This window comes from Ochlerotatus camptorhynchus, unplaced genomic scaffold, assembly GCF_037179485.1.
Source record: "Ochlerotatus camptorhynchus isolate MF236.1 unplaced genomic scaffold, CSIRO-AGI_Acam_v1.1 ptg000094l, whole genome shotgun sequence".
NCBI lineage: Eukaryota > Metazoa > Arthropoda > Insecta > Diptera > Culicidae > Ochlerotatus > Ochlerotatus camptorhynchus.
The window spans coordinates 3,624,953-3,739,250 of NW_027040584.1; the positions used below are offsets into that span (position 1 = coordinate 3,624,953).

The following is a 114,298-nucleotide window of genomic DNA, read 5'->3' on the forward strand; positions in this document are numbered from 1 at the left end:
CAGTCTCTTCGTCGCATCGATTTGGTCGATTGAAGCTGATATTGTGACGCCCTGATCAAAACCATCAAAACCCAAAACAAACTAAGGCTCTGAACCATTTGACGAATTATTTTAACTTTTGGTTAAAATTTGACAGATGGAAAGTTATCGATTAACCCTGCTATCCGAGCGTGGTTACTTCTGACAGACAAGAAGTTAAATTTTGACAACTGTGGCTCGAAAACCGGTCGATCGACAGCACGGGGATTTTCGAACATAAGAAATAACTTTCGAAATGTCACTTTTAACCACGAGTTGAATTTAACTCGGCAAATGGTTCACAGCCTAAATAAAAGCATGGCTGCGTACGTTCAACCCTAAGAAAAGAGGAGACAATTGGCAAATCAAAGTTGGCACTCGTGGAGAATAGAAGAACTATGAAAGTGATGATGGTTTCAAAATTTTCCACGGGGAGGTATACAAATGCAATCTTAAAATGCTTTTATTTTGCAAATTGAGCATTTTATTTAATTCTGGTTGCTGCTACAGTTGTAGAAAAGCTGAAATCTATGTCTACACCTAAAAATCTGAAAAAGAAATTATTTTTCTATATTATGTGTCTATTAAGTAGTCCTTAAGTTTTCTACTAGCGTAGCATTAACCAGAATTAAATAAAATGCTCCATTTGCAAAATAAAGGCATTTTAAGATTGAACTCGTATACCTCACCGTGTAAAATTTTGAAACCATCAGCACTTTCATAGTTCATCTATTCTCCACGAGTGCCAACTTTGATTTGCCAATTGAGAAATCCAACTTAAACTACTGCGCGCCTGGTGGCAGGAATAAGCACTAACCGACGGTGATAAGTCTGTGACAGCCCTTGAAAATTTCATTGATTGTTTGCCAAATTATATAATTTCAATGTAATTTCATGAAAATTTGTTGTCAGCATGGATGAATCTTGTACAAAATGCATAAAACTATTTTGTAATGCATTGTTCTTAAATAAAAAGCTACTTCAAGACTTATAAATCACTGAAAACATGTTAGGGTTTGAAATCATCTGCCGATTAAACAGCAGACAAAGTTGGCCGACTAAATCAATCGACGAAAAACTATTAGATAGGCCGATTGCTCGGTGTAGCACCAGAAGAAAAACGATTTAATGTGCTGATTAATACACCGACTGAAATGAATTTTTAAGTGGTAATGGATTTAGTCGATGGACGCATCGGGTGATTTGGATGATGTTTGTTTATTTGGAAGATATTTTCGAAACAAAGCACGATAAAATTCAGCATTATATACCATTATTACGAGTACTAATTTTTTGCTCGGATCATGTTTTGACTTCCACAGAAACTCGCTAGAATGAATAGAAAATCGAGTAGAAAATAATAGTTTTTTGGTGGAAATTTCAAAAATTATTCAGCGATTGCAGCGTCACGGTGGTCGATTGAAACATGGATTTGTCAATAGAGCTTTTCAACGTTAATCGGCGCACACTACACGCTTATTCTGGTCAACTCAAAATTGAGTCGAATGTACTCATCTCAGCGGCAAGTACAGGTATACCAACAATCAATACGAAACTAACGATTTTAAATTGGCTCACCACTTTAGCAGCCTATTGGTCCCAAGCAAACGATTAACGTACCCTATTCTAGTTGAAATTCTATTACTACACTATGTTTGTTTTGATTCGCTATGAAAGTTTGACAGATAACATCAGGGGTGTGTGGATTCATGCAGAACATGCAGGGGTGAGTGAAATAGCTTGGGACTGCTTGGGACCGTTGTTCTGGTACTGAGTGAGCCAAAAATAATAATGATTTTCTTCGGGACCCAGTGGTCTTATACCCCGTTCACATTACAGCCTATATCACGTGATATAGGCTGTCTTGCAATGAGCACTCATACATAGGATTTCCAGTGAAAACTAGATGTATGAGAGCTCATTGCAAGACAGCGTATATCACGTGATATACGCTGTAATGTGAACGAGGTATTAGAGTTACCTCTTTGCTAATACCCCGTTCACATTACACCGTATATCACGTGATATACGCTGTCTTGCAATGAGCACTCATACATCTAGTTTTCACTGGAAATCCTATGTATTTGTGTTCATTGCAAGACAGCCTATATTACGTGATATACGCTGTAATGTGAGCGAGGTATAAGAAGTGTGTACATTTTTATAACTGTAATACCCTGGACAGACTATGGCTTATATCATGTAATATAGGCTGTCTTGCAATGAGCACTCATACATAGGATTTCCAGTGAAAACTAGATATATGAGTGATCATTGCAAGACAGCCTATATTACATGATATAAGCCATAGTCTGTCCGGGGAATAAGATCGCCAGATAAATACAATTTAGTGGACTTTTCGCGTGTATAGTGTGAATCATAAGCTGGAAACGACAAAATATGAGCTTTGATCATATCTAGCTTCGTTTCTGTGATTCGGTTCGGATTGCGATTCTTCATTCTAAGATCATCTGAGCAGATTCCGGCATTCTTGATAGCTTTGGAGGCAAGCCATCTTATTTTCTTATCACCCACATCGAACGTACTAAGGAACATTTGCTTACAAACTCTCTGTTTCCCGTTTAGTGCAGGCAGCTCATACACGTTAGTGTAATTGTTGGTAATACCCAGTGTAGTAGGTGTTTCATTCGCAATGGGCAGCATCAACAATCCCTCCTGCGCCCCCAAATTCATTGAATCTGACTCTGTCGATGTATCCTCTGGTCGATCTTCCGGCACCAAATTACCCATTTTGTCATATTGTGCCGGAGCTCTATGGAAATGTTGCCTGTGTGCAAGCGCTTGGCGAATTTTGTCGGTGTTAGGTGTATGTTTTGAAATTTGGAGGTCAGAGATTCAATACACATTGACGGAAGAACACGGTGACTGCTCGTGTGACCAAGTGAAAATGTTGCGGAAAGGTTACGACACCCAGTACAGACTATGGCTTATATCATGTAATATGGCTGTCTTGCAATGAGCACTCATACATCAAGTTTTCTCTGGAAATCCTATGTATGAGTGCTCATTGCAAGACAGCCTATATTACATGATATAAGCCATAGTCTGTACGGGGTATAAGGGGCTGTTCATAAACTACGTAGACCGTTTTTTGGGATTATTGAACCCCCCCCCCTGCGTAGACAATTTTCCATACAAAATTTTTAAAATTTGTATGGGCCGCGGATAATTGTCAACCCCCCCCCCCCCCTAAACTGTCTACGTAGTTTATGAACAGCCCCTAAGGAGATTTCTATCCGTGTATCTTCCCCCTCGCAAAAACCCCGAGAAATCGATCGAGGATTGTTGCCAGCCAAATCGAAAAGTCGATCGACCGCTGCGGTCGGTCGAATCGAAGATCGCCCAGTGCTTTCCTTTTCGACCCCCGTCGTCCGTCACCGTGCACCGCAGCCAAACATCGCGTTCGCGACTCCGCGAACTGAACGACGAGAGGAAATATTTTTCTTTAAAATTGCATCTTGTGTGTAAATACATGGTAGTGGCAGCCGCAGCAGAGTGATTCAGAAAAGTCATAGAAGCGAAAGGGAGTGGAAGAAAAGTGTCGAGTGCAGAAAAAAAAACCTGTGTGTGACAAAATCTGGCAGCGGAAAAATCGAATTTTGCTTCTGCCTGAAAGCCTCGATCTGTACGTCGACTGCGGTTAGCAACGCGGATTCTCGGAAGCTATTGTCGTCGCGTAATCCTGGTGCGTTTTGTGAAATTCGGACTTTCTCCGCGACTGGAAGAAGAACCTCGTTGGGAAAAGTGTTGGCGATTTTGTGTGTGGGATTTTTCTTCCTCTGCCTCTGCGCTGCTGTGACATTTGGCTTTTTAAGGGATTGGATTCCGAGGGCTATTCTCGCGAGGGAAATCAGGAGCAGCACGGCGATGGGTGAGCATTCGTTGCAGCAGCAGCAGCAGCAGCAGGGTCAAGCGAGCGATCAGCCGCAACCGGGCGAGGCAGCCACAGCCGGAACGTCATCCGGTTCGCAGCAGCTCTTGCAGGGAGAGCTACGGGAAATCCGGATGTTGCTGTGGGGTTCTACTATCCGGCAGGAGGTGTTCCATCGGTGGTCCCAAGGGTTCGAGTTTAGCGAGTGTGAACCTTCGGCACTGGTCCAGCGCGATGGAGGACCATGTTGTGTAATCGCACCGGTGCAGGCCTACCTGCTGAAGATTCTGCTGATGGAGACACCCGGACACAGTTTCAGCGATGTAAGTTGGATGGTTTGACAGTTTAGTGATTTATCGTGAATGAGAAATTTTCCCTGGTCTTTTTTTCTCCGGTAGCTGACGTCAGATAAGTGTAAAACGCTGCTGATTCAGGCCATCTGTCAGATTCTGATGAAATGCAAGTCCTCCAAGTATAGGATTGTTGGATTGCAAGCGCGGCAGGCCACCGGAAGCGGTCCCGGGTGCTCCTCCGGAGGCGGTCCCGTTGAAGAATTGGACGGCGATGCAGAGATGGTTGACGCACTGGAGAACCTCCCACCGAATGAGGAAGTGGAACTCGGAATGGATGCTGCCACGGCAGTCGCTTCGGATTTAGTTAATCAAAATATGATGGCGGAAGCGGCAAGCGGTGCAAAGGAAACAGCGGGTGCCGCAGCTGATGCATCGTGGAGTCCGGAAATGTTCCACGAGAGGCTGTGCGTCACCGAGTTGGAACAGGTCGATGACGTCGAGAAGTATTACGCTGGTAATTTCCACGTGCTGGCCGAGGAGTGTGGCGTACTGTTGCTGCTGTACACGGTTCTGCTGACGAAGGTAAATGTTTCCGAGAAAAAAAAAGGCGATTGAGATCGTGTCCTAACAACGGTCGATTTTGCTTTCAGGGTCTGGAGAACGTGAATGGCGAGGTTTCGGACACGTCAGAGCCACTGATACATGGCACCTACGGCTACGGTAGTCAAGCGTTGATCAATCTCATGCTAACCGGATATGCCGTTCCCTACGTCTGGGATAACGAACAGGACGTCGGTGGCTTAAGTAGGTTTTGATTTCATTGTGGTGGGTCTTTAGGTGACATTTTTTGTTTATCTCCTCCTTCAGAGCTGAAGGGCATTACGCAACAGTCCGACATCGGTTTCATCACGCTGATGGAGCAGTTGCAGTACTGCACGGTTGGGTTCTTCTACAAGAACCCGAAGAATCCGGTCTGGGTGATGGGCTCGGAGACTCATCTTACCGTGCTGTTCAGCAACGAACGGCGGTTAGTCTCACCGGAAACGCCCTCGGAGGTGGCCCGGCGGGTCTTCCGGCAGTTTGATACCGAGGGCAGCAACTTCATACCGGGCCCACTGCTGCAGGACGTGCTGTGTGCGCTGGACCTGGTCAGCGAACCGGAATAGTAAGTATCCTCTGACTGCAGATTGGGGCGATGGGTTTGGATTCATAGTTGCGCGTTGGGATTTTCATGTTGACAACATTTAGGAGGTTTGCACAAAAACGTAAATCTTGAAGTTAGACATTGTTCACTTTGGCATATTTTATAATAATTATTGCCAAGAAAAATGTTATCAAGAATCAAGATAGCCTTATAACATGTTATAACTCGCCAATGTGAACTTAGCATTAAGATGACATTTTCGGATTCTGATACATTGAAGAATTGTCTGGAGAATTTTAATGAGAATCTCAAATGAATTTTGAGGAGAATTAGTAGAGTAGAGGAACACAAATCACTCTCTTTGGGAATCCTGAGAATAATTTTAAATGAATTTGACTAAAAGCTAAATATTTTTGTTTTATCCTTATCCACAATTCCAATTATATGAATTCCAGAATTATATTTGGACTTCTGCTCTGCATTTTAAAGAATTTCTTTCGAATTTATAGGCTTTTTTAAGGTGTTGTCTCGGTAGCTTAGTACTGGTTACCCGAGCAAAGTCCAGCATCAAAATGACAGCAAATTGAAATCAAGTTTTGATATCAACATCAAACTGAAATCATAATTTGATTTCAGTTTACACATTGACAAATTTGATACCAAATTTTGTTTTCATTTTGCTGTACATTTGCTCTTTAAATATATGTTGTTACGGGTTTGTTTTCATTGCCTTAGCATAACATCAAATTGAATACTTGTTTTGTTATCAACAGGAATAATGGATAGCAAATTTGGTTTTCAGTTTGCTCTCACTGATAGCAGAAATGGTTTTCAATGTGATGTCACAGGAAGATATGTTTGCTCTCAATTTTGATATTTTAACCGTTAAAACGACCAAAACGACAACAACCTGAGTAATCATTATCAGCGAAATCACAACATCAAATTTAGATTTCAATTTGATCTCAGACTTTGCTCGGGATACCGTTTCTGCTTACTGTGCAGAGGGTCGGCAGTTCAATCCCAGGCCCGTCCCTTCCTTGCAATATGGCTTATTCTATCCCCTCCTGATCTAAAAATAACCCAACCCACTAACACAACTATCCTTTCCGCGGCAATTGTGGAGGTGCAGAGGTATACTCGGTCTCTAGAAACGAACTAATAATCATCCAAACCAATCCTCATCCTTTCCTTTCCCCAAAGACCATGAGGACTTGGCCAGCGTCGGTACTGATCTATACAAAGAATGAATCAGTGGAATTGTGTACATTGAAGTTGGAAATCTACTCCAAAGCTCCATCTATGTTTGACTTCCAGAACAACTTTGCTGAAGACAGCAAGTTCTTAGATTTCGAGATGCATTACACAGTAAGGATACTTACTTGATACTTGATGGGCCACGAATCGCCTTGTTGATTCTGCGCCGAACGATGTAGTCTTCTCCACTGAACTCGGTCCTGAGCCAATCGCTTCCAGTCGCCACGAGCATTTTGGTACAACTCGTGATTCATGCGACGCCGCCAGAGCTTGAGCTTGCTTGAGCTTGATTGACCGCCCACGGTTGCTACTCTGTTACTGCCAGATCAGCTGTAATTACACAGAGAACCAATAGATAATGCTTGGGACTAGCAATCATCCTCAATGTGTAAAAACTGGTGATCTTAAATTAGGCAATACCAGCGCCGGCCGCGCCCGAACACAGGTCAAGAAAGGAAGGGGAAGGATTGTGTTGACATGACACTCGCTTTGATGGAAGCCGAGAACACCTCTGCACTTCCACGAGGAATCACTGGGATGTTGGATAAGAGGGTTGGGTTTGCAGCAGGTTTCGTTTTGGTAAACGATAAGCTGAATTGATGTCCTAACGATCATATAACGCGAAGAAGCTTGGGATTGAACCCACGGTCTTCTGCTCAGTAAGCAAAAACGTTTGCCACTAGGCAGACGAGCACCTTTTTAATCACCGAGTTGCTGTTATTACCATGTAGTCATATTAACAAATAAAACGATTGACGAATCTTGAATGTGGATGGGCCCTGAGATTAGACTCATGATGCTCTGCTCAGTAAGCAAAAACGGTTGCTCCAAGGCCACCGAGCCCCTCATATCACATAATACCGTTGCTCAAATTTGTGTATCCATTCAAACCCGGAACCAACGACAACAACGAGTTTCGCAAAATACACGATACACAAGCGATTTTACCATAAATCTCTTTGATATGTAAGCAGGCCACTGTAACCGACGATCTTTCAAATCCGAAAACTAAAAACTACGAAAAAGTACTTAGGCCTTCATTGACAGGGTCCTATCCAGGATAACATCTGAAAAATCCAAATCTGGCCAACGCCCACCTAAACCTGTTCTAATCCACCTGAAATGACTAACGAATGGAAGACTTAGACTACCCAGCCATGCAATAGTCTCATTCCGTGCCATATGGCAACTTGATGATTCTATTGCGCTCATCTTCTGGCACCACCCAGGGAAGACTTGGTCCTGTACCCAATGCTTAACTTATCTCCATTCCACTCCGCTACTCGCAATTTCTTGTGATATAGTGGGCGGAATATTATTATATGAGACAATTCAATGCAGACGTCTTTCCAAATTTGGCAGATCGACAGGTAATCGGTGAGTTACCACGATAGTTGCTATTCAACAACTCGACAACGTCCCATCGTCAACGCCTGCTATGAGAATTTCCCATTGCAGACGCCAACGAAATGAAGTCATCGAGCTATCGATCAACTACCCTGGTTATCGCCTGGTACCTTATAGCACGATGCTAGGAGGTGAACCGGAAGAATCGATGAGCTACCTCTCCCCCTGTGATTCATGCGACGCCGCCAGATACCATTTTCCTGTTTCCCGCCGAGTAGTTTCGCAGCACCTTACGCTCGAAGACACCAAATGCTCTCCGATCAGTCTGCTTTAACGTCCACGGTTCACGGCCGTAGAGGGCCACCGGAAGTATCAGCGGCTTATACAAAGCAAATTTCGTTTTCGTTTGCAAGCTACGGGACTTCAGCTGGTTTGCAGCTGCAATACGTCTTTTCACCACGCGGGTAACATCATTATCGCATGTCACTAGTGTTCCAAGATACACAAATTCTTCCACTACCTCAAATTGTTCACCATCTAATCACCAGTTCACTACCAAAACCACTATTGCTGCCACGCTGTCTACCGGCTACCATGTACTTTGTTTTGGTAGAACTTATCGTGAGCCCAATCCTCGCCGTCTCCCTCTTAAAAGACACAAAGGCCTCTTCCACTGCTCTACGGTCAATTCCGATGCACACCAGCTCTCCCAATCGCTCCTTCAAGAGCAATGTTGAATAGTAAGTTTGAAAGTGCATCGCCCTGCTTCAATCCATCTAAGGTCACGAACGAGATCGAAATCTCATCTACAGCCCGCACACTTGATTTCGATCCATCCAGCGTTGCGCGAATCAGTCTAATCAGTTTCGCCGGAAGCCATGTTCTAGCATAATCTGTCAAAGCTCATTTCTCTTCACTGAATTCGTACGCTGCTTTGAAATCAAAAAACAGATGGTGAGTCTGCAAGTTGTACTCCCGGAATTTATCAAGGATTTGACGCAGGGGAAACATTTGATCCATCGAAAACCAGCCTGGTATTCGCCGACGAAGGACTCCTCAAGCGGTCTCAATCTGTTAAACAGAACGCGTGACAGTATTTGGTACGCCGAATTCAGAAGAGTTATTCCTTGATAATTGGCGCACTGCCCTTTTTTTAATAATGGGCAAATTAGACCATCCAACCAGCTAGCAGGCAGTTCTTCGTCCTCCCGTATCTTCATTAGAATACGGTGGATTGCTTGATGCAACTGCTCACTTCACTCACTTCGAAAAGATTGGCCGAGAGCTCGTCCTTCCCAGCAGCCTTATTGTTCTTCAGCTCACGTATTACCTTTTTAACCTCGTCTAGCGTTGGAGGCTCCAATGCTTGATCGTCGTCTGCGATGTTTACTCTGTTTCTGATGTTCCTTCACTCTCTCCATTCAACAATGTCTCAAAGTTTTCCTTCCATCTGGCAACGACCGTTGTTTTATCTGTCAGCAAATTCCCTTCACGGTCATTGCATATGGCAGGAGATGGCGCTGTTTTACCAGCGACGATGCCACAGCTGGGACGGGACTTGACAATCGGGTAGCGATTTCGAGCCAATTTGCTGTCAAATCCGAGCCAGTTTCTGATTGGTCAATTTGACAGTAGCAATCGTGGAATAAAAAGGACAGAGGGATCGCATCAATCTGGCTAGCAGTGATGCCGGAATCAATGTTGACGTGAATGGCATTGTTAATTTTTTTATATTTGCGAAAGGAAAGTTGAAAAATTGAGTGCATTGCGTGTTTTAAGCGTTGGATATTGTTGTTTGTTTATGGTTGTTTTTATTGTGTTGAGCAAAAATGATGCACATGTTGCTAAGCTGCGGAAGGAACTCCGCATAAAATCCAAATTAATATAGAATAAATATTTTACATTCCTGGCATCCTTGGTCAACTCCGTCAAACACCACGCACAAGTTTTCGAAGGGCATTCTTCAAAAACATTAAGAAGAGTGAGAAGCTCGATTGTCAAGTCCCGTCCCGGTGCCACAGGAGCATTTTCGTTTGTCCACAATTCGAATTTTTATCCTTTGGTTTGTTTTCCGTCGATCTTGTTTTCCGTGCTGAGCTACTTTGAAGTAAAGTAAGAGGGAAGTTTTCTTTTTCAGTTTAACAATATTTTTTGTCGATTTTCCTGCAAGGTTATCCCAAATCATAACAAAAGATTACTCAATTGACGAGGCTCTCCGTGCCTTTGGGATGGACCTCTAACGAAAGTTTACAGGGTATTTGACGGATGTCCATAGTTTCGAAAGGATTTATGTTTTGGGGGAAACCCAAACAAATTATTCAGAGTCAGAGCCACGTAGAACATGCATGCTTACTCCAGATGGCCGGACAGAATGCAAATTGTAAAGGTAAAGAGAATCAGCAAAGATGAATCCAGTTCCAATTGCAGCATTGACGTATGGTGTCAACAAGAACTCGGTGCAGAACGGTCCTGCCATTCAGTGTAGATGCGTCTGCAACAGTTTCTCCCGGACAACCACTCGGTACTATTGGTGGTCCACCAGTCAGCCATCCAGCTCATTCTATGGACTGAACCATCTCGGAGTTTAGATTGACTGTGAAGGCTGGTGGAGTTAGTGGATTCCATATTAGCAACATTAAGAAGGATTCTGCCTGCAGAATTGTAAAGGTAACCACACCGGAGGTAACAAAGCCAATCTGAACCGCCAGCAGTTTCAGGGCTATAAATATGCAATTCCGGCATGACCAAGCAAGGATGGAAATTAAGATTGAATAACAAGCAGAGAAAAAGCGGTATCATGATCCTGGACCAGCATTTGGATACTGTTGGATATTAGTATGAATGGATTAAAAGTAAGAAGTTCAGAGCCATCAGAAAGACGAAGAAGAGCAATACTAGTTAATTTTGAACAATCTCAGCGGTTTGGGCCTCCTGTTTATTTATTAGGGTGTTTAAAAGTTCAATGTCATGAGAAATCACAGTCGTTTGACTATCTCACCAACAATTGTATACTCAACAGCGACTGCTGGCATTAGGAAGCTACTGAACGTCTATTGCTGCTTCTACCACCGACAAACCGACATGACACTTAATTCTAACTTGTGCTAAAAAATCGCAAACGGCCGATTTAAATGTGTAGTGATCCAAACTGTCAAAACCATTGAGCTTTTTGACGTTTAATCGGCGCACACTAATGCAGCATTAAAATTGAAGGAGTGCGAGCAAGAGGGAAACAGATTAGTGGGAAAACAAACCATCCATTTATCCCTGTGTGCTAGATAGAGAAAGACAATTAAACGTCAAAAGGTCTATAGGAGTTTTTGATCTAGATAAAAATAATTTGTCCAGAATAGATCAGACACGAACCGATTCATAACTTTTGCATGTGGGCTAGTGGCTTAGCTAAATATTTCCCACGAACACGGAGCCAGATGTCAGTAGTGTGCTTTGGTAAGATTTTTTTTATTGTTTTTGCTATGGTCATTCATGTCGGTTTGTCGGTGCTTCTACTATCGCTGGTGAGAATTTTAGGTCGAATCCTTCCTGATTGCCCGAGTAGCATGATGATAATGTAGAGGCACTTTCCGGTTGATTACTTGAGATACAGGATTCGGTGAACGTCTACCGGAATGACACCCGGTACAGAACTTTCTTCTCATGGGGGGGACAACTTCTGCCATCAGTCACCCTTCTCGTGGAGGGGCAGAACTTCGAGGTTAGTAACGGTCATCGTATACTGGTTTACGGTTCCAGCAGTGGCCGACGATCTAGCGCTTGTCAATCTTCTCATTCGTTTGACATCGTTGAACCAAGAGGAATGAATGTTCTACAAAAAAAAGACTCACATGCGTGTTATTTGATGCAATATGCACACAAATAACTCGTTTAATCATCCATGAGAACTTAACCAAGGTAAACAAATAATCTTAAAAGTCATAACTGTAGGGTCGCCAAACTCATGGTTAACTGCTACACTTCGGCACAACGCTGGACACAGCTTTCGGCACAGATTGAGATGTGCAGAGTTGAGGGCCCCTTGGCTGGTAGTCTTTTGTTATTATATGACTTGGGTAGGCGTGAGGTAGGAACTTGTGAGAACCATAGCTAGGTATTCCGCTCCTTCCAGGTTGTCAACTCACCAGCCCAAGGATTTTCGCTGGACATTGCTATTTATTGTAGATCTCAGACTTAAGGTTCAATTTACTTTGAGGCATTTTCGAAAAAATCAAAAGCAGTTTTTTTCGACGCATTATTTCAGATTGCTAAAAACTCGCGTCATTTTGTGTAGAATAGCAAAAGGAATCGAATAGTGCGAGCATTTTGCAATCTGAACTAATGCGTCGAAAAAAACTGCTCTTGAATTTTTCGAAAAAGCATCAAAGTAAATTGAACCTTAAGTATCCCGAAGTAATGAAAAGTGAAAATTTATGAGCTTGTAGAAATATTCTAGATTCTATGTGAAATGTTGGAGATATCGGACTTGGAACTTTTTATATAAGACTTCAATTAAAATAGGTATTAACAAAATATTTTGAGGATATTTTCGGTTTTTCTGGTTGTTTTCGATTTCCGGTTTTCCCGGTTCAGTGGCCGCCCTGCGTATAGCATTTGTAATTTGGAAATTACGCTGTCAACGTTGGATGGCTGGAGTTACCGGCATGCTACGGCATCTAGAGCTTATTCCAGTTCAGGCATTTAAGAAGCTGAAACATGTCTTCTTTGTTAGAGCAGCCGTTGTACATCTGCAGACATTTTCAAAATCTCCGGTAATTCTATGAGTACGGCCGCCAATTTAGTCTGGTTTCTGATGCCTTAAAGGGCCACGCACATTAGGGCCTGTTCATAAACTACGTAGACAGTTTTTTGGGATTCTTGACCCCCCTCCCCCTGCGTAGACAATCGCCCATACAAAAATTTTAAAATTTGTATGGACCGTGGATAATTGTCAACCCCCTCCCTCTAAACTGTCTACGTAGTTTATGGACAGCCCCTTAGATCCATTTGCGTTGCGTTGACGTAAAATTGACAGTTAGACAATAGATTTAGCTGTCACTTTGCCGCAACGCGTCCGATCCGGATCTAATGTGCGTGGGCCTTAAGAGACTCTTCTTCCAGATTACACTGCAGGGTACTGGTACTATCCGGAGATATCGATTCATTTGTCAGTCAAGTTCACTGGACTCCCGGAGCTGGAGTCGCCCAAAAAGCTTGTAAATTATTAAACTGGAGTCCTGGTCGGCCAAGGAGTATTCAACTCTGCACACCTTAATTCGTGCCAAGCGTTGTGCAGAACGTGCCTATCAAGGAAAATCAAAGTATGCCTATCAAGGTGTCAATATTCCAGGAGTTTGGCAACCCCAAAAGTTTTGACTTTTATGATTGTGTTTACAATCTTAATTTCTCTGATGGATCATGGCAAGCATTCACCTTCATTCTCATTAGAGCGTTAGCGGGTCGGGAATTGGAAACCATATAACCAATACGGTAATCATGCACATTCAACCCGTCCACAATATTCTGGCTCGATGTCTTTTTGAATTCTTGATGCCTTGCTGGTGTACAGAAATAGAGGAGAAATCCGATCGATGATGAATGAAATCCCTCCCGACTAAAGTAAACCCATAACTCGAACGGGGCGATAGTTCAATCCCACGCTAGGAGTAACACCGTCGAACCAGTTTTAAATCATATAATCGACTCAGAAGTGCGTGTCCTCAAAGATATAATTCAAGCCTACCAAACTACGATCTGATTTAGTTGTGGTACCTTTCCACCACCGATGAAAACTATCAAATATCTCCCCGTGAAGATATGTCATGCTTCGAAAATAGGATTCTCGTCTACCGCAGACTTCAGTGGAAACGCTTTATATGGCGCCTGATCGGTCTGTATAGAACTCGAGAAGTTTCCGCCCAATCCACTCAGCTCCACACAGATTACAAAAGTGGGTGATTTATGATTCACGATAGCAGTACTTATACATCTTTCAAATTTTATGGACATCACTATAAAGCCCTGGTTATCCCATCGAAGTCAATACCAAATTACTGGGAAGAAAATCCGAGGAAAAACGAACGAAGATACTCGGCAAGACCGGGCTTCAAATCCGGCCGCTCCATATGATAAGCTTGTTTTCTTCTTTATTGATCATTCTGCATAACAAAATTGTTAAAGTACCTCAACTCTCGCAGAAGATCCTGCCGTGATCCTTCGTTGTACGCTTCGAGATAGTACCCGTCATAGGTCTAAATTCTTCATTATTGGTGATTTTAATGCAAAACACCGCTCATGGAATAATGCTCAAAGCAATTCCAATGGTAATATTCTGTTTGATGATTGTTCTGCAGGTTATTACACTATTCAATATCCAAACAGCCCAACATGATTTACTTCTGGAAGAAATCGCTCAACTATTGATTTGGTCTCAACTGATTCATGTCAACTTTGCAGCCAATTGGTCACCCATGCTGACTTCGGTTCTAATCACCTTCCAGTAACTTTTGAAATATCCCAAGAAATAATTTGTAATCCCAACAGCTCTATTTTCAATTACCATAGAGCTGATTGGGAGCAATATAGAACATTTATGGAATATAACTTCAATCCAAACATTCCTTTGCAAACCAAAGATGAAATTAATTATGCTCTTGAATCTCTGACTACTTCTATAGATGAAGCAAGAGCTGCCTCAGTACCAAAATGCGAGGTTAAATTCGATTCAATTATAATAGACGACGATCTTCAGCTCTTGATCCGTCTTAAAAATGTCCGTAGGAGACAATATCAAAGAACACGCGATCCTGCCATGAAAGTTATCTGGCGGGATTTGCAAAAACAAATTAAAAAGCGATTCTCTGCCCTGAGGAACAAAACTTTTGAAAATAAAGTTAGACCCGAGTTCCAAACCCTTTTGGAAACTCACAAAAATTTTGAAAAAACCTCAAAAGTCTATTCCAGCGGTTAAAGAAGGTGGTAAAATTTTGATCACAAATTTGGAAAAAGCTCAGAAACTTGCTAAGCAATTCGAGAGTTCCCATAATTTCAGTTTGGGTCTTACTAGGTTACTATTGAGAATCAGGTTGCTCGGGATTATCTGAATATTTTCTCTCGGGAAAATATTTTTGGTGATGGTGAAAATGATTTGGACGAAATAAGGTCTTTAACTAAAAAGTTTCAAAATATGAAAGCTCCAGGTGATGATGGAACTTTCTATATCCTCATCAAAAAACTCCCAGAGAGTACCTTGTTTTTCTTGGTAAAATTATTTAATAGATGTTTCCATTTGGCATACTTTCCTGATAAATGGAAAAATGTAAAAGTTGTTCTAATTTTGAAGCCGGATAAAAATCCAGCTGAAGCTTCTAGCTACCGTCCAATAAGTTTGCTTTCTTCAATAAGTAAACTTTTTGAAAAGATAATTTTAAATAGAACGATGCTTCACATCAATACCAACTCATTTTTTGCAGATGAGCAGTTTGGATTTCACCATGGGCATTCAACTACTCCTCAACTCTTAAGAGTTACCAATTTAATTCGTTCAAACAAATCTGAAGGCCACTCAACTGGAGTTGCTCTTCTAGACATAGAAAAAGCATTCGAAAGTGTTTGGCATGAAGGTTTGATTGCTAAATTGAAAAAGTTTAATTTCCCGCTTTATATTATGAAATTAGTTCAAAATTATTTAACCGACAGAACTCTGCAGGTAAATTATCAAAATTCCAAATCTAATCGACTACCTGTTAGAGCAGGAGTTCCTTAGGGTAGCATTCTTGGGCCTATATTGTATAACATTTTCACTTCGGACCTCCCTGATTTGCCTCAGGGTTGCCACAAATCTTTGTTTGTTCTTCGATCTTCGCAGGATGCATGGTACTCTTCTTTTCGTACGAATAACATAACGAATATAATTGTAGGGATTCCGCCATCCCCGTCGTATAGTTGGGATCCATTTTCTTGGTATTGATGAAATTTGGGGGTGTGGCCTTCCGAATTTATCATCAAAGGCAAAAAGAAAATTTTCACAATTATTTCATTCTCAATCGAAATCGAATCGTCTCTAGAGGTAACCCGTTTTAGCCGTCTTGACTGCTGTATCCACAAGATGCTCTGGACCGGTCATGGTGTAGATGAACTCGACTGAAGTGAGGCCCGAATAGAAGCTGTTCTAAATGAAAACACGGTCCGATGTGATTTTTGCTGCAATTCGGAAGAGACGGACTTAGTTTAGCTAGGTTTGAAGAGATTCATGATTCAGACTATGCTTACATAATTTTTTGAACGATCTTCAACACCCGGTGGGTACCCGTTTGTCGTTTTTAAATGCTTGATTGAATCTCTGTATCACCAGTTTTATGTATAACACTCTCTCACTAGCGTCATTTGGGAGTAAACAAAGTATTGAACCTTAGTTTAGTAACGATTGGCAAAACATCAGTACTCAACAGTCATGCCGGTTTATATTACATTGTCTGTGTCCCACTTGTCAAAGTGTGCCTTAATGTGCCGAACAGTGTATCATGCTGTGTATCGGCACAGAGTGCAGAGTTGATTGCCCCTTGGGGTCGGCAGAACTAGTCTTGTAGAACAAAAGGCGGTCGTCGGAACAAGTCTTCTGAATTAGATTCAGATGGGTGACGAAACTGGAGCTTATCGGTTGACGGTACCGTGAAGGCAACATATTTGACGCGGTTCCTAACTTGGCGCACTGGATCATTTTAGACTATTTTCCATTAATATTATTGAAATTTTAACGTTGTAAATATTAGTTCCGGTGCTCTAAGGATGATAGTGTAACGAAGCTTTTAAAAATATCTCGTCAAAATTGAAATGCGAATAAAAATAGACAAGTGCGTCTCCATTAGGAACCGCGTCAAATATGGTGATGGCATAAGTGATGTGGTTATTTGAATTATACTGCCTATAATCCCATATCAGTCCCATATGGAAAAAGTAAGTATTGAGAAAATGGCAGTTGAAGTTATGAAGTGCAAGTAAATATTAGAAAAATCATAGTAAATTATTTAAAATTTGGTAAAAGTTAAAATCAGTTACAATAAAGCTAGGGGACTGTTCATTAACAACGTAGACAGTTTAGGGGGTGGGGGGTTGGCAGTGATCCACGGCCCATACAAATTTTAAAAATTTGTATGGACAATTGTCTACGCAGGGGGGGGGGGGGTCAAGAATCCAAAAAAACTGTCTACGTAGTTAATGATCAGCCCTTTATATGTTTTGTTACATCAGCGAAAAATATGGTGAATCAAAATGCAGAACTGTAACTTGACCTCTGGACAATCGAATTTTAGGATGGGACTGATATGCGATTATAGGCAGTTAATAGAGGGTTATACAGCTGGTTTAGTTTTTATTGACCTCATTTGATAAATATAGCAAAATACAGGTTTCGGGCACTAAGATTGGTTACACAAATTTAAATTAATTAAACCGTTTTCCATCTTCCCCCGCAGCGTGGACCTGATGCGCAAGAAACTGGACCCGGAAAGCCTCGGCATCATCCTGCTGAACGATTTCATGAACGAGTTCTTCCCGACGGAGAAGAAATCCGTACCGGACACGTTCGACCTGCTCCACTACAACGGCATACCGAACTCGAACTGCGAAAACCGGGTGCGGTACAACAAGGGCCACGCCATCCAGCTGGAGAGCGACGTGCGGATGTGCAACCCGTCGGATCCGATGCTGACCTGCCTGCAGACCAAGTGGCCCAACATCGAGGTCAACTGGAACGACTCGCGGACACCGTCGCTGAATTGACCAGAAAGTGCGTTGTTTTTGTTGTTTGCATAATTAATAGTCGACACCGACTCACACACAGACACACGGGAAGATATACATAGGAAAATGACCCGATGAAATCCAGCTGAGCAGACCCCCATTTTACCGAGTAACCTAAACGCCTAAGTAGCTTCGGAGTTTCCCTTGTCCCCCGAAACGACACGGTTACAAGTTGATTGTACAAGACACAATAGAAAGCGCCATCTCTCGACCAGAAGAGCAAACTGAATCTGTTTTAAATGCATATACATATTTATTCTCACACATACACACGTACGCAGTTGAAGCAACCAATCACACAAACTAATCTACAGAAAGGACAAACGAAAGAATAATAAAATTAACTACAATATAAACAAACCACAAAGTAGCTAACTAACGAAATAAGTAGATCAACAGGTTAGCAACGAGTTAGCATATAGACAGAGTTCTCTTACATCTACCATAACCTCCCTTTAACTCAGAATCAAACCCTACCTTAACTACAACTACAACCAAACCAAAACAAAATCAGTCGAAACCAATCAGTTTAATCGGGCGCACCGCAAACGACAACCAAAAGAAGAAGAAGAAGACGAAGAAGATAAAGAGCGATACAATCTACCCCTCCCATCCCAATGCGACAAGTGACCTGCGAAAGAACGTGAATGCAAGAGCTAAACCGAGAGAGAGAGAGAGGAGATACAGACAGACAGAGGGCAATTCGGAGGAATGATTCGTGGGTTTTCCTTCTTTCCCGCGCGAGAGATATTAAAAAAAAAATGAATTCCAACCCCACACAAACTCTAATGTAGATTTGAACGAAATAATTGAAAACTGCGTAGGATGTAAAAGAAGAAGAAGAAGTGAAAAAAAAACACGAAAACGAAATCAAAGATATGTACCGTGGAATGAACGATTATAATATATGATTCACAGATACCTTATTAAAAGTGGAGATCGATTGGGGCGGAATAGACGGAAAGAACCTATCCCCCGCGGGACATGTCATTGAATTGAGCATTTTGCATTTGTAACTTTGCTAAACAAATTATTTTCTTAAACAAAAAAATACGTTGGTAACATGGCACAATTCTACAGGCAAACTTGTACGTTTCATGTACAGTTCAGTCCGACGGCAGCGACTGGATCTGCCTTCGGAATGCCTTCAGCTCTTCTCCCTCGTCGGAACTGCCGGACCCTTCGTCGTTGCCCAACGAAACGATTTTCCTCCGCCGCTTGGCCTTGGGCATGCGCTTCTCCATACGCCGCGCACGGCGACGTTCCCTCAGGATCGCTTCCGCTCGTTCCAGTTCGTCCAGCTCGGAACTGGACGGGGATCGAAGCGGTTTGACTCCGGTTTGCTCCTCGTCCTCCTCCTCTTCCGGCACGATGAACGAGTTCATCTCGTACATCGATTGCTGGTCCAGATGCGGTGGCTGCGAGTAGATGTCCAGCATATTCCGGACCCGTGCCGGAGCGGCTGGAATCTTGAAGCAACCGGGGCGGAGGGGACTCCTGGAATGGGGAAACAGTTATGTGGGTGTGGGCATGAATTTGTATATTGTGTGGCAAGCACAATTATAGGGTAAGGTGTGCCAAGATGGGTCAGCTAGTACATTTATTAATTTATTTGTTTGTCAAAATCAACAGATTCAATGTTAACTAAATGGTGGTTTGCTTTTCTAAACCAGCATTGGCCGGAGTCAAAACGCTTTCCCAATATTTATTATCCCAAACAATTGCAGGCTAAACGGGTCTTATCCAGAATAGATCAACAATGGGAGAATTACAATAGAATAATCTAGAAAATGACGTCTGGCCAATTACTGAACATGCCACTTTACGGTGGGTTAAACATGTAGCACAGATGCCGGAAGAGAGACAAGTTTGACTGGAAAAGATTGACTAACGACCGAATCCCATCGACTACCATGCTAATTATCCTTATTACCACTCACCTAACCGACTGCAGGTACTTCGCCTGCATATCGTCCGGATCGTCGTCCTCTACCGGTCCGTGGTCAATGATGGAATCGTCGACAAACTGCGATAACCCCTCATCACTGTCGTGTTCATCGTCATCATCATCATCCGATACCACAGCCTGACTTAAAAAGAAATCACAGCGCTCCTTCCGTTTCCGTCGATTGTTGCGAGGGCGAAAGGGCAACGACGGAGGACCCATCATCACCTGTTTCGACTCCGCCGAAGACTTAACATTCTGATGAAACATAAAAATGAGAAATAAGAGATAATTTTGCCGCATTCACCGCACTCACCGATCTTGCCGTTTGGAAAACGTCATCCTCTTCGTCGCTCTCCCGCTGCTCAAGATCTTCGAAAGCGTCATCTTCCTCGCTGTCGTCACTGCTGACGATCGCTTTCCGTTTGGATCTCGGAACGATCATCGTCAGATCATCCAAAGTGCGGTCCTCTTGGGAAGCATCTGCAGTCGGCCGCTGCTGAAATCCAAACTGCCGCTCCAGTTCTTGCCGAAAACTGGATCCGTCCCCTGGCCTGCAGGAGGCAAAGAACGGTGACTGCTGGTTCGTCGCACCGGAGTGAGCTCGCACTACCGGAGCCGAGTTTACGTTCAGTTTCCCGTTGTCGTTGGATTGGTTGAGCCGAAGTCGATTGAAATTCAGTTTCTTCCGCAGCAGGGAAGGCGATCGTTCCACGAATTGAGGAGATTCCTGCTCTTTTCGATCGGATTTTCTGCTGGAGGTAGGCGTGGTGGGAATCGCCATTTTCCAGCTGAGGTTCGGCTCGTTCGGAATGTTTTCTTTCTGGGAAATTGCACTGGTCATTACATCTTCCAGATCGTAGTTTACGATCTTGCCTGAGTTGACGACGAGGTCGGGGAGTTCTGGAGTTTTCTTCGACCCTTCGCTGTTACTGAACAGGTCATCATCGCTGTCCGCCAGTAGATCTAACAGATTGCCAACATCCAGATTTTTCAATTGAGAGCGTCGGGTATGGGTATTCAAATTCGGCGGGATTTCCTGAGAATTCGGAATGGCTTCTTCGCTGCCGCCTCCGTCGTCTACCAAATCCGAAAGACAACCGTGGATGTCCAACTCTAGATCCTTCTTCTGCCGTTTGCTCGCACTCAACGGAAATAGGTCACTCGAATGACTCCGAACGGAGGACAACGGGATGGCTTGGGTTTTGTCATCCGGGAAGTTTTCCCGCAGAAACTCGTCGATCGGAACTTGCGTTCTGTTCGACAACCGTTGCTTCGTGGATGCTTCGATACCGGAAAAGTCGCCTTCCATAAAGTCTGCCTGGAGCAATTCAACCTCCTTCCTGGCAAGGTCTTCCTCTGGGTTGACTTGTTCAGCAACGATTGGCTGACTGTACCGGTTAAAATCCCCGGCCAGGAAAGCAGCTTCCTGAGCCTGTAGATTCAATTCTTTCGAATCGAACAAACTCTTGCTTAGATCTGCAATTTGCTGCGTGAGGGAATTCTCCATCACCGTCGGTTCTTCATCCTCCACGAACGTATCCAGACGATCGAGAAACTTGTTTCCAGTCGTTGGCTTTTCGGGAGACTCTTCAAACACCTGATCCAGATTACCAAGTCCAAAGTACTCCAACACCATCCGCGTGTTCAGCTGCTTCGGACGGCTGGTCAGCGGCGAAGCGTGGTCCGAGTTCCTCGCTTTCTGAATCGACCGGTTGAATGCCCTCAACAGCGGACTGTTGTTGTAGTCTGCGGGGGTTCGCTTTTCGCTCTTGGCTAAAGTCGCAACACGGGACTTTGTTTTGTTTCGATTGATTGGGGTTACTTCTGGTGGTGCTGGTGCTTCGGGAAGATTTGGGAAGTAGCGGGATTGATCTGGTTCCATAATTGCTGGCAGATACAGTTGGGAATCGAAGAGGTTCGAAATGGTTGGATCTTCGGGAGCGTCTACGACGGGAGATAAGGCAAATTCATTCACCTCAGTTACCTGCTGGACACGGTCACTGTTGAGGCTATGAGCTGAAAATCTGGAAAAGTGTTCGTTGAATCGTGAAACTTGATCGTCCGTCACTTGTGGTTTATCGATTTGAATGACGTTTCTTCGCGGATGCAGCCGTCCCGTCGCTGCTCTGTACTCTTCGATATCCGAAATACGTTTCTTGAGCTGATCGCGTCCATTGAACAGTCCCTCAACAGTTCTCAACTCAGACTTCAGACAGTCTCCTCTGTCGTCCAGCAGTATAAGATCGTCATCTTCATCTTCTCCGACCGCGGCATGCAGAATTTCACTTTTCTCAATTACCTCCTTCAGATATCCAAGATTCGCCTCCAGCAAGAGCCTTTTCAAGGGATTCGGGCACAGAATCGACTTGGATGCTTTGTCCTCCTGAACTACCAGCTGCTTCCGATCGTTCAGAAATCGCTCCCTTTCAAACCTCGCCTTATGTCGTAGCAATGGCTTGATCAATTTCTCCAACTCCATCTCCTGATTGGTTTTCCCTAGTCTTAAGGAAGCGTCCTGCGGTGCTTTGAAGCTCCCTCGTGATGTATCTATCGAGTTTACCGATGCATCCTCTTTTTTAGGAGGACTAGAGAAAACTTCCCTTTCGCTGGCGTCCAGATCCGTGTCCACCTTGCGGAAGAAGTTCCGAACGTCCTGCGTTCCTCTTGGTGCATCCTGCTTCTTCTTTCGCTTTTTTCTAGTATCTCCTTCTGCTTGCTCCCCTTCAACCTCTTCCCTATCCGGATTATCATCCTTCTTTCTTTTCCTCCCCTTTTTACCCTTCGGCTCACTGACACTTTCTACCTCTTCCGGAATTTTAATAAACGTCTCGACGCACTTTGGATCGAACTCCGTCGGTACCAGTCGCGGCGATTGTCTGTACAACACTCCCAAGATCTCCTTACTCCGCGACAGCTTCTGATTGATCTTATCCTTCGACGCCAGCACCTCCTTCAACGTATCATGCTCCTTGCCTTCGGTGACCAACATCAGAACCCTCCCGACCCGTTGCCTGCCGGTTCGACCGATCCGCTGTACAAACCGGGTAGGATTCTTGGTGATGTCAAAACAGACGATCAGATCCACCTCACCCACGTCGATTCCCTCCTCGGCCACACAGGTAGCGATCAGGGTGTTGCAGGCTCCCGATCGGAAGTCCTTCATAGCGGCGATCTGCTCCTTCTGTGTTACGGCACGAAGACCACCTCCGGTGCCACCCTGTCCTGCAATGGGAAATGGGTCATGCGTTTTGTCAGAATTGCTTTTCACATATGAAGCGATTGTTTTTAAAGACATCATAAAAGATTCATATGCTATCGGGCATGTCTCGCTAGGTTTCGATCTGTCGTTAGTGTTAGTGGATATGCAGTACCGTGCGATTTGACTTGTTCGCGGTGCCTTCATTTCCTCAATCGAAAAATGATTTACTACTAGGGATGCAATATGTAATACCTCAACCGGACAGATTGAAGGTCTGTCATGGCAAGTCTGAACTCTCGACAATAGCAACTTACCTACAATGCATTTTGGTTTTACCACGGGCCTATTTTGCAGCAGTAACCGATGGATCATTGCAACCGATTCGCGATACTCGCAGAAGATGATCACTTTGGAATCTGGATTATTCTGAAAAAAAAAACAAAATACCACCACTGTCAGTAACCTACTATCACTCCCCCGCAACCGAAAGACGCAAACCTTAAAGTGCTCCTTCAAATTCCTCTCCAAAATGGTAAACTTGGGATGGCCAAAGTCAATCGGCTCCTTATCCACCTTTGGCACCACCCCATTCGGCATCGCTCCGAGGATGGCCAACGGGTTCCTTCCGTACTCCTCCCGCAGTTCGTCCAGGAACACCTTCAACCGGGGATCCTTGGCCACAAAGTACCTCTCCTCGGTTCGGTTGTGCTCGTCCTCGAAAAAGTTCAGAAACGCCCGTATTCCGTGCCGTGTCAGCAGCTCCATCGCGTGATACAAACTTACGCAGACAAGAAAGTCCGCATTGATCGACGAATAGTTCGGATGCCTCTGAATAAGACTATTTTCACGAAATTTCTTCTGCTCCATTATCAACCACCCGCGGTTCAGAGAACCCGTATGACCGGAAATCACATTCGCATCCAGTAACCGCCGAACGTACGGATCAACAATATGAATGAACTGTTCTCGAATCCTGGTCAACTTGGGTCCCAGAGGGGTAACGACCGTTCGGATGTTCTTCTTAAAAGTATACGGTGAAACGTCAATCGAATTCTCCCATCGAACTTCAATATGCGAAATCAGGAGATTCTTGATTACTTCAGCCACATCTTCCAACGTCCGACCTGGAGTGGCCGACAGGGCCAACACCCGAAAATTGCTGTTGCTAGTTGCGATCGCTTTGATCACCTCTGTGTAGGCGTACCGACCTTTCGCTTTATGGGCTTCATCAATCACTACCAGCTTCACGGCATCAGTCGGGAAATTCTGCTCCGGAGAGTTGATGTCCGCTAGAACGACCTGCGGTGTTACGTAGAACACCCGTTTGCTCTGCCACAGTCCGGTCCGGTTTTTCCTCTGCTGCTTGCCGGTCATTTCTGCCGTATCTTCCTTGGGAATTCCCATGATTTTGTAGCATGCCTCAATCTGCTGATTGACCAACGGTCTCGTGGGAGCCATGAAGATGACCTTCCCCGTCGGGTACCATCGGTAGATGTTGTACATCACGACTGCGGCAATGAACGTTTTGCCCAATCCGGTCGGCAGCACGACCATGGTATTCTTAAACAGTGCTGCTCGGACAATCGAAAACTGATACTTCCTTACCGGGTAGTTAGTCGGATAGATCCAAATATCGCCGGCATTGTTGTCGAACCCTGCGTAGCGGTCATTCTTCCGGAGTTGCATGCCATCCACCAGCTGCGAGAAGGGCTTGTCCATCAGCTGAAGGACTCGTTCGTCGCAAAGCTCACTCTCGTCGAAGGTGCCGTCATTGTTCAGCGAGTAGCTGGTGGCGTTGAGAATTCCGCGGGACGTTCCCGCCGATTCGTTGGCACTGGAGTCATTCATTTTAAAACACAAAATCTTTCCAGGATTTAGACATTGTTTTACATAATTTAACGCAGGAAAATAACACAAAATTAAAATCATAAAAAGCGACCGACAAACGAGTTGTTTTGTTTACAAGATTTTTCCTGATGGTGTGTTGTTAGGAAAATGAACTGACAACAAACGACAAACAAAGAATGAACTCGCGGAACAAAGCTATTTTTTTTACTGTGCCCTCTCAGCAGGGATGCCATTAATCTATTTAAAAATAACTGACAAAATGCACAAAAAATAACTGGACGAAAACTGGATCCTCATGAAAATATTTTTTGGTTGATGCACAGTACCCATATTTCAGGCATAATATTTGATAACGGCACAAAAGCATTTGTAAACAAACTTTCCAAGTCCCTTTACACACGAACCAAAGTTCGCCCACGCAAACCAATACCGCTTTCGGAAAGGTGATAGTTGCCCCTATCCGATGATGTTGTTTGTTTGCGTGGGCGTACTTTGGTTCACGTGTAAAGGGTCTTAGAAAGTTTGTTTACAAATGCTTTTGTGTCGTTATCAAATGTTATGCCTGATTTGTTCACTGCTCGATTCACACAGGACTGCGTTGAAAATATTTTTTCACTACTGCGTTTCAAGCAAAAGCGACCAACGGCCCTACAATTTAAAGAAAATTTGAAATTGCTCACAATATCTCAATTCATGACTGATATACCTACGGTGTCATATTTTTATTTATTTATTATTTATTTATTTATTTATTCATCTGACTTTTTGTCGTCTTAATGAATGTGATGGGGAAAAGCCAATTTAAATGGCGTAAAAACCCCATATATTTTCACAATACAGTACAAACATTACAAAACAAGCACATCCGTTAACATAACATAAAGTGAACATGGCTTCAAATATCAACTGTAGTCAAAAACATAAAAAAAATATAATTCTATCAGCTCCATTGGACATCCATCATCCGAAGCAATCCTCGTCGGCAGTGGTGAATGGAGAAAAAAAAATACAGGTAGCATAATCGTTACAATTTAGGAGCAATGGAATATTACTCACCTTTCACAATAACGAATCTCACTCGATCCATTAATGCAATTCAGTCAGTCTACGCTTAAATGTTGCCACAGTAGAGTTGAAGTCGAAGAGGATGTAGACTTCGTTGAACCTAGTCGACATAAAGCGAACAGGATCATGAAGGCCATACAAGGAGTTGCGGGGCTCAAGCAGCAAAAAGTTCCGTTGGCGAAGTAATCGTTCAGGAACGTAAAGGTTTAGTTGACCTAGTAACTCCGGTGTGTCAGTTTCTCCTGTGCGAAGTTTAGCTACAAACACCGCTTGGGCATCATTCCGTCTCTGCGGTCCCAATAATCTGCATCGATCTCCATATTGTGGTAGGTTTAACGGATCTCATCACGGAAGGCGTATCTCACAAATTTTCTCTGAATTGCTTCGATCCTACCAGTCCAGGTTGACTGGTACGGGCACCATACTACAGAGTTGGATTCCAGAATCGATCGCACCAGTACGCAGTACAGAGACCGGAGGCAGAGAGGATCGGTAAATTCGCAGGATATTACGAACATAAATCCCAGCTGTCGGTTGGCTCTACAGATAATATCGTTGTAGTGTGATCGGAAGTTCAGCGCTGAATCTAGGATGACACCAAGATCACGAGCTTGAAGACAACGCTCAAGGGACTGACCATTAATTGAATAATCATACGTAATCGGGTTGAGCTTGCGATGAAACGATATAACCAAATATAACGTTCCATTTGTAGATGCTCAACGTCAGCATGTTCCGGGTGCACCAATCAGCAAAACTATTCACCAGCAATTGTAGAGCATAGCAATCATCGATACCTTTAACGATCATGTATATTTTGACGTCATCAGCGTAAAACACACGGCAGCCAGATGATAGTACGAGAGAAAGCTCGTTGATGAAGACATATGAAACAGACGACAGAACATGGTTGTTGAGCCTAAATGAAAAGGGTGCACATAAAGTGGGGTCAGACTTAACATCAAACGAGACGGTCATGGTAAGCCAAAAATTTGCACTATTTGGAGATCAAATAAAAATGTTTTAGTTTTTAAATACAGGAAACTAATTTCATCGAACTTGAATTCACGAACGAAATTTTCATTGACAGTGTGTTTGACAATTCTGAACGAAATTTGATCTACCACATTGCCGGATATATACTCAACAGTGCGTCAAAGAATTATTTGTTGTGTGAAAGTTGTTTTTCGCGTTGTGTAAGTGAATATCCATTTTTGAAATATTTTACAAAGTATACAATACTTAAAGATTGCACCGGGGAGGCTTTGTTGTACGTGACAGAACCCACGTATATATTTTTCGTTGCCCTGGAGAGAATCTTCCGAGATAATGTGGCTAGTCTTGTGCAGAGGAATGACAAGATTGCATCAACATCAATTACGTTCATGAAATCAGTAAAGACTGATATTTTTGAAGAACAATGCCACGATATTCGGAATAAGATAATTGATCGCTCTGTACTGCTAGAGTTGGAAACTGAAATAATCCACTCGCGACAATCGATTTCACTTTTGTTTAGTATGTTCAACATAATGTCGTATCTAGAGCACTGTATTCGTTGAATAATTTACTGTATTTTTTTTTAATTTAGGACTAATTGAAGAAAAATTTAATCAAGCCGAAAATAGTACAGTTGTACAGATGGAAAGGAGGAGTGGATACACTAGATAAAACGACTGCGGGATACACTTGCAAATGGCGAACTAACAGATGGTCGTTTACTGTTTTCATGAACCTTACGGACATGTGCTCCAATAATGCGTATTTTCTATTTAAAATTGCATATCCTCATTACCTACCGAATGACAAGAGCCGAAAGCGGAAATTTTTAGACTGGCTGGCAAAGGAGTTGGCACTTAAACACGTCAAAGAACGAATAGAAAGAAAAGGATTGACAAATAATAGGGGAAATGCAGGTAATGTCGGCCTGAGTGTCCCTAATTTTGGCCCATACATAAATTCAACAATCGACTCATACGTGAGTGACTACCGACTGAGTCGGACGTGTGTGCTGTTTGCTGCTGCGTTCAGTGTTGTTGCTGGTTCGAGGAAAGTGTTCGACGGAAGGCTGGTCCGGTAATACGGATTAGGAGGCGGATTGGTGGAGTGATACTAAGATAAGGTGGCGGTTAACATCCGCAGGTGATGCGCTATAACTTGCGTGACGGTTTCAATCGGTGGCGGTGATAGAAGAAGAAAGAAAAAGCGTGATTGAGACTACTTTTGGCAGGATTGCTGCTGAAGGGGCGAAGGGTCTATGCGGGGAGGTCCAGTGTGCATATGTGTGCGAGGGGAGCGCAAGGGGAGTTGCGTTTAAGAGTGGAAATTGTTGATTCCACGCCGAACGGTAGAGATAATTTCGAGTGCGAGAAGGCAGGAAAGGGGAAGAAAAGAAGAAGCTGATAGTGCCAAAAATATAGCGGCAAACAGTAGTGTGTGAGTGAGCACCCTAAAGGAATACAGAGTAAAGCGGTGGTGAAATTCTGTTAGACGAAGAGAGTAGAAAGAGAAGCAAAAAGAAAAGGGTGAAAGATTGCGGCAGCGGTTTTAATGCAGCGACAACCGATAGTAGGAGAGTGAGTGCCACATATGTGTTTCATCTTCTCGTAGTAGGGGTTAAAAGAGAAAAAGAAGGAGAAGAACAGTGAAGTCCGACCGCAACGCGGTCCGCAAGAAAATAGTTTCCCTAGAAGCCCTTCAATTTAGTGAAGAGGAAGAAAGTGCTGAGTGGTTGCGATGATGCGCGTTGGTGTCGGCCAAATGTTGTAAAGGATCGTGATCGGATTTACCGGGAAATACCGATTGGAGCTTATGGCCATTAAGGACAGGTAAGTAGTTGGTTCATCAAGGTAAGATAAATTAATAAACATATAAAGTATCCGTTCGATTTTGGTAACACGTCCTCAGTATATTTAAACTGCTTGTGCTCTGCAGTTATATTATTAAATTCTGTTCAATAATTTTCTTAGATTTTCAGTAAAATTGTGGAGCTTTAAACGTCACCTGCAGGCCTGTTCTGCGAGTAGTATGGCTCTCTGTCGCTAGTAGGGTGACGGGGGTCGCCTCGTGTGAGGTGACTCTTCATTTGATTGCACGGAGAGTCACCCCACTAGAGCGTGACTTTTGTTGACTCATTGGTGGTGGAGATTCACACGACTCACGGAATAGGTCAGATGATAAGATTTGCATTTATTAAAGATTTTGAAAAGCTAAGAAGGCAAAATTGTGTTGACAAAATCTAACGGGTAATGCCGATATAAATATATATATATACACATTATATGCAAAGGGGAGGGATGGGACCACCAGGGCACCGGATTGAAGCGATTTGGATGGGGAGAGTGGAATTGCCAACTCCCTGTCATTAACATTTCGTGAATTGACGGCGGGCTCTTCTCCCCACTCATTGGGACGTTCCCTCGTATGATGGCTTGTTCTACATCGGGTTGTAGGATTTTATCATTGGAAGGCGATTCTCCTGATCCCGCGGATTGCGCGTAAGTGTATCTGCTTACGGGTCCGCCCCTCCGTTTTTGGCCCTTCTTACAATGGTAAATTGAATACAACCAGGTATCGTACTTGATCAAGTCATACTTGGAGGATGATCCACTGTCTAATGGCTGTGCCTTGCAACAATGAGTGGTATCCTTTACATACATACATATACATACATACATAAATTCAACAATCGACTAAATTTCCAATAGCAACCAAAAATATCCATTAGTAGCTTGTGCCAACAACCTACATCAACCAAAATCTTTGCATCAAGACTATAAATGTGGTTCTGGACGAAAGAAGTGTTCGATTTGTTCTCGTTCCAATGATGAAAAGGTAAAATCATTGTGTCATGTATGTCTTAAAGCTACATGTAAGAAACATAAATCGGAAGAAAAGGGGTACTATTTTTGCTATTATGCTGTTGGGCTTGCGTACACTGTTGAATAAGAAAAACAGTTAAAATCATAAGAATTAAAACATGTCTAGTACAACTTCTTAATTCTATTGAATCAGCATAGGGATGAAATTAAATACTGTCTCAATTCCATAATTTACTTTAGGTGTAACAGCATTCCTGGGAATATCGGATCGTGTCTGTGATAGCAAATTTGAACTCTTAATATGGTCATTACGGATGGAGTTTCGTAAAAAAATTAAGTTTGTTATGTCACACGAGGGGTTCTGGTTCTTATTGGGAGTTGGATATCCACCCGGGGGGACAATTTAATGGGAATGTGGACTGTCTAAGACCATTATTAGCCGTGCAGAATCATGAAGTTTGATATGTCGCACGAAGGATTTTGGTTCTTGTCGATAATTGAAAATATACCCGGGAACACCCGAACATGCCAGGGAGGGCCAATGGGATCGTGGGCTCTCAAAAAGACCATTACTGGCCGAGTTCAGCAGAATCATAAAGTTTTATATGTCGCATGACGTATTTTGGTTCTTGTGGAGAATCGGTCACTTGCCCGGGGACACAGGAACATGCCCGAGAGGGCTAGTGTGACCAAGCGGTGAACACTCGTGTTTATTTCAGTTACCGTGGGGAAGTAATTTGTGATTAGCCCCGGTCCCTTTTAAATTGTATCATTATTTATGTTCGGTCCTTATATTTGAAATGACGTTTCACATTCATCTAGTGATGGCCGATTTTCATTCGAATAATCGATTAACGAACCGAACAATAAAATATTTGTAATCGGTTATATCATGCCGATATAAGCATTAACTTCTTCAGAGGATCATCACCGATCGTTTCAAACAAGTTTTGCACTCTCATTGGTGGAAAAAATGACAGGACAGCCAACAAAAAATAATCGATTAGTTGTTAATCGAGTAATTAAAAAATGGGACATCTCTGATTTTGGTGTCATTGTTTTGATAAAAAAGCGCGCAAAATTTCATCTCTACCAAGGGGGCAGCTAAACCACAAAATTACCTTGCATACTGGGGGTATTCATTCGATGAAAGGGACCGTGAAAGAGGACACTAAAATTGAAAGTTTTTCTTCCGACAGTTTCATCTTAGTATTCATCTTTGGTGTGACCGTTGAGTCTCATTAAGGCCATTACCAGCCAAAATTTGGAAAATCATGAATTTTGATATGTCACACGATGGGTTTTTGGTTCTTGTTGAGAATTGGCCACTTCTCCGGGGGCACCGGAACATGTCTGGGAGGGCTAGTGTGACCATGGACTCTCAATAAGGCCATTACTGGCCAAGATTTGTAAAATCATGTTGTTTGATATGTCGCATGATGGGTTTTGGTTCTTTTTGAGAATTGGCCACTTCCCCGGGGGCACCGGAACATGTCTAGGAGGGCTAGTGTTACCATGAACTCTCAATAAGGCCATTACTGGCCAAGATTTGTAAAATCATGAAGTTTGATATGTCGCATGATGGGTTTTGGTTCTTGTTGAGAATTGGCCACTTCCCCGGGGCACCGGAACATTTCCGGGATGCCCAATGTGATTGTGAACCGTCGGAATAGCTGCCACTGGTCCAATTATATCGTTTGAGAAAAAAACATGATGTTCATCGTGTGTATACTTATTACAGAACAATAAAGCCGAATGCCGACCAAAAGTGACCCCAACGGGAACCAGAATAACTCCGGAACCATGAATTGATCAAAATATTTTCAGATGTATTCAAAAACTTCAATCGATTCCCGACAAAATACAATTTTTTGTAAAGAAAAATATTGAGAAATTATGTTTTTAGAGCTAATTGAATTTTGAAATCTATGCATATTTAGACGTTAGGCACGCAAAGGTTAACATAATTTTCTATTGTAATTCTGTTTTCGTTCACAGCCACCAAATTAAATTCGTTATTTCTTAGGTTGAACCAGGTAGCACAAACAAACATGCCTTTCATTGTCGCATTCTCCGATGCTTTGACAGGGGCGTGATCCAGGATATAGTTCATTGCCCTGCCAACACCTCGGCAGTATTGAAATCCGACTACATTTCCAATCACGAACCGATCGTTGCATGTGAATTGGCACCAATCACAAATGTAGATTTCCTCGTAGGTCCCGGGAGATGTATGTTTATAGGGTCTATGTATTCTGAAGTCTTAACAGCGGTAGCGATACAATCTATCAGAGCTTACATTATCCTTAACGTAGGAAAAGTGCCTGTGAAATTTTTGTTTCACGGGCCAATAACGAAAGGGTCTAACGGTACGCTGGGGGAAATTTAAGTACATTTCTCGTTGTACATTAATGGAGTTAATGTACTTAATTTATGCGACTTGTAATTAAAGCTGAAATTTGTACTTAAAAGTAATTAAATCAATAAATTTCCGACGCTCGTAATTAAAGTAATTAATCATGTAGTTAACTGTAATTATTGTACTTAAAAAAGGCTTGCGTAGGAGTTAAAGGTTATTGCGTGCCCCTCGGTATAAAACTGAGTGGTGCGAAGTGAAATTTTCTTCATGTTGGTAGTGTTGAAATAAACGTTTCATCACCGTCGGTTGGTAGAGAGAAGTGTCAAACGGCTTTTTGTACAGAGCCGATTCGTGACTTTGTGATTGTTTGTTGACATTGTTCATAGCTGGAGTTTTTACGGAGTGGAATAAAATTCAGAATGAAGTGTTTTGCTCACCTTTGCAATTATAAAGATGGACACGACGAAAAGCGAAGCCTATTCAGGTTTCCCAAGGATTCAGCAGTACGAAAAGAGTGGCTCAGTTTCTGTGAGGTGGATCTCAATTTTCAAATCAAACCCAGTGACCGGTTGTGCAGTATTCATTTTGATAAAAATTGTGTAAAACATCTGAATTCAGTTGCTTATCGTGATAAAAATGCAATTCCTACACTGCGAACATATGATGATGGTCCATTTATCAGTGAAACAATTGACGAAAGTGATAAAGTTGTTAACGATGAAGATTGGCGATCGCCGGAACTGGAAAATATTGCAAAGCAAAAGTGAGACATTTTCACTTAAATGTTGAAATTAACACAGTACCCCTGGTATTTGGGAAACCATCCGTGTTTTACTGAGAAGAATGAAACATCGTTGGTTCAACTTGCAATTGTCACGGCACCGTTTAAGATTATAGCGTACTTTAAAATTGTTAACACCTGCAAGTAAAAACTCCAGTATAAAACAACTATTATTCATGAGGGAGTTCGTGGCGTAGTAGGCTACACGTTCGCTTCTCAAGCGGATGGTCATGGGTTCAATTCCCAGACCCCCCCCCCCCCAACTTTGAGCACCGGTGTTGAGTGGTAAGCATAGTTGCCTCTCACCCCAGTATGGCCTGGGTTCAGTCCCAATCGGCGCCCTGGGATTTTCTGAGGCATAAAATCCCTGATCCTCCATTCACCGTGCCCTTGCAAATCAAATTCTTAAGCGTTTGTGAAATAGTGAATTACACTCCATTTATGTTTCTGATCATTTCTAAACAAAGTTAAATGAAATTCTACATGTTCGGTAAATGAATACCGTGCATGTAAATGAAATGGTGACATAGCACGGTGAATGGGGACCATGTCATGATCCGAAAAAAAAACCCCAAACTATTTATTCTTGTTCAGAAGACATTGATTTCATATTTTTTCTTGAGTTAAAATAAATAATAAAGCAGTTTGACGTTGGTAGCGAGAATGGATGAATGGATCATCTTGTTAAAATACGAGAGCCTTGGACCGCACCAAATCTCCTTAAATGCATGGTGAATGATACTTTACGGTACTCTCAGGGGTTTTTTTCAGCGCAGGAGTCTACTTTGGTCCAAAATACGCAATAATACTGTTATTTTTAATTGTTTGAGTCGTTTCGAATCAAGTTTTTAAAAAGATCAAAAACATTACTGAAAAATATTTAGTTTTTATTTTGGACGATAACAATACTTCTATCTATTTCAACGAACCACAATGATAAAAAAGTGGTTCGATTTTGAGGTCCGTCTTCGCACCACTCAGGTATAAAACAACTAGAAAAATCGAGTTTAAACTGGAATGTTGGCATCACTGCACCATTGACGAGTGCACGGATGGATTTGAGTTCACTCACTCGACAAAAAGTGACACAACAGCGGGGCCCTGTTTACTAAAAATGAACACATGTGTTCATTTTTAGTAAACAGGGCCCCGCTGTTGTGTCACTTTTTGTCGAGTGAGTGAACTCAAATTCATCCGTGCACTCGTTAATAGGGATGCTAGAAATGAACTGTAATGAACCCATCAACTGTCATTTGACGCATCATTTGGCGCAAAGCACGTACCACCGTCCGCCGCAGGAAATCTCAAAACAAATCGATTTGCGTCCTACTCGTTGTGTTTCAATCGCATAATTTTAGTTGAATTTCCCGTGTCGGTGCCAAGAAAATACCTCAAAATGCAAAACGACGGCAAGTCAAAACTTCCCTGGGTGGAGAAGTACCGCCCGGCAACTCTGAACGATCTCATTTCGCACGAAGAAATCATCTCCACAAGTAAGTAACTTATAGGATGTTCAATGTTTATACACATGATATTGTGGCTAATATTTTCTCACCGTTTGCACCCGCGTCCCTCCGCAGTCCATAAATTCATCCAGGAGGACCAGCTGCCGCACCTGCTATTCTACGGTCCACCGGGTACGGGTAAAACCAGTACGATCCTGGCCTGTGCCCGACAGCTATACAAACCGCAAACGTTCAACCAGATGGTACTGGAACTGAATGCTTCCGATGACCGTGGTATCAATATCGTTCGGGGCCAGGTTCTGAACTTTGCATCCACCCGAACGATTTTCAGCGGAGGGTTCAAGCTGATCATCCTGGACGAAGCCGATGCCATGACCAACGATGCACAGAATGCGTTGAGGAGAATCATCGAAAAGTACACCGATAATGTGCGGTTCTGTATCATCTGCAACTACCTGAGCAAGATCATTCCGGCGCTGCAGTCGCGTTGTACGCGTTTCCGGTTTGCTCCACTGTCGGCGGATCAAATTTTGCCAAGGCTGCAGCACGTCATCGATGCGGAAGGGTAATTTGCCTTTTGAATGTGGAGTTGAGAATTGGTGGATTATTTGTTTCTGGGATTTTATTTTAGAATCAAAGTTTCCGATGATGGTAAGAAAGCATTGATGACGCTGGCCGGAGGTGACATGCGAAAGGTACTCAACGTGCTGCAGAGTACCTGGATGGCGTACAAGGATGTCACCGAAGATAATGTGTACACTTGCGTGGGACATCCGCTGAAGAGTGACATCACCAATATCGTGAACTGGCTGCTGAACGTGGAGAGCTTCAAGGAAACCTACGAAAGTGAGTCGTGGGAGGGTTGTTGTTTGAGAGGAAACTTTACTAACGACACATTTTGTACAATTTCAGAAATCCAAGAACTGAAAACCAACAAAGGTCTCGCGCTGGAGGATATTCTCACCGAGATTCATCTGTACGTGCACCGGATGGAGCTGCCCCCGCGGGTTCTGTCCCAGCTGATGATCAAGATGGCAGCCCTCGAGGAGCGGCTGGCAGGCGGTTGTGTGGAGAAACCGCAGATGGCATCGTTGATTGCGGCGTTCCAGATTGCCCGAGATCAGGTCATCGTCGAGGGTTAGACCGGTAAGTGTGAATAAAAGTTTTTTGTATAAAAAAATTAAGCGGTTGAATCGAGGCGGAATAGAAGCGAAAGAATACCACTTTCTTTTTGGCAGTATGAGTAGGGGCAGTGAACCAATTTTCCGAAATTTATCCAATACAGTGCAGTAAAAGGTTGTATTTGCTAGCAAAAGCAACATCAAACACATCGATGAATGTTAACCCCGGCGAGCTATTAACAAATTAATTTAAGTGCTGTCATACTGTCAAGTGTCATACTGCCGTACTCTAACGGAACTATCGACAAGATCATACTCTAGCTAATAAATTATCAAACTAAAGCTTCATCTTACGATAGCATTTCCAACCAACTCTGAAAATCGTATACTTTGCGTATGAAGTAACATAAAAACATTTTGAATGTGACAACTCTAGGCGGGAGTAGCCGTCAACAATGTTGATGATGGTACAGCACGCAACAACCACCCTACTGCTTTCTCTCTGAGATGACAAGAGGAGCAACACAATAGTTAGGTAAAGAAGAATTGCATTATAACACATCATCGACTGGAAATGCTCTCGGCAACGTGAGGCTTTAAGTAGTGATCAAACGTCGCTAGAACTATTCCACGGCCGCAGACAGTAATGAGTAAAGGCGGGCGCACACTTTTTGCCTGTAGATTTGAAGACACACTTCAAATCTATTGCTACTGCTATCTACTGCTACCCTACTGCTGATCTCTGCTATTTGCAGTCGATTTGTGTGTTTCTACAAATGTCTAGTACAAGGATTTAATTCCTTAGATTTTTTTCTCTCTGTATTAGTTTGTGTTTGTCTTGTCCCTCCGTTTCCATGAGTCTCATCGTTGCCCACGTCACCACAACCGGTCGCACGCCAGACGAATCTAGAACCGCACTATTGTTCATACTGGCGACAACGCTCTGATAAGACAACGAAACCTCATCCCCAAGCTCCTCCTCTGATCCTATCCTTCGACAATGTAACCCTCTAACCTCGGGTAATCCGCGAGTATTCAGACCAACTCCTACTAGACATAGAAATAAGTGTGTGTTACAAACAATGAACAATGGATTATCGGCTCCGTAAAACTATCGTGATTAAGCTTTCCAAATAAGCGAACTAGATAGAATAGGTGCAACTGTACATCACTAGAACTATACTCTGAAAAATGTTCAAGTCCGATTTACGTGAAAACATAGGTGGAAGAAGAGAATGTCTCCGGAATTTGAAGCCGATCTTTTACGGATCCTGGAGACCCAAGGTCGACTTCTCGAAGCACTTACAAGTTACCAAAACGCAGTGGTATAAGCAGCTCAAGCAGTGCAAAACGACGGAAATGGGAACGGTAATCTACAGCCAAGCCAGCAGCATCCGGTTGAACCGCACCGCCAGAACCAAAGTGAGTTCCTAATCGAGTAATTGGAAGCACAGAATTTTGCTACGATGTGGAAGCTGGAGTTACCTTCGAAGCCTAGTTTGCCAAATACGATGATCTGTTCGCTGAAGATGCTCGAAATCTGGATGGACCAGCCAAGGTCAGACTCCTGCTAACTGCGCAACCTCAATACTGTGGCTCACAAGAAATACCTTCTGAAGAAGCCGAAGGAAGGTGATTTCGACGACACCGTCAATACATTGACGTCCGTCTTTGGAAAACACACATCGCTTTTGAATTAAATATATATCAGTGCTTATAGGTCCAGAAGAATCAATGAGACGATTACTTTACCTACGCTGGATTCGTGAATAAGAAGTGCGAGGAGTTTGAGCTGAACGGTATCAACGCGGACCAGTTCAAGTGCTTGCTTTTTTTTTGTGTTCTGATTTCATCAAGAGATACAGATATTCGAACGTCCCTGTTGTCCAAGATCGAGAGTGCCAATCTTGTTGTGTCGATGAATCTACGTACGTTAGCCGAGGAATGCCGGCTACTCCTGAATCTCAAGAGGGACGGGAAACAAGCCAATCCGAAACTCCGAATTTGCCGTGTTGGAGATACGGGGAAATGCATTATTCAAATAATTGCACGTTTATCCAGCATGAGTGCATATCTTGCAAGAAAGTCGGTCACAGGGAAGGATACTGTACTTGATTCAACTCCAAATCTTCTCCGAAGAAAAAAAAGCGCAATCAGACAACAGCGCGAAGGCTCAGGAAATCTACTCCGTGAACCAAGTCAGCATCGCAGTTAGAAGGAAATTTTTTACTGTTGAACTAAACGGAATACCAACGAGACTACAGTCGATCAGTGTGATTTCAGCTGACGTCTACAAGCTATTGGGTAACCCGACTGGTGAAGAGAAGAGAAGCTGAACCTAACATCGAATCCAGCAGATGTCAATAAGGTTAGTAGAGGCAAGGCTGTCTTTCGGTGCAAATTCTGCGGAGATCGCCATGAATTTTCCAAAGGAAGCTGTCCTGCCTAAGGGAAACGCTGTCACAAGTGCAACGGCAAGAACCACTTTGGAAAAGTGTGCAAGGCTAACAGCAAACCGAAGCATCGAAGATCTCGACGAGTGAAGGAGGTGAAGGACGGATCCAGCGATTCCAACGGCGAAACTTCATCTGAGAGCGACGTTTCATCGGAAGAGGAGTATGAGATCGGGAAGATTTTTGACAATTCTGATCAGGGCGGAAGTGTCCTGGCTAAATTAGACCTAAAGTTTGCAAACGTTTGGAAGTCCATCACTTGCGAAGTCGACACAGGTGCTAATACAAGTCTGATTGGATTCTCAACCCTGGTAAAGCTCTGCGGAATAGACAATCCTCCATTGCTACCTTCCAAGCTACGTCTTCAAAGTTTCGGGGTAGTCCAATCAAAGTGTTGGGTCAGGTCAAGATTCCATGTCGACGCAAAGGTAGGAGATATCGATTGGTCCTGCAGGTAGTGGATGTCGATCACCGTCCGCTGCTTTCTGCAAAAGCTACTAAACCTGCAGCGCTACAGTTTATCCATAGTTAACGTAACCGGCAAAGACAATGTAGTCGCCGATGCTCTCTCTTGAGCCCCGGTGATTATCAGCGAACCAGAGGACGAATACATTTTGAAGCCGACCAGCTACCTGTACATCTCTGATCAACGTCTGAGTGATATAATACAGAAAACGGTGAAGGATCCATCGATGCAGCAAATTGTCAACTACATCTGTCATGGTTGGCCGACGATGCTCGATAAAGTTCTCGACATTTTTGGATTTTATTACAACTACCGATATGAATTGAGCACGGTTGATGGTTGATGATTCTGCGAAATGACCGGATTGTTGTATCATACACGTTGCGACGCAAGTTGATCAAATGCTGTCATGTTAACCATGGCGGTGTGGAGGCAACATTGAAGTTGGCCAGGGCAAATCTCTTCTGGCCTGGTATGAGTACCCAAATAAAAGACGTCGTGAAGGAATGTATGGTTTGCGCAAAGTACGCTGCTTCTCAACCAAACCCTCCAATGATGAGCCACAGCATTCCGGTATTTCCTTTCCAACTGGTGAGTATGGATGTATTTCTCGCGGAGTTTCGAGGTCGCAAGCAGAAGTTTCTCGTCTCAGTCGACCACTACTCCGACTACTTCGAGGTCGATCTTTTGGAAGATTTGACTCCGGACTTCGTTATTCGAGAGTGCAAACTGAATTTTGCTCCGTCACGGTGTGCCACAGACGGTATTGACGGATAATGGCACCAACTTTATCAACCGCAAGATGGTCCAGTTTGCGAAAGATTGGGATTTTGAGCACATCACGTCATCACATCACCAGCAAGCAAATGGAAAGTCAGAAGCGGCGGTGAAAATAGCCAAGCGGATGATGAAGAAATGTGAGGACGCAGGAGAAGATTTCTGGTTCGCCCTTCTTCACTGGCGCAATGTACCGAACAAGATTGGCTCCAGTCCAGCAGCTCGTCTTTTCTCGCGCTCTACACGATGCAGTGTTCCCTCTTCGGTGGCGAATTTACTTCCAAAAGTGGTGAAGAATGTACCTGAAGCTATTGAAAAACAGCGTAAACGGTCCAAGTTTAACTATGATGTAAAATCTCGCAAGCTACCTGATCTGCAGGTGGGTTCTCCCGTGTTTGCTCAGGTGAATCCGGAGGAAACGAAAATATGGACGCCAGGAGTAATATCAGGCCAGCTGAGTGACCGCTCGTACTTAGTCAACGTTTCTGGCGCGGAGTACCGGCGAAGCTTGGTTCATTTGAAGCCACGGTACGGAAGCACGGAGGACAATACCAGATCAACGATTCGATCGGATCAGCATTTTCTCAATAAATCCGATATTGCTGCTACTACAAATTCGACTGCTGTTTCTGCCACTCCGAAGGAAATCGAAGGTCTCCCAGCGAGCTGTTATATAGATGAAAACACACCGCCTTGCGATTCAGTCGTCTTCATCGTCAGTGGCAGTTCCGGAAGTAACGTCTGATCGATCGTCTGATACAGCAGCGCGAGTTCATGTGTCTGAGCCACGCGTCGAGAAACCAGCCAACCAACCGGTTGTTCCCAGTGTTCCTAGTTCAACACTTACCCGATCCAGACGTGAAACGCGCATGCCGCGCAAGTTTAATGATTATGATTTGAGTTTCAAATCAATATTGTATTTCCTTTTAAAGTGGGGAGGATGTTGCAATATTGGTACACCCCTCGTACTCTACGACGACATGCAGAATGGGTACGAGCGAAGTGAGAGGTTTATGTGAGACAGTCCGTCGCGTGGTTAAGTTCGCTTATAATAAAATTCTCGTAAATCCTACTATAGAGTGTTTTAATAATAACGAGAACACTAATAATCAGAACTTTTTATTTTATGTCTTCATACAGTTCTTGTCACTTAAAAGAACAATCTTTTTTCTTCCTCACCAAGCGCAGTGACAGCTAACGACGTGTAGCGATGCACACCAGGGTTGTCAATCTGGGGTGGTAGCATCTCTCCCTTTAATTCAAGCCAATGATGTAGTCTTCCAAGTGTTTCGGAAGCCGACGCTCTCTGGCTGGTCTGGGAGCTTTCTGACACTGGTCACTCCATACAGACTTCCTGTCCTTTTTGAGAAGATCATCCAGCGGGTGCCGGTTCCGGCATTTTGGCTATTGAAGTTACCTTTTCAGGATCAGATTTAATACCGTTGGCATTGATTATGAAACCTAAGTACCGGATTTCTTCTTTGTAGAAGTTACACTTTTCCGTTCGTAGACGGAATCCATACTCTTGGATGCGAGTAAATAGTGTCTCCAATATACGATCATGTTCTTCTCTGTTCTTACTGTGGATAAGGAAATCTCCCAAAAAACAATCCACATCTTCCAATCCTGCAATCATCTTGCTCATCAACTGCTGGGAGGCTCCAGGTGCCGATTTCACACCAGGGGGCATGTGGTTGAATTGATCGTCTAACTCGACTTGGAGATAGGCATCTGATAAATCAATAATGCTGAACACTTTGCTTCCCGAGAGCTTGGAGAAAATGTCTTCGGGTGTTGGTAGTGGAAAGTGATGGTTCGAGTACCGCGTTCAACCCTGTAGAGTAGTCGGCGCAGACTCGAATTTTTCCTCCCGGCTTCCTAACCGAGACAATTGGGGTTGCCCCGTAATAAAAATCTACCGGCTGGATGATGTTTAGCCTTTGCAATCTGTCTAATTCTTCTTCAACTTTTGGAATGGTACCGGTCGTTTCAGCCTGAAAACCGGGTGCGCTTCGGGTTTCAGGTAGAGTTTCACCTTGGTTTTCGTGCAATGTCCGAGGGAATCGCTAAAATCTTCGGGAAACCGGGTGAGGTACCAGTTGGCTGAATCGAATGAATTGGAACAATTTACCTGACTACAGATAGTAGTCAACGGCTTCGTCCAAACATCGAAAGCATTCATGAAGTCCAGACCGAGCAAGTTCGGACCCTTTACACAGGTTCCGTGTTGCTGCTCTGTACCAATCTGCATTTCACAAGCAAACTCTCCTGGTAGAGGCAACTGCTAGCCCGATGCAGTTGTTGCCCTGTGTTCCGTTCGCGAAAGAGTATGTGATCCACATTTCCTCCAGTTTTGCTCGGAGATAACGGTAATGTCCGAGCCGCAGTCAAGTTGAAGCTTCACGTTGATCCGGGTTGATACGTATACTTCCGCTTACTGTGAACTTGGTTTACCGAATGGATCCTGTTTGCTTGACTTTGCTTCTTCTTGGTTTTCTTCTGCTGCTGTTCTTTTTTTTTTTTTCCTTTATTTAACGTCGGTCTCTGTTCCGCAATCTAGTGCCAATCACCGACGGACATCGATTGCCATCCATTGACGGCAATCGAATGTGCAAGGAAGGCAGCTTCCACATCTGCGTAGGATATCGTACCCATTCATAACACACATGGGCCGGGACCAACGGCTTTACTTCCCTTCCGAAGGAAGACGTGACCAGAGATTTTTATGCCTCAGAAAAATCCCACCGACCTCGGCTGGGATTGAACCCAGACCCATTGGGGTGTTAGAAAGTAGTCACGCTTACAACTACACCACCGGCGCCTGCAACTGCTGCTGTTGTTGAGTTGCTTGTTTGTTGTCACCGTCGTTTTTGACCGTTCGGTTGAAACAACTGCAGTAGCCTTCTTTGTGTCCCAGCCACGTTCGCGGATGTGGTTTGTGTAGGAACAATCTTTGACAAAATGCATTGCCCCACACTGCCAGCAGGGTGAACGAGGAACGAATGCATTAGTCGAGCCGGCTTTCGGTTGTGACGTAATTATCCGCATCATGTGACGTAATTATCCGCATCACTTTTGACTACCCGTAGGCAATCGTAAAGACCTAAACGCAATGTGGGCGGAAGCGGAACGAAAATGGAAAGTTTGACAGTTGTCACAAATGACTTCAAGATGCCTAACCGAAGTCGATTTGGTTCTTACAGGTTCTAACTAGTTTTCAATCCGACAAGTTGGCTTACTCAGATCGGGCTTTTCCGCTACCGCTGCTGTTCCGCTTCCGCTTCTGCACTACTTGATAGAAGGTAAATTCGCGTGGATGTTGCGGTCGGAGGTAGTTTGCAAACTTCTCATGAACTGGTACGCTCAAACTGCGCAACAGTAGACATATTTTCGCAGCGTCGTCCAGCTCTCTACCGTCTGCTCTGAAAAGGTCTTCGTATTTGTTGGACATTGATTGCCGATGACAGTGATTCGACAATCTGTTCAGCGCTCCGCTTTTGATGAGCTACTGATGCCGCCTGCTAAATGAAAAGACGCTCCAGAATATGCAAAAACTGCTTGTTTTGCACCACCATTTGCCTAAACAGCTGCTGTGAGGAGACCTCCTAGAACCCCGGAAAATCGTCATTTTCTCCGCCTTCTGCCATATTCCTCCCGGTTTTCGATGACGATTCTTTAGCGGCGATCCTCGTCGCCAAATAAGTTGTGCTTTCAATAACTTTAAAAACTACTTTTCATGCTAATAATCGAAACTCTTTATTTTATGTCTTCATACAGTTCTTGTCACTTAAAAAAACAATATTTTTTCTCCCTCGCCAAGCGCAGTGACAGCTGACGGCGTATAACCATAGAGGTAACTCTAAGACTAGAAGGTCCCGAAATAACGTGCTCAACTTTTTGGCTCAGCTCTGGTACTCTCTTCCGTCCCAAGCTAATCGATGCACCTCTCGAAACATAAGAACAACCAATAACCCCTCATTTTATCTGTCAAAATTTCATAGCGAATCAAAACAAATATAGCGTAGTACTAGAATTTCGACTAGAATGGGGTGCGTTAATCGTTTGCTTGGGACCAATAGGCTAGTCAAGTAGTGAGCCAATTTAAAATCGTTAGTTTCGTATTGATTGTTGGTATAACGATGCACACCAGGGTTGTCACTCTGGGGTGGTAGCACCTGGTGTCAAGCCGATTTTTCGTCAAAAGCGACCAGTATCGTAAGCTTCCGCTGAGAAAGTTGAAGCTGAATTGGACCGTCTACAAAGAGGATTCATATCACCGGGCTCTTATTCTGAGTCGGTCCGTACGCAAGCCCAACGGCAGAGTAAGACTATTCCACTGGAGTGAATGATGCGCTGGAGCCTAATCACCATTCCGTTGCCCTTGCCTCAAGATATTTTCGCTAAACTGGCCGAAAAGAAGATTTTCACACATATCCATTTATCGGATGCCTATCGGTAGTCAAAGTCTTCCATTCGTTAGTCATTTCAGGTGGATTAGAACAGGTTTAGGTGGGCGTTGACCAGATTTGGATTTTTCAGATGTAATCCTGGATAGGACCATGTCATTGAACGTCGCGTGAAAGTGGAACTTAATGAAGGCCTAAGTACTTTTTCGTAGTTTTTAGTTTTCGGATTTGAAAGATCGTCGGTTACAGTGGCCTGCTTACTGAGCAGAAAAACGCGGTCCCAGGTCCTTACATATCAAAGAGATTTATGGTAAAATCGCTTGTGTATCGTGTATTTAGCGAAACTCGTTGTTGTCGTTGGTTCCGGGTTTGAATGGATACACAAATTTGAGCAACGGTAATATGTGATATGAGGGGCTCGGTGGCCTTAGAGCAACCGTTTTCGCTTACTGAGCAGAACATCATGAGTCTAATCTCAGGCCCATCCACATTCAAGATTCGTCAATCGTTTTATTTGTTAATATGACTAAATGGTAATAACAGCAACTCGGTGATTAAAAAGGTGCTCGTCTGCCTAGTGGCAAACGTTTTTGCTTACTGAGCAGAAGACCGTGGGTTTAGTACAAGCTCCTTCGCGTTATATGATCGTTAGGACATCAATTCAGCTTATTGTTTACCAAAACGAACCCTGCTGCAAACCCAACCCTCTTATCCAACATCCCAGTGATTCCTCGTGGAAGTGCAGAGGTGTTCTCGGCTTCCATCAAAGCGAGTGTCATGTCAAGACAATCCTTCCCATTCCTTTCTTGACCTGTGTTCGGGCGCACCGGCGCTGGTATTACCTAATTTAAGATCACCAGTTTTTACAAATTGAGGATGATTGCTAGTCCCAAGCATCGTCTATTGGTTCTCTGTGTAATTACAGCTGATCTGGCAGTAACAGAGTAGCAACCGTGGGTGGTCAATCAAGCTCAAGCTCAGATCCATTCATCGGATGCCTATCTTCTGGTAGATGTCTGCAAGGATTCGAGGAAGATGCTGACAATTAACACGCACAAGGGTATTTCCCAGTTCAATCGTTTATAAACGGGAGTCAAGATAGCACCTGGTGAATTGTTGACAGGACGGTTGCGAGCTTGGAGGATTTGAGCTGTTACCTGGAAGACATCATTTTGGCAAGCAGCTCACTGGAGGAGCACATCGACCAGCTTGATCGCCTGTTGCATCGCATCGCAACGTATTATAATATTTTCTGAACATACCAAAATGAACGCCAAAATGTATGCATTTATCAGCAAGTCCATGAATTTTCACTTTTAAACTACTGTTGAGGGAGGCAGAATCTATCTAAGATGCAGGTGAGACTTTGTATTGCTGTTTTGAGATGCGTGCATGCTGTTTATATGGAAAGAAGATGAATGATTTATATGCGAGAAATGAAGGATGATTTTCATAGATCATAGAATCATAGAGATTTCGATTTCGATGCGGCACCCCACTCTGTTATAACCTCTTATAACATTGCAGGATGAGTCGGATGTTATTGCGCGAATCAGAATGCCACTGTTATTGAAATCGACGGATACCCAAGGAGTTTTGGTGCTATCTTAGACGAAATGCAAACGCACCGACGTATTTTAATTTTTTGAAAATTTTCCGGGTATATTTATTCCGTCAAAATCACGACGCATTACTCTTCGCAACTTGCCCTTACTAGCACACACACAATCGTTGTTTTGCTTCAATGCTCCATATCTATACAACTGATAAAAAATAAGTTCAAAAAAGAAATCTGATTTCGGTGTTTGCTTTCTTTTTCGCCGTCATTTTGGGGGATTGCATTTGTTTGTGTTTTTTCTCTCCTTCTCTCCTTCTTCTTGTTACGATTCCATTATGTATTTATATACGCGTTAACTAACATTGTTTTCTCGTTCGCATTGGGCCTTATTATGCTGACACGCTCACGACCACCGGGCGAAATAGCGATCCAATAGCAGTTGTTTTCTTTTTCTTTTGCATTATACTTAATAACTAGATCAATTAGTATGATAATATTGCAGTTTTTGTTTTCCAATATTCATTTCATGCTTATACTCATTGATTATGGTGTCATCATCGCTATGATGGAGGGGAGTGTAGGAGGGGGGTTATAGTTATTCGGATCTGTAAACAGACTTCCAAAAGAAGATTTTGCAATACAAGCTTTCTGAAAGTGTTTTTCAAAATCACAATTTCGAATAAATAAACGAAAGGGGGGGGGGGGGGACGCATAAATAGGAATGAGGGGATAGGGAAGGGGCGGTTAAGACCACTTCTGCAACTGTTCTTACTTCTAGTTTTAGTGGGAGTGTGTGTGATTGTTTCGTTGCAGAATTTCACAGGACAAAGAATAGGGGGAAGGTTGAGGGTTGATAATCCTAAACAAGCGGTTCTCTACAGTTCGCGAATGCCGGTTCCGTAGTTTGCTCCGCCGGCTTTGTTCAGGTGTTCTTTGAACATCATTAGGTCTAGATCGTTGCTCGATTCCACCTGTAGTTCCACGGCAAAGTTCTGCGAATGAAAACGAATTGGTTCAGTGTGTAAAATTTGAAGGGGCTTTGTGCAACTTACATTGATCACATCCTTAATAATCGACTTATCGGTAGACATTTTGGCCCGCTGCATCACTCCGACCTCGGGTCCGATCCAGGTGACGAACATGAACTTGCTGCGCTTGGACATCTCGTCGCCCATCTGTATCCGAATGTAGCCGAAGGCCCGTTCGTTGTCCGCGAACTGGGCGCAAAACTCGTCGAAACCCATACCCTTCTCCGAGCAGACGATTTTGAGACCGTCAAATTTGAACACCGCCCACTCGTTGTCGGTCAGGTTGGACCGGACGTCCTCGTACGCTTCCCGAATCGAATCCTTGTCCAGGGAGGTGGGGAGGGCCATCTGTAACAATGTAAAGAGGGAAAAAGGGAGCGTGTGTGAGAAATGTGGGTCAGTGTAAAACTATGGTCACTCTCGAGTGACTGCAAACGAAAGTAATAGTGTAGATAAAAGTACAGGCATTCGCATATTGCGCAATCGTGATGGATGGAAATCAGCCAAGTGTGCACTGGATGCACGCCATTCGGACACACCTACTGCGATGGAAAAGGCGGCGCGACGGCGGTGGTCATTCGAGGAAAATTCTTCCGTGATGGTTACGAAAGTGAAAAGCGGTGCCTTAACTTAACTTTCGTTTGCTCATCGATCCAGGCCTTAATTGGCATAAAATGGCAGACCGCAATTTCCAGTCCATTGATCGGCGTAAGTACACTTAAATATGAACAATATTTTTCGCACGCAGTTGGCTTTGGTTTTAGCGGTTTTCAAACGCTTGTGGACGGTCAATTTGTCAGTTGGATTAAGCAAATATGGCTGCTCGGTAAGCCACGTGTTCGCGGTTGTCCGCGCTAGACATCAAACGCGTCTGCTCGCCGTTGGAAACATAACCAATGCATGCATAACCTCAACGCCCGAGGAGGAGAGCACGGACGGACGGATGGTGATTGGAGTAAACGTGGTGGTGGAAGATGACGCCGTCGGCGCCGATGAAGAGATGGAAAAACGGAGCAAAAATTGGCGAAGAATTCCAACCATTAACCGTTAGTTGAGCAGCGTGTTGATTCGAAAAGAAAAACGGGGATTGTTTGGCATGATATGCGTGTTAGAGCACGGCACGTCATGGAGATTATGACGAAAAGAAAAGGAAAACAACCGGGAGGGGGAAGAAGTCTTGGGCGTGTCCATCTGTTTGTTTGTCCGGAAAAACACACCGGACGGTAAGCGATCGCAAAGCAAGCCAGGTCAAAAAACTCCAATTCGAATCGATTTGATTTGACATTTTCATAAGATAGATATCGCGCAGTACTAGATTGGCGATCGTGTTGAGCTCAATTTTGATTACCGTTTTATGAGTGGTTTATCGATTTGCTTGATTACTCATCTACCTTTCGTTCTCATGGATCTTTTTGATGACTTTCCACAAGCACAATGGAAACAATTAGATTTTATTCAACCGATTTATATCGCTAATGACGTTTCTTTATGTTTTTCGTTTCAGATTTCCATTCGGGTAATTTGGAGGTAAGTGGGCTTTGTTGAATCCCGTAAACCTAAGGTCATTGCTTCTTCAGATTTCGAAATACACGGCAAGCGAGCGTGAATTCCCTACGGAAATGCACACGTTGCAGTTGATCTTGAAATTCCCTGGGCGCTCTCGGCGAACTTCCATGCGACCCTGAACCTCTGCGCCAGCGCAGGCCGGGTTCTTAGTCACTCTCACTCTCGTCGGCGTCATCCATCGCTTAGGCCGTGTGCTTGTGTGTGTACTACGCGTACATTAAGTTGTCCAGCTATGCCAATATGTGCAAGAAAACGAAAACAAACACAGCATCGGTTGCCGCTATAGGTTCTGTGAGGGAGAATGCACGCGTTGGAATTGTGAAGAAACGCATTCGGATTAAATGTTGGATGCGAGCAAAAAATATTTGCATATTTGCCTGCACACGTATGCCTTCCCCTAATAGCATATAATGGCAGGGTGTTAAATTCTCTAAGGACAGAGAGAACGACAATTTATGGGACTGCAAGGCGTCATTCTCGCCACCATCGTTTTGTCGATTGTTTTTGTTTGGTCGACGTTTTGACGGATGTGGATTCTTTGTTATTTGTACTAAGCCGGGCATGACGCATCTCTCCCTGCATCAGCCAGCCAGCCTGCGTGCAATTCTACCTTTCGCTTTTGTTTCTGCTGCTAATGATGGGAAGATGCGTAAGATTGTATTTCTCCGGCGGCGGCGGTATGATTAATGGACGTTTGATCTATTAAACGCGAACCATCGTAATCTAGTACTGCGCTGATCGAAGGGGTATCGCGATTTCGTGGTGAACGTGACTTTTTCGCGGTGTGTCAGCGGTCACGGGTTTATGATGTTACGTTCATCTGTATAAACATTCGCGTTTTTCTTGCTGTGTTGCTCAAATTGCTTATAAACAGATAGTTGGTTTTGAAGTTGTATTTCGTAAACGTATCAACTTCTAGCAGCAATGACATTGAGTTCTACGATGGGTGGCCCAGAAAGTAACAACACAGTTTGATATTGAAATCAAAACATTTTTTTTCTTAAGGAAGTTGGTTTATGTTTGCATGTATTTACATGTTCCTTTTAGTATACTTTTGCAATTAGATGTGATGAATTAACTCCGCGATTTCGTTAATCTTACGCTAGTGCCAGGCTTTTCATCTGACGCTGTCCAAAAGCTCTTACGCAACGTCTTTTCGAATGTTTTGGACATATTTGTCTAGTCTCTTTTAGTTTTTTTTTTCAATTTATTTCGCTTATATGAAGCTTTTTGTTGATAATCAGGAGGATAACTTGATTTTTGGTGATTTTCACACAAAATTATATCATACACACTGAAGCAAAACGTCACGTAATCGCCATTAGAGAAATCCTTTAAATCCTTTGAATTTAAATGAAGATATCGCTTTGGGGCTGTTCATAAATGTAGTAGGCCTTGCCTGACTGTCATAAGTTAGAGATTGATTCTTTATCCGACCACCAACCAAGATAGACGTAATAAATAGTAGCTCTTAACAACAGCTTGTTTTACTTGTTGGCCTTGGTTACGGATATAACAATTGGCGACGAGGAAAATTTTGGAAGCACCTCGAACCTCGAAGCAAGAAACCTCAAGCAAGAAAATGTCTGACGAGGATCTTCGGAACACCATCCTGCAGCTAACGAATCTCATCACGAGGCAGCAGCAGCAGATTGAAAACCTGGAAAATCGGGGAAATCCGACTGCTGGCAGTGAGAAGATTGTTTCTCGCAACCAGAATAATCCTGCCTCAAAAAAAAAAAAAAAACCAAAAAGTGCCGAAAACGCCATTTTGGAAGTGTGGTGACCAGCACTATGTTCGTGAGTGTCCGTTCGTTTCGCACACCTGTTCCAAATGCAAGCAACAAGGACACAAGGAAGGTTATTGCAGCAGCAACAAGAATGCGCCGTCGAAACCGTTCAAACAGGCCAAATCCAAAGAGAACGTGAAGACAAAAAGCATCTACACGGTTCGCAACATCGGAAGCAAGCGGAAGTTCATCCCGGTCGAGCTCAATGGTGTAGCAGTCAAACTTCAACACGACTCGGCGTCCGACATCACCATAATCTCAGAAGAAACATGGATCAGCATCGGACAGCCACCCACTCAACCGACGGAAGAATCTGCAGTTACAGCTTCTGGTGGCAATCTCAACCTTCTCGCTGAGTTCCAGACCGAGATCACCATCAAGAATGTTAACAAGACTGGTCGCATTTTCATCTCAAGCAGCGCTGAACTCAACGTTCTAGGAATCGAAACTATGGATCTGTTCGATTTGTGGTCTGTGCCGATAAGCAGCTTGGTCAACGTCGTACACCAACGTTCTGATCAGTTCACCAATCAACTCAAGCAACAGTTTCCGGAAGTTTTTCGAAGCACGCTGGGTAGATGTACAAAAGCGCAAGTGAAGTTGTACCTCAAGCCTGACGCACGTCCTGCATATTGCTCGAAACGACCAGTAGAATACTACTCACGGTCAACACGCATCGCGGACTGTTCCAGTATAACCGACTACCCCCCGGAGTCAAGTCGGCAACCGGCGCTTGAGTCAAGCCGTATTTGGACGACATCCTCATCGCTGGTCGCACCAAGCAGGAACACGATTGCAGTCTCTACGCTGTTCTCGAGCAGATCCGTGAGTATGGCTTTCACCTACGCCTCGAAAAATCTCGTTTCGCACTCTCCCAGATCAAGTTTCTCGGACACATCGTGGATAAGGACGGTATTCGTCCTGACCCTTCAAAAACAGAAGCCATTTCCAAGATGCAGTCTCCGAAGGATGTCCAGCAACTCCGTTCCTACCTCGGTGCTGTCAACTACTATGGTAGATTCGTTAAGCAGATGAAGCAACTCAGGGCTCTTCTGGACAGCCTCCTCAAGAAAGTTGCACGCTGGAACTGGACCAAGGATTGCCAGAAGTCTTTCGAGCAGCTCAAGGTCATTTTACTTTCCGACCTGCTGCTTACACACTACGACCCGTCCAAGGAAATCGTTGTTGCAGCAGATGCATCGAAGTACGGCCTTGGCGCTGTCATCATGCATCGATTCCCGACCGGTGAAGTGAAGGCAATTGCGCACGCCTCGCGCTCACTGACCCCAGCAGAGATGAACTACGCACAAGTGGAGAAGGAAGCATTGGCCCTGATATTCGCTGTCACCCGTTTCCACAAAATGCTGTATGGACGACACTTCCTCCTGCAAACCGATCATCAACCGCTACTCAAGGTTTTCGGCTCAAAGAAAGGTATTCCTGTTTACACAGCAAACCGTTTGCAGCGCTGGGCTTTGACACTTCTGCTGTACCATTTCGACATCCAACACGTTTCATCGACGAATTTTGGCTATGCAGATTTTCTATCCCGGCTAATGTCATCGCAGCATAGACCAGATGAGGATTACGTCATAGCCGCCGTGTGCGTCGAATCTGAAGCAAAAGCAATTCCAGTCACGCACCAGATGATTGTGGCTGAGACGCGAAAGGATCCAGTTCTTCAGCAAGTGGTGAATTTCCTTAACGAAGGTTGGCCAGCAAATGCGAAGCAAGTTGCTGATCCTGATGTCAAGAAGTTCTTCGCCAGACGAGATGGACTTCAAGTTGTCGACAACTGCGTTATGTTCGGCGATCGAATCGTCGTCCCATCAAAGTTTCGAAAGCGGATCGTTCGTCAACTGCATCGTGGACACCCAGGAATGGACCGAATGAAGTCTCTGGCCCGAAGTTACATCTACTGGCCTAACGTTGACGACGATGTGGAGCAATTTGTCCGTCAGTGCACTGCATGTGCTGAAGCAGCGAAGTCCCCGACAAAAGCATCCTTGGAGTCATGGCCTCTCCCGGACAAGCCATGGCAACGTGTCCATATCGATTTTGCTGGTCCGATCCATGGATACTACTATTTCCTAATTTCTATATTCCTTTCGGTGTATCGTTCAATCCCAAACCGAAACACACCGCAGTCGACGTCTCCAGCAGAAGCATTCCTCGGAAGACCAGTGCGCACCACTTTGGACCTACTGAAGAAACCTGTTCCTGTAACTGAAGCTGTCAAGAACCACAAACAAAACGAACAGTTCAATTGGCGGCATGGAGCAGTCAAGCGCGAGTTTGAAGAAGATGACCTGGTCTACGTTGAACAGCATCGCAGAAACGCCAAGTCCTGGATTCCTGGTCGAGTCATCGAACGGAAAGGTTCCGTCAACTATATCGTTGCACTGGACATGAACGGGAGACCGAAGCTGGTGAGGTCGCATGTAAACCAAATGCGCCCTCGTCACACTTTTGATGATCCAGAGCTAGCGACGCAGCAACTACCATGGGAAATCCTGCTTGATGAAATTCAAGATGAAGCTGTACCGTTGGATCCAGAAGTGCCATTCAATCACGATGTCCCTATTCCTGTTGGTTCCGTATCACTCGAAGCTGATGGTCAAGTGGTAAGTACGTCTGGCGAAAATCCTTTTTCGACAATCGATCATGAACCTGCTGCTCAAGATGGAGAACTTCAGTCCGCACAAAAGCCCGTGTCATCTGAAGCAGTTGGAGACTTTATTCGACGTTCTGTACGAGAATCAAGAATTCCAAGATGGCTCTCTTCCTATGACATTTTCTAAAAGAGGGAGATGTAGTAGGCCTAGATGTAGTAGGCCTTGCCTGACTGTCATAAGTTAGAGATTGATTCTTTATCCGACCACCAACCAAGATAGACGTAATAAATAGTAGCTCTTAACAAGAGCTTGTTTTACTTGTTGGCCTTGGTTACGGATGTAACAATAAACTATTAGCGAATTCGTTTAATATTCAGTTCCAACCTGGATCGGGTATCAAGATTGGGTCTGCTTGTTTTCTGACAAACGTCAGTTTGCTCGTTTGTTTTTAAAACCTAGCTCAGGTTGAGGTTCACACTGACAAAAAGTTCGGTTTCGCACTGGGTTGGAACTGGTGTTAACCCCGATAATAAACGAATTCGCTATATGTAGAAACTTTAGGGGAGAGAGGAACTTGGTGAGTGTCTATGGTTGATACAAATAAAAAATAATAATTATGGATTGCCTACGCATGGCAGGGGGGTCTAAAACATGGTTTCTCTGCATACTCCGTTTACTCCCTTTAAGAATATGCTTCTCATATTAGACGTCAATTTTGTTTGTAAACAAAGTAAGCCCAATTATATCCTGAGGCTTTCGAATAGCTTGAATATATTGGAAGAACCTGTGCCGGTGCCTGCTTACTACCAGCAAGAACTTACAGTTCCAGCTTTTCAGCTTTCAGTAGTTGTTCTTCCTCCTCAGCAGCCAGAGTTGTCACTTCAAAAGGATCATTGCTGAGCAAACAAGCTCGTAAATTTGTAGATTATTTCTGAGAATCCCTTGAATATTATTATTAATACAATTTCAAAACACTCCAACAATTTCGAGGTATCCATCCTAAAATCCGCTAAGAATTCACTGAAACTTCCTCGTTTCTATTACATAGAGCGTAATGAGATGATATCGATATCAAGTTGAGGTGATGATCACATTACGTTGACTTGATATAGTTTGTCATTTATGACAGTGGGAAAAAAGAACAACTTTGTTATTGTTTGCATGTGCAGCATCAGGGATTTAAGTTTGCTGTGGAAACCTATCCTGACAGTGGTGTCGGGTGGAAGCTTTCCGTACGAAGTCCGTACCGAGGAGATCCGGATACTTTTGACCAATAAGTGTCGGAATATTTGCTGCCGCCTGGCCAGTTCCATATCATACAATTGGAAAGCTGTTCAACGCTGAATTTTCACTTTTAAAACGATGGCTTCCTGGATCAGGACATTGCGTCGATTTTGCAGGCTATAAAGGACAGTCGGAGCAAGGTAAAGAAAGCCCACATGGACATTCTTTAAATGCGGATATTTTTAGTATCATCGAACGTCTGAGGCGGAAACAACATGGGCAGCGCTCAGCACCAGCACAGTTGGATCACGCTCGCGAGAAATCTCTTGTTCACAGACTTTCACCTTGATGTTGATGACTTCCCATCGGGAGAGCTTCTTGATTTCCTCCTACGGTACCTGAACAGTCGACACAAAACGGCGTCCGTTCTAGTGACGGGATGTTTTGGTTGGAATTTGCTATATAATTTGTTCGGCGGGCACACTCCGAAGGCGATCACCACCGTGAAACCTTCCATTAGTTGGCGACAGTTGAATGAAGCCAATCCGATGGTATTGGTTGCGGAAGAACTTCGTCTCGGGTAGGTGGGTCAGGAGATTTAGAATAGTTGCTTGAAACTGCCAATTCGGATTTTTTAAATGTTTTGATTGACTCGACGAAAAAGTGACATTTAAAGCCAAAAAATAGCGACCAGCTGTATCGTGGCCTGGTTGCCAGTCACTGCTTTTCAGGATTTTATCAAGTACACTACATGGTATGAGCTATATCAAGAACTATTCATGATATAGATTGACAGATCTTTTGTATGGGATATCACGTAAAGCGCTGGCCAGACTGAGCAGTTATAACATGTTATAAAGGTTGTCAAATATTTGCAACACAGAAACCACCATCAAGATAGCGCTATAACATGTTATAACTCTGTAGTCTGAACGTACTATAATATAGAACATGATATAGCTGCTATATATCACGAATCACTCTATATCACTTGTTGGAGATCAGTAAGCCATGAAGCGAGATCGGAGAAAATTTTCATTTCCCCTAACAACCATTGTTAATTGAAGATCAATAAAAAAATTGTTACCCCGTTAATTTGACTGTGTGTTTGATTCCTCTACACAGTTTTATAAGAAACTGTGTCCAAGAGTTCAAGACCAAGCGTGTGAAGAAGATTCCGTTCCGTCTTCAGGTGAGCGAACTGTCGGCGTGAGTCCGAACCAGCCGCCTGAAACATTGGTCCTTCTGTCCCGTCCTCAGGTGAGCGAACTGTCGGCGTGAGTCCGAACCAGCCGCCTGAAACATTGGTCCTTCTGTCCCGTCCTCAGGTGAGCGAACTGTCGGCGTGAGTCCGAACCAGCCGCCTGAAACATTGGTCCTTCTGGCCCGTCCTCAGGTGAGCGAACTGTCGGCGTGAGTCCGAACCAGCCGCCTGAAACATTGGTCCTTCTGTCCCGTCCTCAGGTGAGCGAACTGTCGGCGTGAGTCCGAACCAGTCGCCTGAAACATTGGTCCTTCTGTCCCGTCCTCAGGTGAGCGAACTGTCGGCGTGAGTCCGAACCAGCCGCCTGAAACATTGGTCCTTCTGTCCCGTCCTCAGGTGAGCGAACTGTCGGCGTGAGTCCGAACCAGCCGCCTGAAACATCACTTGATGCAGAGCGTAATGAGGTATTATAAAATCAGCCTTTAGAATTTCCATACAGTTAACCTCAGAATTGTCATGTAATTCTGCCCATAATTATCCTGGAGCTCTCCGCTAAATTCACTTAGAATTCTCTAGAAATTCTTCACGATATTCCCATGGAATTATTCTCGAAACACTCATAGAACTCTTCTCAGAATTCCTTTGGAATCCGTTGGTATTTATCGCTGGATTTCCTTGAAACTCTATTTAGAATTAACTAGAAATTATCTTTCAAAGTCAATACTCTCGGAATTTCTTTGGAGTTGTAATCACAACTCGTTTAAAATTCTTCTCATAACTTATTTGGTATATTGATTATAAATAGACCTGGAATCCTCTTCACAATCTTCATGCAAATATCCACAGAAATATCTTAAGATTCTACTCCGAACTCACACCATTGACTTGAAGGTCAAGTGAAATCTCCTTTAGAGTTCTTAAAAAAAAAACAAAATTTCTATGAAATACATTGTTGTTATCTCGAGATTTCTGTGCCGTTTCCGTGCTACATTTTTTTTTTAAATTTCAAATACGCCGTTTTGAAAATGTTACAAGACCTAAACTGGCTAAATTTCAGCAAAAATGTGAATAATTGACAATAACAAACAATTATGCAGAGTTGCATGCAAATCGGAGAAGGTCGAGTTTTTCCAATTCGTCATTTTGGCGTGGAACTGCTCAAAATCAAAACGTATTTTGTTTTCAAGTGATCATTGAACACTTTCGTTTTTAACTGAATATTTAAAACCGTTTTTTTATTTGTACCGGGAATCAATCATGTTATCATTCCTTGCGTTAATTTTCCTACAGATGTCACTGCTGTTCCTAATGGCGACATCTTTCGGAAATTACGCATACACTAGGTTCCGTTAACTGTTAACAGAGGGCAGCGTGGTCAAAACATATGTGGTACCTTTATATATGCAGTTAGATTAACATCCGGAGTCCCTCCTTTCTTACATATTCGACGACAAAAATGCTTGCCAAGCTCCGCCCCTCGATGGGAAATCTAATTATATAAATAAGGGGTCCATCATTTTTCCAGGGCTAGGTACTATATTTTGTAGTCTGTGAAAGGGAAAGTACACGTCGTGTGGCATCAATGAAAAGATGTGGCGAGATGAAAAGATATGGGGTTTTGCACCTGCATGGGACTGGCAGTAAAGCGGGTTAAACATGAATATGCATCGAAACCGAATAATTCCCTCTTCTCTCAATTTCTATATGGGGATTTTTATTACTTCCTATCAGAAAATTCACTGGCCACCAGCGCTGCCAGATTGTTTTCCAGCTTATCGGTATCAACAGTTTAAAGAAATCGGTATTTATCGGTATTTATTTTCTTTATTAATTTTATATGTTTGCCGTTTTTGATGGCGAAAATTCAAACTTTTGAACTAAGAACGGAAAATTTGCTTTTCAAGAGAAGTCGGAAGAAATTTCCGGGCAATGTTTGAACTAGCGTTCTGAAGGAAACCGATTTAACTTCCAGAGAAAGATTAAAATAGTTCTTCTGGAGCAAGTTTGAAGAAAGATCTACGATAAGTCGGAAACACTCCCGGGGAACTTCCAAGACAAATATTGAGAAACTTCTGGTGACAGTTTGAAGAAGCTTTCCGAGAAAAAATCGGATGACACATCCAGGGGAAGCCAGACAAGATTCGGAAACCTGAAACAAATTCCAGGAGAAGCCATTTCTAGGGAAAACCAGAAGGAGCTCAGAAAAACCTTCCAATAGAGGCCAAAAAAAAAAAGAACCTCACGGAAAATGGCTTATGGAGAAAGTTCCAGAGGATGACGAACAGAACTTCCTGGAGAAGACGGAAGAAACTTCTTGGAGAAGCTGAAAGAAACTACGGATCAGTCAAAAGAAACTTCAACGAGAAGTTGAGGAAAAATTCCGGAAGAAAGGAAATTCTTGGGGATGTTAGCACAACATTCACTGAAGTTCCTTACAAGTTCTAATTTTCCTATTTTTTATAAAACATCACTGGAGACCCAACGCATTTTGAAATTTCCTGAAATGCACTTCGGAATATCACATAATTTCTCGGAACTCCTTGAAAGTTCTTGTAATTTTTCTTAATTTTATGGGGCTATTTTGAAGTTCTCTGAATCATCCTCGAAGTAGTTGGAACTTCTTTTTTATTAATTTATTTATTTGATAAGACTCAAAGGAATTAACTTAACAGAACCGAGGATTCTTGGTCACTACACAATACACCTTAAAACTATAGTCAAAAGGTACAACACAATAATCAATTTATCTTCCGCTATCGAAAAAAGCTCCTCCATCAGAACTGGAGCCGCTTCCAGTGATTTCATTGTATGGCAGTTACGCCATCGGGGGCAGAGCGCTTCCATTGCAGCAATGGAAGCAAAACGTGGTCAACACTTACACACTCATCACGAAACGGTTGCTTTCCAGAGTCGACGACGCATCGACCGAAAGAACTGCTGATGAAGAACAATGAGGAGAACCACACAATGGTTGCTGCCGGGAAAAAAGACGATTGCGTGGCACACATCGAGAGTGGCCTGCTTTTGTCGACAGCCGAGTGAACACTGTCGGAACTTCCTTGGTTATAATGAAACTACCAGAAAATCTATAATCTTCTTTAAAGCTATCCGGACTTTCAGGAAGATTTCGGAGCCTCTTAAGTGCTCTCACAACATTCATGAAATTAATGGAACATCAGCATTGAAGTTCTCTGATCTTCTCAATTCTTTATTTTTTTTTTTTAAAGTTCTCGAAACTTCCATTAGTATGATCTCACAATTTTCAAATCTTCATGTTACTTCTCTTACGTTTCCAAAATTTTCATGAACCTCTCGGTGCTTTGCTAAAATTTTCGAAACTTCTCCGAGTTTCTTGGAACTTCTTTAAAAGTTTCAGCAATTTTCTTTAATTTAATTGATCTGTTCTAATGTTCTCAGAGCTTCCCTAAACTCTCTGAATTCCCTCGGAAATAAAATGGAACGGTCCTGAAAACATTAAATTACCCCGTGAAGTTTCCAACATATTTTTGATGTTTCCTTAGGTTCATTGGAGTTCTCTGGACTTTTCTGAAATTCTCCGGTTCTCGAATTTTAACAGAATTTACTTAAACTTTCTGTAATTCATCGGAACTTACTCTGATAGCTGTTTAAACTTACCCAAAAGCCTGGACTATTTTGAAAATTCAGAACTTCCTAAAAGTTCCTGCAGTTTTCCTGAAGCAAAAATAAAACCGCATTAAAACACTTTAGCATCCCTGAAGACGAAAGAACCTTTCGAGTGAAGCCAGAAGAAACTTCCAAGGGAAGTCGAAATAACTTTCCCGTAGGATTCGGGATTACAAGGAAAGGTGGAACAAAATTCCAATTGAAGATTGAATAAACTTCAGGAAGTTAAAAAAAATTACGGGGACCTATGTGAATAACTGAATAAAAGTATTTTCCGATTCCCAGGGATTACCGAGATGATTCGTCAGTTGTTTCTCGAATCTTGTGCAGCCAAAAACGGCGAGAAAATGGAAACATTAGTCGAAAGAGTATCAAGTATTGGAAAATCGAAATAAATACCGATAAATCGGTATCTGGCAACGCTGCTGGCCACCCTGAATTAAGTCACAAATCAAGCTGAACATTGCATTAGGTCCTTAGTAACAATGACAGATTATCTTTGTCGACTTTCTCTTAGCATTCCCACGGTCATGTAAAGACATTTTCAGCACAAAAATCGATAAAAGAAGTTTTTTATCTAGCATCCAATATGACAAACACATCAAGAAACGGTTCTGTGCTCAAGTTATTAACGAAAGAAAAAGTCGACGAAGAGAATCAATCAATGTTACTTAGACCTAATGCAAGGTTCAGCTTGAAATGTCAATCTGCACGGCCGATGATCACTCAAAATTTTAAAAACGTAGGTCATTCATAGGCTGAGAAAATTTTTCCTCGCTTTTCCTCAAAAATCTGCTCGAATTTTACTCAGTCTAAGAGTCTATCTCGATTTTCTTCATATTCGAAAAGTTTTTCCTGGAAAATCGAGGATAATTTGACTCAGTCTTTTGAGCACTCCAAGCAGAATCTCACGAACACTTATGCAGCGTGTTAATTCGGTTAATTCATAAGATCTTGTCAGTTCTCACCGCAATGCATACGTAATTTTTATACAGCGCATATGCAGCTGGGGAAGATTATGAGTGACCTACGTTTATTCCGAATTTGAGTGAACTCAGAACTCAAATATGAGTCAGATGCAACGGCCGTGTGCGCATCGAAAAGTGTGTCACCCGAGCACACTGTACAAAAATCACCCTTCAAAAGCAAGCTTTCAATCGATCATCCGTCTGCTCCAGATTCAATCGTCGAAGAGCAAACAGCGCCGTTGCAGAGTATACTATGATGACGCATCGCGACGGAGAGCTTATCGCGTCCGTCCAGCCAGTCGTTGGTGGCGAAATGTTGGAGACAATGTGCACCAGGGACCCTCAACTGTGCCTTGCTGTTGTCGTGTGGAGGTCAGACCCGTCATAAAAATAGCAATCAATTTACAAACATAAACACCCTCTCGCGACACGCGACAAACCTTCCCCATGCATCGACGCTGTCGTCTTCGTCATTTTATAGAACCTGAATGACTCTCTTTCGATTTGCTGCTACATACATGATGACAGTCGCGCGCGTATGGCACGGCACATACATCGACGACGACAGAGACGACGTGTGCCCTTTTATGGTCAAATGAATGTCGATGTCCCTAGATGGTTAAAGTAGACACCACCAGAGTGTGGATACATGGACGACATGCTGACGGAGAGAGCTTGCTCCACCGAGCTGCAATATACAAATACACCGGCAAGTGCTGGGGAAGGTTGAAGGATATGGATATGAAACCGGTTCTCCGCGAAAACGAAATGGAACGTGATTGTCTCCGTTTGGAGATTTATGGGAGCTGTACAATTGAGAAACGCTCTCGGATTCGGAAGACGCGCGGTGGCCGGAGCATTCGAAACACGAACCGGTCGGTCGTAAAATTGACCAAAACAGGAAACTGCCATCGGAAGCCGGTATCATCGTTCGGTTTGCAAGTCACGTGCGCCGTGAATTTCTCGAAATCCGCCCGAAACGAGTCATTGCAGATTTTTTTGCTCTTCGCTAAAAGAAAGGCAGCGTCAGTTTCAAATTTGGAAGCATCATCCCGGAGTAACAGCTGGAATCCATTCATCTGCATTCCACAGTGGACCCAAAAATAGCCTACTGCGCCCTCGAAGGAGCGAAGCAGCTGTCTGACAGTCTGAATGTCTGTCTGTCTGTCTGTCTATGTGAGGAAATCGACAATTTGCACATGCTAATTGATATACTGCGCATTCCAGTAGTGGACGGCCGGCGTTTACCGCAAGCTCCTTTCACCATGTGTGTTTTTGCTGCACGATTAAAAGATACCGATAACTACATGTCTGAAGGTTGCACCCATTTCCCATTACACCGCACTGGCATGTACTTCGATACAGATCGATCATATTATCGTGATGATGAGTTGCTGTAACGGTGATGACGCGGAATAAGGTGATGCGAGCCTGAGCAAGAATTCTCATTCACACGATGTGGATATATGTAGACTGGAATGGTCGCTGATGGCAGAATAAGGTCAAAGAAGGCGTGGCGTGCTATACGGTTATGGTGACAAATGTCAACTGTACTGTTTGATAGATGTTTGTAATAATACTAATTTGGCAGAATACCGTTTGGCATAATGCAAGAAACGTGTTGAACATCATTGCGAACGGAAGAAAGGATGACAGGCTTGTTATTGAAGCTTTCTGGAGGGCTTGATGAGGTTTTATGTGGATCAAATCTCTCCTGTAGGAGTCCACGTATTCGTAGTTGCTGGCTCCAAGTGAACAACTACTGGAGTACCCACTTACAGCACATAATTACTTTCAGAATAATGCGCTTGGTACTTTTTACTGTGACTTCAAGCCTTGGCAATGGCCTGCTGGTGATGAGGAGCACAAGTTACACATGTTTTCAAAATGTTCAGCGCTCAAAATAATTGGAATAATGGTTCACTGTAACAACAAAAATCTTTTTCGGTATTCCGCGAAGAAGACGTCAATCGAGATAGCTTTAACTGGATGCACAGGAGCAGCAGGAGATTTACATTTCTTTGCCACATCATTCTCCGCTAGTTTTTTGTCCTTCTGATCTACAGTGTTTGTAAATAAGATTATACTTATCATTATTTAAAAAACTAAAAACCAAAAACGTGAATGCACTGCAACACTAACGCTTAATCGGATGTAAAATAACTACTTCCCAAAATGTTACACAACCCTGAATAGTTAAGAAACAATCTGATTATTAGTTTATCCGGATGAGGATAAATAACCGAAAAAAGTAATATCTAGGACTTAACTGAAATTTAACAAACTTAAGAATTAAAATAAATCAAGCTTCTGAGACTATTAAAATGTCCCAAAGCTGTATCCAGGCTTCCTAGGAATTTAATCTTTGAACTGGCACCAATTATGAAAATTCGGATACTTAGCCATATTTTAAAGAAATCGGGACCACGGACAATATTATTATCGGTTTGGTTGAAAACCGAAATAGCCCACTAGCGGCATTCGATTTTATTTTCGTTCTGAGCATAGTGTCTGAAGTAGTGCGCTGTAATCGCACAATGATGCGCTATACAGCGCACTACTTCCGGCACTATGTTCAGTGTGCAGAACGAGAGTATAATAGATTGTCGCTAGTCGGTTATTCCGGTTTTCAACTGTAGCGATAATATATGTTTTTCGAGAAAAAGTGATATTTTTTATAAAGCTTCAAGCAGTAAGGTTCATACCTTTAAGCGTAATTTTGATCTTATTTAACAGATTGATTCATATTTTTAGCAAATTTTCTCATTAATAATTGGTAGTTTACAAAAGAGAAAACAAGGGGTTGCACACCTGGGCTCATTCATTGGCACTGCGTGGCATCCATGATTAGATTTTATCAGGGATTTTATATGATTTTTAAAGTAACTGGCAACACAGCACTATATCTGCGCCTGCGTCAAAATTTGATTGTTGTCAACGCAATACAACTTTTGGAAACCGCAACTGTTAATTTTTGCATAGTCCCGCCATGGATTCCCCAAATACCGAGTTAGATTTCCCGAAACACAGTCAGCGTACATTCTAATATCTGTCGGAAGAAGAACATCATTCCACACGATACACATTCCGGCCATCAACATCAAGTATACCAAAACCAGGGTAATCGCAGCTGCGCTGAAAATCATCGCCGATACCCCCACTCACAATCTCACTCTTTAAACAAGACCGTTTTTAGTATATAAAAATAGCTCCTCCAAAGTTTATTGTTCTATTCATCGGCAAATACTTCCCCGGAGGCAGTTACCCAGAAATAATAACCCATCCCCAAGTTATGGCATCTGATTCGGATTGAACTTCAGAATACCTTTATCTCTCTGCGTAACAAGGCATGACTTCCAAGCAGCGGATATGATCCTTCTAAAGAAACCAATAATCTCGCGAATGATGACCGCCGTCGATAAGAATCTCCTATTTCTCGCGCAACACGAGAAAAGAGCCTATCATTGTTGATCGATTCTCTTCATCGATTTTCTCTTTCGCGAATAACCCGATTGCAAATGAGTTTTCCATTGAATGTGTTGTTTCAGGCGCAAGCTAACACAATCTTCTGTCGAACTGTGTTGCGAGCTGAGCGAGAAATTCGTTTGTTTAGCCGTGGTAAACCAAAGAGAAAGTCGATGAAGAGAATCGATCAACGAGGACAGGCCCTTCTCAAATGTTACGCGAGATTTGTCCTGTTCTTCTTAAATGACTACTAGTTACAACAATAGATACTATACTTTGAAATCGGCTAGGAGGGCTAGGCCAGTTTTGGCTCGCGTTTATTTTGATCTAGATTTTGATGTAGCTGTAAGATGGTGGCTTCCGATGACTGTTGCTCCACTGGGTGCATGGTTGTCCCGGTGACGGATACCTTGTCGTCCCGGTAAAGACGCCGGTGACGACGACTGGGTGGTGATGAAAGCAGCAACTTCAGTGAACATAACACCATCACTTTTTGAATGCGTCTACATGTTTGTCCGTTGTTGCTGCGCCTTGTTCCAATTCGCTTGATCTTCGAAGCCAATTTCGATTCCCGGAAGAGCGATGGCGATGGCAGGAAACATCAGCAGCAGTCTGTCCCAGGGTCGGTAAATACAGATTCGTTTCAATGTTGTCTTATTCAATCGGTTGAAAGATCTCGACCGCCTTCTCGAGAGGATCCACCACTCGGGCCAGTTTGTCCGGTATCAGCTTGTCCAGCTGGAGTGTATCGTTGACTCGTTTTTTCTTCTTTATTGTTTCCTGACGGATGGCTTAGACCGCTCACGTTCTTGCCAGAAGTATCGTCGCCTTGGTTCGGATTCTTCGAATTTCACTGCAGTACTTGTTCAAAATCAAAACAAACAAAAACATGAGTCTTGAATTGAGCTGTCAAATTAACCGGACTGCCAAACATGCCATTATTAACAACCAAACAAAGTTTTAAATATGGACTTTGCGTCAACTTTTTTCTCAGTGTGCCGCAGCTGTGCTGACAGTGCCGATAAGTCATTCAACTGACTTTTGTTTGCTTGTGAATAATGCCTTTTTTTGGCAACCCTGTATTTTAACAGCTCTTGTTTTTAGTTTTTGGTTTTTTATTCAATGTTTACAAAATCGACACGGACTCCAGTTGGGACCACACATTGGAAGCAGCCGTCTCCAAGGATGCAACGGACGAGCCCCGTTGCTACACGATCCTACCATCTTCGGCGGAAAGCCGACCCCGTACAACGACCGTCAATCTTTAGTCAACCATGGTCCTAAATCAGCCCTTCTGGAAGCCGGCGGAAAAACGGATTTGCACCAAATTTTTCACCGCCCGAGTTTCATCCGTCGGAAAACTGGAAACCAACACCGGCCAGAACACACGTTGGACTGATGAAGGACGCACCGCTGACTCGAAACGGATCAGACAACTTCATTCAACCGGCACAGCAACAGGGCGCAGTGGTGATGGTCTACGGACTCGATAACAACACAACCAGCACCGATAAGCTGTTCAATCTGTTCTGCTTGTACGGAAATGTCAGGATAAAGTTCCTGAAAAGCAAAAAGGGTACCGCCATGGTCCAGATGGGAGAACAACATTCCAATCGGAAATGATGGTAGCAAAATTCAGATTGCATTTTCCAAGTAGAACTACTTGTCAGAGTCCATCAACCCCTACACCCTGACGGACATGTCGATCAGCTTCAAGGACTACAGCGCCTCCAAAAACAATCGCTTCCTTTCGTTGACCCAGGTCAGCAAAAATTGCTTTCTGCCACCGAGCAGGATTCTCCACTTCTTCAATACCCCACCCGTTATATCCGAGGATCTGCTGCTGACTGCCAAGGACTGCCACCCGTCGCAAGTGTGAATGTTCCCGCTGAAATCGGAACGTTCCTCCTTCGGATTGGTCGAGTTCCCGAGCGTAGCCCTTGCGGTGAACGCCATCATGAAGTGCAACCACAGTGCGATCGATCACAAAGGCACACAATTCCCGTTCATTATCGTGGCAGCAGCGTCGGGTAGTGTGACGCTCATTTCCGTTATGGAGTCCATGTCCTTAGAAGGAAAGCAAAAGCAACGACGTAACTCATTCGACAGCTCTCACTTCACCATCAACGATCATCATCGTCATTGTCAGACTATTCAAGACCACACATACCGTGCCGATTCAAATTTCGGACACTTAAACTCGAATTTCGGACACTTTTAAAAGTTGATTATCTCGGTCGAATATGATCCACATGTCTTGTAAATTTTAATTTTTTTTGACTAGTGCCCTCCACGATCATCTAACATTATTACTTTGTTTCTAACTGGATGTAATATTTAATTAAAAATGAAAGTGTCCGAAATTTGAATCGTCCGAAATTTGAATCGGAACGGTACACACAATTACGAATAATTTTATGCCAAAGAATAATTTTATTATATTACTAAAATGAAAGTCTGATAGCGTCATTTTTGAAGTCCCAGGATCTTGAAATTATTATAAATTCCGGAATTTCTATTTTTCCTGGGTTCCAGATCATGAAATTTTTTGTTAGTCTGAATAAAATGATCGTAAAATTTTTGTTGGTCTGAATTTACTTGGAACTCTTTACAGGATATCTTCGCCATTTTTTGAGTTCCATTTGAATGATCCTAAAATTTCATCATAAAGACTGGACTCGGAAAATGCGACACTTTGTTTTGGGTGTAACTTTTTATCGCGTGGGTAATACTAGTTTAAAGTGTTATGTATATGTGTGCAAAATTTTATCGCGATCTGTCAAGTAGTTTTCAAGATGCATTCGAAACAAGAAGAGCTACGCCAGCAAATCTTGGGCGCGGTGATCGATAATCCTGGTCAGTCGCACAGATGGTTCGGCAAAAGGCTTGGAATCCACCATACCACCGTGTCCCGCGTTGTGAAGATGTTCCAGGAGACGAAGACCATCGAGTGGCGCGCTGGAAGCGGCCAAAAACCGAAAACGGAATACCCAGAGAAGGCGCGGAAGGTAAGGCAGTACTTTAAGAATAACCCGAACCTTTCCACCCGAGACGTGGCCAAAAAGGTCAATTCGTCGAAGTGGTTCGTCCAGCAGACCATGAAGCGGGCTGGGCTACGTGTCAGGAAGGCGCCAAACCGGACTGACAAACAAAACACGGTGGCCAAATTGCGTACGCGGAATCTGTACCGTGAGTGGCTGGTCAAGCCAGGCTGTCTCGTCATGGACGATGAGACATACATCAAGGCGGACACCAAACAAATCCCCGGCCTCGAGTTTTTTGTCGGTACGTCCCGCATGAAGGTTTCAAAACCGATGAAGCTTTGAAGAAAAACTGGGAGAAATTGTGTAAGGAAGATGGGCAAAGCCTCGCCCAAGATCTCATGAGCAGTGTTAAGAGAAATGTACGAGCATTCAGCTTGGGGGAGGAAATTCAATAAATAAATTATGCCAAAACATAGCTAATATATAGTTATTTAATCCCTGAAAATTTGAGAAGTATCCGATTTAAAATGAATTTTCGGTGATCATTTTTGTGTGTCTCATTTTTTCCGAGTCCAGTCTTTACTTATTTTCTGGATTCCAATAAAATAATCTTTTCCAGCAACATTCATAGCAGTATTCATAGCATTACCTATATTAATCTGGACTCCCTGTGTTCAGTTTTCCCTATGAAATTCTTAAAATATTCTTAATTCTGAAGAGTGCAGAATGACCGTCACACTGTTCTCAGACCTATCCAATAATTCCCTTTGAACTGCTGAGTTGACAAGACAATTGACACCGTCTTCAACCAGAGGTTGCACAGACTGAGTATTTAACACTAAACAACGGACAACACACCACACCCAGTAGATCAGTAGGGAAATTTTCAGGTTGTCAAATTTTGCACCGGCTGGAGCGGGAATCGAACCCTTACTTCGTGGCACTCACAATACGCCTGAACGACGGGTGACGCCGCACGACCACGAAGGCCAAAAAGATGGATGGAATTCTACTCAGAATTAGCTTGAAGTTCTCCTTTGATTACACAAGGAATTCGCCTCACACTTCACTGTGAACTATGTTCAGAATTACCTTAAAATTCCAATAATAAGCGTGGCAAGTGAACCAGAAAAACCAGGAAAACCGGGAAAAAGTCGGGAATTTATTTTCACTAGGAAAAACCGGGAAAAAAAATCAGGAATTTCATAAGTTCACCAGGAAAATAATCTTGTTTGTATAATTAAAATAGGTTTTACATTTTATGTATGTCAAAGTTTCTTTTTATAATCAGGTCAAAACTAACCGTTTTGTTCAAGCTAAATCTTTCACACAACTAAACATTGATGAACAAAATTTACCCTGAAAATTTAGTAAATATATTTTGTATTTATTTTTAATTTAATTTTTTTCTCGAATCAATTGCATGTATGATTTGTGCTTAATTGATAGCAGACTTAAGCAGTGCCGACGCGTAACTACTTTGAAGTACCTGTTCAACATGTTCAATAAAAAAGTTCTATATCTAAAAACTTCAAATAAGGCCTTCAAACTTCATGCAAGTTCTACAAAATTCGGGAAAGTCTTACAAGTTTCAGGAAAATCCTGTGAACTACTGTGATGACCTACGACGGTCAGGAAATCTCTCCGAACCTTCAGAGAAGTTCTACAAATTTCAGAGAAGTCTTACGAACTTTAGGGAAGTTATTTAATCTTTGGGGAATAACTACGAATTTTACAGATTTTTTTACAGATTTAATGTAACTTCTACGACATTTAAGCGCTGCTTAAAACTTAAGGATAATTCTATGACACTTATGGATCCGAGTTTCAAAGAAGTCTTCGATACTCTTGGGAAGTCCTCTGAACTTAACATAGTTATCCAAGCTCAAAAAAGTTCCTAGAACTTCCGAAAAGTCGATTGAACTACAGGTAATCCTACGAAATTCATGAGAGCTCTCCAAACTTCAGGGAATTTCCAAGAAATTAAGGAAAGACCCACACACTTTTGGAAAACCCTTCGATATTTAAAGCCTTATGAACTTCAGGGAAGCTCTTCTAAATTTAGGGTCCTCATATATTAAGTTAAGTCCTTCCAACTTCAGGGAAGTCCTCAGATCTTCGAGAAAGTTCTTCTAGCTTGAAGGAAGTCTTACGAACTTCTGAGAATTTCTACGAACTTCATGGTACTTCTACGAGATTTAAGAAATTCCTATGAATTTCAAAAAACTCCAAACTTCAGGGAAGTCCTAAGATCTTAAAAAAAAAGTCTTTCGAACTTCGGGGAAGTCCCATGAAATTCAGGCAATACAAACTTCAATGAAGGAAAGACCTTAACGCTTCAGGGAAGTTCTACGAACTTTAGGGAGTTTCTATGAACTTCAGCAGTCAGTCTTTTTAATAATAAGAGTTATTAAACCAGCGTTGTTTATGAAATCTTTTAATCATATGATTTTGATATCATGTTGTAATCAAAATTCCGCTAAATAAGATCCTTAATCTTTGACAATTTGCGGAAAATTTAAACAAACTGGAAATCCGTAAAATTGTTAGAAGCAAAGGTTTGTTTACAGAGTCCTCATTCATATCACACTTCGCAATTTCACCTTGAGATAAACTAGCCAGTTGGCTAAAAATCTCAATAATAAAGTTAAAAAAATCGCAGTTTCAAAAACAGGAATCTCAAGATTTAGAAGCTTATAGATCTCTAAATTTCAGACATTAGATAGGGCTCCGCGCTAGTCCGTCGTATCTCAGCTTTTCTTCGTCATACACCCCTAAGATCGCTCATTTTACGGGTTATCGCAAGTGTTTCAGTGTCAATCGTAATTAATCTTGTAAGCAAAGATGTTTTTGCAAAAACATGAGTGACAACGCTTTGCTATTAAAGTTTTAGCACAGAGAACGGAAATAGGCGCCATGATACGACGAAGTAGCGCGGTTCCCTACTAGCTTCTTTACAGCAAACAATCAGATAAAGATTTCATGGGCATTCACAAGAACCTTAATACCTATTTTGGTTTGTGAAATTCCGCATTGTGCGAAGAATGATGGTACAAGGATTCACTTAATTTTTTTTTATTAAACATGTTTATGTCAATAGATGGTCCTTATTATGATGAGAAACTTTACCCAAGACACCAAGGCGCGGAAGTGCTTCGTTTCAGAGTTATTAATTTTGCTCCGCTAGATTGCATTTCTGGCCCAGGGGTGCCAAACAGTGCCAATGGCTGTGCCCACGTTACTTTTTCATATCACGGCAGTGTTGCTGGTGCACTTGAGGGAAACTGGTTGTGCTTCAATATGGAAATACATACATATGGTGTCGACCGGCTTGAGCCTACCCACGCGATCCTATTGCAAGCATGGAATAAGCAATAAATTAAAACGCTCGTTTTCTGCAGCATGAAACATTACAGCTTAGAGCATCAAATCGCAGTGTGCTATGCTCGCGGGTGGACGTCTTTGTTCGTCCGTTACTGTCACTGATTTGATTTTTAATAGTCGAGCTTCTTGAAATAGTTTTTGTTTAACTGAATGCAGAAGGATATAAATCGTCGCGAGTGCGAATTAATCTTCGCCACTATCTACCGTCGTTGGAGTAGTCCTCAGAACTGGTCAAGTGGCCCCCCAAAGTCCTTTTATATCCTTTTAAATGTGTTTTGATCACACATGGCTGGAGTTGGATCATCCGGGTGGGACCCTTGCCGCTTTTGCTTACTGAGTAGTAAATCGTGGGTTTACTCCTAAGCTCCTCCAAACAAAACAATTACTCTGGTTGCACCGTCTGCTTAAGCGAAACCATCTCCTACCCAACTATCCAACTCCGTAGCATCTATGGGGGCGTCGGTCTTTGTAGTATGATTAAATTTATAAATTGTAAAGTGTGTGACAATAACAACAAATTCGTCGCGTGAAAGTGGATTTTAATGAAGGCCTAAGTACTCTTTCGTAGGTTTTAGTTTTAGGATTTCAAAGGTCGTCGGTTGCAGTGGCTTGCTTACCGAGCAGAAAAACGCGGTCTCAGGTCCTTTCATATTAAAAATGTATGGTAAGATCGCTTGTTTATCGTGTATTTTGTAAAACTTTTCGTTGTCGTCGGTGCCGGGTTTGAATAGTTATAAAAACTTGACTAACGCTATAATGTGATATAAGGGGCTTGGTGGCCTTAGAGCAACCGGTTTGGCTTACTGAGCAAAACATCATGAGTCTAATCTCAAGCCCATCCACATTCAAGATTCGTCAATCGTTTTATTTTTTAACATGACTACATGGTAATAACAGCAACTCGATGATTAAAAAGGAGCTCGTCTGCCTTGTGGCAAACGTTTTTGCTTACTGAGCAGAAGACCGTGGGTTCAATCCCAAGATCCTTCGCGTTATATGATTGTTAGGACACCAATTCAGCTTATCGTTTACCAAAATGAACCTTGCTGCAAACCCAACCCTATTACCCAATATCCCAGTGATTCCTCGTGGAAGTGCAGAGGTGTTCTCGGCTTCCATCAAAGCGAGTGTCACGTCAACACATTCCTACCCCTTCCTTTCTTGACCTGTGTTCGGGCGCACTCGGCGCTGGTATTGCTTAGTTTGAGATCACCAGTTTTTACACATTGAGGATGATTGCTAGTCCCAAGCATCGTCTATTGGTTCTCTAGCTGCTGGTACAGCTGGTCTGGCAACAATAGAGTAGCAACCGTGGGCGGTCAATCATGCTCATGCTCATGCTCATGTGTGACAATAACAACAAATTCGATGTATGAATAACGATTCGAACTGCACAGTACTGCACACTGTTGAAGTATAACAAACTAGTACACTATTTAGTTTACATATCCGTCCTGAAATTGTCGGTACTTCCTCGCTGCACCGAAAGCACGCTGAAAGCATATGTATGAAGTAAGTATAAAGCTGCATTTTAAAGTGACTATTTAACTCACTGGCCAGCTGTCAAAACAACGAGAAACGGAATTACAGCTTTCGAAAGTTTAAAAGTGTTGATTACAATGTGCAAATGCAACTGGATAATTATAGTTCATTCGGTTGATAACAGCTAAAAAAAAAGTACAGTACACTTGAACCCGGTTCGTATACACCCATCCAACCGAACCAAGCCGAAAATGCTCCCATAAATCAAGTTCCAGAGGGGATTGCACCTCATCAATATTTCAACTTGTTTTTTTGCTCCTTTCTTCTCTTAATTGCCCCACATGGCCTACTTGGTGATGTCGGTGCACACTTGCTACACGCTGTTACCACCAGGCTCTGGCTGGCTTGCGGATGCCAAAGACTAAGCAGCTAGCGGACCTTGAAACAATGTAGTGTACTACCAGCAAGCTTGTGGAGCTTGTGAGAGTGTGACTGATCGTCAATTCGAGTAAAAGTGCGATCGGCAAAAAACCAGTCACACCATAATTTTCCCGTTGTTTTCCGTATTATTCCGAGCGGCTGAATAAATATTTTCTAATCAATGACCTACTGGTACTTTTGACCAGATTAGTCCTAGAATTCCCTACCATTATGGGAGGGATTCAAACTCGGTTTGAATTTCAATCGCTCTGAAACCAACTACATTCAAACAGCAACGAAATTCCCGCGATGCGAATTACACAGCGGGGAAACAAATTTCTCTTCGCTGCATCAAGATAAAGCCGCTGTTTTCGGAATGGAATACCCTGTAGGGTGTGCCCCTTCCATATGCAGGAAAAACAAAAACAAAATTGCTTTCGCCATGAACAAACAAAAAAACGCCACAATCACAACAAAAACAATGCACATTTACATTAGCGAAAAATTGTATGAACTTTACAGAAATGATTCGATCATTTATCTCACCATTCCTCATATAGTTTAGTCGAAATTACGCTAGTAAAAGCGCTGCATTGATTGTACCAGCGTTTCACCGAAAAATTAGCATGGCAAGCTAAGTGCACCGAGCCGCGCACTTTGGCAATCAATGAACTATCAAAATTGATGGTGGAAAGATAAATCTTTTTTTTTTTTGCATAATAACAAACGTTACATCTATAATTTTGTATAGGAGCATCTTCGCCTGACTCGTTTTCGCCGTTGTTTTCTCCATTTAACCGAACGGTACCAACAATTTGAGTACGTATAGTTGAGGTTAGAGTCAGTCAGTCAGTCAGTAAGTCGGTGCGTGGCATTGGCAACCACTATCAAGGAACCGGTTCCTTTGAGTTCTTTCGCTCTCATCTCATCCGATCCCTTAAGGTATGCTGCAATGATGTGATGGAGCTGGATTTGTTCCGAGACCGCTATAAGGACTGGGACGCTTTGGGGACGATTGTTTCTCTTTCTTTCTTTTTTCCACCACAGACGATGAAATAGAGAGCGGTGGCAGCAGTGCACAGGCTAGGGCCGGTCAAACCGGCTTTCAGTAACACAATTTTCGATCCAATTCTCGGTCGCTTCTTACGGTTAATGTAGCTATTGTAGGGGAACAACATTGTTGCGATATTTATGATCGGTGAAGGTGAAGGGAACTTGGCCGAGTGATGCTTTTCTGGTGTCCGGTTTGCTTTGAAAAATAGCTTAGCTTTTGGGGTCGGGATTTGAATTTTCCGCAGCGGAAATATCAAAACTGCTCGCGTTTTTCGGTTCAGTGTAGGACAATCAGAACACACTAAAATGAACCACAGATGCTCAAGCGCGAGTCCATGTTGTCCACTTTTTGCATCATAGTAAAAGTGCCGGCAATGAATGCGAGCCAAAACAAACTACTCAAAAATGTCCAAATGTATGGGTGAGAGAAGAGTGCAGCGAAACTTCGTGCACTGATCTAGAGTTTTCTCCAGTTGTATATGTCAGTTCTGTAAATTATCAAAATCAATTTAACATTTTTGATGAAAATGAGAAAAGCAGCTATTCACCATCAAAAGGACCTCCTTCGAATGGGTGATATCAGTTTGCTTAGTCATTTGAAGAAGGCATGTATCATTCTTATTTGAGAAACGCTTGATATCATTCAATTGAGTGTAATCTATACACAAACGGAGCTCTGGTCGACATCCCGGCGAAAAATCTAAGCCAACCCGACACCAACCTGACTTCTACCAAACCCCAACCCGATGGTGACCCGACATTGACCCAACATACATCATTGACCCGACATTGGGTCGACATCTACCTTACATATGGCTTACATTGATCCAACATCGGGTCGACATGTCTGTTCGGGACCATTTTGCTGGATTTTTTCCATACTCCACTGTCGTATATCAAATGACACGGATAGAAATCTCCTTATACCTTTTAGAAAATTTCTATTGCTGATTATTCATAAAATGTGAAGGAGTGGCCTCTCTACACACTGTGTTGCGCCACCCTATTTTCTCAGTGTGCCTCACGTGTGCCGGCAGGACCGAGAGTGTCATCAGACTGAATTTTTTGTTTGCCTAATGATTTTGTTTGCATAATGAAGAAACAAAACAACAAGCAGTGGAATGTGTGTGGACTACACTGAACCTAATGAGCAACGGCCTCGGCCACCGAATCGAAGCTTCGAGCGAGAACGTTCTCCGGTGGAGGCACTTCCAATTTCCGACAGGACAATAACTTCTACTGGATTGGAGTATGGTGAGGACCCGGATGAACCACAGGTGTCGGTGGTAAGTAGACGAAGCGAGCGTGCATCATCAGAGGAAACTGGTCTAGATGCTCTTCAGATTCTAATAAACGCTTCCGGGAGGAGTTTCCCCCGAAAGCTATCGACTCAGTCAAAGATGCGTCGCCAGTGTTCTCTAGTGGGAGTTTCAACCGTAATCAGACTTCCCTGGTGGAGGTGGGGTTTAATATTTCCACACGTTCTAACGATCGGACAAACGGAGAAAAGTATGATGTCTCTAGCGAAAATCAGCGCCGGCCAAAGAACACCTGTAAAAGCTGGGGGCTGTCGATGGTACGAAAGCAAACACCGGTAAAGATTCTACCTCCGAACATGGTTCGAGTGATCATCGATTTCAGGTACGATGAGAAATGAATCATGGAAGTGAATGTCGGTTGACAGATCAACGAAGTGGTTAAGTGTTACGGAATCAAATGGAAAATGACCACTGACAAATCTACTATGGCCAGATGGTGACCTTTGTATGGAAATCGATCCCCTTACGACCTTCTGTGCGGCTCGGATTCCATAAGCAATTCACCTCATTTAGTTCGAAAAGTTGTGTTCGGATCAGTTCTACGAGGATTATTGCAAACATCGCGATGTTGAAATGCTTACCGAACTGCTCCAATCGCTGGGCACCATGGAAAACATCGGTCACTTTACACTTCGCCGGGACTTCTTCTCCGTCAAGCCTATAAATATTCTATTTCATGCGCTGGCTTACCAGGGTCATGTTCGAGAGCTAAACCTATCCTTCAACCAACTCACCGACGTCGACATTCAGGAGCTCAGCTTCAAGCCCAACAACTGACCAATCAACATCTTACAATTCCTCCTTCGGCTGTGATTTCAGCTCCGTCGCGAATCTCCCCGCCCCGGATCGATCTACCAACGTCTTCAACGTTCCCTTCACTTCCTCTCCCCACTAACTAACTCACTAATCACATTCCGTATAGGCATTATGACCAGTAGCACTCCCTTCATGGTCATCTTTTCAATCAGCTTATGGAATGATGCCACCCTTTTCCCAACTTCGATCCAACTGTTCTGAAACACCAAAGCCTTCCGCACTAGATCCTTGAACAGTTCGATCGTCTTGAGTGGAGGTTCTCCGATCTCCATCCGGAAGAATTCCAGTACGACCCTCAGATTACAGCTGTACTAGGATGACCTGATGTTTTGAAACCAAAAATTAGATTGCATCAACAACTATGATTAACATTTTGAGACATGCACAGACCAGGCGCAGATATAGTACAGTGTTAAATATCATGAACATTTCTAACCAGGGTGCCAATGAAAGTGCCCAAGTGTGCCCATGTGTATTTATGGCATACTGTGCGGAGTGACCAGCCCCTTGTAAAATGTAGAAGTCGACTAATAACCAGACGCCTTGCAAAAAGTTAATGAAGATCATGTGTCAAATGAAATGTGTAAGCGGTCACACATACCTTTTATGCATTCTTATAGGACCTATGTAGTTTGTCTTATGGAATGTATAAGGCTGATGTTTTGGCAAAAATGTATAAGTGAAACACATGAATAAAATAATTGATTTTCGTTTCGTGTAGATGAGGTTCGAATGAGAAAGGGGCTCTTCAAATGATGGGGCACGAGAGAATTCTTTTTCACAGAATCGATTGAATGGTTGTATTGGTTCATCTTCAATTGAATGATATGAAAATTAACAGCACTGGTATATGTATTGCATAAAAATTGCACATGTATTGGTTTAAAAACAGTAAAAATTCTTTGAATTTACACGCTACATTAGTGTTCGTGATGTTCTGTTTGTAGAGCTCTATAAAAATAGCAGATTTGGGCATAACTGGTTTTGTAAACAATGGTTTCAATCACCGATTTTAAACGCGCAAGCATTGGTGATTGTGATGTTGATCTCTTGGCGAGGGGGACGAAAGTCCCAGATTTATTCAAATGCATTCTATCGATTATATCCGATATAATCGAGCTTAAATCTCTAAAAACGGATAATATCTGTTTGTATCGTTCACATCTCTGTTATCGGATCACATGTCTATAATTATCATGACAAGTAACGGTGACAGTCGTTTGTTTATAAGAAAGGAACATCGCGTAAAGCTCGACCAACAATACAATAAGGCGAATAAGCTTTTGAAATCAAACTTTTAATGTTTTTTCCTCGTGAACCGATGCTTGCCTTGCCAAAGCAACAACACCATCAGGTAGGGAAAATTCCCTGCTATTCGATAGTGGTGTTCGATTGGTTAGATGAGCTTCGGTTTGCGGATAAGGGCATTACAATTTGTTTGATCCACACTTCTGTATTGTTGGTCGAGCTCGAAAATCTTTATTCTGAAACAAATCTATAGATAGAGCTGGAAGTAGTGCGTAACAGCTTTGTAAACAATTCTCCCGTCACCTTTCAAATAGACCAATCTACATTGATAGATTCTCTTCATCGACTCTCTCTTTCGTTAATAACTCGGCTCCAAAAACATGTCCAGCTGTTCTTATTGTCCAATATGCTTAATAATACTTTCTTTTAGCAGATTATGTAGACAAAATAGTCCTGAATATGAATGCAGCCAAGTTATTAACGCAAGAGAAAGTCGATGAAGAGAATCGATCAATGTAGATTGGTCTATTTGAAAAGTGACGCCAGAATTGCTTCTCTCGATGACTACTAGGAAATCATGGCACGCCCACACAAACCAACATAACCATCATGTAGAGGAAGTATTCTAGAAATATTAAAAAAGAGAAACTGCATTCATCATTGCCTTGGGTATAGTCGCTTCGAGATCACGGACTACGATTTGGACAACCATGGGATCCGGCATCGACGGCATCTATGGTTTGGTCACATTTGGTCATCAATGCCGGTAGTCAACTAACCACTTCATTCGATCAGTTGAAATGACGTTTACTACCACTCGAACTTTGAAATAAAACATTATTTTGAGATTTTTTCTTTTAGAACCACGAGAAAAGTAGCCATCGTTGGTGCGTTTCATAAAAGTATAGAAATTAGTTGGCCCAGCTTTGTGGAATCGCTGGTAGAACGTCACGCCAAAACTGCTTGACAAAGTAGTCAATTAGGTCACCAACCCTCCGTGCAGATAGTTTCGTTGATTCCAGAGTTGGAACTTGAAGCTTGAAGGGTTTGAAACAATCACAAAAGCAGGTGCTCAGGAAGTGACAGCTCACATCACGCTATACACTAAAAATAATATCAACATAATGCTCGATAATTCTAACACATTCAAGATTATCGATGAATAGTGGATGAAATCGGATAATATCGAAAGACGCGCGTTAATTCATAACGAATCGAATTTATCCAAAACAAATTCGAGAAAATTAAGCAAATTTTATTGAAATTCGTTAAAAGAAACGTTGAACAGATTACTTTCACCCGTCTCTTGGAAATATTCAGTGATTTTCAAATGGGATTTCTTTTTTTCTAGAAGCTTGATATACACCGATTTCAATTTCCTGTATGTTCAAGTAGATCTTGATGACATTACGAGATAAATCCACCGTTTTTCGTTAGGGTTATCTGACGCACTCTTATGTTTGTGTGCACGGGTTAGCCAGATTTGTATTGCAAAAATCTAAGTTATTCCGCCAGACTATGAATATAGTGACTATAGTTCTGATGTGGTCCGAGCAGTGTTGCTAATTCTCATAATTGACAATATTTGATGAAAAAGAGAATTGCAACGATCCCGCAACGGTTCCCTTTATTTAGGGGATTTTCAGTCGTAGGTCACTATTAATGAGGCCACATTCGATTGGATGATTTCAATCTGCTTGATCATTTGACGAAAGCAAGGATCATCTTAAATTGTGAAACGCTTGAAGTACTTGGTCGACATTACGACGAAAATCTGAACCATTCCAACTACAACCAGAATTCTACTACGCCCCAACCCGACTTTGAACCGACATTTAGTCGACATCGGCTTAAAATTGTCAAAACATCGGGTTGACATGTTTATTCAGGGCCCCTTTTCTGGTTTTCTTTCACAGTCCACTACCTTATATCAATCAAAGTCCAGTCACTTCCTTATACCAGTTCACAGGAGATGAGTTTCGCTTGAAGCAGTGTCGCTTCATAACGCGAACATAACGAATCTCCTGTGACGTGACATTCAGTAAAACAACAAGTAAAAGTGAACTATTATTCAGAACTTCCAGGAAAATTTAAGACAACCTCGGTGGACTTCAAGAATCTTTTTTTTTTACGTAGGACTACGTCTGTGACTTCTACATGGGGGTACACTTTGTGGAAACCGAAAAATGAAATATTTTGAACATTAATAACTCAGCTGCCCCTGGACCAATTTCAATAATTTTATCACCAATCGATCAGATATAGGGTTACGGTATGTAATGTGGGTCTAGTCCTTTCATTCGGCCTATCACGCAAATAAATAATTAATTAAGGAATATTACACAAAAAATAAGGAAAATATTGATCACTGATGATTGATAAATGTGTACCACACACAAATCAATTTATATCACAACATTTCAATACATTTTCAGCTCTCGTAAGTAATAAAACTGGTTGAGAATATCACTCTGTTCGGAGTTTTTAGCCGCCATGACTTCTAAGGTTAAGGTTGGGAAGGTTGCACTGACGATCATCAAATGGCCTGATTATGGCATTTATTGAATGGAATTACCTGATAATACACACTAGACGTAAAACTCACAGTTACTGTTTGAATATTTTATGTTTATTTTAATTGTTTAACAACGTTTTCACAAGTAAATCATGGACCCAACTTTAGGGACACATTTCTTTTCTATGTTCCTAACTTTGGCCCATGAAATTCATTTGACAGCATATAGCAATAAGAGTAACGTCAACAATGTGGTTTGCATTTGGATGATAAGGAACGAACAGGAAGGGAGATTTTTTCTGCCAAATCTGTATAATGAACATCACAATGTTTTGATTTAGATATTCTGCGGTCGAAAGACGATAAGCGAAATTTTTAATTTTTAATTTTTAACTTGAGTGATTTAATGTAGTTTTCGTAAAATTTTCTCTAAGAAATGTTTTGAGGAATGAAGAGTATTAAGTTAACAGTGATAGTGATAAAAAAAAATACATAAGAAAACGTTACCAAGAGCGTTTTTTTTGAGAATCAAACAGGATAGGACGAAGTTGCATCCATAAATAGACCCAATTTGGGGACAATAGACCGATATTACATACATTTCCCTGGTGAGTTTTTGTCTTAAAAAAAGTAAGTTTTTCAACTTTTTGCGGTTCCTGATAGCAAACGACATGATAAGCATATCTAAGCATACCATTTAGCAGTAGAATATCGTTTGCAGGTAAATTAATTGATGAGTTATGATTAAAAACGTAATCTATGGCTGCATATTAGACCGAGGTTAGGGACGTATACCCTACTTCTAACGCATCTGCTAAATTTAAGACTTCATCATTTTACAAAATGTCACTATTGAAAATTGCATTTTTTTTATAATTAAAATTATCACCGATTGCCTGCGAAAAGCGATTTCCCTAACACAGATTTCAAAGTTGAATTCCATCCAGTCTCACCAAACGGTGTTCAATCAATCACCGCATGGTGAGTGGTGGTATTCTCCAGTACATAACAAAAGGCTCCCCGCAAGCAGCTAGCTACCAAGGCTGGTCTCAACCACTGATCGGATTCAGTTCCAATCACCGTGTGTGGTGTTGTCCGGTCGTCGGCATCAGCTGCAGCAGCAACAGTGCTTTCGGCGCGTGTCGTTGAACATTGTTCTCCAGTACACAACGAAAGGCTACCTGCAATCAGTGAGCTGCATCTCATATGATCATCCATAGAAGGAGGAAGAAACTGCACCGCTATTGATCGGAATCAGTAGCTCTTCGTGAGTCGCTGTGGGCCATCTATGCCAAGCGATTCGCCCGCATTCCAAACAACATACAGCTCACCAGCCGAGTCACCAGCCTCATCTGTGTTTAACACCCTCAACCATCACGACAAAACTGCCCAGGTAACAATTTGATGCTTAACAAGTGTTGTTCAATCGATTTTAGTTCAGCCTTAGTTTGAATAATTGTTGTACATAGACCACGTTAACCTTTGTTCAGCTTTTAAACATCTAAATCTGGTGATTTTAATCAGCCAAAAGCTTAACAGTAATATAAATTATAAGCTTTTTAAGGCATTAAATAACAGTCTTTTCCAGCCCTTGTTCAGCCTTCTAGTTTTATTAAGAATAAAATAATTTAAGACCGCTTCATACCTTATATATTTTTATGGGACTGCAACAAGGTGCTAATTGGATTTACATATTTATATTGTTATTATAAGTCTAAAAATTACCTTTGCATTTCGGGATTCGAACCGGCAGTCACTGATTCACAGGCATCAGTCATACCTACTGGACCACTTAAGCATATGTGTGGAAAGAGGTATGATCATTAACTTGAAACACGTCAAATTTAAGTTGAATAACAGCAACCGGAAGAGTATTATACAGCAATGCAGAATTGTAAACACAGAAATATAAATGTTAATGCTTCCAACGTCGTCGCAGCCCACTTCTACCTGGGCGATTCATAAAAAGCTCCTCTACCTTGTCTCTTCTGCTGCCGTTGCTTGGGATTAGAAAGGTAGGCAGTGAATGTAGAAGAACTAAAATGCCGGAAATGCAACGAGTTACACTGACTACATTTAACAAATCAGGCTATCAAAATATTTTTAGTGCATTGCTGATTTGTGGAGTAGTGTTAAGCTTAAATAAGGCTTGTTCAATCCTTAGATCAGCTAACTTATTGAGGTTGAATTATGGGGATGCAATTAGCTTCATCAACTACTAATCAACTATATATTCAGCCTGCTTTTAATCAGCTTTGTACACCTTAAATCAACCAATAATCAGCTTCTGTTCTCATTGTTCAGCTTGAATTGTTACTTGGGTGTCCCTTTCAGGACCACCATGAATTTGTAAAGGAGTATTTTTTTGATATTTGTCAAGGTCATCAATTGGATGTCAGTTCCCATATCAAGTTAGAGCTGATATTAGGGAGAAACAGCTTTTGTAAACAATGAATTCTTTCGATGATGCCTTGAAAGTAAAGGCTCGCCCACAGAAATCAACATCACCATCAGGTAGGGTAAGACTTCCTCTACGCGACGGTAATGTTGGTTTGCGTGGGCGTGCCTTGAATTCCTAAAAATCATCGAGAGAAGTCATTGTTTACAAAAGCTGTTACGCCTTATTCCAGCTTTATCTAGGTATGTTTAAATCTAACATACCATGAACTTTGGCAACATTGGGGGTGCGATTTCAAAAACCAAAGTCGGTCGCGGCATGAAAGTGGTCTGATTTTAATCCAGAGATAATGGATTTTAATTCTTAGTACGCCAATCGTTAGGAATTTTTCTACGAATCTGTTAAAATTAAGGCTTTATCATTTTTCAAAATATCACTATTAAAAATGGCTCGAATGCGCAACTGTTGCTATGATAATTAAAATTATCACCGATTGACTGCGAAAAGCGATTTCCCTAACACAGATTTCAAAGTTGAATTCCATCCTACACCAAACACAAGCTCCTGCTGCAATTAACAAATAAGATTTATTATATAAGACCACGTAGTCCTACGTCACCATTGCGTACAACCCCGTAGGGCTGTCCCTTGTAGTTTTTCCAAGGAATTTTCTGAAACTCTTCGGACCCACCATCCGGACACACACCTTTAAAATTTCGAGGATCCAGCTGTCCCCAGAAAACTCCCTAGCATGCCCTAATGGATTTGTCTTTGAAGTCTTCTGCAATCTCTCAAACTTCCAGTTCTCCAAATTCATCAAATAAAACTTTAGAAAAGTTGCCCTTTAGAACTAAATCGATCATTCTGGAGAACTTCCAGGGACTTTATTCACAACAAGAAGCTCATGGGATTTCAAGGCATTTGAGAAGAAATCAATAAGTCCAGATGGCTATGTTATTTGTGACTCTTGGAGTTTGGCACTCCTGCTATAACCATACTGTGCAGTCCCATATATTTTTTGGAAAACTTACTGGATTTCCAGACTAACTTCTAATGTTCTGTAGATCAACCTCAAAATCCCCTAAAAAAATACTTCCTAATTTGATCACCAGGGCTGAAAAGCTACTTAGAGCGTCGAGTCGACTCAATTTCGTCAGAGGTGGATTAGTTCCAAACTCGAGAAGTTTTTCCTGGAAAAGCCTCGAAAATTCAACTCACTTTTGACGTAATTGGGTTGGTCCGATCGACCGTGCATCGATCAACACTCGACATTTGCTTTGAACACTCTTTTCCAATTTATCTTTGAGAAAGAAATTCACACAAAGAGCGGTGGTAACATTCGTAGAACGTAGAGCGCGAATGGAATACAACAAGCAGCTGATGTCTGCTTTGCCATCTTTGCTTTCCATGATATCATAGCGCACAGCCAAGAGGAATTTCCGTCTTTCTGTTGGGTTTCGCATTTGCAATTAGTGCGCTCTTTGTGTCGGTCTTCTTTTCACCACTGCTTTACACTGATGCAGGGAGAAACGCTAGCATACTTTGTGTTGGATTGTTTTGATTTTTGTGGATGCACGCATTGTCAGGTGACCCATAATATTCTGGATTTGCCCTCGATGTTCTCTAGACCTCCGAGTTTCCTAGTGTAAGCTGCGGTTTACCTGCCAGCCTATCGCTGGCCCGATTTACCCCGGCGGGGCGGCTACGAGCAGAGTACTTCCCCCAAAGACGTTCGGATTTGGATGGATTGATAAGAAAAAGAGAAAGAAATTTTAAATTTACAACGTCTATTCTACTCTGACTTTTCCCTTTTTCTCCTCGCTGTCCTCGGTGTCACTCGGTGGGGCCATTTGACGATAGCGGTGGCGGTTGCTGCTTGTTCACGTCGGCTCCAAACACGGTCTGTGCCGAGCGTCTCCTACTTCACTTTTAGCTACCTAGCAGCGGTCCTTTGCTTTTAGCGGGGGGATGAGCAAGGCTCCTTTAAGCTGGGTTTAGAAAGGGCAAGTCAATTGATCAAGTCAGTTGAATTCAACTGACTTGAACGCAAATTGAACGTGTAAACCATGCCATTCAACTGACTTGATCAACTCACTTGAATTGAAAAAAGTTGAACCAGGCTCAACTTTTCAAGCCAATTGAATTCAACTGAGTTGATCATTTGACTTGCCCTATGTAAACCCAGCTTTATCGGAACCTCCCCGGCGACGATGGCGACGAATCACCGAACCAACTACTCGCCGTAGATGGTCTCGGCAGTCACCGCAGTGCACTACCCAGGCAAACGCTCCTTCGGTTCGGCCTGCTTCGTCCCTCCTTGGCTCTTAACTACGGTGGCGAGACTGGCTTTACTGGCTGAGCTACCGCAGTGACGACGGTAGGTGCTCGGGGATCCTTGGTGGTTAGCCGGGAAGCGAAAGAATCCTTTACGCTTAGCTTCCCTTGGCGGCGATTCGACAACCTTGACATGCTACAGAAATCCTTCCTCCGCTTTTGAAGTCCTCTGAATCAGTGAAGCTCTCCGGACCGTACAAGAATTGAGCTTAATCCCTTAAAAATTTACAATACCTCAACATTGTAAAATCTATTTTGACAATGTCTGGAGGACGTTTTCGAAGTCCTTCAATTTGATGAGTTTTATCAATACTGGTCACAACCCTGGTAAGGATTTTGTAGAACAGCCGTCGGTCTCTCTCTGACGGGGTTCCTTTAGCTTGTCACGACTGCAGACGTGGTCGTCAGGCAGTTGATAGCGCTTGATTCCGAATACGAATATCGGGTTCCGTGGTTGATTCACCTCCTCACTCAAAAGGTAGACTATCTGGTTAATCCTATCTCCCAGGAATGTTTCTTCATGCGAAGATACGGCTCAGCTCGACGAGATCGAAAAATGTCTGTGTGTGCTTGAGTGTGTTTTTTAAGTCGTGTTTCTCGGCAACCATTCCCCGTAATTGGACGCTACAAAGGGGAGGTGGTTGCTCAAGAAGCATTGCAAGCTATATCGAGGTTTTTAAGCATCCTACAAGTCCAAATCATGCTCTACAGAACCTTCATAAAATCAACACTGTTACTTGGGTGGGTTCGATTCCCGGTCCGGTCTATGAATTTTTCGGGTTGGAAAATTCTCGACTTCCCTGCTCGATGCACTTCGTACCTTCATCAAAATTCAAGCTGAACATTGCATTACGTCCTAAGTAACATTGAACGATTCTCTTCGTCGACTTTTTCTTTCGTTAATAACTTGAGCATTTAACCGTTTCTTGTTGTGTTTGCCGTATTAGATGTTAGATAAAAGCTTTTTTTTATCGATCTGTGTGCTGAAAATACCTGGGGATGTCTTTACATGGCCATGAGGTTACAAAGAGAAAGCCGACGAAGAGAATCTGTCAATGTTACTTAGGACCTAATGCAATGTTCAGCTTGAATTGTCCTTTGCTCGCTTTCTTCAGGAGACTCATGAGAAAAAATTAAGGCCAGATGGTTTCTAAGATGTTTGTGACCTGAGTGCGTCTTGGAGTTCGGAACTCCTGCCATACAAATTTTCTGCAGTCCCCTAACATTTTTGGAAAACTGATTGGATTTCTGGACTATTTTCTGAAGTCGCGCAGATCATCCTCAAAATACCCTGAATACTTCCTAATCTGGCAACCAGAGGTGAAAACCTCCTCAGAGCTTTTGCAGAGTAGCTTTTTCCATACATACGGTCGATCAAAGCGACTCAAAGTTTACGGTACTAATTTGTCGAATCTTGCGTTATATTTTTGACAACAATAGTGAGAGGGAATGAAACGGGAAGAGGTCGCTAAACTCAAATTTGGGTTAATAAAACTCAATCCTTGAGTAGTTTTATTTTTCTGTTTAGGTCACTCCATAGACTGAGTAAAATTTTACTCAAATATGAGTAATTGTCACATTAACTGATGTATGAGCAGGGCTGTCTTGCATCAACGTAGAGAGAGCAAAGTCGGTGATGAAAAATATTGCGCAATTTGCACCAAATTAGACTCCTGTGCAAAAATTAATTGCACAGTAATATTTTCGCACTTGCCAGAAAATTAAAAAAAAAACGACTTATTTGAAAGTAGTAACAGCTTTAGAACATTACTAGCAAGCTACACTGTTGAATTAAAGCTCTAGAAAGCATTAAGAAGCTCCATATTTAACTTTTATGACCAGTGCGAAAATATTACTGTGTACTTATTTTTAGCGCAGGAGTCTAATCAGGTGTAAAATCCGCAATATTGTATTACTATCTTCGTCGCACTCCAAACAGCGCATGAAAAATTTCGTATGAAGGCAGTCCACCTTCAATTACGTCGTGAAAAAATAACTATCTCAGTACGTTCTTAGATCTGTCGGTTACTCGGAGAGAATTAAAAACTACACGTTTTAGTCAGCCGTTCCGTATTGTTTGACAAAAAAGGATCGTTGGAAGCAATACAAAAACCCTAAAATGTGTACAAAACGGATTTGAACCACCAACATTGTGATTATCAGGTTTGTGTCTTCACCACTGGTCTACCAACGCTTAGGAGAATATGAAGGCTAAAGAAAAAAGTAAGAGGTTGTATCCAAGACACGACCGTAGATTTGACGTAGGATTACGTGCTTGGTATCAATATTCGGCGACTGTGTTGGGGAAACCACTTTTTTTGCAGGCAATCGATGAAAATTTTGATCACCATTGCAACAGTTGGACATTTGTGTAATTTTCAACTTTGACTTTCAAGAATGAAAACAGTGTTCACTTTAGCAGATTTGTAGAAAAAATTCCAATCGATTGGCTTGTTTAGAATTAAAATCCATCTGCTATTGTCATAGTTAAAAGTGGTCAAAACCTGACCACTTTTCGTAACGCGGTTGATTTTGGTTTTTGAAATTGCACCCCCAATATGTTGCCAAAAGACGTAATCCTACGTCAAAACAAAAAGCGCTCATAGTGTGGTAACTAGTCTGCTCTGCACGTTCGATGGTATTTGTTGTTTTTTTTCTGTCCGTGCATGATAGAAAAGAGAGAAGTGAAGGTTTGGATTTGTTCAAAGGGATTACTGTCGGCCTCTCTTCGTCAATGACGAAGGATGTATGGAAATGATGGTTTTTGTACCGCGACAATTTATTTTTGCTTTTCGTCAAACGTCACTGACCAAACTGACCGTTACCAACTCTGGCTCAGCATAACGTCTTTACATGTCTTTAAATTTGCGCCTGGAGGTAAATTTGAACAAAAACGCCTCATAGTAGCACCGCAAAAGTTGGTATGTTCAACCGGTTTTCCACGGGGTTCCAACATTAATCAACTTCGGAATTGATTACTTTCTACGTGTGATAGTCGTACTTTCACGTGATTTTTTGTTTTCAAATTGACTAAAACGTTATTTTGGTCGTTTCACCGTTGCCATGCAACGCGACGTGCCACTCACGGAAAATTTATATGAGTCACGTGCTGCACCCCGGTTGCTGAATTGCGAGCATGCCTGATTGTGGGCTGTGAATTATCGAGAATTTCTTTGAATCGCTATCCAGAAACGGACAAGTGAGTCAGAACCGACGGCATCGACGGCGTGCTTGAGTATGTTATAAAAATTACACAAGCGGGTTCACCCTTGACGCGACGGATACAGATGGCAATCGTTTAGATTTGATAGCTCTTGAACGAAAACACTGGTAAGAACTTCAAAGACAATCTTCACTCGTCATAATGCTCGAGCAAATATTACTATCAGCTGGATGGCACGTTCGTTGGTTGTCGCTGCAATTGTTATCAAAATGCAGTTGTCGGGCTCAACTTATCGCATGATAAGCAGACAAACAACTGCAACACCGGACCGGATCTGTGTTGTAGTAGGCCGCTTTTATTGAGCGGTAATTTCCTGTGCGATAATTTTGAAAATTTCAATGCCATCAAACTCGGCTATTACTCAACACTTTTCATACGTGAGGAAAATGCCGGCGGGCCAACACCTCTTCCCTCCCCGTCGAAGAAAAGTTGCATAAGTTCCCACCAACAAAGCAAGCCATCAACCAAATTACATTTTTCTCCCATTTCGACACCCAATCTTGATCTACCGACCGATCGACCAAGCGAACGAACGAAGCAGAGCACTCATCAGATAACAATTTAACAACTAGCAAAATACGCGAAAATCAAACAGAAAAGAAGACCAAACAACCGTTCGCAAAAAAAAAACAAAATCTACCGTTCCTTGCGCTGCTCTGGAGTCAGGGCTGGAGAAAGTTACCTCTCGGATTGATGGGCGCGCTCGCCTCCCTGATGTGTCTCACCTGAACTGTCACGACGACATTTCGCGCGCACTGTCACTGACCGTTTCGCTGACGGACGATGACGACGGCGGTGTGGTGAGTACAATATAATTGTCACATAAATATCAGCGCCAATTAAACGAGAGTTTGAATTCGTCGACCGACGTCAGTTACGGTTCGCACTTTTCTTGAGGTTTCGCTTGAGCATTATAAAAACAGAAGAAAAAGAGCAGATCGTGATCGCCGTGTTGATGCTGTCGTTGTTGCTGTTGTTGTTGTTTCTGTTGATGATGATCATGATGAGCCTACGTTGCGCCGAACCGAAGTAGGCTGCTAAATTCATCAATCTTCTTGTGGCTGATGTCTATTTTATACGCACCAAGTTTTGTTTAAACTTTCTTTCGTTTGTATCAATATTACCGGTGTACGACCGTAGTCAGTCAGTCAGTCATTCAGTGATTGGACCGGTCAGTCGTCGGTAAATGCGATGCAGTTTATGTTGGAATTTCACCGGATCTTACTCCGGTTTTTTGTTAGTTGATGTTGTTTTGGATTTTTTTTTCTCTCTCGTGCCGCATCGGTGCAGGATTCAGGTTGAGCACGCAGATCACGTGCAGTTCGAAGACAGTTTCGTTTTTTGCTTGATTAGTCTTGCTCTTGATGGTGTCAGGCGAGAGTTTTTATTCAACATCAGTATCTCTGCCCGAAAGTGGCTTTCGTCTGGTTTTACCAATCCAAGTTGGCCGAATTTGCCGTTGTTATCCGTTCTGTGAACGACGGTGGATGACGACTGTCATTTTCGGATTAAAAACTGTGTTCTTCTTTGGCCATTTCGTCCCAACTGGAATTTTGCGCTCTTGCTCTCAACTAGTCTTTTTGGAGAACTTCTACAGTTATAGGCCTATATAATTAGGGCCCCAAAATATGCTAGCTTTAGTAGTAAATTTAAATGACCTTCAAGTCTAGAAATTACCAGGTGAATGTTACTGAACGCTCCATTATACTTTATTGATAAGTCGAATGGATTTCTCGGAAAATTTTAAGGTCAGTGACCTGAAGGCAATTGAATGGATAGGCCACTAAGTCAATTGCACTGGCCATCAAAGTATTCAAGAAGACGCTGTGGAAGTTATCCTGTAAGGGTAGACCGAAGGCCACAAGGACGAACGCTATTAGGCTGAATGGGTCATTTGGTCGAATGGGTCGCTAGGCCGAATTTTGAAAAGTGAAGGCAATTGATTTTTACACTCTGGGACTTTTGAAGATCTCTGTCTGAGCGAAACAGATTGAATACATAGCAATATATTGAGCATAGACATTCTATCAAGATCCTGGATCTTTGAAAAACTATTAAAATCAAAAACTAAGAAGAAATGACGATTCTCATACTAGATTGTATTACAAAAGGTCGAATGGTGAGAAGTGGGACATACAATCGAATGAACAAATGGTCAAATGGTTTAATGGACATAAGGTCAAATTTACAAAAGGTTGAATGGACAAAACGTCGAATGATGAGAAGGGGGATAAAAGGTCTAATGAACAAAAGGTCAAATGATTCAAAGAGGGACCAAAGGTTCAAAGATTCTAAGAGGAGCAAAATAAAAAGGTAGAATGGACCAAACGTCGACTGACAATCTCGAACGCAACAAAAGGCAAATAGGGATATGTAAGCTTCGGCAATACCTTAACTTATTATCGTCAGGGGGTAAACAAAATACTAGAGCACTCAAATTTGGTCAATAGATGCTCTGAAATTCAATGTATCCACATGTCAAAATTCAGCTCCCAAGGACATTGCTTACCCTCTGACGATAATAGAATAAGGTATTTCCGAAGCCGTCATTTACCCTATATCATATTAATAATATGATCCATTCATGCCTATTCCATACATTGCAATGGCGACCCAAACAATATTGCTAGCTACACGCACCATTTGCTTAGAAAAATGTCAGCATTACAAAAATAAAAGTCAAATAAAAGCCAAATAAGGGGTTGCAGGGGTTGAAACAGTTGACGTTTTTTTTACTACACTCGCTTCGATGTCGTGCGCGACAGTCTGCTTGTATTCGTACACTCATGCTCTACCGTCGTCTCTCTCACGCAACACAAACGGTAGAACAACATTCGAGCAAAAAGAAAATTATCAAATAACCATCATATGACATGTGTGATTTTGTTCTAATTCCTCAATTTGGAGTAAATTAAACCATTTCTGATCAAAAATTTTATTGTTAGGACATCGTTGCTTGCTAGTTTCAGAATTCACACAAACACAACATCAGCAGCTATTCAGAGAAAAACTAAAATACATACATTCGTGGCGGTCTTCGGTGACAGTGTCGTATGACAGAGCCTGTCATATGACATTTTAGTTTGGTACTGTAATTTGATAGCTTGTTTTGCAAGTGTCGGAAAGAAAGGCAGTAGATTATCACAGAAAATGCGTCGACTACGGTGACCGCTTACAAGACTGACTACATGAAGATTTGTCTGACGTGTCACTGTTATCATCGAAGAACATAATATGCTGAAATACATACATTTAAAATATTATACAAATTTTCCCTCGTGAAGGTAAGAAAAATACATTGGTAGCCTTTTTGGCCACAGAGGCGCCTTCATCGCTAAAAAATTGGTTCGCCAGCTAAAGGTTTGTTTTCAGATACGTTTAGACTATCTGATTTGTTGGTCTGATTCGATAATTATGCCGGATGCATTGTTCGAATACGTTCACACTTTTTCGAGAAGTGAGGTGAAAATATTATTTTTTTTCTAAAATTTCACGGACCGCTAAAGACCGCTTGATTTGGGTTTCGATGACATCCAGCAGCAAGGTAAACCGATTTCCTAGCTGACTATTCAATATTGTCCTGCGTATGATTTGACTGATTTTTATTTTCCAGTGTGATTAGCAGAAAGATGTCGTAATGGCTTTGATCATGACATGCTCAACAAAACAGTGTTTATATAATACGTAGCCTGTATTATATAAGAATAAGCATGTAAAACAGCAGCTCTGAGAGCCTGCTAAGAATTTTTTAGAGCTTCAGAGAGGTTCGGAGATCTACGGAGACATTTGTTGAGCTTCAGGGTAGTTCGTTGATCTTGAGAACAGAACTACAACTTCAGAAAATTTTACAGAAATTTAAAGAAATTTGCAGAAATTCAGAAAAATCTACAAGAGAGATCCTAGATCTTCAGAAAGAAAGAAATTTTCAAAACTTCAAGCAAGCTGAAATATTTTCAGATCAATTTGTAAAACTATAAGGGGAATTTTGCAAATCTTCAGGCAAATTTGCAGAACTACAGACAAGTTCAAAAATCTACTGTGAAAGAATTTCACAGAAGTTTAGAGATCTAGTGAAAAATTATTGAACATCAGAAAAGTTCGTAGATCTTCAGAACAAAGTTACAGAACTTTGAAAAAAATTAAAGAACTTCTAAAAAAAAATAACAAGAATGATCATATAAATAAAATAAATTTGAAGACCTCCAAGAAAGTGTGCAGATTGTATAATAAATTTTTAGAATCTCAAATTTGAATGGATCTTCAGTGGAACTTCAGGGAAGTTCGGCGATTTTTAAATAAAGTGTTCATACGATTTCAGGGAATTTTGTAGCTCTTGATAGAAAAATTTATAACTTCAAGGAAGCTCAACTATTTTCAGATAAATTTTTAGAAATTTAGGTAATTTAGAAGATCTTCAGGGAAATTTTCAGTTTGTCAGGGTAGCCCAAGAGCCTACAGAGGAGTTTACAGAACTTCAGACAAGTAGAACTTCAGAAAACTTTTCAGAACTTTAAAGGTATTTGCAGAACTTCAGAAGCGTAGATATTAAGAGAAATCTGTAGACCTGGAAGGAATTTTGCAGATCTTCAGAGACATTCAGTAGTTCAGAAAGCTTCACAGTTTCAGAAAAAGTATGAAATCTTCAGAAAAATTCATAAATTTTCAGAAAAGTACTTCAATTTCAAAAACAAATTTCAGCGAATTACGAAAGTCCAAGATATTGCAGAACTCCATGGAAGTTGGAAATGGATAGATCTGAAGAACTTCAGAGAAGTCTAAAATTTCACGGATTTGAACCGCTGAAGAACGCTTGATTTGGGTTTCGATGACATCGAGCAGCAAGGTAAACCGATTTCCTAGCCAATATTGTCCTGTGTATGATTTGACTGATTTTCCAGTGTGATTGGCAGCAAGATGTCTTAATGGCTTTGATCATGGCATGCTCCACAAAACAGTATTTATGTAATACGTAGCCTGTATTATATAAGAATAAGCATGCAAAACAGCAGGTCTGAGAGCCTACTAAGAATTTTTTAGAGCTTCAGAGAGGTTCGGAGATCTACGGAGAAATTTGTTGAGCTTTAGGGTAGTCCGTAGATCTTGAGAACAGACCTACAACTTCCGAAAATTTTACAGAAATTTGCAGAAAAATTCACAAGAGAGATCACAGATCTTCAGAAAGAAAGAAATTCGCAGAACTTCAGGCAAGTCCAAGAATCCACTATACTGTGAAAGAATTTCACAGAAGTTTAGAGATCTACTGAACAAATATTGAACATCAGAAAAGTTCGTAGATCTTCAGAACAAAGCTACAGAACTTTGAATAAAAAATGCAGAACTTCTGAAAAAATAACAAGAATGGTCATAGATCTTCAGATAAATTTGAAGACCTTCAAGAAAGTGTGCAGATTGTATAATACATTTACAGACCAGAAATTTTAATGGATCTTCAGTGGAACTTCAGGGAAATTCGACGATTTTAAATTAAGTATTCATACGATTTCAGGGAAATTTGTAGATCTTGAGAGAAACATTTATAACTTCAAGGAAGCTCAACTATTTTCAGATAAATTTGGAGAACTTTAACAATTTAGAAGATCTTTGGGAAAATTTTCAGATGTTAAGGGTAGTACGAGAGCCTACAGATTAGTTTAAAAAACTTCAGACAAGTTTGCAGATCTACTGAGAAATTTATTGAGCCTCAAGGTAATAGGTAGATCTTGAGAATAAAACTTCGGAGCTTCAGACAACTTTACAGAACTTTAAAGGTATTTGCAGAACTTCAAAAGAGTAGATATTAAGAGAAATCTGAAGATCTGCAAGGAATTTTGCAGATCTTCAGAAACATTCAGTAGTTCAGAGATCTTCACAGTTCCAGAAAAAATATGAGATCTTCAGAAAAATTCGTAAAATTTCAGAAAAGCGAAGTATGAAATTCCAAGATTTTGCAGAACTCCATGGAAGTTGGAAATAGAGAGAAATTCGTAGGTCTTAAGAGAAGTTTGTAGAACTTCAGAACGTACATTTTAAGAAAATTTTGCAAAACTTCAGCAAAACTCACAGACCTTCGGGAAAGTTCGCCAATCTTTAGAAGTATTTACGCAACTTCCTAGAAATTCGTAAATCTTCAGAGATTTTTTTTTTCCTTTGGTTTGTTTTTTCCGTTGATCTTGTTTTCCGTGCTGAGCACCAATGCTACCGACGTGCCAGGAAGGCAGCTCCCACACCTGGACCCTACCTATCGACCCATCAACTCATGAACCGGGGACCAACGGCTTTACTTCCCATCCGAAGGAAGGCGTGATCAGAGACGTTATCCCTCAGAGCATCCCGGCGGCACCGACTGGGATTGAACCCAGGCCTGCTGGGGTGAGAGGTAATCACGCTTACCACTACACCACCGGCACCGTAAATCTTCAGAGATAATTTGTAGAGCCCTGGGGAATTTTAAAGAATTTCAGATAAATCTTCAGAACTTTATGGAAGTCCAAGAATCAACAAAGAAATTTACAAAACTGTAGAGAAGTTCGGAGATCTACACACAGAGCTTAGATTACCGAAGTCGGTAAAATTTTACTGGGTTTTTAAACAGCTGAGTTTTCAGTAATCAACCCAGTAGTTTTTGGTTTTGCTGAAAACTCCGTAAATTGCAGAATCTCTGAACTGTCAAAAATTACCGTGTTAGTCAGTACTAGTATTGCTGTCTTATTCAGTAATTTATTTGTTTACATAGTTTTTTTGCTGAGTTTTTCAGTATTTTTATTTTATTTTTTTAATGAATAAGTCAGTAAATTCATCAACAATGATTTTATTTCATTATTTGTTTGGGTTCATTCGATTAGCGATTTGTATTTGGGGACGGAGTTTAGTGGCGGATCAGCAGTAATGCTGTTTTAACTAGTCCAGGTCGAGCGGTCAGAGTTTCCCGGTGGTTTAGCCGGGCGGTGGCTCTTTCGATGTACCGGATTGGGTACCTAAGTCTGAAGCTCTATAATAGCAAATTTTAGTGAAATTTCTTTCTTCAAACTAACTTGAACATCTGAAAGTCAATGCAGGAGTGCAGAAACTGATAAATTTCGGAGTAGTTTATGCAATCCTGTGTTGACTTCCAGATGTTTTACTGATTTTCACAATGGTTTCTTGTTTTCACGAGAAGATTTCCGACGTCAAGTGTGAGGTTGAATCGAGGAGGATGACATAAGAAATTTGCTTTACTGTCAGTATCAGCAAAGTTGGAATTTCGTTTGATGACTGCTCCAGTAAAACATAACGAATACAAAAAACTCGGTACTCTATTTTACTGAGTTTTAGTCATTATCCGCAAAGCTGTTATTTTACAATAAGTTCAGTACTTACTCTTACCGTATTCAGTAGTTTGTCGCAACAGCTACTGATTGTCAGTTGTTTTATTGAGAATAGCTGTATGTTCGGTAATTTTTGTGATTTACAGTTCGAAAACTGTAAAAAAAATTACCGAACACGGAAGCCGTGATTAAGTGTGTACTGAGAAATTTATTGAACTTCAGGGTAGTTCGTAGATCTTCAGAGCAAAAATACCGTACTTGAGAAAACTTTACAGAATTTTTAAGAAATTTTAGGAACTTCAGAAAAGTTCAGAGGGTTGATGGCAAATCTGCTGAAAAATCTGCAGATGTTTAAAAAATATTCAAAATTTTATTGAGGGTCTTGGATTTTAAGAGAAATTTACAGACCTTCAGGGAAGTTCGCTGATCTTTAGAGATATTTTCACAACTTCAGAAAAATTAGTAGATCTTCAGAGAACTTCATTGCAGATTTTCATTGAATCATGAAGATCTACAGAGCAAATAACTGAACTTTCAAGGAGTTTGCAGGTTATTATAAATTTAGTGAACATCTGAGATAATAGTTGATATTTAAGGATCTTAAATCTGCATGGATTCAGGAACCTTGTTGATTTTTAGATAAATTTGCAGAACTTCTGAAGAACACACAGGACTTCTAAGAAATCTGCAGAACTACCGAGAAATTTGCAGATCTTCAGAACAGTTTGTTGATCTTCAAAGATATTTTACCAGAGAACAGAAACAAAACTTCAGGAACGTCCGAAGGTCTTCAGAGAATATGCAGAATTGAGATCTTAACAGAAATTTTCAGAACGCAAGGAATCATGTAGGGGAATTTACGTATTCTCGGCAGCCTAAGCAGCGATCTTCTTTCTATAGCCTTTTTCTCTAAGGAACGCACACATATGCAGTATTCGTTTGTTTACAATCTTTTGCTGCCAGCTGCTCTAACAATTTCAGTCGAAAGAACTGTCAAAAACTGTTTTGAAACGCTTTTACAAAGCTCAAATCTTCTCTAGTGAGAGCGAGTATTGTCGGCAACCAGTTTTTCTTCGGCAACCAGTTTTTCTTCGGCAACCGTTCCATTTGAACTGCATTTGTAGTGCGTGTGTTGCATTTCAAGAAAACCTTGCTAGATTGCTTTTTCTCAGTGTTAAAAATATAGTCAAATTGAAGCTGAAAGCATAAAAAAATCGTTTGCATGCATTCAGCGAACTGTTTTCCTAAGAAAATCCAGTGTTTCAATTTGTGTTGCCGAAAATAGTCGAAAGTTGGTATAGGCATCCTGGCGAAGTTTTGAATTCCTTTTTCGTCTTCATATCGCAGTTCTTGAAGGACAAGATGAGCCAGATCCCTGCCGGTGTTCCTCCTGAGCAACCATTTCCTACTATTATATTTCCTATATAAAATAATAAAAGCAAATACGCCTGCCGAAGCTAGAGCAATTTTCCGGTAATTCATTGTGGAAGTATTTACTTTTGATTCCTGACAAAATTTTGCTTTGAAATCTAAATTGACAGTTCTTTCGACAAGTGCAAGCAGTGTGAACACCAACAAACAGGGGCATTCGAAAAAGTGTGTCGAAAGTAAAATCGAGCAGATTTTTCATTATGGCGGCTATCGAAATCAGACCAAGAAATCAGATAGTCTAAACGGACCTTTAACACTATTTCGACGTAACGATCAGACCTGACGTTTGACTTGTCCTAAGAGAAGTATAGTCGCTATATTCATAGTCTGGCGGATAGAATTTCGATCTATCAAAAAGTGGAACCAATTCAATATATTTTAGACCAACAATGGAAAAGGTACTATCAACATTTATAAACAAACGTAAATTATTCTTTCCACGCCAATCGAACGCAAACTACCGGCATCACCGGATAAGGTAAACTTTCCACAACCCAAAGATGATATTAGTTTGCGTAGGCGAGCTTTGAGTCACGAGAAAATGGTTTCCGACGTTTTGTTCGCAATAGCTGATGTGCTCTTTTCTGTTGTTAGTCGTGATTTGCTCAATTGGTTCCGCTATTTGACAGCTCAATTGGTTCCCGAGATTCTATCCGCCAGACTATGAATATAGCGACTATAAAGAGAAGAGGTGACAATACGGTGGCAAAAATGAACCACTTTACTGTCAAACGTGAACCAGCTCGTAATTGGCTGATTTGATGAGCGTAAGCATCCAGGAAGTGTATAATACAAACCATGCCTTGTATAAGAACAAACACGCTAGGCAACAAGCCTTCTGTGAGACATGTGAGGTCCTTCAACAATGTCTCTCGGATGACACCATTGAAGTGGTGAAAAACAAAATAAACAACCTTTGTAGTCAATAATCCTGAGAGTTGACCAAGCAGCGGGACAGTGCTCGGAGTGGCGCTGGTTTGGATGAGTTGTACGGGATTCGACATGATTGGTCGAAAGTGAAATCGAGCAGATTTTTCATTATGGCGGCACCTTTATGCGATAAGCAATACGCTTGAAATGCGAAGAAGAAAGTTGTTTATTTTATGCTCTGGAATAAAAATCATTGATTAGTTTGTAACAATTGATAGAATGTTGACTGCGACTAACTTAGAGTGTAATGTTTACGCTGGCAGAAGTTCATCACAATCTGTCAAGTGGTTATCGAGATGGCATCTGAGCAAGAGCAGATCCGCCAAAAAATCTTGTGCGCCGTCGTGGAAAATCCGACTGCGTCCCACAGATGGATCGGGAAACACCTGGGAATCCATCATTCTACGATTTCCCGGGTGGTGAAGTCATTCAAGGAGACCCAGACGACCCAGGCAGGCTGCGGCAGAAAACCGAAGACAGCTGACCCGGTGAAGGCCAGGAAGATGTTGAGTCTGTTCAAGTGTCGGCCGAATCTTTCGCTCCGCGATGGGGCGAAGAAGGCGGATGTTTTCATCTGCTTTGTCTGGAACCGAAACGACAAACAGAACACGGTGGCCAAAATCCGCGCCAGGAAGCTGTACTGAGAGAGGCTGACGAAACCGAGGTGCGTCGTGATGGACTTACATCAAGGCGGGCACAAAGCAGTTACCGGGACAGGAGTTTTTCGTTGCCACATCACGGTTGGCCGTTCCTGAGGAGGTAAGGAAAAAGATGGTGGGCAAATTCACCAAAAAGTTCTTGGTTTGGTAGGTCATCTTTGGGGGCGGCAAGATGAGCCAGCGGTACATCACGACGCGTACCATCAACGGGCAAATCTACCGGGACGAGTGCCTCCAGAAGCACCTAGGTGCACCTCCTCCCCCTTCCTGCGGTCTCACAGAGGCGAGACGCTGTTTTGGCCGGATTTGGCATTCTGACACTTTGCGCGGCCGGTGTTAGACTGGTACAGAGACAACAATGTTGTTTTTGTACCAAAAGACGTCAACCCACCGAATTCGCCGCCCGACTTCGTAAAACACCTAGGGTGTTGGATAACAAGCTGGCTTTAAAGAAACAAAGAAGTCGACTCCACCCAAAACCATATAAGTGGTGTCAAGAGCAAGGTGCGGGCAGGGATGGAAAATCATTTACATTCATTTCGTGCATTCATTTACATTCATTTGCCTCTAACTTTTTTCATCAACAGTATTCCGTAAAATAGTATTCAAAGCTTTTGTAGGCTTTGATATTAGCTACATCTTTTGTCAACAACTCAAATCTATCTCTCTTATGCATGATTAATCAGACCGATAAGAACCCAAAATTGTTTTTCAGTGAATGTAAATTGCATTCACTGAAAAACAATAACATGTTCTGCCAGCTCTATTTCGTCATGCATAAGAGATTCAGGTTTTAGTTATTAACAAAAGTTGTAGTTAATATCAAAAGCTTCAAAAGATTCATACATCATTTTACGGTATTCTGTTGATGAAAAAAGTTAGAGGCAAATGAATGTAAATGAATGCACGAAATGAATGTAAATGATTTTCCATCCCTGGGTGCGGGCATTCGATTATTAAGCAATGAAGTAGACACCTAACCATAATGTTGAAGTTTACTCCCTGAAAGTTTAAAGAAAATCCGACTTAAACTGAATTTTTGGTGATCATTTTCGTGTGTCTCACTTTTTTCGAGTACAGTCTTTCTGAAGGCAAAATAAACCCGGAACAGTACATCAAAATCATGAACTCTCCTAAAAATGTAATACATTTTATTTCAATGCTTACATTTATTGTGGGTGACGGTTTTTTTGTGCCGGTCACTGTAAAATGCCTAATTTTATTTGACCGTTATGCATCAAACCGAACAAGACAATTTAGGCAGAAAAAAAAACTTAATCGCTCACCATAAAGCCGGTGTGACCCCTCATAACGACCAATTTCTTTTTATTTTTTCCAACACCTGCCAAACAGCTCTTTTCCGCTTATCCTCAACTCAACGAGCAGGAATTGATTAAAATTACCGTCAGTTTTGTGCGCTTCGAACGTTGCATAACGCAGGTTTTCTTCTTCTCTTATTTTGACACCATCTTCAATCAAGCACAAAAACCACAGCTTCCCAGGCAAAATCACATGCTCGTGCTTCGATAATGATGATCCACTCGTTTATCACTGCACCGAACCGGAGAGCAGTAAATCGAAACAAAAAGCCAACACTGGCTGCTGTGCGCTAATGTGCGCAGTTTTGTGAAATCTTCGGAATAGTTTTATCCGAGCTCGCTTGCGAGCGTTATCTTCAATTTGATACGTTTAATTACTAAGATTTTTTGTGTGTGTGTGCTCGTTTCCCTCGCCTGTACCGAGCAGCTAAAAGAGAGTTTTGCCTTTCTTTAAACAGTTCGATAGCGCTGGTAATTGTCGTCGTAGCAGGCGGGTTTCATTTTCTCCGCGTGATTTTGCTTCCTCAGCCTACTATTATCCACGCGTGTGAACAAATGCGTTTTGTGCCCATTGAAGCATGATTCATTTTAGCTGGGTACATGAGACACTAAATCCTGTCAAATGGCAAGTGATGTTAGCTTTGGTGGAAAGCTCCAGCGCTTCCGAATGCTAATTGGATTACTGTCTTAAATTGCTTCGCCGCGATTTTCGTTTGGGAAACGGGAACATTTTCGGACACTTCCGACGTTCAAGGTTCGGTTCCGGTTGGACTCCTTTTGCGGTCGACTTTCTTCCAAGATTATCTTTAAAAAAAGGAGGAAACACCCACACCAGCAGTGGCTCCGGCGATTAAGGTTAGGTCAGGAAAACGAAATAATTATTTGTTGAACTTGACTGACCAACGAACGTATAAAACTGGACGTCAAACAACGGAAAAGAGAAAGATGCGAGAGATACATTTGGAGGTTGAAAAACCTGCGAGGGGAAAACGTCCACGTGTTCAAAGAAGCACAACGGTCAAAGGAACAATTAAATACCAAAATACAAATCAAATGAGAAAAGAGACGACGTTGGCTGCACTTCTTCTCGGAGCAATCTGGTGCAACGTGCTGCACGCAAGGGTGAGAAGAGGTTTGCGTTATGTTAAGCAATTAAACATTTACCCTTATATGCTCCGGCTTCTCAGAAGATGTACACCAAAAGCAAAACAAATGGTTGGAAAAGATAACAGCGCAGCTACAAAAATATACTTCGAATACACGCTTTTTTTTTATCAGCCAAACGATGCTGACGTCATCCGACCCTGTCATCCAGCTGCTTTCTTCAATCGCCTGAGACCTTTTCTTTTTCGGGTTAATGGAGAGGAGAAAAGCGAGTCTCTGAATCACGCTACCCGTTGACTCATTATCAACATGCTTTTGATACGAATGAGCAGTTTTGCCCCGCGTTGCTCGGAAGGGAAAATAGAGTGCGTTGCCTAATTTTTATGGTTCAATTGGGGGAAACACACTTCAGTTGTTGCTCTATACAATGTGCGATGGAATATAGATTGAGTGAATTATGCTGTTGGATGTGCTCACATGGAATGGAATGTGAGGCGTTTTAATTGTGCGCCTTTTGGAAATGATTTCAACAAATTGATTTAACTTTAATCATATGACTAAAACGGTAAAATAAAGTGATTATTTATTGCACTGGTGGATGATAGCCAATTTAACGAAATATCAACAGCCAGTTTGCCTGACAGTAGTGATTCTATTGATGTTGCTTCTCACAGTCGTTAGGCTACTGGCTCCTGTCAAACTTTATTGAGCATGAACATGATTGACCGCCCACGGTTGCTACTCTGTTATTGCCAGACCAGTTGTAATTACACAGAGAACCAATAGACGATGATTGGGACTAGCAATCATCCTCAATGTGTAAAAACTGGTGATCTCAAACTAGGCAATACCAGCGCCGGTCGCGCCCGAACACAGGTCAAGAAAGGAAGGGGTAGGAATGTGTTGATGTGATACTCGCTTTGATGGAAGCCGAGAACACCTCTGCACTTCTACGAGGAATCACTGGGATATTGGGTAAGAGGGTTGGGTTTGCAGCAGGGTTCGTTTTGGTAAACGATAAGCTGAATTGATGTCCTAACGATCATATAACGCGAAGGAACTTGGGATTGAACCCATGGTCTTCTGCTCAGTAAGCAAAAACGTTTGCCACTAGGCAGAGGAGCTCCTTTTCAATCATCGAGTTGCTGTTATTGCCCAAGTAAGAATCTAAATGCCTGGAAGATTTATTCTTATTTTATCATAGCATCCCTTGTGTATCCCTTGTTGTATTACGGTTTTGTATGATTGTCATAAAATCAGGTCGTCAAGTCATCTATAAAACTGTCTTATGACTACTAAATTTAAACTCAGAGTTCATAGTTTTACCGGTAGCTGTAAGGTGATTCTGTATCACTACTTATAAATGAAGAATACAACCAGAACAAAACATGCCATTATGTCTTATGGCATACTTTTCATGACCGATATAAAACTTGCAGCACTCTTATACCTTTCCTTAAATTCCTTGGGGTCTGTCCAGTGGTGAGACATTTTCATGATATTTTTTTTCATTTCTAATATGAACCTTTTCGTTGTCAAATCATAACCGAATCGTCACATATATATATATATATATATATAGACTTTGTGGATCATGCACGACTTATTTCTATGTATACCGGAAATTATAGGTTTTCCAAATTGCCCAGGACATCAGTTGATTTGTTCTACTAGATCAGGGTTTCCCAACCGGTGGTCCGCGGCCGACAGGGGGGCCGTGAGGTTTTTTCAAGGGACCGCGAGGGTCTTGGTTTGTTTGGTCTAAAAAAATATGCCAAAAGTGACAATATCTTGGCTAAAATCAAAACATTTTTTGGATCGGGTGGCTTACAGTGGGAAAAAGTAAGTGGAGTTAATATCGATGGCGCTCTAGCAATGCTTGGTAACAAATCAAGATTTCAGAAAGAGATTATAGAGCTTGCTTCATACGCCACAGGTGTTCGTATGCTCTGCCGGAACTGGTGTAAAAACTACTGGATTCTGTCATCAAAATTGTTAATGATGTCAAATATGGAGCTTTGAACACCCGTTTATTCAAAGAACTCTACACACAAATTAATTCAAATCACGTGGTTCTTCGTTTCTACGCTGTTGTGCGCTGGTTGTCCAAAGGCAATGTTCTCAACCGTGCTTTTGAATTTAAGGAAGAAATCAAAATGTTCTTGGAAGGTCAAGGGAAAAATGATGTCATTGCTAATTTTAGTGTGGAAGGTTGGCATAAGCGTCTTGCTTGTTCAATACATTTGTGTGCATTAAAATTCGCTGGACTTGTAACTAACGGGGCAAGTAAGCTAGCAAACCCATCTAATTCACTTCCAAGACGATCTTCAAGCATTCAAGCAAAACTGGTCCCGAAAGGTTAGTATTGGAAATGTTGCCATGTTCCACAGACTCTGAAGTATGACTGACAAAAGAGCGAACGAGCTAAAATCGGATCTTTAATCAGAAATTATTGCTCATTTTTACTCACTGGATTATCAATGTGAGCTGAGTTTCCCTGAGCTGATACAAGAAGATGCAATCCGTTTTCTTCCTCAATGGATGTGGAAGTCTTGATGAAGCACAGGATGAAAATTTGGACCTGAGAAATGATTCCTTATCGGATTTTCAAACAGATTGAACGTTGACGAAGATATGAGATTGACATGATCACAAACGCAGTATTGTAACTAGATTTGAGATCTACAACATCAAGTTGTTGGCTGTTGTTAACATAGTATTTTGAAATGAAACGAATAACTTACAGATCAAATGAATGGTTTTTATTCATCTCAGCGTAATTTAGACAAGGTACTTTTCAGTGGGCCGCGGAACATCCAATCGTTCACAAAGGGGGTCGCAGAGCTGAAAAGGTTGGGAACCACTGTACTAGATCAACCAGGACTGCAATAATGTCTGTAGTATCGAAAAATGTCCAATCAGATTCAAAGCGTCTATGTGGATGATGCATGATCTATTTCCTAGTAATCCAGATGTTGTAGGTTCTTCAAATCGTCCTGGAATTCAGATAATTTGATCTACTAGATCAACCGAGATTGGGACAATGTCTTTAGTATCGAAATATTTCCAGACAGATGCACAGTATGTATGTGGATCATGCATGAACTATTGCCATGTATACCAGATGTTTTAAGCTATCCAAATTGTTCTGGAGTTCAGATGATTTATTCTACTAGATCAACCATGACTGGGATAAAGTATGTAGTATCAAAATATGTCCAAACAGATTCATAGTGTCTATATGGATAATGTTTAATTATTTCTACGTATACCAGATGATCTTAGGTTCTCCAAATCGTCCTGCAGTTCAGATGATTTGTTTTACTAGATCAACAAAGGCTGGGATAATATCAGTAGTATCGAAATATCGATATGGAAATCCTAGAGCATTTGGCATACACGAAAATAGGTTGGCATGATTCACATAGGCACTGCAAATTTGTTTGGACATATTTCGATACTACAGATATTGAATTAGTCTTGGGTGATCTAGTAGATAAATAATCTGATTTTCAGAATGCTTTCAGAACCTATAACATCTTGTAGACGTAGCAACAGGTCGGGCACGATCCACATAGACAATTTGAATCTGTTTGGACATATTTCGATACTACAGACATTATTGCAGTCTTGGTTGATATATTAGAACAAATCAACTGAACTCCAGGACGACTTGGAGAACCTAGAATATCCGGTATACATGGCAATTACTCGCATATATACGAATCGTTTATGATTTGACAACGAAAAATGCTATTTTCACATTGAAAAAAAAAAAAACATGAGCATATCTCACATTGGAGAGAACCCAGGGAATTACCGTGTAAATCCGGTGTGACTTATGGAATTGAGATCATTTCTCGATTATTTGCAGGGTATTTGGTTTGAACCGGCAAAAAATTGAGAACGGTAAATGAATAACAAAATTGATGACAGCTAAATTATCCGGGACGGAAAGGTTACAATGAATTCCACAATTTTTGTGACAGCACATCAGTCCCTTCGCGATTTTCGCGACATCATTTAATGTTTCCGCGATTTTCGCGACTGACAGTTCAAATCCGCGACAAATCCGCGAAAATTGCTAAATCCGCGCCTGTTGTAACAGCCCTGTAATTGTGAACTACTCTTTTGTCATGACTTGTCAAAACAAAAATACAAATATTAAATATTCAGATCGTTCCAAACACAAATCTGAATTAGAATAGTAAAAAGTTGAACCGAAATAGCGCCAACATATTTAAGGCCATATGAAGAAATCAGTATGTTGCGACTCATAGATTTAGAAACAGTTAGTTAGTAGTCTTGTCACAGATTTTTTTTTCTTTATTAAAGAGACTTTCAGCTTTGGGCTGGTTCGTCTCTAGAAAATACACATCTTAAAATATTTAAATAAATGTTCACGCCATAGTTTCTGAATTAAATTTTACATATGAAACAATTGTTTTTAATCCCATTATATTTATTTTGTCTTGAGCACAGTTTGAGACCTAGCTAAGCAAGAAAATTATTCCGGTAATACACTTAACCAAGAAACTAATTTGCGGGTGGATACCTCCAGTGGGAAATCTTAAAAACAGCCCTTTCACCTTCAAAACTATGTAGGTTACTTCTTCTTCTTCTTCTTCTTCTTCGCATTTAAGCTTATTGCATATCGCATATTAGCTTATTGCGTGCTCCCAACTTAGTGTTCTAGATGCACTTCCACAGTTATTAATTGAGAGCTTTCGATGCCTGTACCATTTTTGCATTGATATGATTGTGTGGCAAGTCCAATCATACTTCTATGCCCAGGGAAGTCGAGAAATTTTCCAACCCGAAAAATTCCTAGACCGGACCGGGAATCGAACCCAGCGGCCTCCAGCATGGTCTTGCTTTGTAGCTGGGGGCAGTGGAACATGTCTGGAAGGGCCAATTTAATGGGACTGTGGACTGTCTGAGACCATTACTGGCCGTGCAAAATCATAAAGTTTGATATGTTGCACGACGGATTTTGGTTCTTGTCGATAATTGAAAATATACCCGGGGACACCGGAACATGTCTGAGAGGGCTAGTGTGACCATGGACTCTCAATAAGGCCATTACTGGCCAAAATTTGTCAAATCATGAAGTTTGATATGTCGCACGATGGGTTTTGGTTTGTGTTGAGAATTGGCCACTTCCCCGGTGGCACCGGAACATGCCCGGGAGGGTTAGTGTGACCATGGACTCTCAATAAGGCCATTGCTGGCCAAGATGTGTCAAATCATGAAGTTTGATATGTCGCATGATGGATTTTGGTTCTTGTTGAGAATTGGCCACTTCCCCGGGGACACCGGAACATGCCCGGGAGGGCTAGTGTGACCATGGAATCTCAATAAGGCCATTACTGGCCAAAATTTGTCAAATCATGAAGTTTGATATGTCGCACGATGGGTTTTGGTTCTTGTTGAGAATTGGCCACTTCCCCGGGGGCACCAGAACATGTCTGGGAGGGCTAGTGTGACCATGGACTCTCAATAAGGCCATTACTGGCCAAGATTTGTCAAATCATGAAGTTTGATATGTCGCATGATGGGTTTTGGCCACTTCCCCGGTGGCACCGGAACATTTCCGGAATGCCCAATGTGATCGTGGACCGTCGGTATAGCTTCCATTGGTACAATAACATCATTTGAAAGAAAAAAAAACATGATTTTCATCGTGTGTATACATATTACAGAACAGTAAAGCCGAATGCCGACCAAAAGGAACCCCAACGGGATCCGGAATAACTCCGGAATTATGTATTGATCCAAATATTTTCAGATGATACTTCAATAGATTCCCGACAAAGTGCAATTTGTTTTGAAGAAAAATATTGAGAAATTATGTTTTTAGAGCTAATTGAATTTTTAAATCTATGCAAATTTAGACGTTGGGCGCGCAAAAGTTAATCAAGCTGAGTTCATCAGCCGTGTCTAATCCCAGCTTAACTCTTAATCATTCTTGCATTTACTCAAAGGCGCTCCAAAGTGTAGTCGCTATATTTATAGTCTGGCGGATAGAATTTCGATCTATCAAAAAGCGGGACCAATTCAATATCTTGTAGATCAAAAATTGAAAAGGTACTAGGGTAGAGCGCTACTTCGTCGTAATCGTCCATTTCCGTTCTATCAAGCAGAAAACATCGTTATTATCAATGATTTCAAGGTGCACAAATCAGCAATACGTTTGTACCGATGCGTTAGTTCACAAACTACAACACAAAGCCTATTAGAGCGTATTGTGTGAATATTTACACTGATTGTTCTCAAAACAAAAGAAGCGCTCGTAGCAAACTCGCTTTTTCTACCTTCATCCGTAGGACGAAGAAAATCCAATGGCGTTTCAATGCGTTTGGACGGAATTGAAACTCGTAGGACAAATTTGGAATCAAGAAGCAATGTTAGATTTTTAACAATATCTCAACAATGTATGGCTCTTTATCAAATTCAACGGTACTTATAGAAAGGGGAATAAATTTAGAAGTCATCTTAGGTAGAAACATTTCATTTATTGTTATAACCCATTCAATAAAGAGAAGTAAAGCGTGGGTTGTGCTTAGTAGGACGGAAATTAGATCAAAAACCCTATCAGCTTTTACAAACAAAACGTTGATTATTCATTCCTCGCCAATCGAACGCAAATTACCGCCATCATCGGATAGGGGAAACTCTCCCCAACCCAAAGATGTTGTTAGTTTGCGCAGAGGCGTCGCGTGCCTCATTTGTTTACCTGTGCACCAAACTTTGTTCGCTATAGTTTACCACCACATATTAGTTTTTGTTTTTTTGTTTTCAATGCTCCATGAATTCGAGGAACATATTCTCATTTACTATAGTAATCACTACCTACAGTAACATTTGAAGGGCCTATCATATTGTGTAAACAAAACTTGTATGGCCCTTTTCACGCTAACCGAATTAGGAGGAATTGCAAAACTTAACTAATTCTCGTTTTTATCACAAGGCTAACTCTTTCGACTGAAGTGTAAATATCCGTCAAACACTTCCGAATACATTTTTCGATACAAAAAAGTGTCAAAATCTAGAGAAAATTCATGAAGTCCCCTGGGTAGCAAACTTGAACTAATCAACTGTTTATTCATCAGGACAACACTATCAGAATGAACCAAGGGAAGCTCATAAGTTTTGACAGGCGCACCGGCGCAACCATCGGTGATTGAGAGATTTACAACTGACAAGAGACTGAGAGCGAGCCTTTGCGCTCTCCTTCTTCATTACTCTTTTTGCCTGCAATCAGATATCCAAGTGCACAGTGAGAAATGCACGCTTTAGGCACCCACACATCACAAATGTTCTTCTAATTTAAACTCACACATTCAAACCGGTCAGCAAAGTATGATACACGTCCAAAGCGTACCAGACTGCAGTTTCCGTGTTGCTCCCGTTTGACGTGTGACTGCTGAATGCTTCTATTACAACTAGTGGTGCAAACCGCCATGCATTGTGGAAAATTTGTGGTATATTTGAAGAGGTGATAGAAGGTCAGCTTGGCTTACATCAGGCATTTGACCATTCACAAACTTGCCACCCGCCACCCAAAAAAGATCGCTTTTAGGTGCACTATTTAACGAGTATTGTCATGATAGTGTTATCGACATTCTTAGAAATCAATGCATAAGGGATTAGGCAGACCATCTGAACTGAATTTAATCCTTTTTGAATCAAACCAAGGTCGAAGATTTATAGGAGCCACACTATAAAATAGTGTATTCATGGTCACTTGTGGTCTGGAGTAAAGAAGTACAGCTATGTGACCATAAAATCTATACAAATCTAAACGCTTTTTTAAATTATTTACTCCTGTGTCGTGCACAGGTTGCACATGTGGACGCGACGCCACTGAGTTTGCGTATGCGAGCCTTGAGTCACGAGAAAAGGATTTCCGAAGGTCGCAAAAACTGATGTGCTCTTTTCTGTTGTTAGTCGTGATTTGCTCGATTGGTTCGGCGATTTGACAGTTCAGTTGGTTCCCGAGATTCTATCCGCCAGACTATGAATATAGCGACTATACTCCAATGCGCTTACACGCTATTTCAAAACTACTCAAATTTGGGTAGAATCCACCCAGATCCGTCAAAACTGAACCTACCCAAAAATGGGTAAACTGTGTTGGCAAATGAACAATATTGACATGAATCCGATCGACGTTGTTCATTTGTCACCTTGTCACTCCCAACACAGTTTACCCATTTTTGGGTAGGTTCAGTTTTGACGGATCTGGATGGATTCTACCCAAATTTTGGGTAGTTTTGAAATAGTGTGTAAGGGATTGGTTTTTGTTGGACAGAGCTTGATCGAGCAGACGCATCAATCTACTCGAAGGTTAAATTTTGTCATACGTAATTAGGTGTAACATCTATTAAGAGACGCACATGCCCATTAGCAGCTTAAATTTTGCAACAACTAAAAGCTCTAGCGTTAGAGTAACTTTTGCTCAACTGGCAAAAATGTAACATCAATCATTGAACAACCACAAGTTCGCAACTCTATATAAAATTTTAAATGAAAAACCATCCTCAAACTCTACACCGAGTTAATCAGTTGTTTGAAACTAGCGAAGTCAGTCATTCTTATTAGTTTCTGTTGTAAAGCAATATTTCCCTGAATTTGAATTAAATTCCCTGAGATTCCCTGATTTTGCAGGTCCAAAAATGAATTCCCTGATTTTCCGGGTAGTTGACACTCTGAGATATAACATAACGTTCCAATGTCAACATATAACATAACTATAACGTTGACTGGCAAAAAAATGGTACTGATTCAAATTTTTATTAAAAATATTCAAAAGATTGAAGTAAACTGCAAATTCTCCATCGGACCATCGCATCAGCCCTGGACTCCCCTACCGAATGAAAGAGTAATTTTGCGTCCATGTATGTGAACCATCCCGTTCCGTCCCAGACATATGTAAAACAGGAGCGAAACGGATTTATTTTGAACTAAATACACGGCCAGCTCCACCGAAAGCAAGAACACCAAAAACACTACCACCATCATGCAGCAGTGTGTACAATGACGATGACAACGCCGCCGGTGACTACTGCGACCAAGAAGGGCTACCAAGTGGGGGGATGGTACGAGACAGATCGATATAGGTTGCCTGGTGGCTGGGCCTGGTAGTAGGCCATGCTTTCCAGTAGTAGCAGAGCAATGTGCCTCGCCTGCTTGCTATAGTGCATCATCATCATCATCATCGCCATCATTGCCATCCAAACCGGGAAGATGAGGATGCGAGCGAGCGAGCCGGCAACATTGCGCTGGCTGTGTCGGAAGGTCATGCACCCCGCTCCGCGCGCATGTTGCTCTTCAAGAATCGAAAGCTGTTGCTCCACCACCATACATATAGCAGCAGCTACTTATACAGCCGCGCACCGCTATACGAAAGGGAAGAGAACGCGCCCGCGAGGAAGAAAATAATAAAAAATTGAGTTCTTTACTCCACTCACTCCCCCGCTCCCTTCTTTGCCCGGCGTTGTACGACTAAAACCCGGTTTTCTCGCTTTCGGTCTGCCTGCATCCGTGATCCGGCCACGTTCGCGACCATGTGTGTGTGTGTGCTTTTTCTTCTTTTGCGGGTTTCTCAAGTTTCGAACCAAACCCATCCACGTCGTCGTCCGTCAGTGTTGTTAACTTTTCATCCGTAGATAGGTAAATTTGTTTCCACTGCATTCATAATTGCTGAATCCCAGAGTCGATGTTATAATAAGAGTCCCGCAAAGAGAAAATGTTGCGCACAAGCAGCACTGTTTGTAATTGATTTTTCATCAGAGTAAACGGCATCCACATTTTTTGCGCTAGCATCGGATGACTTTCAGAAGTGGAAAACTCAATGTCGGTAACGAAGGTTCTGGGAGATAAAAAACAACTATGGGACCTGGAAACAATGTCAAACAGGTGCTTGTTATAATTTATCAATTCCAAAATGCACTAAATGAAGCGAAATAATGTTTTTCATAAAAAAAATATTAAAATATTTTCCGCAATGAATACAATACTTGCCGGCCCCGGCTCTGGGAACAACAATGTTTGTTTACTTTGGTTTCGTTTGGTACACCGCTTGACAGTTCGATTGGTACTTCTGGCTTCACTATTTGCGTTACTCTTATTAAATATAACATCGACTCTGGCTAATTCTAATGACCAATTTCCGAAAATCCTTTAAAATCTGTAAAATCTGAGAATTTTCCGCTCGGTCCGTGGATCTGTAGTAAATCTAAAAATCCGTAGACTTGACGACACTGGTCGTCGTCGATTGGTTATATATGTGTGTACCTCTCAACGGACGTCCAGGCAGAGCCCAGAGGCCAGAAGCAGAAGCAGAGACGGCAGAAATTGGATAATGGCACGAAGAGTACAGTGCTCTGCCGGAGGTTCTATATCCTCCTTCTCCTACTCCTGCTGCTGGTGTATAGCATATTGCGATTAAGACTCTATTTTGATTTGAACTTTCGGGAAAAGTTCAGGCTTCTTTTCTTTTCTTTTTTCGGGCGGTGGTGTGGATTGCTGGGATAAAAAGGGTCGAAGTCGGTGGAAGGTTGTTGGGGCTTGTCACATTTGCTAAAAATCTAATTTTATAGTTGGAGAACAGGATAGCTAGTATACTTTTAAATATTTTTAGATCCGGTTTAAGGACTCAATACTAGTAAGCAGTAAATGCTTCGCAACGAGCAGAACACATGAGATCTCGTGTGGTGGTTTGCTATAAGAGTAGTTCTTTGATTTATATGAAACTTTGTATAATTGTTTGTCTTAAATTTGTGATGACCTAGAAGCAAACACATGTGGTTAAGTCCTGGAATATTAAATTCTTACGCGAGTCCTGGGGGTGCGACCAAGGGGTTGGTCAATCCGCGCAGTGTGCCAAAAACAAGCTTGGACACACCTGGGCACTGTTTGGCATCCACGGTTAAAACATTTCTGATCTCTGGCAACACTGAACTTTTTCTGCGCAGTGTGCATGTGTCAAAATTTGTTATTGATGTTGATGAGTACAATCCATTTTTTTCAAACCACAACCTGAATTATCCTAAATGCCTAATGCCTGTCCGAAGAAGTAGGTATATTATTTCGCGCCGGACTGCGTACAATCAGGTTTTGAACACTTCTAACATTGTCATCTATTGATGAAATTGAAATCCAAATACACCAATCGATAGGAAATAACTCTACGAATCTGCTGAAATAAATACTTTTCCAATTTGCCATAAAAAACGTACAAGTAAAACGTGATAATGTTATCACTGTATTCATGAAAAAAAGTTTTCCCTAACCCAGTCATGACAATCGAAGTTCGTATCATTCTGCTTAAACTTGTACATTTATAAGCGCCGTGTGAAATAATAAGATTTTGGTCCCTTGAAATTTTTTAAAATTCTTGGACTAGATTTTTTGTTTCAAAGGAATTTTGAGAATATTATAAATTTTAGAATGAATGTCAAGGATAGGTATTTCAGAGAAAACTAACGGGAGTTTTAAAAAGACCTCTTGGAGATTTCAGACTTTCACTGCAAGTCACTTGCATGAATTCAGATTTAGAGTAGAATTTCTGAATAGGTAACATTCCAAAGGAATTCTGAGAAAATTTTAAGAGAATTCCAAGTACATCACGAAACAAATTTCTAAAGAATTTAAGGAAAATTTCTAAGCAAAATTTTTGAAGAATTTAGAGAAGAACTCCATGATAGTTCTGGGATGAATTGCTTGAGGATTCTTAAGAGAATTTAAGTATTTTTTTAAAAATAATTATGGAAGGAAGCTTCGAAGAAAATCAAAGGATGAATTTAATGCTTTTATTTTATTGATCTGCAGAGAATTTCTAGACTGTTATAAATGCATTTTTAGGGACTCCCAGAGATAATCTCAAACTTGTTTTTTTTTTATGAAGGGAAATTATTCCAAAGGAAATGCTTGAAAACGCTAAATAAAAGCACACACAAAAACGGGGTGCACAATTTCTGCGAACTTTCAAAATTGATCACGAATATCTCGCGATCAGAACATTTTAGCTTCGAATCCCTCCCAAATCTCGGTACATCTTTTATCTACCGATTGAGTAAAACAATGTCACTAAATATTGCTTCATTCAAAGATTTCGTGCGTTTTGTGGACGCTCGTCCATCATTTTGCATAAGAAAACGGGGTTTTTCTGTGGTGGGAAAAGTGATTTCCCTATCACAAATTACAGATTTCAGTACCACCATGCACTGACATTATCAGACGGTACCTCTTTTTATGCTATTAGATTACCATTGCATTGAGAATTATGCTATGGAACGGCTTGCTATGGAACGGCTTGCTATGGAACGGCTTGCTATGCCCCGCGTCGATTATAATTTCCCGAAATTTTTAGATCGGCGTCAGGACAGGAAACTATTAGTCATTTGGCGTGGAACTGCTCATTTGCGACTTCAGGACCATTAAAATGATATTCGACGAATATCTAATTCGTTGGATTATTTATTCATGCGTCCAAATCTCGATGAACATTTCAAATGGTCATATCTGCTTTGATTCTCTTCATCGAATTTCTCTTTTCATAGCCACTGCTATGCAAACAGATTTCGCGCTCATGCTACTACATAGGTTGATAAAGGAGGTTCTTATCTAGCGTCCAAAACGTCAAATACAACAGGGAAAGGTTTTGCAGCTGAGTTTTTGACAAAAGAGAAAGTCGATGAAGAGAATCGATCAATGCAGATAGGACCTTTGGAAATGTTTATCTTGAAATGCGTTCGTAATAACACCGAGATAGTGATGTGGAAACCACCATAGTATTGGCGAACCGTTCAGCGTGGTTAATCGATGGATAATCGTTATCGGCAATAACGAAAATCCCTCTCGTTATCACTCACTCGACGCAGGAAAATGCCCTCACAAAGTATTGAGTGACTCACTGACGTAAAGTTGGTCATCGTCGAAGCATTTCCGATTAATTGATTTGTTGCCATTCTCAAGATTCGGATAAGCATACGTTGAAATGGATATCACCATGAAGGATCGATTTTGAAACAGACCCACTAGAAGACCAGGAGAACCGTTGAATCTTAAGCTCCCAAAACGCTGAACTGGAGAACAAGGCAACAAGATTGAAACCTATCAGATAGGCGAAATTTCAGTCGATGCTTGCTTCTCTTACAATGAGTAGATCGCCCGAGTTGAGTGCCCGATAAAATGCGAACTGGTAAAACAAATTGTATGATAAAAGGCTTCCATCAATCATGCCCATGCGCGCTAGTAAAGGTAGTAGAATTCGATTAGAACTGGTTGCGTGATTCGTCATCGTCACCGTCACCGGGTTTGTATGGTAATATCAACAACTCGATTGCAAGTCCTGTGTTATGATACGCGGGGCTCGATGGCCTAGATGCGACCGTGTTTGCTTACTGAGCTGCAGATCGTGTGATAAATCCCAGGCTCCTTCACATTATAGAGTCAATTTTGCGGGTATGACAGGTTGGGGTGGGTTATTAGTTTTGGCCAGCTAGAAAGGAAAAATACCCCACTATGCACCGTTTCTATTAAATTTCAAAATTTCTCTTTATCATAACTTTTGATAAGACTTGAACCGGGGTATCGAATATGCTCTGTAGGGAACATGACGATTTTACTAAGGAATTTACTCAGGAACAATATAGACAATTCTTTCGTCGTTGACTAAGGCTGTGTCCCTTTTGCCGAGTTAAATTCAACCAGATGGAAAGTTATCGATTGGCCCTGCTATCCGAGCGTGGTTATTTCTGACAGACATAAACTTAGATTTTGACAACCGTGGCTGAGTTCTGCGGTCGATCGATCACACTGGGATTTTCAGACATGGACACAGTCCTAATTGAACCCAACATTTCTTTGCATAGGCTAAGTGTGCCAGTTAATGGCACTAGTGGTCCTCTAATTGGTCCGATCGTAAACTTCAATTTTGTTAAATTCTTTACCAAATTTATATCGAAACAACGTCAGAACATCTACGCAAATAACATCACCACGATTTATTTCAATTTCAAGCTAGGTCCTGGGGCCGAAAACTGGATCACTGGAGTGCCACATGATGACTGGCTCCACTTACCCTACTTCAATCTCCTCCGCCCACGTTATGACATCAGTGTGGCTGTTTTGAGGTTATATTCAACCACATCGATCAATATTCCACCCCAGCATGCCCTACGGCGAGAACCCTTACTTAGGGGTGTTCTGTTACCAATTCCAAACGCACTTATTCCACTGGTCATTTGATACAGCCAACCATGTTCTGGTTCATGTTCTGCACATGCAGAGGATTAATAATGGGCAGGCAGCAGGTTCAGGCCAAAGGTGTGGGAAGACATAAAACATCTCCCACTGCCTTCACTGGGCCACGTGATGCACCCAAAATTGCCATCAGGAAAGTGGCCTCTCAAAATAAATTCGAAATAAATATCCGAGTGGGCAGACGACGTCGCCGCCGTGCTGGATTGCACCACTTGGTCGCCATATACGGGAAACGATAAGCCACACTTTTTCTCCCAATCTCCTTTGGGGTGTCCGTCGTGGGCCCCCCACACAAACGCCCCATAAATTATGGACAGACCTACACACACCGGTTCGAGTTCGAATCCGAAATTGTGCTCAGTGCTGCTTCTGCTGCTGCTGGGGTGGATGCTGAGGCTGGACTGAAAAGAGCTCTCTTTGACTTTGATGATGCTTATTATTATGGTTACCTTTCTTGGCTTGGTTTCGATGATTTGCTCGACTTCGACCGCTTCAGACATTTTGTTGATTCTTTTGGATTGCTTGCTTCCTGCCTGCACACACCGCACTACCGATTCTGCTTCAGTAGGTATTCCTGATTTCTTTCGATTTTCGGAGAACCTTGGGGGTTTTTCCGTTCTTTCGGTGTGCTGTAATAATCCACACGTAGGTAGCCGCACTTGCGCCTGATCCGCTCCGCGAATAAAACAACAACAGGTCAATCACACTAAATAGCTAAATAGCTTCCGGTCGGTCGGTCCGGATATCCTATAACAACGCACCAGCAAGTCCTTTCTTCACACTTCTCTCAACTCTCAACTGAAACACCAATCTACCAAGACCGTAGTTAGATTGCGCTCCCGGAGCTCCACTTAAGTACACTTAACTCGTGCGAAACAAAGAAATAACTGAAGAAGCTGAACTGTTTCCAATTGCTACGAACCGGTCCCGTGTCCGTGGCCGCCGTCGTCGTCTATCCGAAGTTGGTTCGTTCGTTTGAATCATAAAAATCATCGCTCTCTTTCGCTCTCGCTTTTCCAGTTCTACTTTGTGCATACAATCATATAGGCTCCTTCTTGGTGGCACCGGCGGCGCAGCGGTGATGATGATGGGCCATAAAATTGAGTGTCTCCACTTCGCGAGAACCACCACCAACCTAACCTCTATCGATGACGACGATAGAGGCGCATAATCTGCTGATGCTGTTGCCTTTGATCGAACGAGTGCATCTCTGGCGAGGGCGCACACTCTCCATCAGGCAGGGTTGCCAGATATTTTGTATTACAAATATCAGGAATCTTAAAAATACCAAATCAGAATTAATCAGGATGGTGTTCTGGGCCTATCTCGATTTCCTTTTCAAAGAGACGTAATTGCTTATGCAAACAAAGATTCAAACGTCATTTTGTCGAAATTCTTAGCACTCCCTCGCAAACTAACACCACCGTTAGAAAAGGGTAAAGGGGGGTTTCTCCAACAAAATGTTGTTACTAGTTTACTTCGAAATGCTAAGAGTTTCGACAAATTGACGATTGAATTTTTGTTTGCATAAGCAGATACGTCCATTTGAAAAAGTAATCGAGAAGTTAGATCTTAATAATTTTTA

The 114,298-nt window shown here is 41.9% G+C and overlaps 4 protein-coding genes and 1 pseudogene across 5 annotated transcripts; 3 read left to right on the top strand and 2 right to left on the bottom strand.

The window, feature by feature from the left end:
* The first annotated feature begins 3,407 nt into the window (after nt 1-3,407).
* LOC135698759 (ubiquitin carboxyl-terminal hydrolase MINDY-3 homolog) lies at nt 3,408-18,591 on the top strand. Its single transcript, XM_065218889.1, has 5 exons — nt 3,408-4,233; nt 4,309-4,785; nt 4,854-5,007; nt 5,071-5,368; nt 17,419-18,591. The coding sequence occupies exons 1-5, from the start codon at nt 3,907-3,909 to the stop codon at nt 17,723-17,725; spliced, it is 1,563 nt and encodes a 520-aa protein (XP_065074961.1). The 5' UTR covers nt 3,408-3,906; the 3' UTR covers nt 17,726-18,591.
* Nucleotides 18,592-18,809: 218 nt separating this feature from the next.
* Nucleotides 18,810-24,834, bottom strand: LOC135698718 (uncharacterized). The gene is made up of 5 exons (XM_065218801.1): nt 23,392-24,834; nt 23,208-23,319; nt 20,008-22,916; nt 19,687-19,949; nt 18,810-19,243 (listed from the first exon to the last, which is right to left on the bottom strand). Exons 1-5 carry the CDS (start codon nt 24,820-24,822, stop codon nt 18,853-18,855), a joined length of 5,106 nt encoding a protein of 1,701 aa, XP_065074873.1. The 5' UTR covers nt 24,823-24,834; the 3' UTR covers nt 18,810-18,852.
* Nucleotides 24,835-34,066: 9,232 nt separating this feature from the next.
* RfC3 (replication factor C subunit RfC3) lies at nt 34,067-47,568 on the top strand. 2 transcript variants are annotated; one of them, XM_065218904.1, is made up of 5 exons: nt 34,067-34,260; nt 34,348-34,798; nt 34,865-35,079; nt 35,146-35,379; nt 47,547-47,568. In XM_065218904.1, the coding sequence occupies exons 1-4, from the start codon at nt 34,164-34,166 to the stop codon at nt 35,373-35,375; spliced, it is 993 nt and encodes a 330-aa protein (XP_065074976.1). In that variant the 5' UTR covers nt 34,067-34,163; the 3' UTR covers nt 35,376-35,379; nt 47,547-47,568. The 2 variants fall into 2 exon arrangements, with proteins under 2 accessions (XP_065074976.1, XP_065074975.1); XM_065218903.1 differs by lacking the exon at nt 47,547-47,568 and having other exon boundaries at nt 35,146-35,413.
* On the bottom strand, nt 45,727-113,600 carry LOC135698775 (coactosin-like protein). The gene is made up of 3 exons (XM_065218913.1): nt 113,163-113,600; nt 46,067-46,390; nt 45,727-46,006 (listed from the first exon to the last, which is right to left on the bottom strand). The coding sequence occupies exons 1-3, from the start codon at nt 113,211-113,213 to the stop codon at nt 45,890-45,892; spliced, it is 492 nt and encodes a 163-aa protein (XP_065074985.1). The 5' UTR covers nt 113,214-113,600; the 3' UTR covers nt 45,727-45,889.
* Nucleotides 63,713-64,740, top strand: LOC135698787 (heterogeneous nuclear ribonucleoprotein L-like; annotated as a pseudogene).
* Nucleotides 113,601-114,298: the final 698 nt, after the last annotated feature.

Bases quoted from the DNA above. Each gene is read 5' to 3' on its own strand.
- LOC135698775 (XM_065218913.1), bottom strand. From the start codon at position 113,213: ATGTCTGAAGCGGTCGAAGTCGAGCAAATCATCGAAACCAAGCCAAGA. The intron at 46,391-113,162 runs GTAACCATAATA...ACATTGTTACAG, and splicing joins TCGAAACCAAGCCAAGAAAG to ATGGCCCTCCCCACCTCCCT. The intron at 46,007-46,066 runs GTAAGTTGCACA...TTTCATTCGCAG, and splicing joins TTATTAAGGATGTGATCAAT to AACTTTGCCGTGGAACTACA.
- LOC135698759 (XM_065218889.1), top strand. From the start codon at position 3,907: ATGGGTGAGCATTCGTTGCAGCAGCAGCAGCAGCAGCAGGGTCAAGCG. The intron at 4,786-4,853 runs GTAAATGTTTCC...TTTTGCTTTCAG, and splicing joins ACACGGTTCTGCTGACGAAG to GGTCTGGAGAACGTGAATGG. The intron at 5,369-17,418 runs GTAAGTATCCTC...CTTCCCCCGCAG, and splicing joins CTGGTCAGCGAACCGGAATA to CGTGGACCTGATGCGCAAGA.
- RfC3 (XM_065218904.1), top strand. From the start codon at position 34,164: ATGCAAAACGACGGCAAGTCAAAACTTCCCTGGGTGGAGAAGTACCGC. The intron at 34,799-34,864 runs GTAATTTGCCTT...ATTTTATTTTAG, and splicing joins CACGTCATCGATGCGGAAGG to AATCAAAGTTTCCGATGATG. The intron at 35,080-35,145 runs GTGAGTCGTGGG...GTACAATTTCAG, and splicing joins CTTCAAGGAAACCTACGAAA to AAATCCAAGAACTGAAAACC.
- LOC135698718 (XM_065218801.1), bottom strand. From the start codon at position 24,822: ATGATTTTAATTTTGTGTTATTTTCCTGCGTTAAATTATGTAAAACAA. The intron at 23,320-23,391 runs GTTTGCGTCTTT...TTTTTTTTTCAG, and splicing joins ATTTGAAGGAGCACTTTAAG to AATAATCCAGATTCCAAAGT. The intron at 19,950-20,007 runs GTGAGTGCGGTG...ATGTTTCATCAG, and splicing joins TTTTCCAAACGGCAAGATCG to AATGTTAAGTCTTCGGCGGA.